We start from the raw sequence: 141,444 nt of genomic DNA, 5'->3' as shown, positions 1-141,444 counted from the left end.
CCATGGCAGCATGCGCTGACAGCCTTGCAGCCCCCCAGGGGTGTGGCCTCTTTCCTCCATTGTCAGCCCAGTGTGTCACTGGCTGGGCTATGGTCTGGTTTGGGGTCTGGTGGCCCGGAGAGGATTCAGGACAGCTCTCAGAGAGGAGGAGCCTGTTGTCTTGTTGGGGAGAGAATTCTACACTACAGGATTCTGGGGAACAGCGGGCTCTGGATGGGGAAGGGGGCATCTGAGGGGTCAAATGCTACAAACTCCTCAGCACGGTCTGCACATTCAGTCTCTGCCCCCAGCAGGGTGTCCCAGGGCTCCCGACCAGGGCTCCTGACAGCCTAAGCTGTGACTCCACTGGCTGCTGAGCCATCTCTGTGTTCAGCCACTGTGCTGTGAAATCTGGACGTGAACTGGAGCTCGTTCTGCACCCCTGCTGCCTGCCTGCCCTGAGGGCTTCTTGGAAGCCAACACGCGTGCCGGCTCTCACACTTAGTCTTCAGTTGTTTGTTAATTGCCCTCAGCTTGTCATTATCCATCTCTAAGTCAATGCGACTTAGTTAACAACCCTCCAATTCCATTATTATCCCCCTCACCACACATTTTAAGAACCCAAATCAGCTTGGGTTGTGGCACAGGACTGGCCACGGTCTCTGCACCCTCTCATTCTCCCAGGTTATTGCAGGGAGAGCATGAACAGCTGGGCCGGCCAGGCTGGCTGTGCCTCTCGAACCAGGGAGAGTCCTGGTCACTGACCAGGTAGAGTGCGGTCCTGTCCACAAACCCATCTTGCTGCCTGCAGAAATAGCTGTCTCTGCCCCACCACCTTGCTCAACAGTGACTCGGATCACTGGAGAAGAACATGACCTGGCTTGAAATGGTCATCTGGAGGCTGCCAGCTTACTCCACCCCGGCAGCAGGGTGTAGTCCTTCCTTGGATGGGGATCCAGGCGGCACCTTTCTGCCTCTGCCATGGGGAGGATGCTGGTATTCATCGTAATCCATGCCCTCAGCAATGTCCTCGTGTGCCATTTCGTGAGGAGTCATGCATACGCTTTGGGAAGCTGCCGTAGTCCTTGCGTTTGAAATCAGCGTCCACCCCATGCCCCGGCTGGACTGGACATGGGGCTCCCGCGGCATGGGTGTGCTGCCTGGCCATATCCTTTGTCACCACTGATTGGAAGAGATGGTCACTTGGCCAGGGGAACCAGTCCCTAGGCTGGGCCAGCTAGTTCTGTCCTGGGAATCTGCATTTGGGGCACGAAGGAGGGTGCTGAGACTGATGATGGCAGGTCTTCTCACGGGAAGGGCACACGGGGCTGGGCTGGAGTCAGGGCCCTGAGCGGCGCCTCTTATGGGGCTGCAGAGGAGCTGGGAGCAGTGAAGAGAGGCAGGCGGTGGGGCCAACACGTCCAGGTGCAGCTCCAGGGGAGGTGGAGGGGGTCCTCCCCCCTCCCCTTTTTTGAGCCTGAGTCTCAGTCTGTTGCCCAGGCTGGAGTGCAGAGTGCAGTGGCGTGATCACAGCTCACTGCAACCTCAACTTCCCAGACTCAAGCAATCTTTCCACCTCAGCCTTCTGAGTAGCTGGGACTATACAAGCACATACCACCACACCCAGCTTTTTTTTTTTTTTTTTTTTTTGAGCGAGAGAGGTGGGGTCTCACTGTTTTCCTGGGCTCCAGTGATCCTCCCACCCTCACCTCCCCAAGTGCTGGGGTTACAGGCATGAGCTGCCTGGTCTCATTTCATTGAAAAAGGTTTTTTTATGCATGCATAGTAGTTGTATATATTCATGGGGTACATAAGGTACTTTGATACAGGCATGTAGCATCTAAATAATCACATCAGGGTAAATGAGGTTTCCGTCATCTCAAGCATTTATCATTTTTCTGTGTTACAAACATTCCAATTATACTATTTTAGTTATTTTTTATTTTTTTTGAGACGGAGTCTCACCCTGTCGCCCAGGCTGGAGTACAGCGACACGATCTCAGCTCACTGCAACCTCCGCCTCCCGGGTTCAAGTGATTCTTCTGCCTCAGCCTCCCGAATAGCCGGAACCACAGGCATGTGCTACCACACCTGGCTAATTTTTGTAGTTTTTAGTAGAGACGGAATTTCACCATGTTGACCAGGCTTATCTTGAACTCCTGACCTTGCGATCCATCTGCCTCAGCCTCCCAAAGTGCCGGGATTATAGACGTGAGCCACTGTGCCTGGCTGGTTATTTTTTAATATATTATAAATTATTGTTGACTGTAGTCACTCTGTTGTGCTATCAAATATTAGATCTGGCCAGGCACGGTGGCTTACTCCTGTAATCCCAGCACTTTGGGAGGCCGAGGCACGCAGATCACTTGAGGCCAGGAGTTCAACACCAGCCTGGCCAACATGGTGAAATCTGTCTCTACTAAAAATACAAAAATTAGCTGGGCGTGGTGGCCAGCGCCTGTAATCCCAGCTACTCAAGAGCCTGAGGTAGGAGAAACATTTGAACCCAAGAGGTGGAGGTTGCAGCGAGCCAAGACTATACCATCACACTCCAGACTGGGCAACAGAGTAAGACTCCATCTCAAAAAAACAAAAAACAAAAAAACAAAAACTAGATCTTACTCATTCTATCTATTTATATTTTTGTATCCTTGAATCATCCCCACTCCCCAACAGCTCCCCCTCCCCCTCCCCCTCCCCCCCACCCCCACCCCAGTATTTCATTTCCAATGTCAGTTTCTGGAGCCCAATATGTGTGCAGCTCTTGGCCTTTGGCAGCCTTCATGGCAAGTGAGGCACTCATGACAGATCTCCCCAATGGAGCTGGCATGAGGGGCTGTCTGTTCTGGGGCCAAATACCCTCCCGACACCTAAGCACCCACAGCAAGAAGGGCCAGCTTTCACTTCCGGTTTGCCATTCTTCCTTGTCCCAGCCCTAGGAATTCTACAGCAGCCCTGCCCCTGTTGTAAACTTCAGTCCCCAAGAGATATGAAAACTGTCTGAAAGGCTGGGGGAAGGGCAAAATTCACCCCTCCCCCATGCCCAGATGGACAAAATCACTGTGATTGGCTCAGATGTGGTCATGTGATCCCAGCCGGGTCAATGGGAGGATGGCCTGGGACTTTTGCTGCCCTGCACGGCTAGAGCTTCCCCCCTCCCCACCTCCACCTCCTTTGGGCTGCCTAGAGGGCAGCTGCAAGCCTGGAGCTGCTGGGGGTAGGTTGCAGGGGATGTTGCCCCAAAGTGGACAGAGACAGACCTCCAGAGGCAATTTGGAGGCTAAATTCACCTGTGCCCTTGTTGCATTCTTCAGACATGAGCCAATAAGGGCCTCTTTTTCTTTGAGATAAGTCTTGCTCTGTCATCCAGGCTGGAGTGTAGTGGTACAATCACAGCTACTGCAACCTCGACCTCCTGGGCTCAAGGGATCCTCCTACCTCAATCTCATGAGTAGCTAGGACCACAGACATGTGCACCATGCCAGCCACCATGCCTGGCTAGATGGGATCTCACTATGTTGCCAACCCCTGGCCTCAAGTGATCCTCCTGTCTCAGTCTTCTGAAGTGCTGGGATTATAGATATGAACAACCACACCCAACTATCTTGTTGTTGTTGTTGTTGTTGTTGTTGTTGAGACAGAGTATTGCTCTGTCACCAGGCTGTAATTCAGTGGCACGATCATAGTTCACTGCAACCTTGATCTCCTGGGCTCAAGCAATCCTCCTGTCTCAGCCTCCTGAGTAGCTGGGACTACAGGTGCATGCCATGGCACCTGGATTTTTTTTTTTTTTTTCGTAGAGATAGGGTCTTGCTGTATTTCCCAGATTAGTCTTGAACTCCTGGGCTCAAGTGATCCTCCATCCTCAGCATTACATGCACAAACCACTGCACTGGACCTAATGTCATCTGTTGAAGAACAAACGTTTTTTAATTTGATGATCTCCAACTTACCTATTTTTTCTTTTGTTGCTTGTGTTTGATGTCATATCTAAAAACCCATTGCCTAATCCAAGGTCTATGCCTATTTTCTTCTAAGAGTTTTACAGTTTTTGCCCTTACATTTAGGTCTTTGATTAATATATTAGACCATTCCTACGTTGCTTTACAGGAATACCTGAGACCGTAATTTATAAGAAAATAAGTTTAATGGGCTCACAGTTCTGTAGGTTTTACAGGAAGCATAGTAGCATCTGCTTCTGGGGACACCTTAGGAAGCTTCCAATCGTGGCGGAAGGAGAAAGGGGAGCAAACACATCACATGGAGAGAATAGGAGCAGAGGGAAGGAGGGAGGGGGTAGGACGTGTCACACACTTTTAAATGACCAGCTCTCACAAGAACTCACTGTCACAAACACAGTACCAAGCCATGAGGGACCAGTTAGGAGGTGTTTGGGACCCATGGCCCGAACACTTGCCACCAGGCCTCCCTCCAACACTGGACATTACAATTCAACATGAGATTTGAGCAGGGACAAATATCCAAATTGTAACATTCGGCCCCGACCGCTCCCAAATCTCATGTCCTTCTCACATTGCGAAACACAAACATGCTTTCCCTTATACTTCCTCAAAGTGTTAATTCACTACATTTTTTTTTTTTTTTTTTTTTTTTTACTGAGATGGAGTCTCATATCGTCACCCAGGCTGGAGTGCAGTGGCGTGATCTCAGCTCACTGTAGGCTCCGCCTCCTGGGTTCACGCCATTCTCCTGCCTCAGCCTCCCAAGCGGCTGGGACTACAGGCGCCCGGCTAATTTTTTGTGTTTTTAGTAGAAACGGGATTTCACCATGTTAGCCAGGATGGTCTAGATCTCCTGACCTCGTGATCCACCTGCCTCGGCTTCCCAAAGTGCTGGGATTACAGGCATAAGCCACCGTGCCTGGCCTCAGCCAGTCACTTCTTGAATGCTTTGCTGCTTAGAAACTTCTTCCAGCAGATACTCTAAATCATCACTATGAAGTTCAAACTACCATGGATCCCTGGGGCATGAACAGAATACAGCCAAGTTTTTTGCTAAGGCGTAACAATGGTGACCTTTGCTCCAGTTCTCAATAAGTTCCTCATTTCCTTCTCTGACCTTGGCAGCCTGGACTTCATTGTGCCTATCATTATCAACATTTTGGTCACAACCATTTAACCTGTTTCTAAGAGGTTTCAAAGCTTCCTTCATCTTCCTGTCTTCTTCTGAGCCCTCCAAACTCTACCAACCTCTGTCTGTTACCCAGTTCCAAAGTTACTTCCACATTTTCGGGTATCTTTATAACAATGTCCCACTCCTTGGCAACAATTTTCTGTATTAGGCTGTTCTTGCATTACTATAAAGAAATATCTGAGACTGACTGGGCACTGTGGCTCATATAATAATCACCCAGCACTTTGGGGGTAAGGCAGGTGGATCAGGAGATGGAGACCATCCCTGGCTAATTTCTGGTGAAACCCTGTCTCTACTAAAAAATACAAAAATTAGCCAGGCGTGGTGGCAGGTGCCTGTAGTCCCAATACTTGGGAGGCCCCAAGGGAACTGGGGAGGGAATGGCGTGAACCCAGGAGGTGGAGCTTTGCAGTGAGAGCTGAGATTGCACCACTACACTCCCAGCTGGGTGATAGGCCCGAGACTCATTATCAAAAAAAAAGGAAATGCCGAGACTGTGTAATTTTTTTTTTTTTTTTTTTGGTTGATCTTGCCTAATCACCCAGGTCTGATGCTTACCTGTTTAGACACCAAGCCATAAGAGATCCACCTCCATGACCCAAACACCTCCCATGAGGCCCCACCTCCAATGCTGGGGTTTACAATACAACATGAGATTTGGACAGGGACAAATATACAAGCTATATCAATTAGTTTTGTGTTAATTTTTGTATATAGCGTGAGGTAGTATCCAACTTCATTCTTATGCATGTTGATACTCAGTTTTCTGGGCACCATTTGTTGAAAAGACTGTTTCAACAAATTCCCATTGGATGCGCCTGGTACCCCTGTCAAAAACCAGTTGCCCATAAATGTGAGAGTTTCTTTCTGGTCTCTCTGTTCTATTCCATTGATGTGTATGTCTATCCTTATTCTAGCACCACACTGTCCTGATTACTGTAGCTTTGTAGTGAGTTCTGATATTGGAAAGTATGAGTTCTCTAATTTTGTTCTTCTTTTTCAAGATTGCTTTGTTTATTCTGGATTACTTGCCTTTCCATATGAATTTAAGGACAGTTTGTCAATTTCTGCAAAGAAGATAATTGGGAATTTGATAGGGATTGTGTTGAATCTACCATACCAGTGGCATCAGGGAAATGCAAATAAAAACCAGTTTGGGCAGTAATGTCATCTTAAAAATATTCAGGCTTCTAATCCATGAACATAGGATGTTTTTCCATTTCTTTAGGTCTTTAAAAAATTTTTTCAACAGTGTATTGTAGTCTTCAGAATATGTGTTTTGCACTTATTTTGTTAAGTTGACTCCTAAGTATTATGGAATTTTTCTCTTCATCTCACTTTTGGTTTGCTGATTGCTGCTGTATAGAAACACAATTGATTTTCATATATTGATCTTATAACCTGTAGCCCTGTTGTGCTCATTTGTTAGCTCTAATAGTTACTATTTATTTATTTTGGGACAGGGTCTGGCTCTGTTACCCAGGCTGGAGTGCAGTAGTGTGATCACAGTTCACTGCAACCTTGAGCTCCTAGGCTCAGGTGATTCTCCTGTCTCAGCCTCCCAAGTAGCTGGGACTATAGGCATGTGCTACCATGCCTGGCTAATTTTTTATTTTTTTTGTAGAGCCAGTGTCTTGCTATGTTGCCCAGGATAGTTTTGAACTCCTAGGCTCAAGCAATCCTCACACCTCAGCCTCCCAAAGTGCTAGTTCTAATATTTTTTCAGTGGCTTCCTTAGGATTTTCTATGTACAAGGTTATGTCATCTGCAAATAGAGATGACTTTACTTCTTCCTTTTCTTTTCTTTCTTTTTGAAATGGAGTTTCACTCTTGGTGTCTTGTTGCCCAGGCTGGAGTGCAATGGCGTGATCTTGGCTCACTGCAACCTCCGCCTACCGGGTTCAAGTGATTCTCCTGCCTCAGCCTCCTGAGTAGCTGGGATTACACGCATGCACCACCATGCCCGGCTAATTTTGTATTTTTAGTAGAGATGAAGTTTCTCCATGTTGGTCAGCCTTATCTCGAACTCCTGACCTCAGGTGATCTGCCGGCCTCGGTCTCCCAAAGTGCTGGGATCACAGGCATGAGCACTGTGCCCAGCCTACTTCTTCCTTTTCAATATAGATGCCTTTATTGTGTCTTCTTGCTTAATTGCCAAGTCCCTCTCTTTTTTTTTTTTTTTGAGATGGAGTCTCGCTCTGTCGCCCAGGCTGGAGTGCAGTGGCCGGATCTCAGCTCACTGCAAGCTCCGCCTCCTGGATTCACGCCATTCTCCTGCCTCAGCCTCCTGAGTAGCTGGGACTACAGGCGCTCGCCACCACGCCCGGCTAGCTTTTTGTATTTTTTTAGTAGACACGGGGTTTCACCGTGTTAGCCAGGATGGTCTCGATCTCCTGACCTCATGATCCGCCCATCTCGGCCTCCCAAAGTGCAGGGATTATAGGCTTGAGCCACCGCGCCCAGCCAAGTCCCTCTCTTTTTATAGATAGGGCTCAGAGAAGAAAAGTGACTTTCTGGGTTGCTCAGTTGGGGACTGGCAGTTGGGACTGATGTGCCATTGAGTAGAGGCAACTGCTGCCTCCCTGGCCATTCCTTCCCCACCTAGGTTATTGCCTCTTGCTCCTGGGCCTCTCACTGGGGTTCTGGAACTCAGCACACCAGCACATGTAAGGCCTTGTGTGGCTATGGGGATGGGGAGGGCCCAGCATGCTCCAGCATTCCCAGAAAAGCCTGTGAGGATCCTGTCTCCCCATAGCAGGACTCCCTGGAGTCTTCCTGACCTTGATGGCCTCCTGTGGTGAGAGGCTGGCTCTTATGAGCACATGCCAGGCTAGGTCTTCATCAACTTTACAGGCACGAGCCACCGCACCTCACCAAGACTGCATCATTTATAAGGAAAGAAGTTTAATTGACTCATGGTTCTGCAGGCTTTACAGGAAGCATAGTGGCATCTGCTTCTTGGGAGGCCTCAGGAAGTTTCCAGTCACAGTGACAAAAGAAGTGGGAGGAGACACATCACATGGTGAGAACGGGAGCAAGGCTGGTATGCCACATACTTTTAAATGACCAGATTTCATCAGGTGGCAAAACCAGATGCCTCCTCAGATGCCACTCCACAAGATGGAGCTCCCTGGAGTGCTGGTTACTTCTGTGCCCGAGTCCGTGGGCTGTCTCTCCTGGAAGCCAAATCAGGGTAAGAAGTTGACTTGACCCAGACTGGCAGGTGCATGGGGCAGCCTGATGCACTCTCCCCTCAGGGCATCAAATGGCAGTAGAGTCCAGCCAGGCACCCTCCTGCCTTCCCAGGAGTCCCTTTTCTGGGGCTCTGTAGATACCCCTCACTCTGGGAGGTACATGATGAGGGAAACCAGGCTGGGGTTGCCCTCATGGAGCATCCAGTTGACAGAGGGAAGGAGAAGTAAACGAGATACTCACCTGGCTGACTAATGATGGGCAGCCAAGCAAGCACATAGAAGACAGGGAGAGGGTGCATGAGGCCTGACCCTACAGGGACCCCAAGGAAGTGACAGCTGAGCCCCAAATTGAAGAATGCATGGAGGTTAATGAGGCAAAGACAGGAAACTGCATGGCAAAGGTCCTGTGGCACAAGGAAAGATGGCACCTCTGGGGAGCTAGAAGGAGACCAGAGTGGCTAGAGGGGCAGGGGTGCAGGTGGCGTAGGGTGAGATAAGGCTGGGAGGGTTAAAGTGGGGGCACGGGTATGCGTGGGCCAAGGAGAGACTGGGCAAGAGGCAATGGGGAGCTTCAAAGGGTTTGAGTGAGGCCCCTTATGTCTGAAGACCAGGCAGGGACATCTCTGCAGAATGCATCCCAGAGCGGGCCCCGTCCCCAAGAAGAGCTCAAGTAGAACACTTGGTCTTTTTTTCTTTTTTTTTTTTCTGAGACAGGATCTCATCTGTAGCCCAGGCTGGAGTGTAGGGGTGTGGTCACGGCTCATTGCAGCATCAACCTCCTGGGCTCAAGCAATCCTCCTGCCTCAGTCGTCTGAGTAGCTGAGACTGCAGACATGTGCAACCATGCCCAACTGATTTATTTATTTATTTGAGATGGAGGTTCACGTTTGTCGCCCAGGCTGGAGTGCAATGGCGCGACCTCCACCTCCCGGGTTCAAGTCATTCTCCTGCCTCAACCTGTCATGTAGCTGGAATTACAGGCGCCCACCACCATGCCCGGCTGATATTTTTATTTTTGTAGAGACGGGGTCTCACTATGTTGCCCAGGCTGGTCTTGAACTCCTCGGCCTCCCAAAGTGCTGAGATTACAGGCGTGAGCCACCACGCCTGGCCTCGTTATCTTAATGATTAGAACATTGCCAAGTCCACAGAGGCTCAAACATGGTTGATTTATCACTCTGGTAGTGAGTCTGTGGTTCAAAGGCAGCATTAGCCTATTGAATTATTTATAAGCTAAATGTGTAAACATGAAGAATTTAAATAACAATGTAAGGTTATTTGTAATTATGTCCAGAAATAAAGGTTACAGGCAAGAACTTCTAGAGAACAAAGAGAAAGAGAAAAGTAATGTGAGAGAGATATTTGGATAAAGGTCTTTTGGGGGTGTAAAATACAACAACCCAGTCCTGAGAAAATAGGGTTGAACTCATGTTCAGCTACACACGCATCTATCCATGCATCCAGTCACGCATCTACTCATTTGTCCATGAATTCGCTTATCCTTCTATTCATGCACGTATCCATCTATCCACCTACCCACCTATCTGTTCATTCACCCATCCATCTGCCCATCTATCCATCCATCCATCCATGCATCCATCCATCCATCCATTTCTATTATTCATTCATATATTTATGCTTTGTGTTGGGTCTGGAAACACAATGAAGAGCTGAACACAGCAGGACTCTCCCTCGCGGAGCCGGCAGAGATCAACTGCGGCCGATGGCAGAGACCAACGTACACCCAAGCGTGCGCTTAAGACGGGGTAAGGCTTCTTGATGGGCAGGTGCAGGCTGCAGGGAGGTGGGAGGAGCAGGATGGGGGCGCTGCTCCCTCTAGGAAGATGAGACCTCCCAAGGAAGGAGCGGATGTGATGGGGCTTCTCTCTGCTCCCAGCAGACGCAGACCCTCCCCACACTGGCCTGTCCACTCCTCCTCCTCCTCCATCTGGGGCCTTTGCTCAGCCCACCTCCCCTCTACCTGGCTGATTTCTGCCTGTACTCCCACCTCTTCCAGGAGGCACTCCCTGATTGGTATCTGCAGTGACCGGAGTTTCTCAGAAATGCTAAGAACATTCACTGTTTGGATGAAGAAAGCAATATTTTTTTTCTCCTTCACATGCACTGGATGACTTCACTGTGTTTACTGTCTTTGGTTTTGTTCTGAAGTGGTTGTAAAAGTCGGGCCTGAGATCATTCCTTGGTTACTGTTTGTGCGCCTGGCTGAGTCCAAGTCCTTACAGGCAGCCCCTCCCGCCTCCCATGAATCCCCTACTCCCGCCTCCCCCAACACCTAACTCTTCCTCCTTTCCCAAGGGTCCCCTCCCACCTCCCTCTCCTTTCCTCTACCCACCCTGCCTCCCTCCTCCCCTTCCCATTCCCCCCATCTCTTGTCTCCTTCCTTCCAGACGGCTCCTCCCCTGGCCCCCCGGCCTCCCTTCCCTTCTGCTGAGTCCTCTCCTGGGAACTTCAGCTTTCCCCTCTCTTCAGAGCCATCCCTAGTAGCCCCCAGGTATCCTGCAATTTTGCTCACTCTAAATCCCCCTCCTGTAACCCCCTATCCCCGGCAAGCTCAGCTCCCCTTTTCTGCAAACTCCACAGAGGAACCGCCCCCGTGATCACTGCCGTTCTGCCACAAGCTGATGCTGTTGTGGTCAAGGTCACCCATGACCTCCTAGAGATTAAGTCCCTAAAGCTGTCCTCTGGGGTGGGGAGGGGCAGCTCGGCCGCAGTCCCCCCTCCTACTGCTGCCGGGCTCCCCAACATCTCCTGGTTTCCTCTCTCTGCTGGCCCCACTTCTGGTCTCCCTCGGGTTCCTTCTGGAGCTCAGCACCCAGTCCTGGCCTGGCCATGTGCATCCTGTGTGGGGGCTTCTCCCTAAGCTGCAGCCCCCACGGCTCCCGGACCGCCAGTTCCCATCCACCTGGGGCTGTGTGCAAAGGACTGCTGTTCTGATGCCAGGAATGCAGATCTGTCTCCACCTGCCCCAGTGGCATTGGTCCCCACCACCAGTGCTCAGGCAAAGGCCCTGGAGCTCTCCACGACCCCCTGTCTTTCTCTCACAGCCGGGGCCAGGAAGTCTCAATGCCCTGACTTTCTACACCTATGCAGAATCCAATAACACCTAACCTGCAGCCACCCGGCCCCTGCCGCGGTCACCTTGCTTGTGTTACAGGAGGAGCCTCCGCCTGGCCTGGCCCCTCACCTGGTGCACACAAGGCCAGGGGGGGATCCCTTCTGGAGCATGGAGAGGCCTGGGGATCTGCCCAACCACCCACCTCCCTGCTCCTCACCCTTGAGGTGCCACTCGGGTCCCCCTGCTGTCCCCTGAGGCCACTCCTGCCTTGGTGCCCTCTCATCTACTGCCCCTGCCTGGAGACTTCCTCCAGATCCCATGTGGCAGGGCCTCAGCCTTCTCTGCTCTGACTTCATCTTGGAGAGGCCACCCAGCACAAACGGCCAGCAGCTCCTCCCTGCCACCCTGAGTCCACCCTGCACTCAACCCATCTTTATCTCATGTTCTTTCTGGCTCCCCGGCTGGCGTGCCCACCCCATGAGGGTGGCATGCGTCCCCAGCCCCCACAGCAGTCACGGAGGGACACCAGCCCAGGCCTGAGGAGTGAAGGGCTCCGAGGCTGCCCCTATACAGTGGAGGGGAGAAGGGGCCTAGAGCTGCCCACAGTCACCCTAGCTCCCTAGGCCCAGGGGTCATAGACATACTAGTAGGGATGGTGTTTATGCTGGGGAGCAGGCAGATTTGAGGGGCACAGGCCCTGTCCTAGGGGGTGGGGCAGTTGTCACCCCAGGCCATTTTTTAAAACTTAAAAGTAAACTTTAATTTTACGGATAAATACATTGACACTCAGGAAAATGAAGTGGCTTGTCAAGAAGCCCTGGCTCTGAACAGACAGACAGTGCTGCTTTGTGGGAACTCGGCTCAGAGCTGTTTTTTCTTTTCTTGAGACGGAGTCTCCTCTGTCGCCCAGGCTGAGTGTAGTGGTGCGATCTCAGCTCACTGCAACCACCGCCTCCTGGGTTCAAGTGATTCTCCTGACTCAGCCTCCTGAGTAGTTGGGATTACAGGCATGCACCACCATGCCCAGCTAATTTTTCGTATTTTTAATGGAGACAGGGTTTTACTGTGTTGGCCAGGCTGATCTCGAACTCCTGACCTCAAGTGATCCACCTGCCTTGGCTTCCCAAAGTGTTGGGATTATAGGTGTGAGCCACTGCTTCTGGCGTTCCTGGTTTTTTTTGTTTTTGTTTTTGTTTTGAGACGGAGTCTCGCTCTGTGGCCCAGGCTGGAGTGCAGTGGCCGGATCTCAGCTCACTGCAAGTTCCGCCTCCCGGGTTCACGCCATTCTCCTGCCTCAGCCTCCGGAGTAACTGGGACTACAGGCGCCCACCACCTCGCCCAGCTAGTTTTTTGTATTTTTCAGTAGAGACGGGGTTTCACCATGTTAGCCAGGATGGTCTCGATCTCTTGACCTCGTGATCCACCCGTCTCAGCCTCCCAAAGTGCTGGGATTCGGCTTTCCTGTTTTTTAAGCTGAAAAAAAAATGTGCCTGGTTTATTGAGGCAGGACATTCATTTTGCAAACTGTTTCTGAACCCCACACCGCATTTTATAAAATACGAACATTACAATGCAGATTCATATGAATTTGCGAAAGGTTTTAATATATGAGATTACATTCATCAGCCTCTTCATGACTTCTAGCCTCGTACAGCACATTACTCACTTTGGCTTCTCATGCAAAGAGCAAATGATGTGTTTCAATTATCCTTCATTTTGGGAAACCTGAGGGAAAAGATTTGGGAGCACAAGCACCTTTTGTTGTAGAGCAGGAGGTCTCAATTTCGGGGGCTGTGAGAATCATCTGAACAATCTTTGCAGAATATGCAGGCAGCTGGGTCCCACTGACACCTGCTGGCAGAGCTCCTGAGAGAGGCTGGACACACCTGTGTGTACACCTGTGCAGGTGCAGGCACATATGCAAGTCTGTGCGTGTGAGCATCTGCTTTACTGTTTAATATTAAATGTTTTTAGGCTGGGTGCTATGGCTCACACCTGTAATCCCAGCACTTTGGGAGGCTGAGGTGGGCAGATCACGAGGTCAGGAGATTGAGACCATCCTGGCTAACATGGTGAGACCCCGTCTCTACTAAAAATACAAAAATTAGCCAAGCGTGGTGGCAGGCGCCTGTAGTCCCAGCTACTCGGGAGGCTGAGGCAGGAAAATGGCGTGAACCCGGGAGGAAGAGGTTGCAGTGAGCCAAGATCATGCCACTGCACTCCAGCCTGGGTGACAGAGCAAGACTCCATCTCAAAATAAATAAATAATAAATAAATGTTTTTAATATTACAAGAGTGCAGGCTGGGCGCAGTGGCTCACACCTGTAATTCCAGAACTTTGGGAGGCTGAGGTGGGTGGATCACTTGAGGTCAGGAGTTCAAGACCAGCCTGGGCAACATGGTGAAACCCCGTCTCTACTAAAAATACAAAAATTAACCGGGCATAGTGGCAGCCACCTGTAATCCCAGTTACTCAGGAGGTTGAAACAGGAGGATCACTTGAACCCGGGAGATGGAGGTTGCAGTGAGCAGAGATCGTGCCATTGTACTCCAGCCCAGGTGACAAGAGCGAAACTCCGTCTCAAAAAAAAAAAAAAAAATTAAAACAGTACATATATCAGGGTGTGTATAAAAGAATGTATATATCACACATGCAACTAAAAAAAAATAAGAAGAAAGTGCACACCCCTGGACCCAACACACCACCCAAGAGGTAGAATAGAAGCAACACTCTGAGCCTCAGGAAGCTTTCTCGATGGCTTCCCCTAGTGAGAGACTTCATTTAACTCACCTGCCGTGGTCTCTCATATGGCAGCTCTATGGGCTGCCATAACAAAGTGCCATAGACTGCGTGGCTTGTAAACAACAGGAATTTACTTCTTACAGTTTTGGAGGCTGGAAGTTTGAGATCTGGATGCCAGCATGCTTGGGTTCTTGTGGGCGCCCTCTTCCAGCTTGTACCCTTCTCAGCGTCTCAGTGCACCCTCACATGGTGGAGAGCTGAGAGGCTTGCTCTCTGGAGACGCTCGAAGGGCGCTAGTCCCTGTTGGCGTCAGCTGATGATGATCACCTCTCAAAGGCCCCACCTCCAGATACCATCACACTGGAGATCAGACTTCAACATAGGAATTGTGGGGACACACAAACATTCCATCCCAACCTCCCCAAATTTATCTGTTCTTCCCATGCAAAATACATTCATTCCATCCCAACAGCTTTGCATGCCTTAGGCTTGCTGCAGGTTCTACTCTAAGGTGTGAGGTCCAAGTCTCATCTAAATATCGTCTAAATCAGATACAGGTGAGACTCAGGGAACAATTCATACAAGGCAAAACTCCCCTCCAGCCACAAGGCCTTTTAACCAAACAAGTTATGTGCTTCCAAAATACAATGATGGGGGCTGGGCCTGGTGGCTCATGCCTGTAATCCCAGCACTTTGGGAAGCCAAGGTGGGCAGATCACTTGAGGTCAGGAGTTTGAGACCAGCCTGGGCAACATGGTGGAACCCCGTCTCTACTAAAAATGCAAAAATTAGCTGGGCATACTGGTGGGTGCCTATAATCCCAGCTACTAGGGAGGCTGAGGCGGGATAGTTGCTTGAACCCGGGAGGTAGAAGTTGCAGTGAGCCAAGATCATGCCACTGCACTTCAGCCTGGGCGACAGAGCAGGACTCTGTCTCAAAAGCAAACAAACAAACAAACAAAAATGGTGGGACAGGCAGAAGATAGACATTCCCATCCCAAAAGGGAGAAATAGGGAAGAAGGAAGCGATGGATCCAAGCAAGTTGAAACCCAGACTTGGAAAACTCCAGAGAAAACTCCAAGGAAAACTCCAAGCCAAAATAGTCCTCTTTGGCTCTGTGCTCCTTCTGCCAGGTGCACTGAGGCGGCAACGCCACCCATGCAGCTCTGCCAGGCAGAGGTTCCATCCCCAGGGCTCTGCTGGTCAGGGGCAGGCCCCCATGGCTTTGGGCAAAGGTCCTCTGGTTTGCTGAAAGTGAGGTGATGGCCCCCTTTTGAAATCAGGGAGGCAGCACTGATGAGCTCAGATTCACCTTTGGGGTCTTTCTTCCACTGTCTTGAAGAATGGAGCACGTTTGCATAGAGCAGCTCTATGGTCCTGACCCATAAAATCCAAGAAGTCCAATTCCTTCATTTCTTCATTCCTTCCCATCTCCTTTCCCTGCAGTTTAAGCTGCAGTGTTCCCACTGGGTGGCTGATAGAGTCCGAGGTTCACACGCACACAAATCTCCTTTTCCACTGGTTGATGACCACACCCTTAGTCTTTTTGTCAAATATTCTTTCTCATTTGTTGCAATACTAATGGATAGGCTGACCATTTTCCACATCTGTCTTTTTTTTTTTGAGACAGAGTCTCGCTCTGCCGCCCAGGCTGAAGTGCAGTGGCGCGATCTCAGCTCGCTGCAAGCTCCGCCTCCCGGGTTCACGCCCTTCTCTGGCCTCAGCCTCCTGAGTAGCTAGGACTACAGGCGCCCGCCACCACGCCCGGCTAATTTTTGGTATTTTTAGTAGAGACGGGGTTTCACCGTCTTAGCCAGGATGGTCTTGATCTCCTGACCTCGTGATCCACCCGCCTCAGCCTCCCAAAGTGCTGGGATTACAGGTGTGAGCCACCACGCCCGGCCCATTTTCCACATCTTTAAGTTCTAGTTCCTTTTTGCTTAGTAATTCCCTCATCAGTCATTTCTCTCTTCATACATTTTGCTGTAACAGTCAGGAGGAACCCAGCCAGTCCTTTCACACTGCTTAGCAATCCTCTCAACTCAAACCGAATTTCATCACTGACAAGTTCTCTACCTTTCCCATACCACTAGAACATGAGCACGATTCAGCTACATTCTCTGCCTCTTTATAATCAGGATCATCTTTTCTCCGTCGTCCAATAACATGTTCCTCATTTCCATCTGAGACCTCATGAGAATGACCCGACTGTCCACATTTCTCCCAACAATCTGGTCATTGATTGCATATTCGCTAAGTAGACAGAGGCTTTCTCTCTGGCCTCCTCTTTCTTTTCTGAGCCCTCACCAGAATCACCATTAAAATCCCTTCATGACAATCTCGGTTTCTTCAAGCACGCACTTCACAACTCTTCCAGCCTTTACCCCGTTACCCAGTTCCAATGCTGCTTCTGCGTTTTTAGGTATTTGTTACAGTGGCACCCCACTTCTTGGTACCACCTTCTGTGTTAATCAGGGTTTTCCAGCGAAATGGGGCCAATAGGAGGTATATACATATACAATCATGTGTCACTTAATGATGGGGCTATGTCCTGAGAAATGTGTCGTTAGGCAACTTTGTCCTGGTGCAAACATCATGGAGTGTGCTTACACAAACCTACACGGTAGAACCTACTACCCGCATAGGCCGTACGGTAGAGCCTATTGCTCCTAGCCTATGCACAGCCAGCATGCTGCCGCACTGAGCACTCCAGGCACGTGCTGCGGCTCAAATGCTTGTCCCCTCCGAACCCACATAGAAGCTCGATCCCCCGGTGGTGATATTGAGTGATGTGGCCTTTAAAAGGGGATTGAGTCATGGGGGCTGTGCCCTCAGAATGAATTAATTCATTCATGAATTAGTTAATGAGTCAGTGGATTACTGAGTGATCACAGGAATGGGACTGGTGGCTTAGCAATAAGAAAAGACCTGAGCCGGGCGCAGTGGCTCACACCTGTAATCCCAGCACTTTGGGAGGCCGAGGTGGGCGGATCACGAGGTCAGGAGATCGAGACCATCCTGGCTGACACAGTGAAACCCCGTCTCTACTAAAAATACAAAAAATTAGCCGGGTGTGGTGGTGGGTGCCTGTAGTCCCAGCTACTTGACAGGCAGAAGCAGGAGAATGGCGTGAACCTGGGAGGCAGAGCTGCAGTGAGCCGAGATCACGCCACTGCACTCCAGCCTGGGCAACAGAGCAAGACTCTGTCTCAAAACAAAGAAAAGAAAAGAAAAGACAAGACCTGAGCTAGCAGGCTCAGCCCCTTCACCATGTAATGCTGGTACCACCTCAGGACTTTGCAGGTTCCCCACCAGCAAGAGGGGCCTCACCAGATGCATCCCCTCCACATAGAACTTCCAACCTCCAGAACTGTAAGAAATAAGTTTCTTTTCTTTATAAACCAGTTTCAGCTGGGCACAGTGGCTCACGCTTGTAATCCCAGCACTTTGGGAGGCCAAGGTGGGCGGATCACAAGGTCAGGAGTTCGAGACCAGCCTGGCCAACACAGTGAAACCCCCCATCTGTACTAAAAATACAAAAATTAGATGGGCATGGTGGCGGGTGCCTGTCATCCCAGCTATTCGGGAGGCTGAAGCAGGAGAATTGCTTGAACCTGGGAGGCAGAGGTTGCAGTGAGCTGAGATTGCGCCACAGCACTCCAGCCTGGGCGATGGAGCTAAACTCTGTCTCAAAAAAGAAAAAGAAAATTACCAAGTTTCAGGTATTCTGTTATAAGCAACAGAAAATGGACTAAGACAGCAATACATATTTCTGTATTTAGACATATCTAACCAGAAAAGTTAAAGCTGGCTGGACATGATGGCTCACGCCTGTAATCTCAGCATTTGGGAGGCCAAGGGGGTGGATTACCTGAGGTCAGGAGTTCAAGACAAGCCTGGCCAACATGGTGAAACCCTGTCTCTACTAAAAATGCAAAAATTAGCCAGGCGTGGTGGTGCACACCTGTAATCCCAAGCTACTCAGGAGGCTAAGGAGGGAGAATCGCTTGAAACAAGGAGGTGGAGGTTGCAGTGAGCCATGATCATGCTATTGCACTCCAGTCTGCGCAACAGAGCAAGGCTCCGTCTCAAAAAAAAAAAAAAAAAAAAAGAAAAGAAAAGTTAAAGTAAATCTGTGGTACAAAGATTAAAAGGACACCTGTGTAGGGCACTGACCATGGATAGAGCTTGGAGGACTGGATATTGCTGTGTGTGAGTCAGGGAGTGAATGTGAAGACCTAGGACACTGCTGTAACTACTGTTGGTTTTATAAACACCAAACACTTAGGCTACACTAAATTTATAAAAATAATTTTTTTTTTGGCCAGGTGCAGTGGTTCACGTCTGTAATCCCAGCACTTTGGGAGGCCAAGGAAGGAGGACCACCTGAGCTCAGGATTTGAGACCAGCCTGGGCAACATAGCGAAACCTCGTCTCTACTAAAAATTAAAAAACAAAAATATCAGCTGGGCATGGTGGTACATGCCTGTATTCCCAGCTGCTGGGGAGGCTGAGGTGGGATAATTACTTGAGCCCAGGAGTTTGAGGCTGCAAGGAGCTATGACAGTGCCGGGGGACTCCAGCCTGGGTGACAGAGTGAGATGCCATCTCCAAAGATATATATAATATGTACACATAGATATGTGTATATATATTCTTTCCTCAATAATAAACCTTAGCTTACTATGACATTTTTTACTTTATGAGCTTTTAAAAACTTTTTGATTTTTTTTTGTATTAACAGCTAAAGACATGAACACATTGTGCAGGAACATGTAAATAAAATATTTTTATTTTTATTTTTATTTTATAAGCTCTTTCCAATTTTTAAAATCTTTTCTTTTGTTTTATTTTCTAATTTTAAAACTTGCTTGTTAAAAACTGAGACACAAGCACACACGTTAGCCTAGATCTACACAGGGTCAGGATCATCCCTGGCACTGTCCTCCACCTCCACACCCTGCCCCACTTGAAGGTCTTCGGGGGAGCCTTCCTCTCCTGTGATAACAGGGCCTTCTTCTGGATACCTCCTGAAGGACCTGCCTCACTGCTTTACAGTTAACTTTTTTTTTTTAATAAGTGAAAGGAGTACACTCTAAAATAACAATAAAGGCTGGGCGCAGTGGCTCAAACCTATAATCCCAGCACTTAAGGAGGACGAGGTGGGAGGATTGCTTGAGCCCAGGAGTTTGAGATCAGCCTGGGCAACATAGTGAAACCCTGTCTCTACAAGACAGAAAAAAAAATTAACCAGGCATGGTGGCACATACCTGTAGTCCCAGCTACCTGGGAGGCTGAGGTGGAAGGATCTCCTGAGCCCAGGAGTATGAGGCTGCAGTGAGCTGTGATCACACCACTGCACTCCACCCTAGGTGACAGAGTAAGACCCTGTCTCAAAAATACAATAAAATAGGCTGGCGCAGTAGCTCATGCCTGTAATCCAGCACTCTGGAAGGCCGAGGCAGGTGGATCACTTGAGGTCAGGAGGTTGAGACTAGCCTGGTCAACGTGGTGAAACCCCGTCTCTACTAAAAATACAAAAATTAGTCAGGCGTGGTGGTGTGGACATGTAATCCCAGCTACTGGGAAGGCTGAGGCAGGAGAATGACTTGAACTCAGGGGACAGAGGTTTCAGTGAGCCAAGATCGTGCCACTCCTCTCCAGCCTGGGCAACAGAGTGAGACCCTGTTTCAAAAAAATAAATAAAATAAAATACAACAAAAAAATAAAAATTATAGCATAGCAAACATATAAACCAGTAACATAGTCGTTTATTATCATTACCAAGAATTACGTACTGTGCATAATTATATGTGCTAGACTTCTACATGAGTGGCAACGCAGGTTTGTTTACAGCCACCTCACCACAAACATGAGTCATGAGGTTTGTTTACAGCCACGTCACTACAAATATGAGTCATGCATTGCCCTGGGATGGCTATGATGTCACTTGGAGAAAGGAATTTCTCAGCTCCACTGTAATCTTATGGGACAGCCATTATATACGCAGTCTGTTGTTGCCCCAAACGTCATTATGTGGTGCATCACTGTATGTGTGTGTGTGCGCGTATGTACACACGTACATATAGCTCATATATACAGTCACAGTCATACACACAGGAGCGTGTGTGTGTGTGCAACTGAGTATAGTGTACAGGAGTGCGTGTGTGTGCATGCAGGTGAGTGTACAGGAGCGTGTGTGTGTGTGCAGGTGAGTGTATAGGAGCGTGTGTGAGTGTGTGTGCAGGTGAGTGTACAGGAGCGTGAGTGTGTGTGCAGGTGAGTGTACAGGAGCGCATGTGTGTGCATGCAGGTGAGTGTATAGGAGTGTGTGTGTGCATGTGTACAGGAGTGTGTGTGTGTGCAGGTGAGTGTACAGGAGCATGTGTGTGTGCATGCAGGTAAGTGTACAGGAGCACGTGTGTGCGCATGCAGGTGAGTGTACAGGAGTGTGTGTGTGTGCAGGTGAGTGTACAGCAGTGCGTGTGATTGTGTGTTCCAGTGAGTGTACAGGAGCATGTGTGTGTGTGCAGGTGAGTGTACAGGAGCCTGTGTGTGTGTGCCGGTGAGTGTCCAAGAATGTGTGTGCATGTGTGCAGGTGAGTGTACAGGAGTGTGTGTGAGGGCATGCAGGTGAATGTACAAGTGTGTGCAGGTGAGTGTACAAGAGCGCATGTGAGTGCATGCAGATGAGTGTACAGGAGTGTGTGTGCAGGTGAGTGTACAGGAGTGCATGTGAGTGCATGTACAGGTGAGTGTACAGGAGTGTGTGTGTACAGGTGAGTGTACAGGACCACATGTGAGTGCATGTGCAGGTGAGTGTACAAGACCACATGTGATTGTGTGTGCCGGTGAGTGTACAGGACCATGTGTGGGTGAGTGTGCAGGTGAGTATACAGGAGCATGTGTGGGTGCGTGTGCAGGTGAGTGTACAAGAGCACATGTGATTGTGTGTGCCAGTGAGTGTACAGGAGCGTGTGTGGGTGAGTCTGCAGTTGAGTCTACAGGAGCGCATGTGATCGTGTGTGGCAGTGAGTATACAGGAGCATGTGTGGGTGAGTGTGCAGGTGAGTGTACAGAAGTGTGTGTAGGTGCGTGGGTAGATGAGTGTGAGAGCGAGTGCTTGAGAGCAGACATGTGTGTGAATGTGTTTTGCGTCTCCCCTCTTCCCCTCGTGGGGCTGGTGCAAACCAGCAGGGCAAGCTGGGCAAGAGCAGCTTGTCCTGGTGCAGTGAGCCAGGCTCCGCCCCTGGCCTCAGCAGGCTTGGATGGTCCTCAGGTGTCTGATGCAGCCTGAGTTGCAATGGACACAGCTGTTGCGTTGTTCGTTCAGGTCTGTTTCCTTTGCAGCCTGTGGGCTCCCCACCCAATGTAGCATCCTCAATTGTTCTTTAAAGACCCCCAAATTCTTGGAAGGGATGTGGCTGCTGCCCTTAGCCCAACCTCGGCTGGGCTGAGGTCCCAAGAACTGTGTCTCTCCTTCCTCCTTGAGGCAAGAACTGGCTGCTGTGCCTACCCAGGTTTTACTGCCTTCAGGAGCTCTGAGCCTCCGCTCCCTAATGGATGAGCCGATGGTCTCAGAGACTCCTAAAGCACTTTTATGCGGGAACCTGAGGGGTTCCCTTCCCAAGGCTCTCTGTGCCTAGCAGGCAGTGATTAACACTGAGCTTCCTTTGTAAATCCCAAGGGCTAGAAGTGGATACAGAGGTGGTGTTGTTAGAGAGTGAGGGGTGCCTGTTATCTACTGACACAAGCCACTCACCCCAAACTTAGCAGGTGAGACAGCAACCATTTTATCCTCTCCCCGTTTCTGTGGATCAGGGATCCGGGTAGGGCACCGTGAGGATGGTTGATTTCTGCTCCCTGGAAGCCTGTCCAGCCTCTGAGAAACCCCAGGCCCTTGCCTCTGTGTGACCCCAGTCTTTCTGTGTGCCCAGCTTCCATGTTCCCTCAAGGGATCCCATGGGTGGACAGAAGGTCACCTCCTCCGTCCTAACAGGCAGAAAGAAGGCAAGGACAGACTAGATGCAGATCCGCTCATCTGGTGGGAGCAGAGGGCCAGGGTGTTTGACAACCTCTCCCTTCTCAGATGAGTGGGCACCAAGGTGGAGGGTCAGGAGAGAGGGTTTCGTGGTGGTGCAGGAAGTTGGAGGAGTGTGAAGTTTGAAACTCAGCAGTCGCTTGATCTTAAGGCGCAGAGCCTTTCTGCCATCAATGTTCAAACTTCACTAATAGCATTTCTTTTTTATTTTTCTTTTTTTTTTTTTGAGACGGAGTCTTGCTCTGTCACCCAGGCTGGACTGCAGCGGCCGGATCTCAGCTCACTGCAAGTTCCACCTCCCGGGTTCCCGCCATTCTCCTGTCTCAGCCTCCCGAGTAGCTGGGACTACAGGCGCCCGCCACCTCGCCCAGCTAGTTTTTTGTATTTTTTAGTAGAGACGGGGTTTCACCATGTTAGCCAGGATGGTCTCGATCTCCTGACCTTGTGATCTGCCCGTCTCGGCCTCCCAAAGTGCTGGGATTACAGGCCTGAGCCACCACGCCCGGACTTTTTTTTTTTTTTTTTGTGAGACAGAGCAAGGCTCTGTCGCCCAGGCTGTAGTGCAATGTTGCGATCTTGGCTCACTGCAACCTCTGCCCACTGCAACCTCTGCCTCTTGGATTCAAGCGATTCTCCTGCCTCAGCCTCCCGAGTAGCTGGGACTACAAGCATGCGCCACCACGCCCAGCTAATTTTTTGTATTTTTAGTGGAGATGGGGTTTCACCATGTTGGCCAGGCTGGTCTCAAGCTCCTGACCTCAGGTGACCCACCTTCCTTGGCCTCTCAAAGTGCTGGAATTACAGGCGTGAGCCACCGCACCTGGCCTGTCTTTTTTTTTTTTTTTTTTTTGAGACGAGTCTGGCTCTGTCTCCCAGGCTGCAGTGCAGTGGTGCGATCTCAGCTCGCTGCAAGCTCCACCTCCTGGGTTCATGCCATTCTCCTACCTCAGCCTCCCGAGTAGCTGGGACTACAGGCGCCTGCCACCTCACCCGGCTAGTTTTTTGTATTTTTTAGTAGAGACGGGGTTTCACTGTGTTAGCCAGGATGGTCTCGATCTCCTGACCTCGTGATCCGCCCGCCTCGGCCTCCCAAAGTGCTGGGATTACAGGCTTGAGCCACCGTGACCAGCCTGGCCTGTCTTTTTATGTTACATCATTTCGATGACATAAATCACACAAGACCATCTTCTCCTGGTAAAACAGCAAAACATCATCCAAAATGGTGACTTCCTGGTAGCCTCCCCTCCTTGTCCAAAGACTCCTTCACAGAGAACCAAGCTGTTTAAACGAGGTTTTAAAAACATCATTGAAAAAGTAACACAGGCCGGGCATGGTGGCTCAAGCCTGTAATCCCAGCACTTTGGGAGGCCCAGATGGGCAGATCACGAGGTCAGGAGATCGAGACCATCCTGGCTAACACAGTGAAACCCCGTCTCTACTAAAAAATACAAAAAACTAGCCGGTGAGGTGGCGGGCACCTGTAGTCCCAGCTACTTGGGAGGCTGAGGCAGGAGAATGGTGTAAACCCGGGAGGCGGAGCTTGCAGTGAGCTGAGATCTGTCCATGCACTCCAGCCTGGGTGACAGAGCGAGACTCCATCTCAAAAAAAAAAAAAAAAAAAGAAAAAGAAAGTAACACAGCCGGGCGCGGTGGCTCACCCCTGTAATCCCAGCACTTTGGGAGGCCGAGGTGGGTGGATCACGATGTCAGGAGATCGAGACCATCCTGGCTAACACAGTGAAATCCCATCTCTACTAAAAACACAAAAATTAGCTGGGCATGGTGGTGGGTGTCTCTACTAAAAACACAAAAAATTAGCTAACTTGGGAGGCTGAGACCGGAGAATGGCGTGAACCTGGGAGGCGGAGCTTGCAGTGAGCCGAGATCGCACCACTGCACTCCAGCCTGGGTGAAAGAGCAAGACTCCATCTCAAAAAAAAAAAAAAAAGAAGTAACACGTGCATAGGGTAGAAGAAAAACGTCCCACCGTCCAGCGTCCAGCAGGGAATGGGGGGGGAGTGTGTCTCCTCTTCAGCCCAGCTCTACCCCTGAGTGTCCCCTGTGCAGTTCCTCAGTCACCCTCAGTCCAGGCTTCCTTCTCCCCTGTGAACCTGCACACATCTCTAGAGACCCTGTGAATTCTGCAGGCTGACTCAAGTCCAACACAGGGGTGCTGGCAGGCCTCCTGGACTCAGCCCCTCAAAGTCACCAGGCTTCATATGGGAACGGTCTCCGTCTGCTGCCCCCGCCTTGAAATCCTCCGTGACATTTGAACGAGGAGCCTTTGGCGTGACCTAGGACTGCTGTGACAAATCACCACAAGCTGGTGACTTAAAACAGCAGACATTCATCTCTCACAGTTCTGGAGGCTGGAAGTCCAATATCAGGGTGTCAGCTCCTTCTGGAGGCTCTGAGGAGAATCTAGCCCAGGCTCTCCCAGCTTCCGGTGCCTTCGGCATTCCTGGGTGCTCCTTGGCTGGGGGGCAGCAGCACCTGCCCCTGCCTCCGTCCGCATGATGCTCTCGCTGTGTATTTTTGTGTCAAATCTCCCCCAGCCTCCTCTTAGAAGAACTCCAGCCACTGGATTTAGGGCCCACTCTAGTCCGGGACGATCTTATCTCAACATCCTTATTACATCTGGAGACCCTATTTCCAAATAAGGCCACATTCGCAGGAACAATGCTGTCAGGACTTGGAGATACCTATATCTAGATCAATACCTATATCTATATCAATATCTGTATCTAGATCAATATCTTTATCTAGATCAATACTTGTATTTATATCGATATCTTTATCGATATCTTTGTCAATATCTTTATCTACAGATAGACAATCTTCAAAAACTGTAACTTTATGTTCATTAAAAAACAGCTCCCCACTTTTCCCTCTCCCCAGTCCCTGATAACCGCATTCTACTTTCTGTTTCTGTAAATTTGACTACTTTAATTTTTAAATTTTTATTATTTTCTTTTTTTTTTTTTTTTTTTTTTTTTGAGACAGAGTCTCGCGCTGTCGCCCAGGCAGTGGCGCGATCTCGGCTCACCGCAAGCTCCGCCTTCCGGGTTCACGCCATTCTCCTGCCTCAGCCTCCTGAGTAGCTGGGACTACAGGCGCCTGCCATCGCACCTGGCTAATTTTTTGTATTTTTAGTAGAGACGGGGTTTCACCGTGGTCTCGATCTCCTGACCTTGTGATCCGCCCACCTCGGCCTTCCAAAGTGCTGGGATTACAGGCGTGAGCCACCGCGCCTGGCCTTATTATTTTCTTTGAGACAGAGTCTCACGCTGTCACCCAGGCTGGAGTGCAGTGGTGCGTTCTCAACTCACTGCAACTCACTGCAACCGCGACCTCCCTGGGCTCAAGTGATTCTCCTGCCTCATCCTCCCAAGTAGCTGGGACCACAAGCAGGTGCTACCATGCCTGGCTAATTTTCTATTTTTTGCAGAGATGGGGTTTCACCCTGTTGCCCATGGCAGGTCTCCAACTCCTGGGCTTAAGGGATCCACCCACTTAGCAATACCCACCTAGATAATCAATGTCTGACTCTAGAGCCTCACAGTTTGCTTGAGGTAGTAAAACCTACAAGTCTAAAATAACAATGTTGGCCAGGCGCGGTGGCTCACGCCTGTAATTCCAGCACTTAGGGAGGCTGAGGCAGGTGGATCACAAGGTCAGGAGATCGAGACCATCCTGGATAACGTGGTGAAACCCCGTCTCTACTAAAAATACAAAAAAAAAAAAAAAAAAAAAATTAGCCGGACGTGGTGGCAGGCGCCTGTAGTCCCAGCTATTCGGGAGGCTGAGGCAGGGGAATGGTGTGAACCCGGGAGGTGGAGCTCGCAGTGAGCCGAGATCATGCCACTGCACTCCAATCTGGGAGAGAGAGCGAGACTCCATCTTAAAAAAAAAAAAGGAATGTTGATGAGGCCACTTTTGGATTATATCCAAAAGAAGTGAAAGCAGGATCTCGAAGAGATATTTTCACACTCATGTTCATAGCAGCTTTATTTTTTTTTTGAGACGGAGTCTCACTCTGTCGCCCAGGCTGGAGTGCAGCAGCATGATCTCGGCTCACTGCAACCTCTGCCCCCAGGTTTAAGTGATTGTCCTGCCTCAGCCTCCTGAGTAGCTGGGATTACAGGCGTGTGCCACCATGCCTGGCTAATTTTTTGTATTTTTAGTAGAGACGGGGTTTCACCATGTTGGTCAGGCTGGTCTCGAACTCCTGACCTCATGATCCACTCGCCTTGGTCTCCCAAAGTGCTGGGAATACGGGCATAAGCCACCCCGCCCAGCCTCATAGCAGCATTATTTATGATAGCCAAGAGATGGAAGCAACCCAAGGGTCCAACTGCAGATGAATGGAGAAGGAAAATGTACGGTTGAATATTATTCAGCCTTGAAAAGGAAGGAAATTTGGACACACCCTACAGCAAGGATCAACCATGAGGCTGCTATGCTGTGAAATAAGCCAGGCACAAAAGGCCAATGCTGTATGAGTCCACTTACATGAGTTATCTAAAGCACTCAAATTGACAGAAACAGACAGTAGAATGATGGTTACCAGGCACTGCAGGGAGGGTGAAATGGAGAGCTTCGAATGGGTGTACAGCTTCAGTGTTTCAGGATGAACAAGTCCTGGAGATCTGTGACACAACAATGTGAATATGCTTAGTGGTATCCAACTGACACTTAAAACTGGCTATGATGGTAAATTTTGTTTTTATTCTTAACTACAATTTTTTAAAATGCTGATGAGAGACTGCTGGCTGGGAATTCAGGAAACGTGGGTTTTGGTCCACATTCTACCATTTCCTGATGGACTTAGGCAGGTCACTTGCCAGCTCTGGACTTTGGTTTCCTTCTCAAACAAAATAAGGATTTTGTTTTAGGTTTTCCAGCTCAGAAAGCTGAGTCTGCCCAGAAGAGGTGGACATTCCTCACTGTCTTTCATTCAAGTGTAACACATTCCAACAAATGACACACATCAACACCTTCTCTCAAACCAAACATACCTGATATGGTTTGACTGTGTCCCCACCCACAATCTCGTCTTGAATTGTAATCCCCATAATTCCCATAATCCCCACGTATCAAGAGTGGGACCAGGTGGAGGTAACTGGATCGTGGGCGGCGGGGGGGGGGGGGTTCCCCCATGCTGTTCTTGTGACAATGAGTGAATCTCAGAAGATCTGATGGCTTCATAAGCATCTGGTATTTCCCCTGCTTGCACTCACTCGGTTGTCCTGCTGCCCTGTGAAGAAGGTGCCTGCTTCTCCTTTGCCTTCTACCATGACTGTAAGTTTCCTGAGGCCTCTCCAGCCATGCTCAACTGTGAGTCAATTCAACCTCTTTCCTTTATGAATTACCCAGTTGGCCTGGTGAGGTGGCTCACACCTGTAATCCCAGCACTTTGGGAGGCTGAGGCAGGCGGATCACCTGAGGTCAGGAGTTTGAGACCAGCTTGGCTAACATGGTGAAACCCTGTCTCTACTAAAATAGAAAAAATTAGCCGGGCGTGGTGGTGCACGCCTGTAATCCCAGATACTCAGGAGGCTGAGGCAGGAGAATTGCTTGAACCTGGGAGGCAAAGTTGCAGTGAGCCAAGATCATGCCACTGCATTCCAGCCTGGGCAACAAGAGTGAGATTCCATCTCAAAAAATAATAAAATAAAATAAAATAAAATAAAATAAAATAAAGTAAAATAAAATACCCAGTCTTGGGTATTTCCTTACAGAAATGTGAGCATGAACTAATTCAACACTCATCTAATGCTGTTATATGAAAAGGTTGCCATTTATTTCTCCATTTTACTGTTGATGGAAATTTTGGTTGCTCCCATTTTGAGTATTAACATGCTGCTGGGACGTCCAGGTACTTCTTTTGGGGCACAGAAGGACTCATTTCTTCTGGGTGCATATGGAGTAGAGTTGCTGAGCCAGATGCTGAGCAGTTATACAACTTTAGTGGAAATGGCCAAGCAATTTCAGGAGTGGCTGGACTGACTCCTGTCTCCTCAGTAAATGTTCCTTACCAACACTAGGTGTTGTCAGTTCTTTTAATTTTGGCTGTGCTGGTGGGTCTGCAGTGGTTTTAATTCGAATTCTCCTGATGACTAATGAGGTTGAGCATCTTTTTACACCCCTGCTGGCCATCTGGCCATCCTCTTTGTGAAGTGCCTGTTCCAGTCTTTCGCTTATTTTTGTATAGTATATATGTCTTCTCCCATTCTGTCAGCTGCCTTTCCATTCTTGTAATGGTTTTGATGACAGGTTCTTCTTTCTTTTCTTTCTTTCTTTCTTTTTTTTTGAGACAAGGTCTCACTTTGTCACCCAGGCTGGAGTGCAGTGGCATGACCACAGCTCACTGCAGCCTTGACCTCCTGGGCTCAAGCAATCCTCCTACGTCAGCCTCCTGAGTAGCAGGGACTACAGGTACATGCACGATGCCCAACTAATTTTGTACTTTTTGTAGAGATGGGGTTTCGCCATGTTGCTCAGGCCGGTCTCAAACTCCTGAGCTCAAGTGATCTACCTGCCTTGGCCTTCCAAAGTGCTGGGATTGCAAGTGTGAACCACTGCATTCAGCCCATGAAAAGTTCTTAACGTCACACAATTTATCACTTTTTTTTCCTTTATGGGGTTTAGCACTTTTTTGAGGGGATGGGACAGGGTCTCACTCTGTTGCCTAGGCTGGAGTGCAGTGGTGCAATCATACATCACTGCAGCCTTGAACTCCTGGGCTCAAGTGATCCTCCCACCTCAGTCTTCTGTGTAGCTGGGACTACGAGTGTCTGCCCCATGCTTGGCTTTTTTTTTTTTTTTTTTGAGATGGAGTCTCACTCTGTCACCCAGGCTGGAGTGCAGTGGCACGATCTCAGCTCAGTGCAAACTCTGCCTCCTGGGTTCATGCCATTCTTCTGCCTCAGTCACTCAGTAGCTGGGACTACAAGTGCCCACCACCACGCCTGGCAATTTTTTTTTTTAATTTTTTAATTTTTTTTATTTTTAGTAGAGATGGGGTTTCACTGTGTTAGCCAGGATGATCTCGATCCGACCTTGTGATCCCCCCACCTTGGCCTCCCAAAGTGCGGGGATTATAGGCATGAGCCACTGTGCATAATTTTAAAAATTTTTAGTAGAGATGAAGTCTCACTATGCTGCTCAGGATGGTCTCAAACTCCTGGCCTCAAGTGATCCTCCCATCTCAGCCTCCCAAAGAGCTAGGATTACTGGCATGAGCCACAGTGCCTGGCCAGGTTTAGTACTTTTTGTGCTTTTGAGAAAAATTTTGCCCTAAGATTATGTACATGTTTTATTCTAAAAGTTTTGCCTGTTTTTTTGACAGTCTACAAATGGGTTGGAAAGCTTTATTTCAATTTTTTTTTTTTTTTTTTTGAGATGGAGTCTCAGTCTGTCGCCCAGGCTGGAGTGCAGTGGCCGGATCTCAGCTCACTGCAAGCTCCACCTCCTGGGTTTACGCCATTCTCCTGCCTCAGCCTCCCGAGTAGCTGGGACTACAGGCGCCTGCCACCTCGCCTGGCTAAGTTTTTGTATTTTTTAGTAGAGACGGGGTTTCACCGTGTCAGCCAGGATGGTCTCGATCTCCTGACCTCGTGATCCACCCATCTCGGCCTCCCAAAGTGCTGGGATTACAGGCTTGAGCCACCGCGCCTGGCCTTATTTAAATATTTTAAAGATGTTGTTCCACCCTCTTCTGGTTTCCATAGTTTCTGATGAAAAGTCATGAGTTTTAATTCTTTGTTCCCCTGCCTGAACAATTATAGTTCACTCTAATCCCACACTCCTGGGCTTAAATGATCCTCCCACCTCAGTCTCCCAAGTAGCTAGGACTACAAGTGTGTGCCACCATGCCCAGCTAATTTTTAAACTTTTTGTAGAGATTGGGGTCTCACTATGTTGCCCAGGATGGTCTCAAACTCCTGGCCTCAAGTGGCTCTCCCACCTTAGCCTCCCAAAGCACTGAGATTACAGGCTTAAGCCACCATGCCTGGCCTTGAAACTGTTTTGAGGCACATATCAATTTATGATTTCTTTCTTCTTATGAGTTAACCATTTTATCATTAAGCAGTGCCTCTTTTTATCTCTGAGAAGGTTCTTTGTGAAGTTTATTTTATTTGATGTTAACATAGCCACCTAGCCTTGCTAGGCTTACTGTTTGCTTACCATATCTTTTCTAAAGCATCTCTCTTGAAAGCTGTAGTCTTGTTTTTCTATACTTTTAACTGATATGCTTAATGCATTTAAATCTAATATGATGATTAAGGCCTGGCGTGGTGTCTCATGCCTGTAATCCCAGTACTTTGGGAAGCCAAGGTGGGCAGACCACCTGGGTAGATCACCTGAGATCGTAAGTTCAAGACCAGCCCAGACAACATGGTGAAACCCCGTCTCTACTAAAAGTATAAAAATCAGCTGAGCATGGTGGTGGGCGCCTGTAGTCCCAGCTACTCAGGAGGCTGAGGTAGAAGAATCACTTGAACCTGGGAGGCGGAGGTTGCAGTAAGCCGAGATCACACCACTGCACTCCAGCCTGGGTGACAGGGTGAGATTCCATCTCAAAAGAAAAAAATCTAATATGATTAATTGGTGGGATTTAGGTCTATCATTTTACTATTTGTCTTATGTTCATTCCTTCTAAAATTTCCTCCTTTTCTGCTTTTTTGGGATTATTTGAAAACTTTTAGCATTCTATTTTAGTTTATCTGTTGGATTTTTATCTATACCTCTTTGGTTATTTTTCTAGTGGTTGCTTTAGGGATTATAATACACATTCTTGGCCAGGCACGGTGGCTCACGCTTGTAATCCCAGCACGTTGGGAGGCCGAGGCAGGCGGATCACAAGGTTAGGAGATCGAGACCAGCCTGGCTAACACGGTGAAACCCTGTCTCTACTAAAAATACAAAAAATTAGCCGGGCATGGTGGCAGGCGCCTGTAGTCCCAGTTACTTGAGAGGTTGAGGCAGGAGAATGGCATGAACCCGGGAGGCGGAACTTGCAGTGAGCTGAGATCGTGCCTCTGCACTCCAGCTTGGGCAACAGAGCGAGACTCCATTTAAAAAAAAAAAAAATACACATTCTTAATTTGTAATAGTCTTCTTTAATATTGTACCAATTCATATAAAATGTAGAAAGCTTCCAGTATCATAGGTTCATTTTTTGGTACAGTTGAGTGTGTTCCATCTACAGAGTCAAAACCTCACAGTTCAATGTTATAATTTTTCCTTTATACTGACATATATATTTTAAATTAAGAGGAAAATTGTTTTTTAAAATTTAATCTACTATTTACCATTTCTGATGCTTTTATTCTTTCCTGATGATCAAATTTCCATCTGGGATCATTTTCCTTCAGCCTGAACATTTTCTTCAGCAATTCTTTTTTTTTTTCTTTCTGTTTTTGAGACACAGTATTGCTCTGTTGCCCAAGCTGGAGTGCAGTCACATGATCTCGGGTCACTGCAAACTCCGGGTTCACGCCATTCTCCTGCCTCAGGCTCCTGAGTAGCTGGGACTACAGGCGCCTGCCACCACGCCTGGCTACTTTTTTGTGTCTTTAGTAGACACGGGGTTTCACCATGTTAGCCAGGATGATCTCAATCTCCTGACCTTGTGATCCGCCTGCCTCGGTCTCCCAAAGTGCTGGGATTACAGGCGTGAGCCACCACACCCAGCCAGCAATTCTTATAATACAGGTCCAGTGGTGATGAATTATGTTAATTTTTTAAATACGAAAATGTCTTTATTTACCCTCATTCTTTTTTTTTTTTTTTTGAGATGGAGTCTTACTCTGTCACCCAGGCTGGAGTACAGTGGTGCGATCTCAGCTCACGGCAACCTCTGCTTCCCAGGTTCACACCATTCTCCTGCCTCAGCCTCCTGAGTAGCTGGGACTACAGGTGCCCACCACCATGCCCGGCTAATTTTTTGTATTTTAAGTACAGATGGGGTTTCACCGGGTTAGCCAGGATGGTCTCAATCTCCTGACCTCGTGATCCACCCGCCTTGGCCTCCCAAAGTGCTGAGATTACAGGTATGAGCCACTGCGCCCAGCCTATTTACCCTCATTCTTGAAAGATAGTTTGACAATCTACAAATGGGTTGAAAAGTTTTACTTCAATACTTTAAAGATGTTCTTCCACTCTCTTCTGGTTTCCATAGCTTTGGATGAGAAGTCATCAGTTTTAATTTCTTTGTTCCCCTGCCTGAAAAAAATTTTTTTTTCTCTTCTCCAGATAGAGTTTCACTCTGTTGCTTAAGCTGGAGTAGTGGCATCATCTTAACTCACTTAAACCTCTGCCTCGGGTTCAAGTGATTCTCCTGCCTCTCAGTCTCCCGACAGCTGGACTACAGGCATGCACCACCACGCTCGGCTAATTTTTGTATTTTTGTAGAGATGGAGTTTTGCCGTGTTGGCCAGGCTGGTCTTGAACTCCTGGTCTCAAGTGATTGGCCCACCTCGGCCTCCCAAAATGCTGGGATTACAGGCATGAGTGCCCACACCTGGCCTTGAAATGTGTTTTTGTACAGTTACTTTTAGGAATTTTCTTTTTAAATTTGCTTTCCAGCAACTTGACTATGATGTACCTACACGTGGTTTTGTTTGAGTTTATCCCAGTTGGGGATAATGAAACTTCTTAAATATGTAAATTTGTGTCTTATTAATACAGAAATTCCAGGCAGTATTTCTTCAAATACTTGTTCCTGCCCCATTTCTTCTCTCCTCCTTTTTTGTAATTTCGACTACACATTTTATAGGCTTTTTGATATTGTTTCACAGGTCCCGAGGCTCTTCTTGTTTTCCCCCCACCCTTTCTTTTTTAGATTGGATAAATTCTATCTTCAAGTTAACTGAGTTAATTGTCATCTCCACTCTTCTGTTAGACTCATTCAGTTAACTTTATATTTAAGATATTCTAATTTTCAGTTCTAAAATTTCCATTTAAAAAATACAGTTTCTGGACAGGTATTGTGGCTCATACCTGTAACCCCAGTATTTTGGAAGGCTGAGGCAGGAGGATTGCTTGAGGCCAGGTGTTCAAGACCAGCCTGGGCAACATGGAGAATCCTCAACTCTACAAAAAATACAAAAGAGTTAGCTGGGCATGCTGATGTGAGCCTGTAGTCCCAGTTACTAGGGAGGCTGAGGTGGGAGAACCACCGTAGCTGGGAGGTCAAGGCTGTAGTCAGCCATGATTCTGCCACTATACTCCAGCCTGGGCAGCAGAGTGAGACCCTGTCTCAAAAAAAAAAGTTTCTAATTATCTGTTGTGATTTAAAAATCTTGTTAAAAGTGTATTTTCAGCTGGGTGCAGTGGCTCACACCTATAATCCCAGCACTTTGGGAGGCAGAGGTGGGTGGATCACTTGAGTCCAGGAGTTCGAGACCAGTCTGGGCAACATAGTGAAACACTGTCTGTACCAAAAAGAAAAAAAAATACAAAAATTAGCCAGGTGCGGTGGTGTGCACCTACAGTCCCAGCTACTTGGGAGGCTGAGGTGGGAGGATCTCTTGAGTCTGGGAGGCAAAGCCTGCAGTGAGCTGAGATGGTCTCACTGTATTCCAGCCTGGGCAACAGAGCGAGACTGTCTCAAAAAAAGAAAAGTGTATTTTCCTTTACAGTAGCAATTATAATAGTTGTTTTAAAATCCTTGTTTGCTACTTCATCAATCTGGGTCCTATCAGGGGTCAACTTCCAGTAGGATGGAGAATGTATAACCATTTTTTTTTCTTTTTATATTCAGTAATTTTGAATTGTATCCTGAACATTGTGACAGTTTGGAGTAGAGCACTGATGTGTGTGTGTGTCTGTGTATGTGTGTGTGTGTGGTGTGTGTGTGTGATGTGTATGTGTGTGTGTGGGAGGGTGTGTGTGTATATGTGTGTGTGTGTCTGTGGTAGCAGACAATTGACTTGATGGAACTGAGACTGCAAACCCAGTCCCTTGGATAGCAGCTCAAATTTCATTTCCATGGTTTTATTCTAGGTCGAGCTGCTTGGAGTCTGTCCCATACATGTGGTTCAGTGCTCAACTAGAGATTCAGATAAAGAGTATCAACAGAATTTGGATCTGCAGCTCTCTCCTTTCTGGGATGCTCCCATACTTTCAAGAGGTTGTGGTTAGTCCAACTAGCAAAAAGTTTGCTAGTGGGTCACTAGGAGTGATGGTGAGTGGTGCCACTTCCACTTCCACCCCTTGATTTCTGGTCCTGTGAATCCTGGCTATGGGAGAAACAGTACGGTATACTGGATGCTGATTCAGAGCATCCATGGCCTTCCGGAGAACTCTGCCCAGTCTTGCAAAGTATTCTCACCTAGTTGCTGTTGTGATTGTGACTTCAAAAGGCCATTCCACCTATCCAGCTGCTTCGGGATGATGGGGAACATGGTAAGATCAGTGAATTCCATGAGCCTGAGTCCACTGCTGCCCTTCTTTAGCTGTAAAGTGAGTGCCTTGGTAAGAGGCAATGCTGTATGGAATACCATGACGCTGGATAAGGCATTCTGTCAGTCTACGGATGGTAGTCTTGGTAGAAGCATTGCATGCAGGATAGGCAAACCCATATCCGGAGTAAGTGTCTATACCAGTGAGGACAAACCATAGCCCTTTCCGTGGTGGAAGAGTTCCAATATAATTAACCTGCCACCAAGTAGCTGGCTGATCACCCCGCTTCTGGTACCAATTTACTGTATGATCAGCGTTCTCTAGAGGGACAGAATAGGATAGATGTATATAGGAAAGGGAGTTTATTAAGGAGAATTGACTCACATCATCACGAGGTAAAGCTCCATGATAGGCTGTCTGCAAGTTGAGGAGCAAGGAAGCCAGCACTGGATCAGTCTGAGTCCCAAAACCCTCAAAAGTAGGGAAGCCGACGGTGCAGCTTTCAGTCTGTGCGTGAAGGCCTGAGAGCCCCTGGCAAATCACAAAGGCCAAGAGTCCAAAAGCCAAAGAACTTGGAGTCTGATGTTTGAGGGCAGGAAGCATCCAGCATAGGAGAAAGATGGCGGCCAGAAGACTCAGCAAACCTGCTCATTCCTCCTTCTTCTGCCTGCTTTATTCTAGTCGCATTGGCAGCTGATTAGATGGTGCCCACTCACATTGAGGGTGGCTTTGCCTCTCCCGGTCCACTGACTCAAACGTTAATCCCCTTTGGCAATATCCTCACAGACACACCCATGAATAATACTTTCCATCCTTCAATCCAATCAAGTTGACACTCAGTATTAACCATCACACTTGTCTTCTAGCTTTTCCAGCCAGAAAAACATACGGCTTCTTATTGGAGTTTTATTTGCCCTGGATGGCATGGCCTGTTACCTGACTTTAGTCTAGAAGCTGTGCAAACAGGGAACTCACCTGGTGCCGTTTTCCTTTTCCAAGTGTTCACGCCTTCAGAATGTGCCTGCTGTGTTCACGCTCTGGTGGCTTCGGGTAAGTGTTGTTTCCTATTTTACCCAGAGTTTACAGCACTGCCTTTGGGAGGGTTAGTTCAATAGGTGTTCACTCCACCATACCGGAAACAGAAGCCCAGCTTGTCCATTTCTGTAAAGAAAACAAAACAAAACAAAAAACAAAACAAAACAACTGGGATTTAAATATTCATTTTGTGTACAATCTGTAGATAATTTTGGGAGAAATGACATTTTTACAATATCGAGCCTCTGACTCTTGAACCCAGTGTATCCCTCTGTGTAGTTTTTTCCCCTAATTTCTCTCAATCATGGTTTACAATCTTCTGACTATAGGTCTTACATTTCTTTTTGTTAGTTTGATATTGAGGTATTTGGTTTTTGATGCTCTTGTAAAGGGTATTACTTTAAGTTTCATTTTTTACACTCAAATTGACACTTGATGGTCAGCATCTAATATCTTAGCTTTATATGTCCCATCCTAACTATGCTTACTGAGTAAACCTTACCAATGACACAACTGTGGTTCGTTAAATCTTCCAAAGCACCTGCAATGGAACTAAATGTTTTCAGGAAGGTGCATTTTGTTTTTGTTTTTGTTTTTGGCAGGGGGGTAGTGTCTTCCTCTATCACCCAGGCTGGATTGCAATGGCACCATCTCAGTGCACTGCAACCTCCACCTCCTGGGCTCAGTAGCTGGAACTACAGACACTTGCCATCATGCCCGGCTACAGTTTGCATTTTTGTAGAGACAGGCTTTTGCCACGTTGGCCAGGCTGGTCTCGAACCTCAGATGATCGGGCCACCTTGGCCTCCCAAAGTGCTAGGATTACAGGTGTGAGCCACCGCGCCCAGCCAGGAGGTGCTTGGATTTTATAAACTGAGTATGTGAACAGACTATGGGGAAAGTTATTTTAGGAATTAACCAAAGCAGCAAGAGCACTCCTAAGAAACTCCTGGGGGGACCTCGTGCTTAGAAAGTGGGAGCCCAGTAGCGTTGCACCTTTCCAGGTTAGGGAGGGGTCTAGAGACCACAGGCTTCTCTCACTGGAAAGGTCATTCCTTGCTTGCACCTTGGGAAGGAGAGGTCCCAGGAAGGCTGACTTGTTGGAGTGCCGTCAGGACAAAGACGTTCACTCCTGAGCTTTGAAATAAATACGCTGCTGTCTGAGTTAAGCTAGTAAAATCCATCCATGATGGCTATGGTTAGCCATTTGTGGGAGTCAGCCAAGAGGCTGTTGTAAATGAGTCACTCAAGAGTTTGCAGACAGGCCCACTTGGGAGATCTGGGTCAATTTCAGGGAGGAAGCAGGCCTTACTCTTGACTATAATTTAGTGAGCAGGAGTCTAATCCGTGGCATCCAAGTGCGTCTGGTGTGTGGATGCACCGGTCGGTCAGCTGGGCAGTGCCAGCTCTGCCAGCTTTTGGGTCCGAGTCCAAGGTTTCTGCCCCTTCCAAGAATGAAACCTGGGCTGCTGACTTAACCTCAAGCTCCAGTCCCTCCCCATCTGTACGACAGGCTCCGCCTGGCCCTTGATCACGTGTCAGGCCTGATTAATGCTGGTGTCTGGCCGAGCCCTGACCCTGGCGAGAGTCCTGGCCGAGCAGATCTGAGCATCCTCATTTCCTTGTGAAAGCAGGGCAGGGGGTGGAGGTGTCCTGGCCAGTGGACTTCTCTACTCCAGAACTCTCAGGTCGCAGGCTACTGTCTCAGACTTCAGCCTCCCCAGGCTTGTGTTCTGGGGTGAACGGGACAGGCTAAGTGCCTCCTAATTTCTCAAAGGTCTCCCCATAAGTGAACAGTAAGTAGCCATCCCATATAATACTGACTTGAATAGTGTCCCCTCAAACCATATCCACTAGAACGTGAGAATGTGACCTTATTTGGAAGCAGGGGCTTTGCAGACATAATTGGTTAAGGATCTTGTGATGAAATCGTTTTGGATTTAGGGAGGTCTTGAATCCAACGACTGGTATCCTTGTGAGAGGACACAGACACACAGGGAGAAGGTCAGGTGAATACAGAGACTGGAGTGATGTGGCCACAAGCCCAGGAATGCTTGGAGCCACCGGAAGCTGGAGGAGGCAGGAAGGATCCTCCTCTGGAGCGTCCGGAGGGAGTGCAGCCCTGCCGACACCCTGGTTCTGGTGTCTAGAGCTGTGAGACTCCACCTCTGTTGCTGAAGTTGTACACAATTTGTTAAGGCAGCCTTGAGAAATGCGTCCGTCTGCATTTACAGAGCAATTAGGTGGCCACAAGTTTCTCCCCGGGATGTGGACTCATTTTTGACCACGGACATCCCCCGAGTCTGCAAGACTGAGGAACGCTGCCAGTGGGGCTGAAGACACCCCAAAAACACTTGGCTGCTATCTAGCTGCACTTTTCATTGCGGAGTAGGGGGAAGAGGTCTCATTCTGTCGCCCTGCCTGGAGCACTGTGGCACACTTGTAGCCTTGAACTCCAGGGCCCAAGTGATCCTCCTGCTCCAATCTCCCAAAGAGCTGAGACCACAGGTGCACACCACCACGCTTGGCTAATTAAAAAAAGATGTTTTTAGTAGAGACAGTGTCTTGCTTTGTTGCCCAGGCTGGTATGAACTCCTTGCCCAGGGCCATCCTCCTGCCTCAGCCTCCTAAAGTGCTGCAATTACAGGCGTGAGCCAGCGGTGACTTTTAAAAAAGTTTGTTTTATGATGAAGGCTGTCAGGCAGTCAATAAAAGCACAGGTCACAAAACAAACACCACAGACCTTTCACACAACCTACAGCTTGGAAACCACTGATTCCTTTTATTCTTAGATTTGTTTTATTCTTTTTTTTTTTTGAGATCGAGTCTCGCTTGTAGCTCCCAGGTTGAGTGCAGTGGCGTGATCTCGGCCACTGCAAGCTCCGCCTCCTGGTTCACGCCATTCTCCGCCTCAGCCTCCCAAGTAGCTGAGATTACTACAGCCTGGCCACACCAGGTCCTGCTAGTTTTTTGTATTTTAGTAGAGACGGGTTTCACCATGTTAGTTTGTGGGGATAGTCTCGGACCTCCTGACCTCGCGGATCCACCCACCCTCGGCCTCCCAAAGCTGGATTACAGGCTTGTTTCAATCACACCGCCGACGAGCCGACTTAATGTGTTTAAAACTTAATTCAAAACTTGTTTTTATTTTTTTTATATTTAAGTGAGCATGTCTGATGCTCTATTTTATTGAAAAAGACAAGACCTTAGTAAACTTGGAAGGCCCACTGAGCTGCCAGCTGCTGAGGCCACCTCTCTGCCCATAGCCTCCCAGCAAACATTTTTCTGGATTTAAACAGTGCTTGTGATTGACATTTGTTACAATTCCCTCTTTCCTCTTTTTATGCTGGGTGGGATTTTTCTTTCAAACTACACAAGTCCTACCTGCTTGTGCCAACAACTAAAACCATACAATAACTAAAATTTGGCCCGAGGTCCCCAGGGTGACCCCCCACCACATGAACACTAGGAGGGGCGTCCTCACACCCCTGCCACACCCCAGCTCCTCCTCACACCCCCGCCACACCCCAGCTCCTCCTCCTTCGGGAGGCAGTGCTCCTGCAAACCCCAGACATAGAGCTGCCTGGCTGTCTGCAGCTCCCACCCTCCCCAGGGTCTTCTGGTGCACAAGACCCTCCTTGCAAGGGAAGCTGGGATAGGTGGGCACAGACCCTAGACTCCTCACAGTTTCTGCAGTTGCCAGGCTGGACGGTTCCTCAGAAGATCCTGCGGATAATGTCAACGAAGGCGTGTGTGCAGGAGGCTGAGCCCAGCCTACAGAGAGCCCCGAATATGTTGGAATGAAGGGCTCCTGGCGGGGCCTTGGAGAAGAGAAGCCACCGATGGCAGGAGACTCATTACAGATCTCAGTGGAGTAGCAGCGGACTTGAAGAGTGGAGGCCTGAGCGTGGGAACCTTCAGTTACCTCAGCCTTTGGGACCCATGGGCCTTGGAACTTGGTCTGTTTCATGCGAGTCCGGCGTTCTGCTTCTGCTCCCACTCCAGTGTGAGGGGTCTGACGGTATGGGCTGTGCTGTGAGCCTGGTGCACCCCACCTTGCAAGTTGTGCATGAGGCCGGTAAGCCTGCCTGTGGTTTGACCTACTTTAAAAATGTTCTAATTAGTTGTCAACACTTAAAAATTAAAAATCTCGAAATTTAATCATCACTTTATATTTCTGCTCTTTCTGGAAAACTCAGACTGTCCCCCTACTGAGCTCAAGGTGCCCCATATGTGCACCCATAGGGGCCCTCCCTGCCATACCCAGCCGGCTTCATTCATTTCCTTTCCTGCCTTCTGGGAGCCAAAGTTCAGGTACAAAATTCCAGCTGTACGTTTGCAGTGATTTTCCCCGAACACTGTTTCCCTAGAGGGGAGGCACCTCTCCTAGGCTCCGTCCTCAATGCTCATTGGCTGCTGCTGCTGTCGAGAAACAAGCCTGGGGTGAAGTCCCGTATTCCAGCAGTCTCAGTAAGTCCATTCCCTTGCGAGGCTGCAATTCGAACAGGCACAAGGGTCCAGTTCGGGTCTGCTTTTGAGACTAGCAGTCTCCTTTGCTACAACAATTAAAAAAATCATTTTCTATGTCAGCAACGTCATTCATCGTCCCGAGGTCTCTGCTTATTGCGGCGCTGTCTTCAGCTGCGAAGACTGATCCTGCGGCCTCTTGTCCCCAGTGAGCTCCGAGGCAAGGAAGCGTCTCTCTGAAACCTATTCTGGGCTCTTAGAAAGAAATGGGAGAAAGGAAAACCACTAGAAATGTCCAATAACACCATCTTTTGGTTGGAAAATAAAACACGCAGAAAGAGGGAACTGGAACTTTTACTGAAGTATTTCTAGAGAGAAGGTGCTTGGGAACATTTTAGGTAACTTACTCCCCTCCCCCAGCAGAAGGTAAAAAGAAAGCTACTTCCAGACTTGCCAGCTTCATGCTCGGGAACTTCGTTTGGCGCCTGGCAGGCACCGTGCTCTTACCTACGGGCTTATAAGACACTCCCGTCTCCAAGGCAGCTGGGTGCGGGTACAGTCACCCCGGGGCGGCTTAGTTTATTGATTAAAAATGGAGGGAAGGGCCAGGGGTGGTCACGATTGGAGGGCGAGAAGAGCCGTGCGCGCAGGACCCCTCCCCACCGCCCGGGACCGGCTACCCAGGGGCGGACCCAGCTTCCTTCCCCGCGGCGGCTCGGAGGGGCCGGGCGCCGGTCCCCGTCCTCAGAGCGCGCTGCGAGAGCCCCGTCCCCGTCCCCGCCTGCTTCTCGGGCCCATCCACTCCGGGGCCTGCGCGCTGCCCGGCCGGCGCCCCGGCATCCCCGCGCGCTGCTCCCCGGGCCTCGGACGGGCCCTGCACCTCCGCTGCCACCGCGCAGGGCGGCCCGCCCGGCGTTCCCGTCAGCGCCGCCGCAGCCATTTTGGAGCGAGCGGAGACAAAGAGCGAGGCCCCGTCGCCGCCCCCGCGCCTGCCTCGGCCTGGCTCCAGTGCACTGTCCCCTGCATCCTGCCCTGCTCCGAGTGGCCACTGCTCCCACCTCTGCCTGCCAACCTCTGGCTCCAGGTCCCGCTCCAGCCCCCAGGCTTCAGTTGTTAAGTACGCTTCCAGCGCCGACCGCTCCGCGCCCCTGGCTCTCGGCGTTGCCGTGGTGCCATTATTGCTTTAAGTGCACCGTGAAAGACCGTTGGCGCCCCTGGTTCTGCGTGCCTGCGTAAGCACTTCTTCCTGCCTCTGGTTGCGCGCTCTCTGCCTCTGCTGGCTGCGGCGTTGCTCTCTTACCGTTTGCCTGCTGAACCTTCCTTTCCGTTTATAGCTCGGCCCGAGCGGCGAGGCGGCGGCGGCTTTCGAGGAAAAGATGGCGGCGGGCTCGATCTGCTGGACGAGGTCTCTTCAACAGCGAGGTGGACGAGAAAGCGGTGATGACCTGCGGGTCGCCTGAGTCGCAGCTGGCGGCCAGCGCGGCTCAATTTCACCACCACCTCTTTCGGCAGCTCGCGCACGCCCGAGGTGTACCGCAGCCGCCGGCGCGCCGGAACCATGCCAGAGCGCGCAGCCCCGCCGTGGGCGCAGGGCCGGGCTGCCCCCGCCGAGGGCGCGCGCTCCGGATGGGCGCCGGAGCCGCCCCGCAGGTAGAGCGCGGCTGGTGGCCGCGGCGCCCGGGCCCCCTCACCGCGCCGCCCCCCTTGTCCCTGCAGGCCCGCGCCGCCCGCCGCTGAGGCCGCCGCCCGGCAGCGCGGGGCCTGCGCCCCGTGCCCGCTGCCGCCGCCGTCGCCGCGGGCCCGCCCGCCCCCGCCGGCCCTGCCAAGCCCGCCGGCCCCACTGGCGCCGCCCGCGCCGCCCTGGCTCACCCTGGCCCGGCCCCGCCCTGCCCCTGGCAAGCCTGCTGGCCCTGGCGCTGCGTGCAACTTTGAATGGGAGCGCCGCAAGCGAACCAGGATTGCTGACTTTATGAAATAATAATATCGGTTCAAGAAAGAAAGCGTTTGCCTGTTTGCCCTGGATTGTTATCCGACGTTCTTTGTTGCCTTGCGTTGCGGCTCTTTTGCCCTTTGTTTCGCTCCCTTGCGGCCTGCTGTCCTGTTGCTGCCCTGTTCTACACTTTGCGGCTTCCGTTATCTTTCGAGTAGTGGCTGTTCGGCACTTTGACTTCTGATCATGAGCAGGTTTGGCGAGGCCGCCCCCTGCCGCAGCCCAGAACGGGGGCAGCGCCGGGGCAGCCCCCGCCCCCGCCCCGGCCGCCGGGGGCCCCGCGGGGGTCAGCGGCCAGCCCGGGCCTGGCGCGGCGGCTGCAGCGCCAGCGCCGGGGGTCAAGGCCGAGTCGCCCAAGACGGTGGTGCAGGCGGCGCCCCCGGCGGCGCAGACCCTGGCGGCCAGCGGCCCGGCCAGCACGGCTGCCAGCATGGTCATCGGGCCAACTATGCAAGGGGCGCTGCCCAGCCCCGCCGCCGTCCCACCGCCCGCCCCCGGGACCCCCACCGGGCTGCCCAAAGGCGCGGCCGGCGCAGTGACCCAGAGCCTGCCCCGGACGCCCACGGCCACCACCAGCGGGATCCGGGCCACCCTGACGCCCACCGTGCTGGCCCCCCGCCTGCCGCAGCCGCCTCAGAACCCGACCAACATCCAGAACTTCCAGCTGCCCCCAGGTGAGTGGCCGCACGGGGCGGGAGGGAAGGGCGGGTCCCAGCAGCGCCAGCTGCCAGTTCCAGGAAGTTCTCCGCTGGTGGAATGCTAAGGTCATCTGTCCCGTAGGCCCGTGGCTGGAGCAGGCCGAGGGGCAGCCTCTACCCAGGTGCGGGGCCAGCCCGGGTGGCTGCCTGCGAGTGAGCCAGAGGGAGTCGGCATAGCCTGCGTCCCTGTCGCTGTTCCAGACGTCCGCGGTGGCTGCCTGTGGCTGGGGTTGGTCTGTTTCGGAGTGGCTCAGCCAGGACTCCTACTGGAGCGGTCCTTACCTGCTCCCGCCCTGTGTGCCCCTGCCCCGGTTGGAAGGCTCAGCGCAGGGGCTCCCTGGGCCAGGCGATGGGGTCTGCAGAGCTGAGGGCAGAACCTGGAGGTGCGAGTGGCAGCAACTGTCCCCTGCTCAGTTCTGCAGTTAGGCGTGTGGCCTGTGTCCCCACTTAGCCTTTCTGCCCCTTTGTGACCCTGGGCTTGAGCCTCCCCAGTCTCCAGGCGAGGACGGGGGCGCGACACCCCCTCCTCGAGGCTCGGGAAGTCGGGATGGAAGGCTTGGGCTTCCCTGTTGGCCACCAGGAAGGCAGAGATGTCGGGCGCACCCTGCGAGAGTCCTCCCGGCGCGCAGCCTTGCTGAGAGCCATGCTCTGGAGTAGGGTTTCAGCGCCGTGTGTGTCACCGTTTCTTCCAGCGCTGCGTTGGTGCCTAAAGGAAAGAGCGCCCAGCTAGTCTGGTTGCTGCCCCCTCGGGAGGGCAGTGGGAGGGCGGCGGCAGCAGATGCTCTCGCTCCGTGCAGGGGTCTCGGGGTAATACTGGCTGTGCTGCGGATGCCTTGGGCTCAGACGCCCCTTCTGCCTGGCAGTTCTCACGCTCTTGGTCTAGTCTGCTGCCTCTGCGACTCCTCAGGGCCCCTCAAGTTTGACGGGAAAGATTGCCTGGCCAGCATTGCACGCTAGGCTGCTTTTGTCTGGGGCTCCCCATCCCTCCCCAGCCGCCTTGGTGGGTGCTGGGCAGGGGAGCTCCTCCCCGGCCTGTGGTGACGCGCGCCATGCAGTTGTAGCAGCTCGGTGGCAGCAGTAGTAGGAACTTCGAGGAGAGCGTGGGTCTCTTCTGTGTCCCCTCTCTGAAGGGAGCTATTGGTCACTTTGAGAGGTTTGCAGCATCTTCAGAAGTGAAAGGTTTTCCTGTCCGAGTATGTGAAGTTCAGGGCTGGTGGTCAAGACTAGACAGGGCGGGGGTAGGGAGAGTCTGTCTGGGAGACCGCTAGGCTGCAGTGCTCCAGGGAGGAAGAGGGCTGAGAAGCCACTTCTCCGGGGTCACTGAGACGCCCGTTATGACAAGCTGTTGGAGTACTGAAGCATTTGTAGGGGTGTTTCGCCAAAGTCTTGGTTTTGCTCCTATGTGTATATTGACCTTTTAGTAGAAAATGTGGCTGATCTTTAGTAATGTTGTAAAAAGGTGTTTGATGGCCGTGATCTGTTATGTAAACTATCGCAATGCTTTATTTATAAAAAAGTTTTTCCAGCGGTCCCCCATGTCTCAGCGCAGGCCAGGTGCCTGTTGCACCACTTTGGATAGGTATTGAACTCTGCCTTGCGGGGCTGGCCAGGTTGTCTTGCTCTGAGCCTCTGCACAGGTAAAGCCTCATCTCTTTCTTCTGGGAGGAGGTGGAGGAACACATAGTTGGAAAAGGGCATTTCTGCTGTATTTATCATGAGTGATTCTGGGACTCACTTCCATCTTCTGTTTTAAGGTCAGTTTTAGGGTCAGGTGTGTTTGATGAGGTGACAACTTGAAAAACAACTGTAGGAGTGTTGACTGTGCGTGATTCCCGTGTGTGAGGACAGAGGAACAGCTCACACAGACGTTTGGGTGGCAGTGCTGAGAATGGTACTTTCAAGGAGCTGAATGCTACTGTCTAAAAAATGAAAGATTTATCGCATCTCTTTATGATCCCCTGCAGTTGATCTACTGATGAGGAATTTTGATTATGTTGTTTATTTCAATAGTAGCCAAAGCAAAAAAAATACATATATATCAATAAAACTAGCAGTGCCCCAAACCAGAGTACCTTCTTTTGTTAAACAGTACAACTTAATTTTGTAAATCAAAATGGCAAATTGCAAATACTCTGGTTACTTCCTGTAATTGATTGATCAGAGAATATTAAATTATTCTAGTTCGCTCCCTCTTCATTGAAATATTTCATAATAAAAATGTTTAGAACAAAGATGGAAGTAACAAAAATAACTCTTGCTTGGCTAATAACTCATTCTAGTAACAACTCAGTCTTGCAAACTGAGGAGGAGCCGGGAGTATTAGGGGTGGGCAGGGTTCTCGAAGCTGCATGTGGGTGTCAAGTGGAGTAGCAGATGAATGGCAATTGGATGGGGTGTGAAAGGGCCTGCCCCTCCCAGGCCTTCCCTCTGTGGAGGTCTTGGATGGGAGAAGGGAGGGGACAGAGAGGTTTCACCCTGAAGTCTTTAAGGCTAAGCCTTAGGCCCTGAGTGTTTCAGCCCCACAGCGCGCCATGTATGTTGAATTTGGCTTTAGCTAGGTGTCTTGATATTCTTTGTCAGGACAGTGTTGTAAAGATAGTTATGTTAATATAATTGTAATTTGCTGGTTTGAGGTGCCAGAGTTTAATTTTTATTCACTGAGGAAAAATGAGAAAATTAAGTCTTTAGTGAGATTGTTGCAGATGACACACTTGTCCCAAGAACACTGAAAAGCGCTGGTTCTGTACAGCTTAGGACAGTCATAACGTCATAGTCAGGTTGTGATTACAGCTGAAGGAAGAAAAAAGTAATCTGACACCCGAATTAGCATGTTTGTAAATTGAGAGATCTTTTCAGATAGGTGTAAGGTAAAGAAGTTCATTTCTAAAGGTTATCTTTTGGCCTGGCAAATTCGCATTTTCTTCAGTGCATCTTGGTCTATTGTGCTTTCATTGCCAGATTTACTCTCCTGTTGCTCTAAGATTTGTCCCAAGTGTAGATTCCCATTCCAGGACAGAAAAGCACTTTCTCACCGTGGTCCTCTATCCCTTGGCCTAGGGAGCGTGTGCTTGCTGCGTGTTTTAGGATGAGTACTCCCAGGTGAATGTGTGTCTACGGGTGGTGTCTGCAGCATTGGTTCCCATCTGTGGGGAAAGGGGGAAAAAGTCCACTAGCCCTTAATCGCGCTGTTGGGACAGGGGTTGGGTTTGGCGAGTCCAGCCCCATGCTGGGTGGCGGCATGCTCTGAGTTCCGGTGCCAGTGGTGGCAACCAGTGCTCTGGCACAAGGGACATTCCTAGAAGTTTCGATTTTGTGACTTGAGGGCCCTGTTGCCCTTTGACCTGGGAGGAATATGTTGTCCCTTAGAGCCTCGGCTTCCCCAGCTGTAAAGTGGGGTTGCCCGTTAGGTGAAGAATGTGAATTCTGTCACGTTGGGCCTGACAGAACACAGCTGTCAGGTGGCATCACTATTCCACAGTCTCCCAGTTCCCCTCATTTTCACTGTTTTTCACACATTATCCAGACTGGATGTCTTCTCGGTGACCGAGGCGTTTGGCGTGGCAGCTGACTCTGGTTCTGTCAGTGGGGAAGTTACCGAGATCTCAGGTGGGTCACCCTGGGGCAGCAGTTGCCTGCCTGCCAACATAGGGGAGGGTTGCAGTGACCTTTGGAGGCCTGGACCTGGGTGGAGGGCTTACTTTAGGCTAGAGGTCTTAATCAGGCGTTTCTTTTGACATACCTAGGAAGGAGTGACATTTGAAAAGAACAAAGAAAAGTAACTTTTGGGGAGCTGTGTAAAGACAGCCCTGGGCAGCTCTGCCTAGCATAGGGCAGAGGTGCCGCTCTGGGCCTTCCTTTCCTCCCTGCTCCCTGCCCTGCTGCTGGGGTCTTCACTGTTGCCTTCGGGATAAACAGAGTCATCTTGGTGACAGGTTGGGATGGACCTCACCTGCCTTTGGTGTCTCGGAGCTGGTGACCCTCATGGGTTAGTGGCAGCCAGGACTCGGGGACCTGTCACATTCTTTGGAGCCTCTCTCCTCACTGCTTGCTGTGCCTGAGCGCTGTGTTCACAGTAGAGGTCTGTGAGTTTGAACAGAGGGTGACGTTTGAAGTTCGTTACAGTCGCCCTGTTTCTTAGGGCCGGTGAGAAGCTTTGTAGGAGAGGGTGTCCCGCTTGCTTCGGTGGCAGATGGACCTGAGGCAGGCCCCGAGCACCTGGGAAGTTGGCCTTCTCCCAGGGCAGAGAGCAGAGCCACCCTGGCTCCCAGGACTGCCCCCGGGCTCCCCGGTGTGCTGTGGAAGTTGCCCCTTAGACATTGGCACAGGGTCGCTGGGAGGTGGCGTTTGGTCAGAGCAGCACAGACCCAGCTCGGCAGAACAGAGTGGTGGACGTGTCTGCATCCTGAAATCAGAGTGGAATCGAGGTGGTTCCTGTTCTGCCTCCAAAGCCTTTTCTATCGTATAATGTGAGTTTTCTTCCACTTAAGTGATGAATTTGAAGAAAGCTTTTATAAATTGTTGGTTATATGTGAGTTGATCAAAGCATAATTAGCAGCTGTTTTTGAGGATCTTGAAGCAGAGGTGTAACAGGGCTCTGGAGAAGCTTGCCTGAGGTTTGGGGTAATTTGCAGGGTTCCCAGAGTGCTTTGCTTTTCTTCTTCGTGGTGCTCAGTAGGAACCTCCAGGCCTTCGATCGTCCAGGAAACAGTTGCTGTTCAGGGCGTTCTGCTGTGGTGCCCGGCTCAGGCAGCGGGACGGTGGCCTTTGCTTAATCAGGCCTTTGATAGCAATAAAGCAGTTAAATAAAGGGGGCTTTTTGCTGCAGGCCCTTCTGTGCTGAGTGCTGTGCACCTGGGCTTCCTGGATGCTTCTGCTTCCAGGTGGGCCTGCGGTTGCTATGGCATTGTGGTGGTGTCAGCTGCAAACGTGTACACAGCTGTTCTTTCCAAATTCTTGCTTGGAATAGTGAAGCAGAACAAGTGCTGTAAAGTTATGTTTGAAAATGGGGTACTTAATTTTTCCATAGTGGGACCGTGAAAGTTTTGAGTGAAAACTTTTGATTTTTACATATCTCAAATGAACGTTTGCATCAAAGCAGTACAACTTCCAAAAAACCAGGACATACGTGTTGTCCACCATGAGGTCCCTCTCCCATTTGAGAAAGTATATGGTGTCCCCTGTCGGTCTTTCTGCGGTGGTCTCAGGCTCTTCTCCAGGCCTGCCTTCTGCCTGGAGTGGGCCGTGCTGCTGTGTGCAGGATGAGGTAGTGAAGCACCCCCAGCTTCTCCTGCCATAGGTGTCACGTTGTGGAGCAGAAGTTGTCTGTTGGGAACCGTGTGTGAGGACGGGAGAAGTTGTCTGTTGTGGACTGCGTTTGGGGACTGGAGAAGTTGGCCCCACGAGCCTGGTTGTATGTGGCTTTGTGTGTAGACCTGTGTCCGTCCTTCCTGAGGTCTTGATGGGCCCTTTCTGTCCCTCACTTGGCATCACTGGAAAGCGCCAGTGTGAGGAAGGCACACGTAGCATCTTGATCTCAAAGTTGTGAGAGGAGTGTGGCCAGCTAGGGTGGTGTTGGGGCACATGGATCTTGGAGGGACCATTTCCGAATAGTCAGGAAACCCCAGAAACAGTTTTTTATGTCTATCAAATTTGACATTAGGTTTTAGAATGAGGACCCTGCAGTAAGAAGGTCTGTGGCTCCCAAGGGAATTGTTTCAGGGTTGGGGTCAGAGGTCCGAGTGGACGGTGCATGGACAAGGCAGGACACTAGGAGCCAGGGAGCTGCACCCTTCTCCGGGCATTGGGTGTGGCCAGAGCACACCCAGGGCAGAGGCTTTGTGGGTCAGCTGGTCCACTGTGGGCGGAGGTGCTACAGGTGGCAAGGTGGGCACCTTGTTCCAAGGGGTCGGGGGACACGGCCTTTTATTTTTTGACTTTGCATTAAAGTGTGTGGGACAGTGACCTGTGAGAGTTTTTAAAGGAAGTTCTATGTCTTCTGCAGAGGAGCGTGGTCTCCGTGGTATTCATAGGAGCCATGCACGCACTCAGAGCAGGGCGCAGGCCTGCCGTGCTTTGGAGCTTTGCAGAAGGTTACAAATGTCAGTGTCACAAGCATCATGACAGGAACGAGGGGTTATATGGGAAGCAGGCTCTATTAGCTTTTTTATGAAACTATAAGTGCAAAAAAATTATTAGTTACTTCACCAACATGATTTTTCTGATTATAAAATGAGTTTTTATTGATTATAGGAAGTTTGGAAAGTAAACTGTGGAGATGAAAATAGAGTCACTTGTAATGTGACCTGGCCCAGACTGCTCACATTTTGGGGTGTCTCCCTTCAGCCTGTGTCCGGTGCAGATCTGCTTCTGTGTTTTTCTGTAATTACATTTCTCCTGTGACCCAAGTCTGTGCCTTGCCTTGTCCTGTGTCTGGTGCATTTTCCCTTGGCCCTTGGTGGTCTCAGGCTCTAGCATTTGGTAACAGGCCCCTGCGCCAGGGTGCTGTGCTGACGATGACAAGTGGCCCCCGTAGGTGAATGCCTTTATGTCTAACTGCGTGTCTGGTAGTTTGAGCATTTTCAAAGCTTTGATACATATCACCTTCCACCAGATAACACGTTTAAAACCATTGCCAGAATACGACTTTTGGAAACGGACACTATTCTAAAGGAAGAAAATCATGTCTAGTTTTAAGTTGCATTTCTTTAAGTGAAGTTAGACTTCGTTCATGTGGATGTTGGCTATTTATTCTCACCAACTGTGACTATTTGTATAAGTGCGTTCTTTTTTTTCAAGACAGTCTCTCACTCCATCACCCAGGCTGGAATGCAGTGGTGCAATCTCAGTTCACTGCAACCTCCGCCTCCCGGGATCGAGTGATTCTCGTGCCTCAGCCTCCTGAGCAGCTGGGAATACAGGTGTGTACCACCACACACGGCTAATTGTTGTATTTTTATTAGAGACGGGGGTTTCACCATGTTGACCAGGTTGGTCTCGAACTTCTGACCTCAAGTGCTCCGCCTGCCTCAGCCTCCCAAAGTGCTCAGATTACAGGTGTGAGCCACTGCACCTGGCCTGCATGAGCACGTTCGGACGGTGTGTACTGGGCCATGGGGGAAGGCTGACGTGGGTACCAGGGTTCAGACATGGGTACCAGGGTTCAGCTGTGGGGGTCCCAGGCTGACAGCCCCTGCTTTCGTGGTGTGTCCATTGTGGCCAGGCAGTTAACAGGGAAACAGATCAGCAGGTATGTCTGATTGTGATTAGCACCCTTGGGTGAGAGGGGACTGCTGGGCAGGGTAGTCAGGGAAGGCTTTCCCAGGAGGCTGAGGGATGAGAAAGGGGTCAGCCACACGCAGCTGGGACATGTGTCCAGGCCGAGGAAAGAGCAGATGCAGCCCCCCCCCACCGGTGCAGATTGTAGGGCTGCCCTCAGATAGTGTGAATTGATATTGTGGGGCTGCCTGTACACAGTGTGAATTGATTGTATCACAGGGCTGCCCCCAGGTTGTGTGAATTGGTTATATTGCAGGACTGCCTCCAGGCAATGTGAATTGATTGTATTGCAGGGCTGCCTGCATGCAGTGTGAATTGATTATATCACAGGAATGCACTGTGTGAATTGATTGTATTGAAGGGCTGCCCGCGACCAAAGTGCAACGACAGAGGGGAATGCACTGTGTGAATCTGGATTGCAGGCCGCCCGCGACGAGTGAATTGGATTATATCACAGGAATGCACTGTGTGAATTGATTGCATTGCAGGGCTGCCCGCACGCAGTGTGAATTGATTCCAAGAGCCTCAGTGACTGGAAGCCATTGAGGGTTTGAAGTTGGATAGGGCATAGTTTAAAGTTGTATATTGAGGTCACTTTTGCATTTGAGCTGTGGAATGTGGGGGTGGTTGTGGCAGGGGCCCAAGGCAGTTGGCGGGGCTTAGGGAGGTGTGGATGGGCTGGAGGGAGGAGTGAGGACAAGGGCTCTTATGGAATGAAATTGAGGTGGGCAGGTGGGGTGAGAGGGAGCGTCAGTGGTGGTTGGTGGGAGGCAGGAGCTCAGGGGAGCAACTGGCATAGGCCAGGGTCCAGGAGTCATGGTGTTGGGGCTCTGATGGCCATGGGGTGTTATGAGCCTATAGGGTAGGCTAGAAGAGCTGTAGAAGGCGCCCTACAGGTGCCGGCACCTGCGAGGCTGGGCCAGCTTGGGAGCCAGGGAGGAGTGCTGGGAGAGGCTGGCGTTCATAGGGCGCATCTGGCCAGCGGAGCTGGGAGTGGGATGGGTGAGGGTAGACACCTGGGTGCAGGAGCCTGGTGGGAGGAGGTTCAGGAGGGGTGGCCCAGAGCACAGAGCTGTCAGCTCTGGGGGCAGAAGGACGTGGTGGGGCCGTTGCTGAGAGCCCTGTGTGGTGGGGTAGTGTTTGTTGCAAAGTCGCCGTCTGCCCTGCCCTCCAGCGCAGCGATGGCAGAGGTAGCGTGGCTGTGATGGAGGCTGCTTTGCTTTTGCCCTTGCAGTCCTCGCCTTCCTGCTATGTGTTGGCGTGCACGGATTCGCGGGTCTGTAGCTCTCTAGAGCCAGAAAGTCCTGGAAGAGAGTCCTCCTCCACAAAGACGCTGAGGCACACAGAGGTGACCAGCTTCTCCAAAACCCCGTGGCCACTTAACGGAGGCCACATGCCACAGGCCACCTGTCACTCCCTCAGGCCTCCTCCTTCATGCTTGTGCTGCCGAGAGAGACTGGAAATGGTTCAGCTTGGAGCGAACTTACGAACTTAAAACCCCTAAAACACAGGGACCTGTCTTTCAAAGAGAAAATCCACAGAAGGGAATGTCTTGAGTGCGTGGTGAGGGGCTGTTGCCCCGGGCTGGGTCTGTGTGGCTCGTGGCCTCACCCGACGATCCTGCTGTGTCCTGTGGGCCCTCCGGTGCTTGGGCTCCCCCAGCTGGTGGCTGTCTGCTAAGTCTGGGCTACCTCATCTGCCTGGGGAGGCCCATCACTGTCAGTCTCCGCGGTCCTGCGGCTGCAAGGGTGTCAAGCGGCTAAGAGGCACTCCTGGTCTTAAGGCCCTTGCTCAGAAGTGACGCAGGCCTCTCCCTAGTTCCAGCTGAGAAGACTCGGTCATTGGCTGTGTCCATCTGCACAGAGTGCTGGGTGGTTCAGCTTGTCCTGGGGGCGGGGTGGGATACGGGTGGACAGCCAGCATGCCTCAGACTGTGCGTGGCCTTGGTGGGCCAGAGGGATGAGTTTGGTTGGTCGGTCAACAAACGTTCACTTGGCAGCGAGCTCAGGTCAGACCTTGTGGATCCGGCAGCTTGCTGACGGAGTTGCTTGGGGAGTGACACAGGTCGGCGTGGATGGGGCGGAGGCGAGGGACACGGATGCAGCTTCTCAGCGTAAATGTCGTTCCTTTCTCCAGAGTTCCTTCTCAAGGTGGGCGTCTTCTCTGTTCAGTTGTGGGTGCCCCAGCGTTTTCCTGCTGCTCCTGTGTGACCAGCCACTTATGGAGCCACTTAGTGATGGATCCAGAGCAGCAGAGAGCCGCGCCGGGAGCTCGTCACTGGGCAGTGCAAGGGCGGTTCTTGTCCTCCGGCTTGGTGGCCTCATGGGCTCCTGGCTTCAGGATGGTGCCTGCACTCAGGGCCACCGTGGCTCTCCCTGCGCCCCACCATCAATTGGATGCAGAGCTCTGAGAGTTTGGAAAGCACGGACTGGGTGTCTTGGAGGCTGTGATTCTGGATGGGTGACGGGGCCGCCCTCTTCCACTTTTGTGGGCCAGACACAGCTCTGCTTGGGCCGCTGAGGCTGGGCTTGGGGATGGTGTCACCTCATTGCCTTGGAGCTTGTGGGCGTGCCACCAGAGTTCCTGTGTGGGAAGGGCTGCCACCTGCCTTGGGCCACACAGTGCCAGCCCTGGAGACCTAGTGTTGTGGGGGGTGGCGCAAAGGACCTGATGTCATGGAGTGTAGTGTGACCTGGGATGTGGAGGATGGCCTGAGGGACCTGGTGGTGTGGGGGGTGGCGTGAGGGACCTGGTAGTGTGGGGGTGGCTTGAGGGACCTGGGGTGTGGGGTCTGGGGGGGTGGCGCGAGGCTCCTGGAGCGTGAGCCTGCAGTTCACAGGGGGGCAGTGTGGGGACAGTGGTGTTCAAGCCATGGGACACTTGCTCATCGGGTGTGGGGGAAGTGACAAGATACCAGCCCAGACACCTGGGTGGGGACATTCTAGTGGTGCAGGGGAGGCAGTGACCCAGGGCACACACGGGCTGGTGCTGGGGTGTGGAGCCGGTGTGGGGCAGGGCACCCTGGGGTTTGTCGATCTCAACCGACTGGAGGCGACTGGTCCCAGATGGCAGTGCTGGGGTCAGGTTCAGGAGGAGATGGAGAGGTAGGTCACTGACTGTGGTGAGGGGGTCAAAGGACAGTTTCTTTGTTTTTTCCTGTTTGTTTTTTAAGTGATCTTGGAGCCACGCTCAGTAGCGGAAACAAAGTGTGCCCCGTGTGGATTCGTGCTTTGGGTCGGCGCGAGTTAGGCTGGATGAGGACGGGTGGGGCGGGAGGGGGAGGTTGAGCCTTTGACGTACTTTATGTCAGCCACTTCATCCAGGCCACTGTCATTTGGCCTGCACGCCGCTCCTGCACCCTACTTGGAGCTGGTTGGCCCGGGCGCGGCTGTGGTGCTCCGTGGCCACACTGTGCTGTGGGGACGCAGGGAGTCCAGGGTGCAGGATGCAGAAGGGGAAGGTGGCTTTCCTGTCATCTCTCTTCCTTGTGGTTGTGAGGTGATGCGACCCTCCAGGGGCTTGGTCGTGTGTCCGCAGGCCCTAGAGCCTGGTGGGAGGTGGCAACCTTGGTTTGTCCAGGAAGGGGTGGCAGATGTCCAGAATGGAGCGTGTCCTGTGGGTGCAGGTTCCTCACGGGTGGATTTGTCTGTCCTCACTGCATCCCCACTGCCCGGGACACCCCTGAGGTGCTGGTGGCCCGGCCAGTGACAGCTGCAGGAGGCTTGGCAGGGGCAGCATTGAGGACCACAGGCCACCCGCCATGAGGTTCTGAAGTGGTGCCATGGCAGGGGCCAGGCCTCTCAGAGGAGAGACTGAGCGCCAAGGGACTGTGCTGATGGCTGTGGGGGTCACCAAATGAGTAGGGAGGGAAGGTGGCCTCTGTGGATCAGGGCTCTGGTAGTGGGAAGACAGGTCTAGGACAGGCCCAACCCTGCATTCTGTGGCGGTGAGAGGGGTGGGAGCGAGCGGCGGGTGGGACTCATGCTGCAGGGCCAAGATGACCAAGTTCCCTCTGCAGGTGCACCCTGGGGAGGGCAGTCACAGGGCACTGTGGGGAGGGAGCCTGGCAGGTGGCTCTGGTGATGCCTAGACGGCCTGTCCTATCAGCAGCAGGGGTGTGCCCTCCCAGGCAGGCCTCTGCTGTTCCCAAGCCCCGTGGCTCTCATGGAGCCTGCACTGGGTTTGTTGAACTCTCTTGTCCTTCTCCTCTCTTTTTTTGGAGACTTTGACCATTTAAATTTCTTTACTCTTGTTTTGGTGAGTCTTGCTTGGGAGGGGTGGGGGAGAGAGGAGACTGTGCTGCCAGCACCCAGGGCTGCTCTCAGGGGATGGGGGCACCTGTCTGGAATCTTCACGTACGAGCACAAGCAGGTATTGTGACGCTTTGGGAAGAGTTGTCAGAAGCTGCCTCCTATGGGGCAGAGGTGCCAGGAGGAGACTCCTGCCGTGCCCAGGTCCAGGCTGGCAGGAGAAGGGAGTGGTGAGGGATGGGACATGGAGTGATCCACGGGAGCAGGGCCAGGCTGGGACCCCAGAGGGGAGGATGAGAGGCCAAGGACAGGTCACGCGGGGGACAAGCCCTTCCTTCTGCTATTGTGCCCTGGTCGCTGCTGTGCAGAACCCTCCGGTCTGCAGTGTCCTGTGGGGGCTCTGGGTGTTACCTCTTTTGACTGTTGCAGCCTCATCTTTATGGAAGGTTGTAGAAAAGCAGTTTGTCAGGTGTCCTCTGTGAGTACTTAAGACTCCAGCGTCTGATAGTAGGCGTTGGGTGAAGATGGGGTGAGCGGGTGAGGCTGACTCCCTGCCTCGGGGACGGGCTGCTCCGTGGGGCTACTGTGTGCTCCCTGACGGGTTGGGTTTCTGCAGCAGGTCTGAAGTGGTCACTTTGCTCCAAGCACCTTGAGTGTCGTCTCTGGCACTGTGTTTAGTCTTTGTGGTGATGGTGTCGTGAAACCTGCCTAGGGACAAGGACACTGAGGCTCGCATTTCCATGACCTGCTCAAGGCCACAGGGCTGGTGGGGTCTGGGGCTAGAGACTTGGGCTCTGGAACCTCTGCCCTGGCCCTGTCTCCCTTGGGAGTGACCCTGGTGGCAACTGTGAACTGCTGGGGAGTTGGGAGTTGGGCTGGGGTGCACGGGGGGCAGGGGCAGGATGCGGAGCCTGGGCAGGTGGGGATCTGGGCCGTGGTGCTTCTCTGCCGGTGTGAGTATGGGTATGACTCAGGCAGATGAGACCCAGGAGGGTGTGGAGAGCAGAGCCTTCCTCTGCGGGCAGTAGGGACCCCTGAAGGCTGTGGAGTGGAAGAGCCAGAAAGTCTGGCCTGGGTTCTAGATGTTGGTCCTGATGACACACTGGAGACAGAATCAGAAACAGGGCGGTGGTCACTGAGCACGGGACGCAGAAGTGGGCCTGTGTGCTGTGACTGCCGCGTGCTGGCTGGTGCCAGGCACTGTGTGCACCTCCCATGCTCACGACCGCCCTACAGGGCAGACGTTTGGGGTCCGCTTCCTGGACAGGTCGCAGACACTCACACGGAAGCTCAGCCCAGGACTCCCGCTCGCAGGATCTCTGCACGTCCTGATGGTGGGGATAGTCGGGGCGGATGTGGAAGGCAAGCATGGGCACTGCTACACCTGGAAAACCAGCAGCCAGATTGGGGCTGGTGAGTGGTGCCTGGTGCCAGTGGGGGCACAGTGCAGATAGTGCAGCTGGGAGTTGGAGGACAGAGCCCGGTGACCAAGGTGGGCATGTGGGGAGAGGGCCGCGGGGGGATGGAGCCCGGTGACCGAGGTGGGCATGCGGGGAGAGGGCTGTGGGGGGACCGAGCCGAGTGACCGAGGTGGGCATGCAGGGAAAAGATGGCAGGAGGATGGAGCCTGGTGACCAAGGTGGGCATGCGGGGAGAGGGCCGCGGGGGGATGGAGCCTGATGACCGAGGTGGGCCTGCGGGGAGAGGGCCGTGGGGGGACGGAGCCTGGTGACTGAGGTGGGCGTGCAGGGAGAGGACTGCAGGAGGATGGAGCCTGGTGACCAAGGTGGGCATGCAGGGAGAGGGCTGGGCGGGGATGGAACCTGGTGACCGAGGTGGGCATGTGGGGAGAGGACTGCAGGAGGATGGAGGGAGCCTGGTGACCAAGGTGGGCATGCGGGGAGAGGGCTGGGGGTACGGTGCCCGGTGATCAAGGTGGGCATGCAGGGAAAGGGCCCAGGGATCGAGGTGGGCATGCCAGGAGAGGGCCCTGGGGGGATGGTGCCAGGTCACAAGGTGGGCATATAGGGAGAGGACCTGTGGGGACGGAGCCTGGTGATGGAGGTGAGCACGTGGGGAGATGATCCTGCTTAACGGAGGTGTGGCCGCACATGGGGACGCTGGAAGTGCGATGGGTTTGTGTTGCATGAGAGTGGGGGCACCTCTGTTAGGGGAAGAGCAGGGCCCACCCCAGGGACAGGAGGGAGGGGCTAGCTAGGACCTGCTGGCCAGCTGGAGTCAGGGAGATTCCAGCCAGGCCCTGCAGGTGGCCCTGTCAGTCGTTCTCACTGCGCTGCACTCTGGATGCCCAGCTTAGCAAATCACTTGACAACCCCCATCCTTTTCTAGGTGTGTCCAGGAGGAGCTAGTATGGGGCTGGGCTGCCTCTTGGTTTTTAGAAAAGCATTTGTGGTACAACAGAACCCCCAGAGGCAGCCCCCTTTCTCATCTGGGACTTGGGCAGGCACGTGCCAGCCTGCCCTGTGTGGGAGGGTGCTAGGTATGTGGCAGCCACAGGGAATTGACTCAGCATTGAGCCCCAGGGCTGCAGGGGATTTTCAGAGGTGACTTTGACTTGATTTCTTCCACACGCCCCTCCCCGTATTGTGACTCTGGGTGTGGGACCAGGCCTCTTGATGAGGGGGTGGTCCAGTGAGGGTGTGAGTGCTGGGGAGCTAGGTCTGGGATGGCCCTGATGTGGGGCGGTCCTGGGGCAGGGTCGCCGGGGAGTCAGGCAGTGCCCGTGTTTGAATATCTCAGCGAGGAATCCCGGGTGCTGTTGTTTATAAAAATAGACCTGCGACTTCCGTGGCTGTGTCCTTTTTGGTATGATTGACATTTGATAGCGTACGTTTGTATTCTGCTGTGTTCCCGTGGTGGAAGCCAGGTGCGACTCTTCTGGCCTGGTTGGTGCTGAAGCGCCTTGCATCACCTGGGCCTGACGGCGCGGCAGAGGCAGAGGCTGCAGTATCTGCCGCCACCGTTTCCATCTCTTTCTATGCCAGATATTTCCTGTGCGGGGGGGGGGGGCGGTGTCAGACTTACTCTTCCCAGCGCCCCTTTCCTGTGCAGGTTGGGGGGGTCTCGCTGTAGAGGAAAGAGGGTAGACCAGGTGCCCTGAGACTTTGCTGTGGGATCTCTTCCTTCTAAAGGAGCTCACGAATATTCATCAGCTTTAAGAGAAGTCCATGCTCTGAGTGCCTACTTAACCAGACCTTGGTGTGACTCTCTCAGAAGAAAAGGGTGTTTCTAGAACGTCGGTGTTTCAGGGGTGTCAGTGCAGGCTAGTGGTGTGGCCTCTCAGGGTAACCAGGGAGCCTGGTCAGCTTTGGGATTGCAGTGGTGGCTCCTACTACCAGAGCCCCATGCTGGTAAGAGTATGTACCGCTCATAGTGACACTGAAGTTGTCCTTCTGAAAAGAGAGTAATTGTGGAAGAATAGAAGAGTGAAACACCGTGATGGTCTTTATGATTGCGGCTGGGGAAAGGTTTCCCAGGATACAAATAGCATGAACTAATGGGGAGAAAGTCGATACATAGGACTTCAAAATTAAAGGAGAACTTTTGCTAGTTGACAGACGTTGTTAAGACAATGAAAAGGCAAGCCGCCGACTGGGAGAAAATATTTATATCTAACAAAGAACTCGTATCCAGAATACGTGAAGAACTCTTACAACTTACTAACAAGACAACAAACAATGGTTAAAAATGGGCAGAGCGTTTGAATAGACCCAAAAGAAGGTACACAAATGGCTAGCAGGTGTATGAAAAGGTGCTCACATCGTTAGACTCCAGGACATAAAACCCCAGTGGGGTGCTGCAGCTGATAACACACCCACCTAAAAACAGCTGGAGTTAAACTGACAGCCATCCCATGTGTCGGTGCCAGTGCGGAGGTCCTGGGACCCTCAACACTGACAGGAGAAGCGTAGAAAGTTAAGTATTGATTGACCGTGTGCGGCAGCCCCACCCATGATGTTTGGAAAGAACCTAAGTGTCCATCCTGCGGTGAGTGGTGACAGGTGATGTGATGGATCTGTATGGTGAGATGCTGCTCAGCTCCACACAGGAGCAGATCACGACACGTGCAGCAATACAGTGAATCTACAAAATTCCCCACCAGGGTCAAGAAGCCAGGTAGGAAGACCGCCTGTTGCCCAATTTCATTTGTGTGAAATTCTAGAAAAAGCTAAGCTAGAATAGTCGTGGTTGCCTGGACTGAGGGTAGTGTGGCGTCAGGGCATGTTTTAAGTGGATAGAAACGTTTTAAATCTTGATTGTGGTAGGGTTACACAACTGTATACATTTGCCCAAACTTTTCAAATTGCACATTTAAAATAGATGAATTTTGTTTTATGTGACCTGTATTTCAGTAAAGCTGTACCAAGTCCCTGGGGCCAGTGTTTCTTCCTGTTGCATGTAGCATGGTGTTTCGGGGAAGGAAAGGCAGTTGTGGCTGCTGTTGTCATTTGTGTCTCATTGTTGGTACAGAATCCCAGTGTCTGCTCTCCGCTACACCGGGGCGCCGCGGGGTGAGGGCTTTCAGCAGCCTGGCGGGAAACAGCCTCGTTAACTGCCTCTTAGATCTGATGCTGACTGTGGAACTTTGCATTTCTTTAGGAGAGAATCAGTATTTGGAAGTGTTTGCATGAGAGAAGGAAAATTTGTTAGTTATAGTTGTGAAAAAGAGGTTACTGCTATTCCTGCAGAGGACACAAATGAGGAGCTGTGTGTTTGGGACTTGTTTGTACCCTGGGCGTCAGTTCTGTCTTCCCTTTGTCCAAGCAGGAGCGTCTGCTCTGGATTAGATGAGAAAGAGTTTTCATGTCCCCTGGCTCTTTCGCCACAGATCTGTTGTGCTCTCCTCAGGGTTCACCTTTTCCAGGAGCAGGTGTGTGGCAATAGCTTATGTAGCCTTATACTCACAAACAAGGCAGTTTTCTGGCTTTTAAATAGTTATTTTTTTTCTGAGTAACATGTACTCATCCTAGAAAATTTGATAAAGGCAAAAAAGTATGGAAAAGAAACCCATGCTAATCTGTATTCCTGTCACCAAGGGAGAATTGTAGAACCGAGACCACGGGTGTGTGGCTCAGGCTGGTTCATCCCACAGCACTCACGGAGTGTTCGCACGTGCGGGGATTCTGCGCCTGTTCTCTGAAGCTTAAACCCAAACAGGCGCGCTGTTGAAAGTTTAACCGCCATCAGCTCTACCAAGCACCTGAAGCAAGTCAAGGGTAGGGAGGAGCAGGGCAGGCACGGCAGGCAGGGCTCTCCCGGGAAGGACAGGGAAGAACATTCCAGACCTTGTGTGTCCGGTGGGGAGAATGCATGGGCCAGGAGGTGTGGGACGGTTGTCCCTGTGACAGTCTTGAGCAGGGAGCGTCCCGATGGGATTCCGTTTGAGTGGCATGGCTTTGCAAGTTCTCTTCCTGCAGTGTGGCTAGACTGCCTCTCCCTACCTGAGGTTATTTACCTACTCACCTGTGTTTTCACGTCGGCGTTGTGAGTTTTCTTTTCCTTGTAGTCACTAATCTGTCTGGGATTAATTTTCATGTGTCACGTAAGGTGGCCTCTTTTCTCGCCCTGGGCTGAGTTTCTCGTCCATTCCTATCTGGGACTGCTCCCTGTGCCCACAGGTCTCCTGGCCGCCTGGCCTTCGCTCTGTCCTGTTTGGTGCCACTGGCGCAAGATGTCAGCCTCATCCTATATTTCCTGTCCCAGGACTGTCTCTTTCCCGAGGAGCCTTGGAATGGCATTTAGAGGAAAATGACCCTTGAGCAGTTTCGGCAGGGCTGGGGTGCTGGTCACGTTGGTACACATTTTTAACACAGCACATTCTCCCCCTCCCGTAAATTCTGTGAAATTATATTTTTATCTCTTCTCTTGCACAGAAAAGCTTAGGTCCTAGTAACATAAACATATTTATTTACTTGGCTTCTCCTGCCATATACTTCAGCATAGATTCAGAATTACAACAATAACATGAGAGTAAAGTTTAAGGTTTCTTCACACTCTTTGTCTTTAGAATTTATCCTTTAAGGATGTTAGGTCAGTACTGTGTTCAAAACTCCACTGAAATGATTCCTTTTTTGTTGGTTATGTTATCAATTTGTCATACAATTTAGTTATGTTTTGGTATGTTTTCAATTTTACTTTTTTTGTTTCATTTTATATTTTGAGGGTGTAAAACATTTATGTGGTTCAAAATACACATACGTGCATACACACATATTCTTTTTCTTCTATTATAACTAATATAGCACATACACTATTATCTTGATATTTTTTCTTCACAGTATATAACCTGGAGATCATCTCTGGTAGCATTTTATTTTAATTGAAAAACTTGAAGTTTTATGTGTAGTACACTCAGGAAATTACTTTGAATAGTGACGCTTTTCTGCGTAATTCAAGCACTAAAAAATCATTTTGGAAGGAAATAGTTTAAAAAATGCATTATATTTTTCTCTGCCAAGGCAAAAAGCATACAATAAGCGCAAGTTAGCTATGCCTGGGAATATTGGACTGGAGATAGGGGAGGGTCAGTCTGAAGGGAAGGCCAGGTACAGGGGTGCGTCTACTTACGTTGGTGGGGATACATGCTAGAAACGCCTAGGAAGTAATGTATACACCAGGCCCTGCCTCTGTGTCTTCCCGTCCAGCCTGCAGTGGGCTTGGAAACACTTCCTGGAATTAACGTGTGAACCAGGTACAGCCCTGCGCTACTTAGTGGTGGGGATACGTTCTAGAAACGCCGGAATTAATGTGTAAACCAGGTACAGCCCTGCGCTACTTAGTGATGGGGATACGTTCTAGAAACGCCTTGTTAGGCACCGTCACCGTTGTGCGAGCATCGTGGAATATACTAACACGAACCTGGATGGCACAGCCTGCTACATTCTTAGGCTGTGTGGTGCAGCCCCTGGCTCCTGGGCTGTAAACCTGCATGGCTTGTGAGGTATACAGTTGTAACACAATAGTGAGTTTGTATATCTAGACATAGAAAAGGTACAGTAAAAATAGGGGATAAAAGATGAAAAATGGTGCACCTGTGTCGGGCACTCACCGTGAATGGAGCTTGCAGGACTGAGTGTTGCTCTGCGGGTGTCTGGGAGCGAGAGGCCCGGGATGCGACTGTGCTGCTGTAGGCTCTGGAGCACTGCATGCTTAGGGGGTGCTTAGGGACTATGGAATTTATACATAGTTTTCTTTCTTCAATAATAACCTTACTATAACTTTATAAACTTTTTAGCTTTTTGAAACTCTTCGACTCTTTTGTAGTAACACTTAGCTTCAAACACAAACACATTATACAGCTGTGCAAAAAAAAAAAAATTTTTTCTTTATATCCTTATTCTGTAAGCTCTGTCGCCCAGGCTGGAGTGCAGTGACACAATCATGGCTCACTGCAGCCTTGACCTCCCTGGGCTCAGGAGATCCTCCCACCTAAGGCTCCCAGATAGCTGGAACTATAGGCAGGCATGGCCACCATGCCGGGCTAATTTTTGTATTTTTTTTGTAGGTTTCACCATGTTGTCCAGGCTGGTCTTGAACTCCTGGGCTCAAGCGATCTGCCTGCCTTAGCCTCTGAAAGTGCTGGGATTACAGACGTGTGCTACCACGCCCAGCCAGCTTTTTTCCATTTTTAAAATTATTTATTACTTTTTAAACTTACTTGTTAGAAACAAGACACAAGCACACACGTTAGCCTAGGCCTACAGAATCTGGATCATCCACATCTCTGTCCTCCACCTCCACGTCCTGTCTCCCTGAAAAGTCTTCAGGGGCGGTAAGACATATGGAGCCGTCATCCCTATGATAACAGTGCCGCCTTCTGGATTCTTCCTGAAGGACCTGCCTGAGGTTGCTTTACAGTTAACTGTAAATTTTAATAAGTAGGTGCAGTATACTCTAAAACAGTGATAGGAATTAGAATATAATAAATACGGAAATCAGTAGCATATTTGCTAATTATCATTGAAACAGAAGAGTTCCCTGACCCCCTCTCGGGACTGCAGCAGGGGGCGTGGCTTGTTTGTGGGAGGGGGAGCACGCTGATGGGCAGGTGCCAGAGCCCGGGCAAGCGCTTTTGGGCTCCAACCCCACAGTGGCGTCTAGGGGTATGTTACAATGAATGCTCTTTTAGCAGTTGCCATTTGCAGATGGCTAAGTGTTAACCAGCTCACAGAGTCATGCGACAGCCTTTTACCAAACCCTGCCCTCTTGGTACCCAAGTCCTTGTGCGGCGTCTAGGAAGAATCAGGTCACATGGACTTGAAGGATGGCGTTTGTGGGGATTTTACTGAGTGATGGAGGTGGCCCTCAGGAAGATGGATGAGCTGGCAAGGGGATGGAGTAAGATGATGATCTTCCTCTGGACTTCAGCCGTCCCACAGCTGATCTCCTCTTGGACGGTGCCCAGCCGAACCCCTCTCGACATTCAGACATTCCTTCTCTTTTCTCCTTCTCTGCTGCGCCACTTTGCTCTTGCCAGTGGAGCTTGGGGTTTATATCGGCACAGGATAGGGGTGTGGCAGGCCAGAGTAATCTTGGAAAAGGCAACATTTGGTGTGCAAACAGGAATGCCTGTTCCCATCTAGAACTGCAGGTGTCCAGGCTTGAGGGTGGGGCCTTTGCTGGGGAATTGCCCTCTTCTACCCAGGATTTCCTTGCATCCTGTCCATATCATTAGCCCGTATTCTGTATGCTACAGAATTGTATGTAGGAGGTTTTTTTTTTAGGAGATAGGGTCTCACTCTGTCACTCAGGCTGGAGTGCAGTGGTGCCTTGAACTCCTGAGCTCACATGATCCTCCCCCTCGGCCTCCCTAAGTAGCTGGGACTACAGTCACTGTGCCTGGCTGATGTTTTAATTTTTTGTAGAGAGAGAGAGGGGGTCTTGCCTTGTTGCCCAGACTGGTCTTGAACTCCTGGCCTTAGGCAGCCTTCACACCTCACCCTCTCAAAGTGGTGAGCTACTGCACCTGGCCAGTGTGCCATGCTTTTTTTTTTTGAGATGGATTCTTGCTCTGTTGCCCAGGCTGGAGTGCGGTGGCGTGATTTCGGCTCACTGCAACCTCTGCCTCCCAGGTTCAAGTGATTCTCCTGCCTCAGACTCCCAAGTAGCTGGGACTGCAGGCGTGTGCTACCACGCCTGGTTGATTTTTTGTGTTTTTAGTAGAGATGGGGTTTCACCCTGTTAGCCAGGATGGTCTTGATGGGACCAGCGTCATATGTGCCGTCTGTTATCGCCAGGAGCATCCTTATGTGAGGCGTGGCTGTACATGGAGGCTGACGGTTTGGGAGTGGGAGCTCTCCTTTAAATAGAGGTTAACGTGCATAAACATTCTTGGAGGGGACGTAATTTATATACAATAAAATGTCCCCATTGTAAGTGCACAGATTGAGGATGTCTACCCCCATTTCGTTCAGCGCCCCCGGAGGGTCTGCTTGTACCCTCTGCTGTTGGCCCACAGTCCCAGATGGGAAGGCGTTCTCTGGGCTGCCTCTTACCGTCGATGTGGATCTGTCCTTCCGAGAGCTCAGGTTGCTGAAACCCCAGTTGTGTGCTCCCTGGTGTCTGGCTTCCTACTCAAAGTACTTGGAGGGTCATCGTGTGCTACGCGTGTCCACAGTTTTTTATTTTTATGTGGAATGGTTTCTGTTTGGATGTACGCTATTTATCCGTTTGCCAGCCGAGGGGATCTGGCATGTTTCCAGTTTTTGGCTATTATGAATAAAGCTTCTTTTTGAACATTCGTGTTCAAGTCTTTGTGTGAACATACGTGTAGACGTCCTTTTCTTTTGGGTAAATGTTAGGAGTGGAATCGCTGAGTTGTGTGGAAGGTGTAAGTTTGATCTCATCAGAAACTGCCAGGCCATGTTCCTGAGTGGCTAAGCGAATTTAGCTTCGTCCGCGGGCCCAGTGCTGCTGCCATGCTATCCTGTTGGCGCTTGGTGTGGCCAGGCTTCCTTGTTTCACCCATTCTGGTGGGCATGCAGTGGTAGCACATGTTACTTTTTACATCTCCGTTGATGGAGGCATAGTTGGCGCATAGCAGAGTGCACCTTTCTCAGCATGCAGGTCTGTGGGTTTTAACGATAGTCATGTCACCACCACCGTCGAGTACAGAATCGGAATCATTCTGTAGCCTTGTGCCCCTGGGAGTGAGCCCCTGCTCCAGCCTTCTCCCTGGCAGCCACTGAGCTGCTTCTGTCACTGATTTTGCCTCTTCTAGAATTTTGTATAAATGAGATTGTGTAGTGGGTGCCACACATCTGGCCCTTGGCGGGATACTTCTGCGTGGTGCCCAGGTGGTGTGTTTTGTGTGTGTCAGTAGCTGGTTCCTTTGCATTGCTGAGCAGCCTCCCGGCACGCGGCTGGATCGCAGTTGGTCTGGTTACCAGGTGATGGGTATTTGGGTTGTTTCTAGCTTTTGGTTATTATGAACAATGCTTCTACGAATGTTTCCTATACATCTTCATATGAACATACGTTTTCCTTTCTCTCGGGTGGATTACTAGGAGTGGGATTGCTGAATATGGCAAATGAATATGAATTTCTGGAGTAACTGCCGAGTTGTTTTCCAAAGTGGCCGTCCTGTTTTGCATTGCGTCTCACCAGCAGCACACAGTGGTTGACATGCTTGTGGAAAGCTGGTATGGTCAGTCTTGAATTTTAGCCTTTTCGATGGGTGCAGTGCCGTTACGTTGTGGGTTTGATTTACATTTCCCTAGTGACTAATAGTGCTGAGCATCTTTTCACCAGCTCATTTGCTCATTTGCCTATCTTCTTTTGGGAGGTGTCTTTTCAAATCTTTTGTCTGTGTTTTTTAAATTGGGTTGATAGTTTTGTCGTTACTGATTTAGTAAGAGTTTAAAATATATTTTCTAGATGTAAGTAATTTATCAGATAGACTTGTTCTGTAACTGTTTTCTTGGTCTGTGTTTGCCCTTTTTTTTTGTTTTGTTTTGTTTGTTTTTTACCTGCATGCATTTTAAAGAGCAAGTTTTTAATTTTAAGGAAGCCCAATGTATCATTTTAAGAATTCATCTTGTGCCTTCCTAAATAAATTTTTGCCTAACCCAAGGCACAGGAGTTTTCTAGAGTGTTTATGGCTTTAGCTCCTACTCAATCCAATTCAAGTTAATTTTGGGAGAGTTGTAAGGTGGGGGGCTGAGACTCGTTTTTTCTGTGGGTACCAACCATGCCAGCCGTATGTGTCGAGGAGACCGACCTTTCTCTATTGAACGATGCTGCTCCTTTATTGAAACTCAGTTGGCCGTGTGTGAGGACGCCACTTCTGGAATGTGTTCTGTCCACTCACGTCCTTGTCTGCCCTTCGGCAGCTCAGCACTTTCCAGCCCATTTAGAGGGAGTGTTGATGGGTGGCAGGAGTCCTCCAGTGTTGCTTTTTCGAAAACGCTGAGGGCTGTTCTGGTCGTTTGCATTCATGTGTTTCAGAATCAGTTCGTCAGTTTCTACAAAGAAGTTTCTTGATACCTTGATATCTTTTTCTGTTTGTTTTGAGACTGAGTTTCACTCTTTCACATCTTTCGCTGGAGTGCATTGGCACTATCTCGGCTCACTGCAAGCTCCGACTCCCAGGTTCAAGTGATTCTCCTGCCTCAGCCTCCCGAGTAGCTGGGATTACAGGCGTGCGCCACCACACTTGGCTAAGTTTTGTATTTTTACTAGAGACAAGGTTTCGCCTCTTGACCAGGCTGGTCTCAAATTCCTGACCTCAGGTGATGCACCCGCCTCAGCCTCTCAAAATGCTGGGATTACAGGTGTGAGCCACTGGGCCTGGCGAATACCTTGATATCTTACCTTGGGATTGTATTGCGTCTGTAGATAAGTCTTATGATCATTGGTATCTTAGCAATATCACGTGTTCTCATTCAAGAACGTGGTGTACCTCTTCATTGATGTAGGTCTTTCAGGATTTTTCTCAGGGTTGTTTCATAGTTCTCAGTGTTTGTGTCCTGAACATGTTTTGTTAAATTTATTCTTAAGTGTTCATATTTTATGCCATGTACGTGGTCCTTTAAAAAATTTTCTTTTCAGTTGTTGCCAGTATTTAGAAAAACAATTGCTTTTAAAAATACTGACTTTATAGCTTTTCCCCAAGCAGCCTGAGGTGATCTGTGAAAATGGTTCATTAGTTACTTGACCCAGAAATCCTCACAAAATCATGCAAATCAAGAGGGTCAAGTCTTCCTGATCACTTTAAGAACACTCGTGAAACTGCCCAGGCCATCAAGGGTGTGCATACATGAGAAGTCGCCAAGTGTCTGAAAGACGTCCCTTTATAGAAACAGTGTATGCCGTTGTGACCTTGCAGGGGTAGAGTTGGCAGGTGTACCTAGGCTAAACAGTGGGGCTGGACACAGGGTTGGTGGCCCAAAAAGAGAACTGAATTTTTGCTGCACACACTTAAAAATGCGGAGAGTCACACTGAACGTGAGGGTGTGGATGTAGGCTCTCTGGTGTTTGAGCACCCAGGATGCGCTGTGGGACTTCCAGGGCGGGTGTTCGGGTTCATCCATACAGGGCGCCCCGTCACATTGAGACGATGCTCAGGGTAAAGAAACTTGTTCCCAAGCCAGGAGAGGAAGTTGCAGGGAAGAAAACTGTCCCAGAAGAAACTGAAGAAACAAAAACTGACGGCATGGGAATAAACTCAGCATAAAATAAATGCAATTAAAATTTACAACAATTGACTATATCCTGTGGCTGTGCTTAACTCATATATTAGTTTTTATAGCTTTCTTCTGTAGATTTCTTAGGATTTTCTTCAAAGTCGTGATTTGCAGTAAAGAGAGGTTCATATCTTTTTTTCTGGTCTGTGCACCTTTTATTTCTTGTTCTTACCTCATTGCACTGGCCACAACCTCCAGTGTAATATTACAAACAGAAGCGATGAGAAGGGACATTTTGCCTTGTTTCTGATCTTGGGGGAGGCATTCGTCTTCTCTCATGACGTGCATGATGTCAGCTGCCCGTTTTTCATCGAGGCCCTGTATTAGGTTGAGGAATCCTCTTCTGTCGTAGGCTGTTCTGGCTGCTGTAACAAAATACCATGGACTGGGGGGCTTCTAGTCACTGGAAATTCATTTCTCACAGTCCTGGGACGTGCACGGTTGCCATGCTGGTGAGGGCCTGCTGCTTGCTTCCATGCGGCGGCTCGTGCGTCTTCCGAGTGTGGAGGGAAGGGGCAAGGCAGCTGTGGGACGGGCTCTTTCATAAGGCGCTAATCCAGTTAATGACGGCTTGGCCCTCAGAGGCCCCCGCTTCGGTCACCATCACCTTGGGGATTGGGTTTCAGCATATGAATTGTGATGGCGTTCAGTCATGCACCTTCTTTTCCTAGTTTGGTGAGAATTTTTGTCGTGAGTGGATGTTTATTTTTGTAAAATATCTTTCTTCCTGTATTGGGATGCTTGTATGGTTTTTCTTTTTTATTCTGTTAACATGGTGAATTACATTGATTTAATTTTGAATGTTAAACCCCAGTGAGTTCCTGTTGGTCACAATGTATTATCCTTTTTATACACAGTTGCATGCAGTTTGCTACAGTTGCGGTGTGTAGGTTCAGAAGGGATACTGGCCTGCCATTTCCTTGCAGTTTGTCTGGCAGTACTGCATGAGTAATGTTAATTGCAACAGTTCACTTGCCTCCCAGCCATTTCTGTTATTTTATATCCTTGATAGCACTGGGTGTTGTCAGACTTTTCAATTCCTCAAATCTGGGGGTATAAAATGCTATGGTAGTGTTGTCTTAATTTTCATTTAAAAATTAATTAATGAGCCAGGCGCAGTGGCTCATGCCTGTAATCCCAGCACTTCGGGAGGCCGAGGCGGGTGGATCACCTGAGGTCAGGAGTTCGAGACCAGCCTGGCCAACACGGTGAAACTCCATCTCTATTAAAAATACAAAAAATTAGCTGGTCTTAGTGGCCGGTACCTGTAATCCCAGCTACTCAGGAGGCTGAGGCAGGAGAATCGCTTGAACCTGTGAGGCGGAGGTTGCAGTGAGCTGAGATTGCGCCACTGTACTCCAGCCTGGGTGACAAGAGCCAAACTCTGTTTAAAAAGAAAAATTAATGAAATTTAATTAATTTCCTTTAATTCATTAATGGAAATTAATTTCATTTAACTTCCTTTCCTTTAATATGGAGGAAATTAATTTTCTGTTTATTGTTGTTTGTGAGTAACCTGGGAAATGTCTGGTTGTGTCTTTTTGCCCAGTTTTCTTTAAATTATTTCTTGTTTATTATAGGAGTTCTGTGCATATTCTAGTTACTGTTCCTTTATAGGTCATATGTATGGCCAGTATCTTCTTCCAGTTTATATTTGATCTTTTCACTTTCTTTACGGTATCTTCTGACAAATAGAACTCCTTGATTTTAATGTAGTTGAATTTATCTATTATTGTCTCCTTTTTGGTAAGCCTTTTCAAGTCATCTTTAAGAAGTCCTTTCTAGGCCGGACGCGGTGGCTCAGGCCTGTAATCCCAGCACTTTGGGAGGCCGAGACGGGCGGATCACGAGGTCAGGAGATCGAGACCGTCCTGGCTGACACGGTGAAACCCCGTCTCTACTAAAAAATACAAAAAAAAAAAAACTAGCCGGGCGAGGTGGTGGGCGCCTGTGGTCCCAGCTACTCGGGAGGCTGAGGCAGGAGAATGGCGGGAACCCGGGAGGCGGAGCTTGCAGTGAGCTGAGATCCGGCCACTGCACTTCAGCCCGGGCGACAGAACGAGACTCCGTCTCAAAAAAAAAAAAAAAAAAAAAGTCCTTTCTAATCCGAAGGTCATAGGAATATTCTTCTGTATTTTCTTCTAAAATGATAGCTTTCGCTTCTGCTTTTAAGTGTGTAATCCTCCTGGCGTGGGTTTCGTGGATGGTGTGAGTTAGAGCTCCATTTTCATTTTCCTCCTGTTTGGATAAACCGTTGTCCTGGTGTTATTTATTTGGATGGTCCTTCCTTCCTCACCTCTGTGGTCTCCATGGCCCATCTGTAACATTTCAGGTTTTATATTATGTGGGATCCTTTTCTAGCCTGTCAGTTGTTTTCTCTTGGTTTGTTTGTCTATCCTTTCATCAGTAGCATCCTGTCCTTAAATAATTTAGCTTCATACTAACTCTTGGTATCTACTAGAGGTAATAACCCATTCTGTTGCTCTTGAGAATTGTCCGTGCAACTCTTGGCACTTTGATTTTCCTTATAAATTTTGGAATCAACCCTTCAGGGCCCAAAAAAGTCCTTGTAGGTTATTTTAATTGAAGTTGTATCAATCTGTGGGTCAATTTTGGGAGAATTGAAATCTATGGTATAGTGACTATATCCATAAATATGGTAGATTACTTTATTTACATATTTTGTAATATATTTCAATCAAGTTTTATGTGTCTTTTTCGTATAGGTCTTACACATATTTTGTTAGATATGTGTAGGACATTCCAGGACATTCTGAGTTCATTGGTGCTATTTTAAGTATTATTTTTCTTAAACACATTTTCTGACTGGGAATGATGGCTCATGCCTGTCATCCCAGCACTTTGGGAGGATGAAGTGGGAGGATTGCTCGAGGTCAGGAGCTTGAGACCAGCCTGAGCAACATAGTGAGACCCCTGTCTCTACAAAAAATAATAAAAAAAAAGTTAGCCAGGCGTGGTGGTACTTGCCTCTAGTCCCAGCTACTCAGGAGGTTGGGGTGGGAGGATCACTTGAGCCCAGGAGTTTGAGGCTACAGTGAGCTATGACTGTGCCACTGCACACTAGCCTAGGTGACAGAATGAGACCCTTTTCTAAAAATAAAAAATAGCGTTTTCTCATTCTTTGTTGATAGTGTGTTGAATTGCAGTTGAATTTTGGATATTAATCTTACTCTAGCACTCTTAAACTCTTTCATTAAAAATTTGCAATTTTTTGAGCGTCATACCTAGGGAATTTATTATCTATGCAGTTCATGACAGTTTTATTTCACTGACGTCCTGTGCTTCACTCCCTTGTTGTCTCCTGGTATTGGGCTTGTTGGGGTCTCAGGTGCAGTGTGGAGGGGAGTGGTGATGACCGGCAGTCTGAAATTGTTTCTGATTATAAAGAAAATGCTTCTAGTGATTTACCGTTGAAGATGATAGTTGCTACAGATGTTTTTTATAGATTGCCTTCATGAAGTTAAGGAAATTCATTCCCACTCCTTTCCTCTCTTTTTTCTTTCTTTTTTTTTTTTTTTTTTTGAGATGGAGTTCTGCTCTTGTCACCCAGACTGGAGTGCAGTGGCGTGAACTCAGCTCACTGTAACGTCCGCCTCCCGGGTTCAAGCTATTCTCCTGCCTCAGCCTCCCAAGGAGTTGGGATTACAGACACCCACCACCACATGGCTGATTTTTGTATTTTTAGTAGAGACGGGGTTACACTATGTTGGCCAGGCTGGTCTCGAACTCCTGACCTCAGGTGATCCACCTGCCTTGGCCTCCCAAAGTGCTAGGATTACAGGCGTGAGCCACCATGCCTGGCCCTTTCTTTTTTTTTTTTTTGAAACGGAGTCTCACTCAAGTCTCCCAGGCTGGAGTGCAGTGGCGCAATCTCGGCTCACTGCAAGCTCCACCTCCCAGGTTCACGGCATTCTCCTGCCTCAGCCTCCCGAGTAGCTGGGACTACAGGTGCCGTTACCATGCCCAGCTAATTTTTTGTGTTTTTAGTAGAGACGGGGGTTTCACCATGTTAGCCAGGATGGTCTCGATCTCCTGACCTTGTGATCCACCCACTTTGGCCTCCCAAAGTGCTGGGATTACAGCCGTGAGCCACCGCGCCCGGCCCTTTTTTTTTTGAGGCAGAGTCTCACTCTTGTTGCCCAGGCTGGAGTGCGATGGAGCCATCTCCGCTCACTGCAACCTCTGCCTCCTGGGTTCAAGCAATTCTTGTGCTTCAGCCTCCCGAGTAACTGGGATTATAGGCACATGCCACTATGCCTGACTAATTTTTGTATTTTTAGTAGAGACGGAGTTTCGCCATGTTAGCCAGGCTGATCTCGAACCCCTTACCTCAAGTGACCTGCCTGACTTGGCCTCCCAAAGTGCTGGGATTACCGGCGTAAGCCACCTCGCCCAGTTCCCACTCCTTATTTTCTATTTTTTTTTTTTTTTTTGAGACGGAGTCTCACTCTGTCGGCCAGGCTGGAGTGCAGTGGCCGGATCTCAGCTCACTGCAAGCTCCGCCTCCTGGGTTCACGCCATTCTCCTGCCTCAGCCTCCTGAGTAGCTGGGACTACAGGCGTCCACCACCTCGCCCGGCTAGTTTTTTGTGTTTTTAGTAGAGACGGGGTTTCACCGTGTCAGCCAGGATGGTCTCGATCTCCTGACCTCGTGATCCGCCCGTCTCAGCCTCCCAAAGTGCTGGGATTACTTTCTAAAGTTGCTTTCTGTTTGCTTTTCTTGGGGCAGGGGATATTTGTTTATTTGTCTCAATGGATGTTAGATAGTATCAAATGCCTTCCTCTTATTTAAAACCCACCAAGGCCCTTGTTAGCTTCTTTGACCTGCCACCTCCCTCTTCTGCCTTGGTCTCTGATTCCTGCCATGCATGCATCTTGGCAGGTGGCTCCCCTTGTTGCTTCATGAAGAGCACCGGAGCCATCCCCTGGGGGCTGAGGCCACCCTGCCTGACCCCACCCCGCTGAGGGCTGAGGGATCTCATCTGTGGCTTCAGTCTTCCCCTGCGGGTGGCCCTCTGCCCTGCTCTTCCTAGGTCACTCCCCCACGGTGTCCTTGCTGCTTTCTTTGCCCTCCTGCCTCTCGCCATGTCCAGACAGCCGCCTACCCTCTTTTTTCACCCCTGCATCCATCATTTCCCAGCTGCTTCCTTCGAGAAGCCAGTCTCGGTGCTCAGATGAGGCCAAGAAGATCTGCTGGTGGCATGTTCTTAGGCTGGGCAGCTCTCCTTCCTAGCATAGACGGATGAATCCATTGATTGGAAGCCCCGGGAGGGTGTGCGGCATCCACATGTGTTTCTGATTTGGGGCCGGTGCCCGGTGTGTGCTGGTCGGCTGTGGGCTGCTCGGAGCCCCTGGTTTGCTGTCTCCCTGCTGGTGTGTTCTGGTATGGGAGGTTGTCTGAAAGCTGGGTTCTGGAGAACTGACATTGTGCTGTCAGTCATTTAAGGTCCATGTCATCTGCCAGCTGACCTCAGTTTTCTTGAAATTGTGCATGGGATTGGCACTGTTTAAAACATTTTGAAAGTAAGCAGAACGTTTGGAGTTGAGTGCTAGATATGTGGTTTCAGGTGCTGAGAGCCGAGGTCCTGGTGGGCCACCAGGCCCTCTGGAAGCCCATCCTCTGCAGATAGCAGGCAGTGCCTGTGGCCCCGAGCTCCTCTTCTTGCCACTGGCACTCTCAGATTGGTCCCCATTCCCCAGCCTCTCTGGATAAAGCTGCCTTAAAACACAGTGATCATGTGGAAGAGAAGCGATGTTTGTTGCCATCTGGACAAACCCACAGACCTTAGGTTAGAGAAGTCCTGTGGCCTGGCCCATCTAAGGACACAGAAACTGCTGAGATGGTAGCTCAGGGAGCAGCAGTTCGGGGGTGGAGGGAATCTCAGCATGGTCCTTGTCCTCTCAGAAAAGCAGAGCCGACTGCTTGCAGAGTTGACTGCCCCCACCACTGACTTGGAAGCACCATCCAAATGGTGACTTCTCTAACTGTTTTTGTTTAAGTTGGCAGATAAAATATATCCAAACATGTGAAGTCTTAACCTGGAGACTCCAGAGGTGCTGAGACACGGCTGGCTTCAGGAAGAGCGCAAGGTGGGAGGTGCAGGCTCGCAGCTGCGGGGGAGCTCTGAGGAAAGGAGGGTTGTTTTCTTCTTGCTTGCTGATCGTGAGAAGAATCCAGAACTTTTGTCTGGAAGTGTCCTGTGCGTTCCATGTCTCAGTGTTGCTGCGCCAGCTGCCTTCTTCCCAGGCTGTTTCACGGGGCCTTCCCTGTGAGCCCCTCCTCTGGGTGCCAGAGGCTGCATGCCCTGCACCCCGGCCTCTCCCTGGGGTTTTGATGGGAACCTTTGCTTGTTTTATTTGATTGTTTTATTTGTTGACACATGTACTTACTCTAGTAAGAAGTTATGGTGACTAAGAAAAATACTCATAATCCAAGAAGATATGATTAATGAGAAAGTCAAGAGAGAGGGAGAATAGAGGGAAAAACACCCCCCTTGGACTCTGTTCAGCTGCTAGTGGAGTAGGGTAGGGGGAAGCCGGGAGGTGGGCACAGAGTTGGAACTAAGCTCTCAGTCAAGGCAAAGGGAATGCCCAGAGTGTCATTTGAATGAATTCAGAATCTGCAGATGAAAGAGCACGTGTTAAAATTGTGCAGAGGTGAAGGCTCTCTGTTAGTGCAGGATTTTTAGAGTCTTGGGAGTTAAGTATGTGCAGATGAGTATGCTTTACCCTGAGGTTTAGCAAAGTGTCGAGGCACCCTGGGCCCAGCCAGCATGCTCACTGCTGTTGGCGGAAGTGAGCACAGCCTGATTCTGCACACGCTGGGCCTCAAGCTGTGGTGCCTGGAGGACGAGGGCTTGGACACCCAGCCTGGAGCAGCCTGGCCATGTTCCGACCTTGGACCCAGGCTCACTGAAAGAGGGAGTTGGTGAAGTCACATGAGGCCTGTGGGTTTCGGAGATTTTAGAGACCTGAGAAAATTAGAAACCAGGAATGGCTGAGAATATAAGGGAAGGCTTCACGAAGGCAGAAGTGATACCAGGTACTCGATGTTTTCAACAGAAGCCTTTCACCTAAAGACGTGAAGAAAAACCTGCCCGAGACCAACTGCAAATCATTTCCTGTTTGTTGCATGTTGTGTCTGTCAACATGCAACATGTTGGGCATTTCAGGAAGCTCAGGTGGGCAATTGAATTGAGTACTGAGAAGAGGCGAAGGAGGCCATCATATCATGGAGGTGGTGGGGTACGGAGAGCCTCCTGTGTCAGGCCCTGCCACATGTTTATCCATTAGGTTCTACATCTCTGCTGCGTGGCCCTTGGTGTTGCTTTCATGGTCACCTGATACATTTTGTGGGACCAGTTTAAAAAGTAGATAAGACAATTAAGCATTATTGGCAACTTAGTGAAGTTTTTGGACGAAATTTGTTTTCAAAAAATTTTTGCTCTAAACATGTTAATTGGAAAATTGCAGGCTCTATCTAGGTATGTGGAGTAGGGCAAGCAAGACCCCTCCCAGCACTCTCCAGCCCATCCTGCGAGTACATGCTCTGGTTTCAGGGCTAATCGAAAATGTGCCTCGAGGCATGACAGGCCGCAGTTGGGGGTGGCAGTTAAGAAAAAGCAGAAATGGGCACTGCCGGGCAGGGTAAACTTTATTAACTGCTGAATGACTGGAAAATGATTTTAATGTTTTAGAGCTGTTTTAAATTATGTGTCTGTCTACACATGAAAGCGAATCTAAATTAGTATTAAGCTTTTGCATGAAAAGGCTGTGGTGTCTGACTCTGGGTGGTGATGTCTCTGACGCTTGTGATGCTGCTGCGTCGTCCTATCCAGGACACCAGAAACTCAGATTCGTTACCTGCACTGACCGGGCACTGTGGAGGTGCAGGTGTCCAGTGTCCTGGTGGGCTCGTCGGCGTCCCTGCCTGTGACTCCGCTCTCTGGCGTGCTGCAGAGGCCGCCGCTGCCTCCTCTCCTTGTGCACGTGGCCCCACATCCCTCTCAGGGCTCTGGCTGGCTGCACTGCTCACCTGGCCTCGCAGCGCTGGCATTGTGCGTCTTTCCTCCACCTGGCCAGCTCCTGACACCCACATGGGCAGCTTCACTGTGACCATGCCCCTGCGGTACACTGTTCTTCCCTCTAGCCCAGCCCTGAGGCTTCCCCTGACCACCATGGGTTACCTGTGCCTGCTGTTCTTTTTTTTTCTTTGTTTTTGAGACGGAGTCTTGCTGTGTCTCCAGGCTGGAGTGCAGTGGTGTGATCTTGGCTTATTGCAAGCTCCAACTCCTGGGTTCAAGCAATTCTCCTGCCTCAGCCTCCTGAGTAGCTGGGATTATAGGCGCGTGCCACCATGCCCAGCTAATTTTTGTATTTTTAGTGGAGGCGGGGTTTTACCATGTTGACCAGGCTGGTCTTGATCTCCTCACCTCATGATCCACCCGCCTCGGCCCCCTAGAGTGTTGGGATTACAGGCATGAGTCACCACACCCAGCCTGCATTCCCATTCTTTACCAGGCTGTCAGCTCCTAGAGACCAAGAGCCAGGCTTTCCTCATCCCACCCCCCCACAGCAGCCCCAAGTGTAGGGGATTGGATGGAGTGTGCGTGTATGAGAGTGTATGTGTGTGTGTGCGCGCGCGTGCGTGCGCACATGCACTGGGCCCTGGGGCTGCAGAGCTAGCAGGGCTCCCTGTGAAGGGCTTCTGTGTCAGAGTTCACCAGGAGTCCCCCTGTTTACCTTGTCACTCCCCTTGCCCACCACCCCCAAGTGGAGGTCATCACCCAGAGTTGCGTGTCTAGATAGCAAAGCAGTCCTTGCTGCCAAGTTTTAACTTGCAAAATTTCAAACTTAAAAGAATGAGTACAACAAACACCTATTTACACCTTCCCTAGATCCATGAATTCCTAATTTTTTTTTTTTTTTGAGATGGAGTCTCACTCTGTCGCCCAGGCTACAGTACAGTGGCGCAATCTCGGCTCAGTGCAACCTCTGCCTCCTGGGTTCACACCATTCTCCTGCCTGAGCCTCCCGAGTAGCTGGGACTACAGGCGCCCGCCACCACGCCCGGCCAATTTTTTGTATTTTTAGTGCAGACAGGGTTTCACTGTGTTAGCCAGGATGGTCTTGATCTCCTGACCTTGTGATCTCCCTGCCTCGGCCTCCCAAAGTGCTGGGATTACAGGCGTGAGCCACCACGCCCAGCCCATGAATTCCTAAGTTTTGAGCAAAGCAGTTTTAACCTGTAGCTGATACAGGGGTTGGTATATATGGGATGCAAGACTGTGCCTTTGTCGAGTGTTGTTGGAGGCTTAGGCAGAGTGCTTTATGGCACTCTTGAATGTGAGCTCACTGTCGTGAAGGAGATCTGTGTTGGATGTTAGGTGGATGCCAGCCTCTCTGAAGGCCGCTCACGAGCTTTCCAGAAGCTGCTTTGGGTTGAAGTTTGCAGCAGGACTCTGCTCGCAGGGTGTGGCTTGACAGACACGCATGTGCACTGTACCTGTTCACAGAGATGTGTCCATGTGTTAAGAACTTCCTAAAGTGATCGTGCCAGATACAGTCACCCCGCAGTGTTCTCGGGATGGTTCCAGGGCCCCGTGTGCACATGCAAGTTCCCTGTGGAACCCAAGCGAGCAAAATGTCAGCCCTCTGTGTCCGTGAGTTTCATATCCTGTCAATGCTGTATCTTCAGTCCTTGCTTGGTTGAAAAAAATCTGCGTGTAAGTGGACCCTGGAAGTTGGACCCATGTGTTTCAGAGGTCAACTGTAATTTTCTGAAGTATTCTTACCAAAATATCTTAGCCATTTAAAGTTAACTTAAAGATAATATAAGGAGCTAGCATTTTTTGGGGGGGTATGTTTGGGTTTGCATAAGCCCTGGCAGGAAAAAAGGCCAGAACCCCTGTGTGGGGTGGGTCTGTCCCTGTTGGTCACTCTGACTGGCACCCCTCAGCACCTCCAGCATCCCAGAGCAGGTGCGACTCCCGGGTGTCCAGGCCTCTGCTCGGTGCTTTAGGGAGACTCAGCTGCAGGAGCAGAGCACGTGTGGGACCCTGCACCATGGAGAGGTGGCTGTGAGCAATCAGATGGCTTAGAAGCCCACTCGACTGCTTTTACAACTTGGAAAATGCAATTCAGAATGATACAGCTCCTGCCCTGGCTGACCGGTTGCACGCCCAGGCAGGGGCTCTGTCTAGGAGTGGCTATATCACGACGTTTGCCGTCTGTACAGATGTACCATCATTACAGATGTGCTTTGCAGTGCCTCTGCATTTTGAGGTGAAAGACGGTCTTTAAACTTCAGGGTGAACTTTTACACTTGGAGTTTGGTGTATTGTTGCCATTTCTTTTGTGTTGATTTGCACATAGCTCTTTTGTACACAGGCACGATCTGCATTCCTGTTGAGTCTCAGAGAAATTAACAAGTGAAGCAAATCATGAGTAGAAGTCTCCACAGGTTGGTGTTTTAACTTTGCTCTAAGGTGAGCAACTGCGTATTCGTGAAATTTGGCCAAATGATGGGGGGATGCTGAGTTGGCTGACTGCTGTGCAGACCACCTAAGGAATAAGGATAAACCCTGGAATCAGAGCCCAGGGGAGAGTGTTGGGCCCAGCTCTCCACTCACAGGGCGGCAACAAGCTGTGGGTGGGTTGGTGGAGGCCCCATTCGGGCCCTTCCGCCTGCAGAGCAGAGCTGCTGATCCTTCAGGAGAGGCTGCTTTTTCCTGTGCCGAGTGGGGCCTGCTGGGTTCGTGTTTCTGCAGAGCCTGGCTTTCCAGAGGGTGTGGAGGGTGCATGCAACCTGTCCACCTGCGGTTTTGTGGAGACGGGGGCTGGAGCCAGCTCCCACAGAGCTGATGCTTTGTGGCCTGCTCCTCAGGCCTGACCACAGTTCCTTCTGCGGCATTTTGGGGGATCCGTTTTCCATCAAAGGAGCTAGCTTGGTGTTATTTCTCGGAGACTTGAACGTGCACTTTCATTCGGAGGCTGGGAGCTGAGGACCCCTGCAGCTGTTTCATGCTCCGAGCTACTCAGTGAGATACTCTGTTAAAAAGGCAGCGTGGTAGAGGGTGTGATCGCTTGGTGATGTCATCGACAGCACGCTCACGTCCCTGTGTTGCTCACGGGGTCAGGTGGAGTAAAACTCATTGAACATGGCCTGGTTTTTGTGTGTGGTGGTGAATGGAGTTGTTAATATGACTCTTGGGCAGCTCCTAGTGTTCTTAAGAGGCAGGGCTGGCGGGGGAAGGTCGTGTGCTAACTGTGAATCTGGCAGTTATTTTTGCTCAGGAAGGATGGTGGGAAGAAGAGAATTAAAACTATGCTTTCCATTATTTTTTTGGGGGAGGGTTGTACCTTTTCTTGCTCTCTGAGGGCTACATGCGTGTGTTTTAAGAACTGTATTGGGTGTGATCGACAGCAATAGGCCAAGCACATTTAAAGTGACTGGTGAGTTTTGACAGACGTGCATGCATGTGAAGCCATCACCCCAGGGTCAGAATGGTGAACCCTACCCCCAGCACAGCCTCTGCCTCTCTCTAGCCCTCCTTTCTGTCGCTCCCATACCCCTTATCCTATCTGCTTTCTGTTACCGCAGGGGAGTCTGCGTGTTTTAGAATTTTATATAAATGCAATCAGACAGTGTATTAGTCTGTTCTCACATTGCTATAAAGAAATACCCGAGGGTGGGTAACTTATAAAGGAAAGAGGTTGAATTGACTCACAGTTCCACATGGCTGGGGACAATCATGGCAGAAGGTGAAGGGGAAGCAAGCACCTTGTTCACATGATGGCAGGAGGGCAGAGGAAACTGCCATTTATGAAGCCACCAGATGTCGTGAGAACTCACCCGCTATCATGAGAACTGCCTGGGGGAAGCCGCCCCCATGATCTAGTCACTTCCCTCCCTCTACACATGGGGATTACAGTCGGAAATGAGGTTTGGTGGGGACACAGCCAAGCCATATCACATGGTGTGTGCTCTCTCTTTTCTGGCTTCAACTCGGTGTGATTATTCGAGAGTCATTCGTGTTGTGTGTATCAGTAGTTCATCCCTTTTTATTTGAGTGCTTTTCCATGATAGATACACCAGAAATTGTTTATGCTTTCATCCTTTGGTGTACTTTGGAGTTGCTTCCAATTTATGGCTATCAAAAATAAAATTGCTTGGAGTGACCCATGTGTGAGCCTTTTTAAGGCCACACAGTTGCTTTTTGTTTGCTTAAACACCTCAGGTGGAATGGCGGGTCCTACATGAGGAGTGTGTTTAACTTTCTAAAAAACTGTAGGCTGTTCTCAGAGAGGCTCCCACCAGCGGTGTACAGGAGCTCCGGTTGCTCCACGTCCTGGAGAGCACCTGCTCTTTTTAGTTTTAGCTATTTTAGTGAGTGTGTAGTGGGGTCACTTTAGAGATTTAATTTGTGTCTCCCTGATGACTAATGATGTTGAGCTCTCTCCGTGTGCTCATTTGCATCCGTCTGCCACCTTTGGTGAAGGGTCTATTCAGTTGCCCACTTTCCTTTTTTTGAGATGGAGTCTCGTGGTGTTGCCTGGGCTGGAGTGCAGTGGCGCCATCTTGGCTAACTGCGATCTCTGCCTCCCGGGGTCACGTGATTCTTGTGCCTCAGCCTCCCAAGTAGCTGGGACTACAGGTGTGCACCACCATGCTTTGCTAATTTTTTGTATTTTTAGTAGAGATGGGGGTTTCGCCATGTTGGCCAGGCGGGTCTTGAACTCCTGACCTCAAGTGATCTGCCCGCCTCAGCCTCCCAAAGTGCTGGGATTACAGGCATGAGCCACTGCGCCCAGTCTGGGTTATTTTCTTACTGAGTTTTGAGGATTCTGCATATATTCTGGATCCAAGCCCTTTATTAGATAGATGCTTTCTAAAGATTCTGTCCGTTCTGTGGCTTGTCTTCTCATTCTCTAGCAGTGTCTGCTGAAAAGCCGCAGTTTAACATTTTGATGAAGTCTAGTTTATCCCTTTGTTCTTTTATGCGTTGCGTTTCTGATGTTATATCTAAAATTTCTTTGCCTAACTCCGGGTTACAGAAATGTTCTCCTGTTTTCTTCTGGAAGTTTTAGGTTTTACGTTTAGGTCTGGATCCATTTTGAGTTGATGTTGGTACACACTATGGGGTGTGGGTCCAGGGTTTTGCCTGTGCCTGTCCAGTTGTTCCAGCATGTGAGAAGCCCGTCCTCACCACCGAATTGCCTTTGTCCATCTGCGTGTGGGCCTGTTTGTGGACTCTGCATGGCTGTGTTGGTCTGTTTAACTTTGCACCAACACTGTGCTGTCCTGGTTATTGGAGCTTTTTTTAGGCAGGGATCTCACTGTGTCACCCAGGTTGGAGTGCAGTGGGGTGATCTCGGCTCACTACAGTCTATGCGTCCCGGGCTCAAGCAGTCCTCCCACCTCAGCCTCCTGAGTAGCTGGGACCACAGGCATGCCCACACTGTCTAATTTTTGTATTTTTAGTAGAGATGGGACTTCACCATGTTTTCCAGGCTGGTCTCGAACTCCTGTCCTCAGGCAGTCCGCCTACCTTGGCCTCCCAGAGTGCTGGGATTACAGGCGTGAGCCCGGCCCTGAGATTACTGGAGCTTTCTTTTCTTTTCTTTTTTTGAGATGGAGTCTTGCTCTGTCGCTCAGGCTGGAGTGCAGTGGTGTGGTCTCGGCTCACTGCAACCTACGCCTCCCGGCTTCAAGTGATTCTCCTGCCTCAGCCTCACAAGTAGCTGGGATTACAGGTATGAGCCACCACGCCCAGCTAATTTTTGTATTTTTAGTAGGGACAGGGTTTCAGCACGTTGGCCAGGCTGGTCTCGAACTCCTGAGCCCAAGCAGTCTCCCTGCCTCGGCCTCCTGAAGTGCTGAGCTTTCTAATGCATCTTGAGATCAGCTCGTGTCAGCCTTCTGACTTTTTCTTGTTTGTTTGGTTTGAGAGGGAGTCTCATTCTGTCACCCAGGCTGGAGTGCAGTGGTGTGCTCTCGGCTCACTGCAACCTTCGCCTCCCTGGTTCAAGCGATTCTCGTGCCTCAGCCTCCATTACAGGGGTGCACCACCACGCCCAACTAATTTTTTATATTTTTAGTAGAGACAAGGTTTCACCATGTTGGCCAGGCTGGTCTCGAACTCCTGGGTTCAAATGATCCGCCCGCCTCGGCCTCCTAAAGTGCTGGGATTACAGGCATGAGCCCCTGCAGCCAACCTGACTGTACTTTTTTTTACAGTTGTGTTGGTTACTCTAAGACCTTTGCATTTCTGTATGAATTTTGGAATCACCCTGTCAGTTTCTACACAGGAGGCTGCTGGGACTTTGGGATTCATTGCTTCTGCAGATCAGTTTGGGAAGAGTTGACATCTTAACCATCTTGAGTTTCCTGACCCATGAACACAGTGCACGTCCCTTCACTTGCTCACATTTTTGTTTTAATCAGCGTTTTGTAGTTTTAGGGGAGGATGAATCAAAGTTCATGATTTTACAGTGGTATCTACGATGTGCGGGGGGTAGGGGGGTGCTGCAAGTGCTGGACCAGGAGCTGTGTCAGAAGCTTCATCTTTAGCAAAATATTCGGGGTGCGGTGGTGTTAGCGCCTGCACTGGGCTGCATATGTTCCCCTTTGCTGCTTTGCTCCGGCCCTTACGCCTGCCAAGCCCCGTGAGGTGGGAGAGAACACTTGGCTTTAGCCAGAACAGGATAGAAGGAAGATGCGGCTGTGCACCTGTCCCAGCACAGCACCCGCTTAGAGAGAAAACAGCCTCTGTAGGAAGAGCACGCTGGATTCTGGAGGGGCCCTTTCCACATCTGGGCCGTCACCACGTGTGTCCTGTCCACCACTGGTCCACATCTGGGCCGTCACCACATGTGTCCTGTCCACCGCTGGTCCACATCTGGGCCGTCACCACGTGTGTCCTGTCCACCGCTGGTCCACATCTGGGCCGTCACCACGTGTGTCCTGTCCACTGCTGGTCCACATCTGGGCCGTCACCACGTGTGTCCTGTCCACCGCTGGTCCCAGCTGGCAGCATGGAGAGGGTTCGAATGTCCTAGTTACGGAGGGAAGTGGGGCTGCAAACCCTCAGGTGTCAGACCACCCCTTTCCACTGTGGGGAAACACCACTTTTGCTCATCTCTTTGGCCCTTTTGGTAGCTTATTCCTTAAGGACCATGCTCCTCTCTGCTGGGGACGAGACTGCCTGCTGGTGGCTCTGTTTGTGTTTTCTGGGCCTTCCAGAGGGACTGCCTTTATTCTGCAGCCAGCCGCAACCCTTCCCACTTCTCCATGCTTGGGTGTGGAGTGAGGGCCAGGGCAGCCAACTGACAGCACAGCTGTCCTCTGCGTTTTCTCGGACAGAAGTCATCGCAGGCCCGCCCACCTCCTGACTGCACAAGTCTCCACTGCGCAGACACTTTCGTGATACCGTTCCAAATACAGCTGGGAAGGGGAGGGAGGGATTTTCTTAGATTTGTGTCCCCAGGGGTCCATCCTGGGGTGTTCTTGCCCCTCCAAGACCTTGGCGCGCTGGGAGGGCCTGCTCCGCCTCTGACGCTGGCAGCCGCTGGCCGCTGTGTACCTGAGTTTCCGAGCGTCCTCCCGGGGTATGGACCTGCCCTGCCCCCCAAGAATTCACTCACTCACAGAGCAGCCACTGCATACAGTGCCTCCCTGTCGCCATCTGAGGTACTGGCTGGCTTTTTTTTTTTTTTTTTTTTTTTAATTTAAAAATGTAAAACTTTAAGCGAGACTCCGTTTCAAAAAAAAAAAAAAAAAAGCATAAAACTTTAATCATATGCTTGTTTTGAAGAGCAGAGCTTTCAGTGACAAACAGACTCTGTTGGCCTACCCACCCCCTTTTAACTGCCTCTCAGAGGGGACTGCTTTGAATACGTGTATCCACATGGCTCTGCCTGTACAGCCACCTCCTGAGGTTGCTGAGTGTCAGCTAGCGACTATCCGGCCACCCAGCCGCGGTCCGCAGAGCCCCGGCCCAGCCCACGCAGCCCTGGCCAGCTCTGCGTTCGGCGCGCACAGCCCTTGGCTGTGAACACGCTGTTTGAGTCGAGCCAAGTGCTGTGCTGCTTCTGCTTCCTGTGCAGGCAGCTGTGTCTCAGGAGCTAGAAGTGCTGCGGGCTCCCAGGTGCTTTTACTGCCCTACAGCCAGCCCCAGTGCCTTGGCCCTCTGGACCCTGCGCCTGGCCATGCCTGGTCCTCCCTTCCGCTTCATCCTTGAGAGTCCCCTTGTTTCCTTTGGGTTCAGTCCCATGTTTCCTGGATCCTGTCTTTTGCTTTCTTCACTTACTCCCTTGTTTAAGTGGCTTCTCCCTTCTTACAGAGTATACCTTTTTTGAGACTTAGTTTGTCTGAAATGCCTTTTTTTGCTTCTGAGCCTTGATGGGTGGTTTGGCCTGGCATTGAGTTCCAGGTGGAAGGTAATTTCCCGTGGGGTTTCTAAGGTGCTGGCCATCTCTTCCCGTTTCTGTGGAGCTCTCAGGGCTGCCAGGCTCTGCTTCCCTGTACTGTGGCTGGGATCTGTGTTTTTCCCCTGGAAACACGGGGAAAGTCTTTCCTTCCCAGTGGTCTGGCTTCTGCGGTGAGGCTGGTGTGCGCCTCCTTCCTCATGTTCACGCTGGCTCCAGCAACTGCTCTCCTTTCTATCCTCCTCCTAGAATTTCTGTTGATGACCTGTTGGGTTTTCTGGAATGCTTCTTCACATTTTCTCATCTGTTCTTCCAAGTTTCCACTCTCTTTTTCTGTACTGTATTCAGGGGGAATGCCTCGGTGCTGTCGTCTGGTCATCCCAGGAATTTTTAATTTGACTGTTGTATTGGATAATCTTTGTGATTTTGTAGAGGGTTTCTTGCCTATTTTGATCAGTTCACTGTTTTGGTGTCTGGGTTGATTCTGGGCCTTCCTCGGGCAGCTGGTGGTCTCTGGCTGTTTGCCCATCTGGTGGAGGGGCTGGTATTGAGCTGTGACAGTGACGGTGAGATGGGACAGACATCCTAACAAACCAGACACCCAGAAAGGCTGGGGAAGTTGGATAAGTGTTCTTTTAAATGAAGAATTTAGCGTTCTAGAAAATAAGGAAAACCAGCAGGGCTCAGACGTGGAGTTGGACGGCACCTCAGGGTGGGACCTTGTGTCCCCGTGGGCTGGCAGGGGCACCTGCCTCGGTGCCCCAATACTTGTGCCAGAGAACCCCATAGCCTCAGGAGGAGAGCTGGCGCTGAGAGCCCCTCAGGCCCAGGAAGAGCCCCCCACTGGCAGAGGGGACAGCGGTCCCTGCAGCCTGTCCTGTGCGTCAGGAGGGAGGAAATGCCTCTCTGAGAATCCACGGGGGCCTGTCCTCCCGGGCTGGGGTTGGGGCCATGCTCCCAAGTGACTTGGGTACCAGGACGGTCACAGCCCTGGGTTTGGCAGAGGTGAACGTGGACCCCTGTGGAGTGATGTGTCCTGACCTGGGCTACACAGGAGAGCCACAGACAGAGCCATGCCAGTGTGGGCAGTGCAGGGCCAAGAGGTAGCCCGGGCTGGGCCTCAGGAGGCCAGGGCAGAGTCCTCCACAGCCCTAGGCCCAGGGCTGGGGTTTGTGCTGAGAGTGCCGGGCAGCCTGTGGCACCCGGCGAGGGCATTTCCCCCCCAGGTGAGGGTTCCCAGGATGCAGGTGCCTGTGTGGTTTTCACACAGCTTCACGTGCTCTACATTTTGGCTTCAAATACAGTAAAAGTGTTACCTACGAAAGGAATCAGGAAAACTGTCGTGTGGGGTAAGAACCCTGGTGTTTCGCCTTAGGGAGGGTGGGATTCACTCACACTGGGAATAGGTGGGTGGGAATCGGTGATGGCATGCTGAGCTGGGGACGTGGGTCCCTGGAAGACTCCGGGGGAGGCACTGGTCACCGCAGGCCGCTGGCCGGGCTCTGGAGGGGCGCACACTGCTCCTTCCCCAGGGAGGTGTCCGGCGGCCGCTGCTGGCTCTGCATTGCCCTGAAGCAGTGTGGCCTTGAACTGCTGGGAGAGTGGAGAGAGTTTCACACTGTTTCAGTTTCAGAACCTACATTTTCACCATAATGAAAAATAGAAAATAGCTTAAATCTTCAGCAAAAGAAAATTGTAAACACATTTTGGGTGAAATTGTATGTAGCCATGGACAGTTATGTTTCTGAAGAATGTTTACTGCCATGGGAAGTGCACCCGGGGAGTGGGCAGGGAACAGGGAAACGGGCAGAGAACTGGGGCGGGTGGCCCCCGTGGTCCTTACGGCTTCCAAGTGCACAGGCTCACAGGTGTGCACGCTGGGTGGCACCTGAGCTGTGCCAGGCAGGGGAGGGGCTTCAGGAAGTTTCCATTGTTCTTGTACTTATCTGCACTTCTTAAATTTTCTGTGAAGAACACCTCTTTCTGTGGTAAGGAAGATACTAGGACAATTAGAAAAGGAAGTCCCAGTGTGGTTCTGTTAGCTGGACCCAGACACATTATGGTGGTTGTATGTGCACATTGGCTGGCGTGGGGTTTTGGTTATGCCATGAAGGAGTCTCCAGGAAGGTGGGATGGGGCAGAGAGAGGGGCTGCGAGCTGAAGAGGTTGCCGGGGATGTGGCAGTGGCCACGGTGGCCCAGTCAGGAGGCAGGGTCCCAGGCCCCGGCTTCCTGACCTTAACTGTTAATGACCTTCAGGGCTGTGCCCCATCCCGTCACCACCTGGAGTTGCCCGTCTTGGTTGAACGAGGACGCTGAGGGTCTTTGGGACGGATATCGTGTTTCTTGTTACAGGTTTGACCTCTTCCTCCCTGACTCGAGGGGCTGGGTATGTGGAGCCGGTTGTGCCTCTGTATCCGAGAGCCCTGCTGCCTGTCATCCTTGGCTCCTCGCTGCACTCCTCACAAAGACCTGGGTGGGGACGCGGCCAGTGTCCCACGCGGCTCTCTCTGGGGCGCTGTCAGACAGAACCGTCTGCCCTGGCCTCGGGGTCCCATCTGTGGGGTGGGGCGGGGGCCACACCTGCCACATTTACCCTGCTGCAGGTGCAGAGAAAGGACCGGAGGCACAGGGGCGGCTGCCTTTCGTAGGCCAGGTGCCGCCCATAACCACGGTGGATGACTCTTAAATTAGTTACGTCTTGAGACGGAGTGGCACTTCTTTGCTTTGGTGTGAATAGATGCTGCTGGATTATTTGTCCGTACACAGAAGCTCATAGGACCCAGAACTGTGAGAACATCTCGGAAACATGGCTTGGATGCAGCTGTTGGTGTTCTGACTGTGCACAGACCATCACGCAGTGTCTGACTTTGCTTTTTGGCATAGTCAGGCTGTGATACAATAACCAGGGAGGCGGACAAGAAAGTCCCCAGTGACAGCGCCTCCTATGTGCTATTTGTTGGAAGCAAACCTCAGTTCGGCTTAGGAGATGTGGCCACTCATGCTTGGTTCACAGATATTTTCAGTGCTTCGAGAGGCTACATTATACCTGCCTGAAGTCACATGGTCACTTCTTGTGGGATGTTTGATTCCTTCTCCAACTTTTTTCCTAACCACAAGGGACACTGGCCCCGACCATAGGGCACATTTCACAGTGACCCATGTCTGTTTCCGTACACTTTTGTGATGTCCAGAATGCCACTTTTATTTTGTTAGAATTTTAACAACATTGCTAATTTTGTTAATACTTTTTTTAAAAAATGTATTCCTATAAATATCTCTGGATCCTTTTTTTTTTTTTTTTTTTGAGGTGGACTCTGGCTCTGTCGTCCAGACTGGAGTGCAGTGGCGCGATCTCGGCTCACTGCAAGCTCCGCCTCCCGGGTTCACACCATTCTCCTGCCTCAGCCTCCCAAGTCGAGTAGCTGGGACTACAGGTGCCTGCCACCACGCCCGACTAATTTTTTGTGTTTTTAATAGAGACGGGGTTTCACCATGTTAGCCAAGATGGTCTTGATCTCCTGATCTCGTGATCCACCTGCCTTGGCCTCCCAAAGTGCTGGAATTACAGGCGTGAGCCATCGCACCTGGCCTTGGATGCAATTTTTTAAAGCACAAAGCTCCTGATAATTAAAAGTCTCTTCACTCGCTATGAGATTGGCAGGTTTGATGCTGGGTGTGGAGGCACTGGGACACTGAAGCCTCCTTTATCCTGTTACCATCCCTGTGTGTGCACTTAAGTCTGCATCCATTATCGGCTTCTCAGAATTCCTTAAAAACATTTTTTTGTTTTTAGGAAATGGAGTCTCACTCTGTGGTCCAGGCTGGAGTGCAATGATGCGATCATAGCCCACTGCAGCCTCCAACTCCGGAACTCAGATGATCCTCCCACCCTAGCGTCCCAAGTAGCTGGAACTAAGGTGTGCCACCACGCCTGGCTAATTTAAAAAAGATATATTTTTTTTAGAGATGGGGTCCCACTATATTGTCCAGTCTGGTCTCAAACTGGCCTCAAGCGATCCCTCCACCTTGGCCTCCTAAAGTGCTGGATTTCAGGCGTGAGCCACTACACTCATCCTGGCTTCTCAGAACTCTTGAGGAGGAGGAGCAAGTGTCTCCAAATGCAGTGAATGAAGTGTGGGGTTTGAGGATATTGTATTAGGGTTCTCTAACGGGACGGAACTAATAGGAGAGGTGAATATATGAAGGGGAGTTTATTAGGAGAATTGACTCTCAGGATCACAAGGTGAAGTCCTACAATAGGCTGTGAGCACGCTGAGGAGCCGGGAAGCCAGTCCGAGTCCCCAAATGTCAAAAGTAGGGAAGCCGACAGCGCAGCCTTCAGTCTGTGGCCAAAGGCCCGAGAACCCCTGGCAAACCACTGGTGTAAGGCCAAGAGTCTAAAAGCCGAAGAACTTGGAGTCTGATGTTCCAGGGCAGGAGGCATCCGCTCGGGAGAAAGATGGAGACTGGAAGACTCAGCCAGTCCAGTCCTTCCACGTTCCTCTGCCTGCTTTTGCCCCAGCCATGCTGGCAGCTGATTCGATGGTACCCACCACATTGACGGTGGGTCTGTCTCCCCCAGTCCGCTGACTCAAATGTCAACCTTCTTTGGCAGCACCCTCACAGACGCACCCAGGAGCAGTACTTTGCATCCTTCAATCAAGTTGACACTCCATAATAACCATCACAGACATGGGGTGTTTACCAGGTGTCTTGTTTTGGGGTCCCCAGGCCCCATGTGTGCTTGGGTGAGAGTGGAACTCTCCCTCGTGACTTGCAGCAGCTCTGGCGGCCACATGGCTGATGAGTGTCCGCCTGGCTTGAAGGCTGTTCTGGGCACTGTGGGCACAGACTCGAGATGGAGCCTTGGAGGCCTTTCCTGTTACTTCGTTCGTGAGCTCCAGGCTTGGAGAGTCCAGCAGGTTATTTGCTGCAGCTGGGTGTTTCGTTTTTGTTTGATTTCTCCATGGTTTATTTTGAAAGGGATGTTTTGGGGGGAAGTTTTCTGAATGGGCATAAATGTGGCTTTTTGGATCAAGAATTTTAGATGTTAGCCCAGGAGAGGCATTACCGTTATTCTTGATACCACGCTGAGTTTCGAAAGAGCTGGAGCCCAGCAGCTTCCCAGACTCTCCCGAAACCTCTGAGAGTGCCCCAGCGTCGTAGCACAGGAGGAGGAAGCCCCACGCTTATTTGTCAGGACCAACAGGAGGTTTTCAGGCCTTACTTTATCTTTTTTGAGGTTACTGTTTTCCATTCTCCATAAAGGGGAGGAAGGAGAGGCTGGGAAACACAGTGGCCGCCCCCTGTGCCCTGCGGCTTGGCCAGCGTGTGATGGGTGGTGGGGACGGCCGGTGGCGGTGCCTCATTGCACGTGTGTTTAGTTTCTCAGCTCTGTGGTGCTGGGCCGTCTGCCGAGTCTTCACGCGGGAACGAGTGCAGTGTTTATAGCCCTGTTCCCGCGGCTGCATCCCCACCTCTGTCATGGGAAGTTAACACTTAAAAGTTGGACCGTTGTGTTACTGTTTCTAATGGAATTTGTGATCTAACTGGTTGCTGTTTTTTGAAGCTAAAATTAATGCCAAACCTAAATGTAGGATTTGCTTTCCCACGATTTAGCTCAAGAACCACGAAGGGCAAATAGTTCTCCTTTCCTAAGGGTTGTGTCGCATCTCTGCGCCTGTGTTGTGGGTGTCAGGGCAGCGCGGGGGCAGCACTGTCCCGTCCCCCGAGAGGAGGGTTCTGGTGAGGAGCCTCGTGGCCCACCCTCCTTCTGCTGGGTCTGGGCGTCACAGGACAGCAGGTTGGGAGAACCTGGAGTGTGGGCCGTAGACATGGTTGTGACCTCTAGGCCCAGCCCAGCCGACATGGCCGTGGCACAAGCAGGAGGTGGGAGCAAGGAGACTGGCATGTCTGTGGGGTGTGTGGGCCGGTTGGGGGCATGGGGGCACGTGATGTGGCCAGTGGAAGCCATTGCTACATTGCCTTGCTGTCCGGCTCATTCATGAAAGGAAGGCTCAGGTGCCATTTTTTTTTTTTTCACGGCCTTTTAGCAACCTTTACAGTTTTCTCGTCTTGTATACCATCGTGATTCACAAGTGTGTTTCGAGTTCGGGGGATTCGTGTGTTTAAGACTTGATTTCCTTTGTTTCCTTCTCACAGCTGTCAGCTTTCCCTGGGTCGGGCCAGGGTCTCCTCAGGGCTCTGGGGCGGGTGCATTCCTGACGCCAGGTCTGCTTTGTCTGCAGGAATGGTCCTCGTCCGAAGTGAGAATGGGCAGTTGTTAATGATTCCTCAGCAGGCCTTGGCCCAGATGCAGGCGCAGGCCCATGCCCAGCCTCAGACCACCATGGCGCCCCGCCCTGCCACCCCCACAAGTGCCCCTCCCGTCCAGATCTCCACCGTACAGGTGAGTGCACGTGTGCCCTGGAGTGTGAACCCCTTCCCTGCCCAGCCCCTCTACCCACGCATGCTGGGGAAGCCTGCAAGGGCCAGGCATAGCCGTGGGAGTGAGGACTGGGAAGTGTGTGCGGTGTCCGGTCCCATCCAGGATGGGCCAGGACGGCACTGCTCTCCTGTCCTCCTCTTGGTGGCAGGGCCTTGCCCAGCTCAGAGGCACCAGCTCCTGCAGCCCACCGAAGGGCTGGCCGAGTGGGGTCAAAGTGAGCAGTCCAGGATTGGCCGTCCTGGCCCCTTCCCTTCTCTCCCTATGGCTTCACCTTCCTGTGCCTGTCCCCTCATCTGCAAAGTAGAGATCGTGCTAGGACTCCACTGGCAGGACGCCACCAGCACTGCATGGAGACTCTTAAGGCACCGAGAGTCCTGGAGCCTCTGTGTGCGAGTGGGGTTGGCTGCTGTTGTTAGGGGGCGCATGAGGGCCACACACACACAAAACCTCGTCAGCCTTCAGGGCCGAAGCTCCCGACTCCCGAGTTGTGGTAGGGAGCATGGATTCTGACTTGGAGGGCAGAGTGCCCGGGACTCGCCTTTCCCGGCGTGTGTCTGTGTCTGGCCCCATGACTGTCACCTGCACGTGCCCGCACGCTGCGTGTTCCTGCTCCGTCTCCTGCCGTGTTTCCCTGGCACTGTGACCCTGCTGCTCTGAACGACCTGGCAGGTTTGTGAAGACTGGAATGACTTGATCAGCGTTCTCTGCCTGCCACGTGACCTGCGTACCCTCTGGAGTCGTACCTCTGTCCCATAGACGGGGACGTGGACAGACGTGCCGGAGGCTGCCAGAGACCACCTAGATCTGAAGTAGCACAGAACGGTGTCCTCAAGTCTGCAGCATCTGTCTGCTGAGTGGGATGCTGTGGAAGACACTCGTGGCTTCACTTGCACTGTGGGCATCGCGTTGCAGTCTGCCATCTGCTCTTTCCATGTCAGTCTCTCTCTGACAAACTTCATGGGCTCAGGACTTGTGGTGTCCCTCTGTCTCAAGCAGCCACCTTCCTTCCTCTCTCTGGCACTGACTGGCCATCTAGCCTAGGGGCGGCCACATCCCTTCCCCTCTGCGGCACCGACTGGCCGTCTGCCTTTGCACCCTTGTTGGTGATTGTTAATGAGGTCACGAGCCAGCAGCACGAGGACTCATTTCCAGACACTGCGTTCTCCAGAGACGAGTTTTTGTAGAGATGCTAAGAAGCCTAGTGATATGTTTATTGTGCTATAGGAAAATGTTTGTCATACACTTGTTCTTTGGTAAGAAAACTTTAGAATTACTGTGGCTTCATTGCAGATCATGGAGAAGCCTGGGGCCCACTCGGATATACTAGTTACGTTTGGAAGGAATAATTTCTGTGTACCCGGGGATGGGAATTCCTTTTACTTGCGCTTGTTTTAGGTGACTCTGCTTATTTTTCAGGCACCTGGAACACCTATCATTGCACGGCAGGTGACCCCAACTACCATAATTAAGCAAGTGTCTCAGGCCCAGACAACGGTGCAGCCCAGTGCAACCCTGCAGCGCTCGCCCGGCGTCCAGGTGAGAGGGCGGGCGGCGGATCTGCTGAGGCTGCAGGGGCCATGAAGCCTGAATTCTTTGATGCAGAGATCAGGCCTTAGGAGTTTTTTTTTTTAAACTGGATACTAAGTCAAATTTGGGGAGGAAGGTTCTCCTTGAAGAAAGTGCTTTTTCTTTGACTACCAACATGGGATAAGTCAGGATCTCTTTTTTCTTTTAGCCACACAGAATTTAACACCAGCAGCACTGTTCAAGCTTTCCACCATGTTGGAAGCTTTAAAACTATGTGCTTACTAATACTTGATCATAAGGCATGTCTGAAGCAGAAGCAGCCTGCGGTGAGGACAGTGTGTGTGTGCACATGTGGCCTTGTGTGTAACCATGGGGATGGCAGCTGTCGCTGAGATGAATGTGGCCGAGGCGTCATTCTCACTGTTGCAGGCACATGGACTGTAATTTTCACCGCACCCTGGGAAGCAGATGAGCTCGCTTCTTTCATCTCGTGATGCGGCGCTTACACTGAGGCGAGGGAGGTTCTGGGACTCACTCCTGGCCATGCCGCCTGCAGGGTGCCTGCCACGCCATGCTGCCACCTGCCACTCACGTCCCGTTCCGTAGTGAGAGCATAGTTCCAGAAGGGTTCTGCACCCACCCAGGTGGCCGCTGGTTTCTAGAACAGCGTTTTCATCTGCGGAGGGGGGCGTGTCCCAGAGCAGGTGCTGGCCCCTCTCCTAGTGGTGCTGATGCTCCTGACAGCTCAGCCTTTGGCCTGCAGAGCCCAGAAGGGTTTGTGTGCAGGCCAGGCTGTTCTGGAGGGGCAGCGGAGGTGCGTGGAGGGGAAATGTGTGCAGGCCAGGCTGTTCTGGAGGGGGCGGCGGAGGTGCATGGAGGGGAAGGGGCTAGCTGGTCAGACGCACCTGGTGAGGGAAGCAGCCTTCTCTGGGCAGTCAGCAGGAAGCAGCTGGGAGAAAAGTGGTTCGGGGGTTTTTCTTGGTCTGGTATCTGTGAGCGTCCGTGGATGCGTAAGTCTCTGTGGTGTTGGTCACTGCCGGTGAAGCACCTGCCGTGAACCACGCCTGGACGTGCTGCTGACGGATCCAGAGTCCTTGCCTCATTGCTACAGACCCTGCTCCCATTGCTCAGTGGTGAAATGGAGGCTGAGCCCGGGGGGTGTGGACTTCAGGGGCAGCTTCCCCCCCCACCCGGCTCTTCCACCCTCACGGGATCTTGTCCCGGCTGGCTGCAGCTGCAGTGGGTGAAAGCGGGTGGAAGGGCGGTTCGGTACCAGGGAGACGTGTGCTGGCCTTTGGTGCAGGCCCTGCCCTCGGTGTTTTCCCTGAAGGAGCTTGCTCTGTCCTGTGGTCTGATTGGTGCGTCTGGATTTTTGGGTACAGTGACTTTTCTGAGAAGGTAGTGAAGCTTATGGTTAAGTTTTTGCATTATACTTAGTGGCAGACACGATCTGGATATCATCTGAGTGAAATATGTGTTCACAGGAGCAGAAGTAAGTGTGAGGAGTCAGTTCTGATGGGAAAGAAAACTCCCAAAAGATGAGATGGGTCCTGGGCACTCCTGGGGTCCGGAAGCAGCAGCTTGGTGTGTCGTTTTACGTTTTATTACCTGGAGGTTTTTATTTGATGTTTTTCAGTTAAAAAAAAATCCATGCTTATTGTTACAAGTGAAAAGATACACAGACTTAGAAACAGCCCGTCTGCCCTGCTGTCTCCTCACAGCCCTTCCGCACCCCTCTGGAAGCGGGGTTGTGGGGTTGTTCAGAGCTGCTTCCTGCGTGCTGGCAGGGCTGCACCCACCTTGCCGCGGGGAGGGAGCTGCGCTCGCTGCTCTGGAGCCATTCTTAGGCTTACACTGCCCCCTGCTTTCAGAAGCTGCAAAGGAGTGTTTAAAAAGTTGGAGAGAAGAGAATGTTGACGACTAGATTTATACATTGGAAAAGTACTGGTTTAAAATATCAGTAAACATTTGCATTCTGATTATTCGTGTAGAATGGAAATGTGAGGAATTGAGTGCGGGCCACCGAGTTGTCTGAGCTACCTTTTGGTGTCTGGCTGTTCATTTGCTTAGCAAAGCAGCCGCTCCTTTCTGACAGTTTGACACTGGTGACCCATCCTTCATTGCTCGAATCTGCTCTGAAAACTCCCCTTTGTGGGAGGCTTCTTGTTGACACTCACTTTTGGGGAGTAAAGAAAGGTGGGTTTGGGTGATTGCAGGGAGCTGGGGACCCTCCCCTGCGAGAGGCTGTGGCTGTGGAGGCCTGACTGCCCTGTAGCCAGCCTCTGCATCTGGGAGGATGGAGCTTTCAGGAGCCGTTCTTCAGTTGTTTTGATTTCTGAGAGATGGGGATCTGGGTTGTCCATTAGGATTATTTACTCTGGTCACTGTGTGCCTTTTTCCATGGACTTCTGAGGACTGGAGTCTCTGCAGTGCCTGGCTTTGTGAACGTCTGTTTTTGATGCAGGTGCAAATCATGCCTTCCTCAGGTGCTCAGGACTGCGGTTGTCAGGGCACAGGGCAGGCGTCCCAGCAGCACTCCCATGTCCAGCTGACTGGCAGTTGTCCCGGGCCCTTGGCTTCCTGGGCGTCCTGGCCACCACAGGGAGGCTTGTTTTCTTTTTCTGGGCGTGAGGCTGGTCTTCCCCTCATTAGCTGGTAGCACGAGATGCGCTTACCTTGTGTTTTGGATTCTTGTAGCCTCAGCTCGTTCTGGGTGGCGCTGCCCAGACGGCTTCACTTGGGACGGCAACGGCTGTTCAGACGGGGACTCCTCAGCGCACGGTTCCAGGGGCAACCACCACTTCCTCAGCTGCCACGGTAAGAGCCGCTCCTTTCCGTGCCTTCAAAGACGGTTAGGCTCATGGCGCAGGTCAGAAAAGGCAGCCTTGAGACCTCGGGCCGGCTTCTGTCCCAGACCGCTCGCTGCCTGCTTCACAAAGCGGTGAACAGTCTGGGGCCCACGTGAGCGTGTGGGGCTCTGCTGCTTGAGGTGGGCCCTGAGGGCCTCAGACTGCAGAAGTCTGCAAACAGCAAAAGCCCAAACACCTGCCTTTGAAAAAGTCACTGGTGGACTGTCGCGTTCAGTCTGTAAAATGGCGGCACCACCCGTTTGTACACGTGCAGTGTTGGCCTGTGGTGATGGACGTCTGTGAACAGTGAGCCCCACTTGGCAACTTCTTGGGTTTCTTTGCTGCGCACTTTTCGTTGCTTTCATGTCTGCCTCCTATTTGTTTCCTTCTGTGTCCATTTGGATTGGCATAGGTTGTCCTTATGGTCAGCGACATTGCAGCAGGCGTCTTCGCAGAGTCTCTTTTCACTTTTTTCATTATTTGCATAGCTACATTCCTAGACGTGGCCTTGCGGGACCGTGGGAGATGCTGACTTCGGTGGCCATGTGACTGATGTGGCTGGGCCGCCCCTCAGAGCACGGCCCGGGGTTCCACTCCCATCCACAGGCCAAGAGGTGGTGCGTTTTCTTGAAGTTTAGAGGAGAAATATATGTATCTCTTATACATATGCATATTTTATTAACCAAAGGCTGTGACAAAAATCTGCCTTTTAAGATTTTTCACTTATGTCTTTTTACTTTAATCCAGGAAACTATGGAAAACGTGAAGAAATGTAAAAATTTCCTATCTACGTTAATAAAACTGGCTTCATCTGGCAAGCAGTCTACAGAGACAGCAGCTAATGTGAAAGAGCTCGTGCAGAATTTACTGGTGAGAAACCTTGACTTGACATTCCCTTTTCCCTAAGGCCTGTTGCATAGGACAGACACCTATTGCTGCTGTGACTTGTGCCTGGGAGGCCTGTGCCAGCAAAGGGAGAGCTCCTCTGGAAGGCTGTAGGCAGAGGAGAGGGGTGCACACCTGTCAGAGGTGTGTGTGGCCTAGCTGAGGAGACTCCTTCCTGGGGCTGGGTGTTCTGGGGCTGGTGCCTGGTGGTCTCCTGGGCTTTGCCATTTTCTGGTGCCTGTGTCCCTTGTCTGTGGCTCTCTTCTCCTCTGGCTGCCCCCACCATGCTGCACTCTGGCCAGGGTCCCTGGCAGCTCCCTTCTGGTCCTCTCCCCACTCCTGTGTGACCTCTTGTAAAATTCCCAGGTGTCCGCAGTCCCTGCTGGAACAGGCATTCCGCACCCTGAGCCAGCAGAAGCCCCCTCCCCGTGGAGCAGACCAGCTGAGGCACATTCGTGCTCCAGTGGCAGAGCCGTCCCCCCACCCCTGCCCCCACCCCTTCCGAAACCTCTGTCGCAGTGAACAGCACTCTGTCTCCTGGCCAGAACGTGGGAGGATTCCTGGCGGCCTCCCCTCTCCTTAACCCACAGTCCCAAGCTCTACATCTCTACTCATGGCCGAACTCTTGGCTCTCCACCTTGGCTCTCCCCACGGCTGTCTCATGGCTCAGGGGTATGCTGGCCTCAGTGGGATGGCCTGGGGATCTGGAGTGGCCAGTCTTTCCGTGCCTTCTCCTTGCCCGCCTGACCATGTCTTCCTGAGTCTCTCAGGGTTCAGTCCAGGCACCGCCTTCCCACCCTTGTCGCCTGTCTTCCCGACCTTTATGCCACGCTGGCCTCTGTTTCTGAAACAGGATCTGGCCCTCTTGCTCTGGGCTCCCTTTTATCTGACTGGACTCTGGGCACCCTGACTGCTTGCAGGGGTGAGCACAGCTGTTGTCTGCTCCTGAAGGTGCTGATGCCCTGACTGTCTGGATCCTGTCTGTGTGGCCCCTGGCACGCTGTGACCTCCTGTAGCACTGTGCTTGCAGGGCTGGCTTTGATAATGGAGTTACTTTTAGGCTGATCTGCCTCCTAGCAAAATGCCTGACACCGAATAGGTGCCTGGTAAACACTGAGTAAAGACTGGCATTGAGTAAGAGGCTTAGAAAAAGACAAGAAGTAGACAGGTGACCCTCCCAGGAGGAGACGTGGTCCGCAGCTGGCTGCACTGCGGTGTCCAGGGTGAGCGCCTGTCACACGTGTATCTGTGGAAGGTGTAGCACGCAGACTTTCCCATCTCCTCTGTCCAGTGAAACTCGGGGCGGAATCAGCCGTAAAATACAAGACCAGAGTGATGCGGGATTCAGAAGTGTGTGTGGAATCTCATTCACCAGAATTTCAACATGGATTTTATTTTTAAGGATGGAAAAATCGAAGCAGAAGATTTCACAAGCAGGTTATACCGAGAACTTAATTCTTCACCTCAACCTTACCTTGTGCCTTTCCTGAAGGTAATTTCGAAGGCCCGGGTGCTTGACGAGCAGCAGGGCCAGGGAGGGGTGGGGTGCAGATGCTCCAAGTGCACAGGGGTGAGGATGCTCCAGGCACGGAGGGTGCACAGCGCCTGTGCTCCCTGCGGGGGTGGGGCCGGGGACTCAGTGCCTGGGGACAGAATGTTAGGTGTTTTTCTGTAAAGCAGGAGCTCCCCTGACACTGTGGCCTTGTGGTTCTGTTGTGCGCAAGGTGGTGAGAAGGGCGCGTGCTTCCTGAAACTGAGGGGAACAGGGAATTGGGGTAGTGTTTGCAAAACTGGATAGGACCAAGGCTTTCAACAGTGTCAGGCTGTCTGTTGGATAATCATTGGTATGAGCACATTTTAAAATTTAATACATACATTTGTACATATTTATGAGGTGCATGTAATGTTTTGTTACATTCATAGAATCAGGGTATGTGGGGTCTGTCACTTTGAATACTTATTTCCATGTGTTGGGAACATTCAGAATCTTCTCTTCCCGTGATGTTAAAATATTTTAAAAAGGATTTTAAAAATATGGCTCTTTTTGTTTGTTTTCTTAAACACATTTTGGACATTTGCTATCAGGAATAATCCCGCCTAGTGGGAGGGCGGGGTGGGGTCCTGGCCCCTGACATCCAGACGTGCTGCTGCGAGGGCCAACATCTGTCTTATTTAACTCAAAAATTTTCTGTAGAAGTTGATATTTCTGAATTTTTAAGCAAGGAAAACTGACGCATGAGCAACCCCCTGACCCCTCGTGTCTGTCTTTCCACCCAGAGGAGCTTACCCGCCTTGAGACAGCTGACTCCCGACTCCGCGGCCTTCATCCAGCAGAGCCAGCAGCAGCCGCCACCGCCCGCCTCGCAGGCCACCACTGCGCTCACGGCTGTGGTGCTGAGTAGCTCAGTCCAGCGCACGGCCGGGAAGACGGCGGCCACCGTGACCAGTGCCCTCCAGCCCCCTGTGCTCAGCCTCACGCAGCCCACGCAGGTTGGCGTCGGCAAGCAGGGGCAACCCACACCGCTGGTATGGAAGGGGCACCTTACTGGTCCACACAGCCCACCGTGCCTCTGCTCCCTCCAGCTTCTTAGATAAATTGGCCATGGTTCAGAAACCTTTTCCAAGCATGCAGGAAGGCTCCTGCTAGAGGAAGCTTAGGCATTACCTTAGTTAAAATAGAAATCAGGGTTGAGGCCCAGGGATTTTGTATTTTGTCTCAGTAAAATGAAATAGTTGAATTGGCTTTGAACCACTGGCACGTCCCCGCCTTGTCTTGTCTAGGGATGTTACTGGTGTAAACGAATGCAGTGTGTTTTTAGGGGATCTTGTAGATAGATGTTCTCTTGGGTTAGGAGCAGCGGTCCAAGCGTAAGACACGGGCACCCGCGTGGGACAGGTGGGCAGGAGACTGGAGACGGTAGCAGCTCACAGCGCAGGGTGGATTTAGGTGGGTCCCGGGAGGCAAAGCTGCGGCTGCTCGTAGCGGTTCACGTATGTGCAATGTGGATCTGGCTTTCTTGGTTTTGTAGTCACGACGTTTGCTCTGGAGCTAGAGAAAGGACGTCTTTGCCAGAAGAGTTACATTTCGAGCACATTCCCTTTCACGGGCAGAGGGATTCACCAAACATAGAAGGGCAGTTTTAAAAAAATGTCAGCGGGGTTTTCTTCCTCTAAAGACAGTTTAAAAAACACAATGGTGCGGGCTCCTTCATCTTGAGCCGGTATGTGTTCTGATGGTGCACACGTCAGAACCAGCTGGGTGAGGAGTATCCACTGGGGAGCTGGCTCTTGTGCTCTGTTCAAGTTGCACTTGTTTTGTCTTGATTAGTAGCGAGAACAGGGCAAAATGGCATGGAAGGAAGGTGTCCCTTACAAAGGCCAGGGAAGCGTGGCCCCTGGGAAGGGCTGAGCTCCTGTGTAAAGAGAGGGCTTCCTTGCCTTCCTTTTGACTCTAGAGGGGAAGAGATGTGCTGTGCCCCTTGCTTCAGTGTAGTGTAAGGATAGAACTTCCCTATTCCCCAGTCAGTGGAGCTAGTTCACCCAAAAGGTGGGTTCTATTTAAGCAGGGACAGTCTGTGGGCAGTCATTTTCTTGCGAGGTGTTGACCTCTGGTGCTTAGTCACAGATGAGCAGCGTGGGTGTTTTAGAATTAGATGCTGTGTTCGGCAGCAGGATCACCTCTGCATATTGCTTCCATGGGCTCCCCCTGACCGTGTGTGGAGTCTGCAGAGCGCAGTCGGTGGGATCCAGGGCATCCGATCCATTGCCTGCACCCTGAAGCCTGTGGAGGCAGAACCCAGGCTTCTCCCTGATTTGATGGCAGGCTCCCCGCACCGCGGGGCCTGGCCCGGGCATTTGATGGCAGGTTCCCTACACTGCAGGCCCTGGCCCGAGCATTTGACAGCAGGTGGCCTGAGCTGCCTGAGGCTCTTCCTGTCCAGTGTGGGTGTTCCTGTTTTATTGAAGAAGTGTTTGCATTATAGGCCGCTTCCCCAGGCCCCCACACATGTTCTGCAGCATGGAGTTTACCTGCCAGGGCACCTTTGCAAATGGTAGCAACTAAATTCTGAAACACCTGGACCCAGAGGTTTGGGGCCAGGCCTTATGGACTTGAGCATTGGCTTTTGACAGGGATGCCAGTGTCTCTGGGCCCCAGTGTCCTGGGGACAGGGCCAGAGCACAGGCCGTGGTCAGTGCTGCCAGGTTTTGGATCTCTGCCTTATGCTGGAGGTGAGAATGAGAGTCAGGATGACAGCAGAGCTGGGCAGACCCTACCATGAGGGGCCCAGCAGGGTCTGGGTGGACAGAGCTGGCCCTGCTGGGGGCAGTGGGTGGAGGCCCTTGAGGGCCAAGTTCACGCAAGGCTTAGGAGCTCTAACCCCACTCTAGTAGAAAAGCCCTCAGCCTTATAGAAAATTCAGAAAGGGAGCTGGGTTTGGTGGCTCATGCCTATAATTCATCACTTTGGGAGGTCAAGGTGGGAGGATCGCTTGAGCCTAGGAGTTCAAGACCAGCCTGGCCAACATGGTGAAACCCCATCTCTACGAAAAAATACAAAAATTAGCCGGACATGGTGGTGGGTGCCTATGGTCACAGCTGCTCAGGAAGCTGAGGTGGAGGATCGCTTGAGCCTGGAAGGCAGAGGTTGCAGTGAACCGAGACCACGTCACTGCACTCCAGCCTGGGAGACAGAGCGAGACTTGTCTAAAAAAAAAAAAAAAAGAAAAAAGAAAATTCAGACGAGGTAAAACCACTTGACCTGTAGCCACCAGGCAACAGTGTCACCTCTGCTAATATTTGGGGGGTAGTGGTCCGCCCCATCCTGGGTTGCTGAGGTCAGCAGGCATCACTTTGCCACCCGCCCCCTCCAGGCCCTGACCGGTGCCCAGGGGCAGCTTCTAGGCAGCAGATCTGCTCCCGCTTGCCCCTTCTGTGCCCACATGGGCACCCCTTGCCCACGTCCTGCCCTGGTCTGGCCGAGTCAATGCCCAGAGCATGGTCCTGTAGCCTGCTGGGGTTGAGCCGCACACGGGGTCTTCCCAGGACTTCTCACTGAGGGCGTAGGGTACAACGGAAGGAAAGGGAGGAACCTCCTGCTAGGGACAGAGTGGCCCCTGGCCCTCAGGGAGCATGCTCACCATTCTCTGCTGGCTCTGCCTCAGGTGATCCAGCAGCCTCCGAAGCCAGGAGCCCTGATCCGGCCTCCGCAGGTGACGTTGACGCAGACACCCATGGTCGCCCTGCGGCAGCCTCACAACCGGATCATGCTCACCACGCCTCAGCAGATCCAGCTGAACCCGCTGCAGCCAGGTGAGGGCCTCGTGGGTCCCTGGCCACTCAAGACCAAGGACTGCTCCCAGAGCCAGCTGCCACTGGGCTTTTGTTTAATTGTGGTAAAATGTACATTACATAAAATTGGCCATTATAAGTATCTAGTTCAGTGGCATTAATTTCATTTACTGTGTTGTGTAACCATCACCACTGTCAGTATGATTTTAAGTGTTACTTACATATTTACCGTGGTTAGCTTCTTTATCTGTAATTATTCTTGCACTTTAAAAACCTTGATGAAATACAGGAAAATAAATGCTTGAGAAGTACAGCTTACACGTTGTACTGTAATTTAGAGTTACTAATCTGAAGTTTTTGGAAACTTTCTTGTAGCTAATTAGGAGAGTGGTAGCTGTGCCCCTGGGCCTGTAAAGCACCAGAGCACATAGTTGATCTAATAAAAGCCTTGTGTGGTTTCCACTGTGTGTTTGTTTTGTAGTCCCTGTGGTGAAACCTGCTGTGTTACCTGGAACCAAAGCCCTTTCCGCTGTCTCGGCACAAGCAGCTGCTGCACAGAAAAATAAACTCAAGGAGCCTGGGGGAGGTTCGTTTCGGTAAGGAATGGGCCTGTGTACATTGCAGGAGTGTGGCCAGAGCGGAGAAGAGTCCAGAGTCCGTGCTGCTGCATTCCCGCCCATGGGTCTTTCCCACATGGCCCTGGTGGCCAGGGGCTCTGAGGCTGCTGCTTCACACTCACTTTGACCTCACGTCGCTCACTTTGACCTCACGTCGCTCACTTTGACCTCATGTTCACACAAGTGTGTTTTCCCATAGAGTTGACTCAAAGAGGTTTTGCTTCATACACATAGCCAGAAAGCGAATCAACTGTGTTTTTATATGAACTAATAGGAAATTCATTTTTTAATATAGCATAGTATTTTGAGTTCATTGCATTCATAGTATAAAATGCTTCACTTTCCATGTATTCAACTTCAGAACCCTCAGAAAAGCTGTACTGGGCCAGGCGCAGTGGCTCATGTTTATAGTCCCAGCACTATAGGAGGCTGAAGTGGGAGGATCACTTGAGCCGGGGAGTTTGAGACCAGCCTGCGCAACATAGTGAAACCTTACTGAACAACAACAACAAAATAAAAAATTAGCCAGGCTTGGTGGTGTGCGCCTGTGGGCCTGGCTACTTGGGAGGCTGAGGCCGGAGGATCACTTCTGGCCAAGAGTTAAGTGTTGACAGTGAGCTATGGTTTTACCACTATATGCCAGCCTCGGTGACAGAGTGAGACCCTGTTTCTAGAAAAAGAAATGCTGCTTTGCCTGGGCCTCCTGGAAAGCAGCTGGTCTTAGCATCGCCGTCAGGGAGGTGCTTATGGGACCTGAGCAATGGGAGAGGCTTGGAGTGATCTCTGTTGTGATCAAGGGGTGGTGGAGTTGTGTGTATTTCAGGAAGTCTTACTATGCGTTTTCCCTTTCCCAGACACTTCATCGAACCTAAAGGCATCAGGCAGGGCATAGCAGGCCTGGGGAGTAGCTGTGGCCTGAGCCAAAGTCCAAGCCCGAGCAGGGAGAGATGGCCAGCCTGCCTGGGCCCAGCGGGAGGCTGATACCTCCGTGAGGAGGGAGGACACTTAGGGACATACACGGGTGAAAGAATCAAGGCTGCGGGAAGCCTTGGTGTTTTGCTGTCAAGGAGTCAGCGACCTGGCAGAAGGGATAAAGGAGAACGATCCCTGTGGGCTGGCTCAGGATTGGAATGCTGATGCAAGCCACTGGGTTCCAGCGTGTGTCGGCAGGCATGGATAGCCATAGGTTTTGCCATAAGTTTCTAGCTTTGTCCACTGCTGGGTCCTGGGAACAGTAACGCCCCAGTAGCACTGAGCACACCTAGTGCTCAGATGATGTCTTCTAAAAACCATTTTCCACTAAAATGACAAGGGCTCCTGAGAGAAAAGACTGATTGCAGGGCTGGGATAAGGAAATACAAGATGAGCAGAGACCGTCCTGTGTCAGAGAGCAGTGGACATGGGCATGACCTGGACGTGGATGTCAGCAGAGTGGCCTCCGTCCCACAGCTGGGTCCCACAGCTGGAGCCCTAAGCTGTGCAGCCCAGTCACAGTCCGTGACTGCCCGGGATGCCAGGCCGTGGCCAGACCCTGAGTGAGCACGTGGAGCCTGTAGGAGGACTGGGCATGAGAACTGCTGTGGAGCAGCTCCCCGGGACACAGCGACCCCGGGAGATGGCAAGCAGGCCCCCGGCCTCGTGTTCAGAGCCCACTGCTGGAGGCGGCAAGTGGAGGCTGCATGCATGTGGAATTCCCAGCAGGACTCTTAGCCCATGTCTCCTCAGGAGGGGCTTGAAGTCAGCCTGGAAGAGGACGTTCTGCACACAGCTGGCCTGTGCCTTCCAGGTGTCAGGGGCAACCCAGGAGTCAGAGAGGCTGAGGAACCTTCCAGCTCAAGGAGCCGGACAAGACGTGGCAGCTGCAGGCCGCTGAGATTGGGATGTGGACTGTCCTGCAGGGAGAGGCGCTGCTGGGACCAGGGCCCATGGGAGCGGGCCTGGGGAGGGGTCATTCATCGTGGCCTGGTCTCAATGGCACCCTGCTTCTGGAGGGGACGCCCTTGTCTGTAGGAAACGTACGCAGAATGTTCTGGGTGGAGGAGAGTCAGGTTAGCAACTTCCAGGTGATTCCAGAAGAAATTGTGCGTACTCTTCTTCCAACTTTTCTGAGCCTTTAAGAAGAATTTAATGCTGCCTCTGGCTTTGAAAAGCTTTGCATGGATCAGACCCCCGGAAGTCCCTGTGCTGCTCCCGGCTCTGCTTTCTCTGGACTTGAGTCCCCTGCGCATCTGTGTGTAGATTAACCCGGCGCCAGTTCACAGCTCTCCTTCCGCAGAATGGTCAGGCTTTCCAGGAAAGCAGCGAGGCACCCTCTTTGCTGTGGCAGATGCAGCAGGTGCAGGCACTTGGGAGGACAGAGGCCTGGCCTCGGCGCGGCCCTGCCTTCCACGTGGGGTTTCCTGCCCTTACCACCCCAGCCCTCCTCCCGATGAATTCCTTGTACAGTTAAAACGATCTTTCCTTCTTTCCTCAAGGGATGATGATGACATTAATGATGTTGCATCAATGGCTGGAGTAAACCTGTCAGAAGAAAGTGCAAGAATATTAGCCACCAACTCTGAATTGGTGGGTACGCTAACGCGGTCCTGTAAAGACGAAACCTTCCTCCTCCAAGCGCCTTTGCAGAGAAGAATATTAGAAATAGGTACGTTGGTGTTTAATCCCTGACTCCTTATTAAACAGCAGCGCTGTTGGAGCATGGAGCTTCAGGTGAGCACACCTGATACCTGGTCATGTGTTTTGTCTGAGTTTGTCATTTCCACATGGTTGCTGGTGGTGGTTCTTGGGTGAAGTGTGGGTACCACTGCCTTCCACCCCACCAGCCTGTCTGGGCTGCCCTTGGGTTGTATAAAAGCAGTAACTGCCGGATGAGAGATTAGCCGTAAAGAAAGAACTGTGCTTAATGATTTTAAAATCTGTTTTTATTGCCTGACCTTTAGGTAAAAAACATGGTATAACGGAATTACATCCAGATGTAGTAAGTTATGTATCACATGCCACGCAACAAAGGCTACAGAATCTTGTAGAGAAAATATCAGAAACGGCTCAGCAGAAGAACTTTTCTTACAAGGTAACAGGCTGTTTGCCTAGGAGAGTGTCTTTCTGTTGTTGGCGCCCACTCTGCTGGCTGGAAGCCTCCTCCCCACACCCATGCAGAGGGCAGTGGGTCCCAAGTGCCCCCATGTTCCTTTTGAATGTGTTTTGGATTTCTTACAGGACTAGATTTTGGGACGACTTCTTTTTGAGACAGGGTCTCACTCTGTCGCTCAGGCTGGAGTGCGGTGGCACAATCTCGGCTCACTGCAGCCTCCACCTCCTGGGTTCAAGTGATTCTTGTGCCTTAGCTTCTCAAGTAGCTGGGATTACAGGCACACACCGCCGCACCCAACTAATTTTTGTGTTTTTAATAAAAGAGACAGGGACTCGCGATGTAGCCCAGGCTGGTCCTGAACTTGCCTCAAGTGATCCTCCTGACTTAACCTCCTTAAGTGCTGGGATTACAGTCATGAGCCACTACGCCTGGTGGGTTTTACCTTTTGGAAGGTGATCCTATTCACTCTGTGGGCACCTACCTCTCTCCCTGGGCTGTGGGCTGAACTGGCAGACCCTGAGGTGCCGCAGCCCTATTCTCATGAAGCAGCTCTTCTAAGTAAAATGTGCCCTCCTCACCAGCAGTCACATGAACACTCTTCCAAGGGCACACGGGGTGAGATGGTGCCTGTTCCCGTAGCCAGGAGGCAGCGCCTTCAGGGCAGCACTGAAAATACACACACTCAGCCCTTGCTGTAAAAGTAGTTCTGTGTTGCTGCAAAAACGGTAAATGTTACTTAAAAAATCAGACAGTCTCGGCCGGGCGTGGTGGCTCACGTCTGTAATCCCAGCAGTTTGGGAGGCCGAGGCGAGCGGATCACGAGGTCAGGAGATCGAGACCATCCTGGCTAACATGGTGAAACCCTGTCTCTACTAAAAAATACAAAAAAAATTAGCTGGGTGTCGTGGCGGGTGCCTGTAGTCTGAGCTATTCGGGAGGCTGAGGCAGCACAATGGCGTGAACCCAGGAGGCGGAGTTTGCAGTGAGCCGAGATCGCACCACTGCACTCCAGCCTGGGCGACAAAGCGAGACTCCATCTCCAAAAAAAAGAAAAAGAAAAAAATCAGACAATATCAAAGTGCATAAAAGGGACACTCTCCCACAAGTGTGCCCCTGAGACAGCCAACACGAGACTTCGTTCTGTGGACGGGGGCATTGATAGAGCTCCCGGGTGCAGCATCAGTGAGGTGGGAGGGTTGGGTCCTTGCCAGATTGGGACTGGACGGAGGGAGGGCGTTGTGCACGGATGGTCCAGTGGTGCTAGACAACCCCTTTGCTTGCTGGGCTCTCAGATTTATGACAAGCAGGATTTTAACTTTCTTCATAGGATGACGACAGATACGAGCAGGCGAGTGATGTCCGGGCACAGCTCAAGTTTTTTGAACAGCTCGATCAAATCGAAAAACAGAGGAAGGACGAACAGGAGCGGGAGATCCTGATGAGGGCAGCAAAGGCAAGTGCTGGGTATCTGCTGCTGTTGTCTGGGCTCCTCCGTCTTGGGCACAACCTAATGAGCTCACTGAGTCGCTGGGGTTTCGGGTCGTCAGAGCATGTTTTGGGCTGTCCTTGAAGCAGAGGCGATGGGTGCTGTCCCTGGAGCTGCAAAGAGAAGCCTCATTCATCCAGCACGAGCATAGATGCTTGAAAAGCGGGGCTGCTTAAGATTCCCAGCACCTCACGATGCACACAGTCACACCCAGGTGTGAAGCACATGTTTCTAGAGCCCCCTGTGTGCACTGGACTGGACTCTTCACACTCATATTGCCCTTGTTCTAGAACATTCACAGCCAGGCGAGGCGCCTCCTCATTCATAGAGTCAGACAGGAGACCGCAGTTCCCCGGGGATGGGGGTGGGTACTGTGGAGTGGGAGGGGCACTTGCTTCGATCACAGCCACAGGCTGTCCCATCCCTGGTGTGTGGGGCAGGACGGCAAGGAGCCTATGAGACCCATTCTGCTCACTGTCATCTGGTCATATCAGGTCAAGTCAGAGCCTGTGATTGGTAGATGTGTTTCAAAGACTGTATCTTCTTAAATCCAAATGTTACTGACTTCTCAAGAGTACTAGCTTTTTTCATGGTGTGTGATGTAAATTCTCATCTTTGGCTATAAGCATTTAACAAATTTGTTATGCATTCTTTCACATTACCTAGGTGTTATTGTATAGTGAATAAGATAACACATTTGTTAAATGATAAACATTTAGTTCATAACTTACTTTTCTTTTCTACTTCTTTCAAAAATAGTCTCGGTCAAGACAAGAAGATCCAGAACAGTTAAGGCTGAAACAGAAGGCAAAGGAGGTGAGCCCTGTTAGTCGCGGGCGCTTTGCTGTGCACTCTGATGCCCCACGGGAGGGGGCTAAGGAAACTGGCACGTCTGTTCGATAGGCATTTGTGTGTCTATTTGAAATGTTTGCCAAGTTTAAATAAATATCATGTCAAAGGTATTTTCCTATGCAAACGGTGTCCTACTTTTAAATTCAATGGTGACTTCCCTTTGAGGGGACATTAGTCTCTGTGCTTTTGACTTGCATATATTTTCTGAGAGTTTTAAGATGAACATCTGTTGCATTAAAAAAAAATCTTATTTTTCGGATTATAGAATATGCTTACTATTGAAAAAGTCAAAACATTAAAGAAGTTACGATTTAGGAAACTACAGAAAACCCTTTAGTATTTCTGTATTACTTTTGTAGTAGGTAAAAAACATGCAAGAAATGATGCTCCTTGTTTCCTTTTCAAAATAAAAGATGCAGCAACAGGAACTGGCACAAATGAGACAGCGGGACGCCAACCTCACAGCACTAGCAGCTATCGGGCCCAGGAAAAAGAGGAAAGTGGACTGTCCGGGACCGGGCTCGGGAGCAGAGGTACAGCAGCGTTGTGGGATCAAGGTCCTGGGGAGCCATGGGGAACATCTTCGAGCCACCTCTTCTAGGGGACGGACGCACACAGGGGAATTTGCTTTCTCACCATTTACGTGTTTTCTCACCTGTTCTGGAATATTTGTTTTACACTTGACATTTTAAATCCAAATCAGCTTATCTGTGGATATCACATGAGCTGAGTCTTTTTCATGAGGAAGTTTGATTACCGTGATGAGGTTTAGGCTGGATTTGAAAAGGATGTGGGGAAGTTATAACTGTCAGAAGAATGATCTGAATAGGGGTCTTGCTGACTGTTCTTGCTGCAGTGTCTGTGTTTCAGATAAACCCCTGTAGGAGAATGAAGGGGAAGAAGTGCCACCTGCTGCTGTTTGCCCAAATTCCATTAGTTTCTCGTCTTGTTTGTGGTTGTATCTTTTACTCTAATAATTATAAACCCAGTCTTAACATGTTATTTTTGCTTTCAGCTGTCAGTTGTTTTTTTTAAGTAAAGCACAGGAAGAAAGAAAATGATCTTTTATGTTTCCCTCCTTATTTGCCATCTGCGGTACTGTCCATTCCTTCCCATGGGTCCATTTCCAGCTGCCACCATTTCCTTTTGGCTTGAAGGAGAGCTGTTGGGATTTCCTGTGGTGCAGGTCTACTGGTGATGGATTCTCTGGTTTTGTTTACTTGAAAATTGTATTTCACCCTCATTCTTTCTTATTTTTTTTTTTCCTTGAGACAGAGTCTCACTCTTTTGCCAGGCGGGAGTGCAGTGGTGTGATCTTGACTCACTGCAACCTCTGCCTTCCAGGTTCAAGCAATTCTCCTGCCTCAGCCTCCCGAGTAGCTGGGACTATAGATGTGCGCCACCACGCCCAGCTAATTTTTGTGTTTGTAGTAGAGATGGAGTTTCACCATGTTGGCCAGGATGGTCTTGATCTCTTGATCTCATAATCTGCCCGCCTCAGCCTCCCAAAGTGCTGGGATTATAGGTGTGAGCCACGGCGCCTGGCCTTCACCCTCATTTTCAAAGGATATTTTTAGTGGTTACAAAGTTCTGGGCTGATTGTTTTTTTTTCTTGCAAAACTTTTAAGACCTTGTTCCACTGTCTTCTGACGTCCTGCTGTAATTTTTAATTTTTTTAGATGCAGGGTCTCACTGTGTCACCTAGGCTGGAGTGCAGTGGTACGATCATGGCTTGCCGTAGCCTCGACATCCTAGGGCTCAGGTGATCCTCCTGCCTCAGCTTCCCGAGTAGCCGGGACTACAGGTGCATGCCACCATGCCTGGCTAATTTTTGTATTTTTGTGTTTTTTTTTTTTTTTTTTTTTTTTTTGTAGAGACAGGGTCTCACCATGTGGCATGGGCTGGTCCTGCTATAATTTTTAACCTTGTTCCCTGTACGTAGTATGCTTTGTGTCTCTGGCATGACTTTCAATCTTTGTTTTGAGACGTTTGTTCTTTATTTTATTTTATTTTATTTTATTTTATTTTTTTTTTTTTTTGAGACGGAGTCTCGCTCTGTCGCCCAGGCTGGAGTGCAGTGGCCGGATCTCAGCTCACTGCAAGCTCCGCCTCCCGGGTTTACGCCATTCTCCTGCCTCAGCCTCCCGAGTAGCTGGGACTACAGGCGCCTGCCACCTCGCCCGGCTAGATTTTTGTATTTTTAGTAGAGACGGGGTTTCACCATGTTAGCCAGGATGGTCTCGATCTCCTGACCTCGTGATCCGCCCGTCTCGGCCTCCCAAAGTGCTGGGATTACAGGCTTGAGCCACCGCGCCCGGCCCTGTTCTTTATTTTTTAGAGGTTTGTCTGTGTTGTGTTTCACTGTGATTCTCTGGATATTCAGCCTGCTTCAGGTTCTCTGAGCTTCATAGATCTGTAGGGCAGTGTCTTTCATCAAATTTGGAACATTCTGGCTAATATTTCTTCAAATGTTTTTTTCCAATTCAATCTTACTTTCTTTTGCTGGGGCTCCAGTTACACGTATGTTAGACCTGTCGATGCCGCCCTACAGGTCTTTGAACCTGTGTTCCTGGACCTCAGTCTGTGTTCTCTCTGTTTTCCAGACTGGAAGATTTCTACTGATGTGTCTGCGAGGTCCTTGGCAGATGGACTTCTGCCATCTTCAGTTGAAGGTTCCATTTGTTAACGTATTTTGGAATTCTAAGATTTCCATCTAGTTCTTTTTTAAAGTTTATGAGTATTTGCTGAAATTCCCTATCTTCTCACTTATTGTGACCATATTTCCCCTAATTCTTTGAGCATATCATTAAAGCTGTTTTATAAGGTTTTTGTCAAGTTCAACACCTGGGCCATCTCACATTCAGTTTCTCTCGACTGCTGTTTTCCTTGGCCTTGCACACTTTCTTGTCTCCTCGCATGTCTCATGGTTACCTGCGGAGAGACTGAACTCTGTGATCTCCCTTGAAGAGCTGATTCTTGCAGGTGGTTGAGTTACTGGCTGACCAGCTTAAGTTTGTGTGGCTTTGTTTTTCATTTTGTCAGTAAGGCTCTGGGGGAAAGCTCAAGGTGTTTCTCAAGCCCCTTTAACTTAGTGGGATTTAAGTTGCAAACTCTCTTGCCTTTCTGGAGTCCTCCCATGGCTTCCTAGGCTTCTGGTCTCCCAAGCGTCAGGTCTTACTCTATGGGTGTGGACTGCTCCCATACTTACAAGGAAAGGTCTTGCTGCTCAGGTGGGCTAGACTCCCATGCTTCCCATATTTCTGGTCTCCCATGCTTCTGGTCTCCCCCCATGCTTCTGGACTCCTCCCATGCTTCTGGTCTCCCATGCTTCTGGACTCCACTCTACTCTGCCCCACCCCTGGCTTCTCTGTTTCACTCTCAGCCCCGTGGCAGCTGCTGTCTGATGCACATTGGACAGTCTTGCACCGCTTCTTGGTATGCAGGTGCACTCTGAGACAGGATCAGGGTAATGACCTGATGAGGGCAAGCTCCCCCTCCCCACCAGGGCTGTTGGAATCATGTAGGTGGGATGTCCCAGTGACCTCTGAGAAATGGCTGCCTGGCGTGGAGAGGAGGGACTCCAGGTTTAACAGACACTAGAGCTTTGGCAGTATGGCATCCTAGAGGTTCAGAGAAATCCCTCCTGGTACAGTACAGGTTAAAATGTTGGGTCCAGTGTAGGAAGAAAATAAAGATCTTGTCTTTATAAATTCATGCATGAAATGTAGATAAAATAGGGGGATTCTTCTCTGGGTCAGAAATAATAAAGTACAGATTCCCAAGGCTAACACGGGCTCTGGCCACTGTGCGGCTGGGAGTCTTGGCCTGGGACGGGCCCCAGCAGGAACCTGTACTCAATTGGGCCTAGGCCTGAGAGCCCACTGGCTGTGAGGCCTGCAGCCCACACTGCAAATGTAGTTGTAAACCAAGAAAGAATTGAAATTCTGAATAACAACAACATATATTGAGAAGAGTACTTACAGTTAAGGACTCCTAGTATTTTGTGGGGAGGTGAAAGATATTGATTAGCCTTTTTTTCCCCTGGATTTCTTTTATGGTTAACTGAATTATCAGAGGCGCAGATCTTGTAGCCCATCATCAGTTCAAGAAGTAGAATGTTGTAATCCCAGCACTTACGGAGGCCAAGGTGGGTGGATCATGAGGTCAGGAGTTCGAGACCAGTCTGCCAAGATGGTGAAACCATCTTGTGTCTCTACTAAAAACACAAAATTTAGCTGGGCGCGGTGGTAAGCGCCTGTAGTCCCAGCTACTCAGGAGACTGAGGCAGGAGAATTGCTTGAACCCGGAAGGCGGAGGTTGCAGTGAGCTGAGATTGTGCCATTGCACTCTAGTCTGGGCGACAGAGTGAGACTCCATCTCAAAAAAAAAAAAACAGCTAGAACGTGCCAGTCACCTGGGAGACCCCCTACCTTTATGTGCCCCACCACATCACAGCTACTTTTACTTCCCCCGCAAAATAACTGCTGCTCTGACTTTATGGCAAAGCCAGAAAGAAACACCAGGACATGACAGTCCCCAGTTGTGCAGCCAAGACAGTGGTTAGCCTTGCCATCCTTTCCCATTAAACTTGACTTAAAAGGAAACCAGAATTTAAAATTTTAAAAAATTTGTGGGTCCTTCCCACCCCTCCATCACTTTCTTTTCCTTACAACTTGTCAGTTGAAGGACCGGGTCGTTTGGCCTGGAGTGTGTCCTGTGTCAGGCTTGCTGGCGGTGCCCTTGTGGTGCAGTTCTGCCTGTTCCTCTGTCCTCTGAACTTCCTGCGTGTTGGTGGCTGGACCCAGAGACTCCTTCAACTCTGGCTGAATCCCTGTGGCAGGACCGTGGGTGCTGTTGTGCCCCCTCATCGGGAGGACACAGGTCTGGGCTGTGCACTCTGGGAGTGGTGGCTGGTCATGCTTCATGCCTAGGGTCACTAGTCCCTTGAGGTCGGAGATGGCGACACTCTTAGTCTGTGAGTTCTTTCTCACTTCCTCGTCGGGATATTCTTTTGGAGACTCTTCCTCCACTACTGTTTGGCCGCATGGTGGGTCCAGCTCATAGAGGAGACGCAGGGTAAATGCTCGCATGTTTCCTTCCATATACCCAGGTGAAGATAATGAATCAACTGGTTGTCATCCTCAGAGGGTGACCAGTAGTTTTATGTTTTAGTGTATTGTTTTTATTTTTTATCATTGTAATCTCAAGGACTTGCACATAATCCATCTATTGCAGTACTCATTTTGGTTGCAGTTCAGACTACGCCATCCTTGGCCAGTGGAAGCATCTACAGATTGGTTCCTGAGTCACGCTGGGACGTGGGGCTGATGTCTTTGCCATCTGGACGTTAACGTGTGTTAGGCTTACCTTACACCTTTCCTGTTTCAGACTGAAAATAGTCATTTCTCCAAGAACTGGTTTCTTCTAGTGGGAAACGGTGTTTGAAGACCACTCACTGGGACTAGGGATGTCATTGCCGCTGGGGTGGGTGGCCTTTTCAGTGAACAGAGCTCGGAAACGTGGTAAAAACAGGGTCTCGGCCAGGCGTGGTGGCTCATACTTGTAATCCCAGCACTTTGGGAGACCAAGTCGGGCAGATCACAAAGTCAGGAGATCGAGACCATCCTGGCTAACGCATGCAGTGAAATCCCGTCTCTACTAAAAAATACAAAGGAATTAGCTGGGCATGGTGGCTGAGCCTGTAGTCCCAGCTACTGAGAGCTGAGGCAGGAGAATGGCGGGAACCGGGAGGCAAACTTACAGTGAGCGAGATCGCGCCACTGCGCCAGCCTGATGACAAGCGGGCACCATCTCAAAAAAAAAAAAAAAAAACAATAGGGTCTCATGGGTTTATATGGATATTTCCAATTCCAGGTAGTTCAAATTCAGAGAGGTATAGGAGTTACGCTGTTCAAAATGACGTCTTTATCTTCTACAGTAAGAATTCTGGCTCTTGGCTGCCCCAAGGCTTGGGGACTGGGGAGTTGGAGGGGAGGGCAGGAGAAGGGGAGAGAAAAAAAAGGTCCTGGTTATCATGGACATAGGAGACAATAGGATTAAAATATCTCCTAACTTTGGATATAGCCTGAGAATAAGAATATGGACACTCCTGCCGATGGTAGAAACAGCCGGAAGTCATTCATGTGCTTTCTCCCTTGGCCCTGTTTTTTATTTTGTGCTGTATTTATGTTGTCAAAACATTTAGCTGTTACACACCACAAGCTCTCCGTTTAGCCCTCTGAGTTTTAGTGCCATAAATAATGACATGTTTAATGCTGTGATTTGTCTCTGTGTCTCCGTAGTCATTTTGTTTTTTTCAAATCTCATTCTCTGCTAGATTCTTTTGGAATGCTTCATGGGAGCAGCCACTCCCAAGTTCCCACCTGCTGATGAGTTTGTGCCCTTTGTTCCTGCAGGTCTGTTTTTTGGCTCACGTTGTATTTCCTGAAGTGTTTAAAGACGTTACTCTGGATTATTTCCTCCCTAAAGTGTTGCTGTCCAAATCTAATGAGAGTCTCATTTTACTTCCCTCGTAGGCCACGTGTTTTTCTTCCCCGGGCGTCCTTTTCCTCGGAAACCGGGTCATCCCAGTGGAGTGTGTCCTGGGGTTGATTCTGCTGGGGTGGTGTTCTCAGTACTGGCTGTGTTCTTTCAGTGCGGTCTCAAGTCTCCTTAGGAACATCTGCAATAACGATCCTTTGTGTTTGTTCTGTTCTCTTGTTTCCTTCTTCAGAGATTCCCGTTTTCCACATGTTGTATCTTCTTTGCCTGCTGGAGCACTTTTTACAGTCTCTTAATTTTTAAAATCTCTCTTTTTCTTTTTTTTTTTTTTTAGAGACAAGGTCTTTTTCACCCATGCTGGAGTGCAGTGGTGTGATCACAGCTCACTGCAGCCTCGACCTCCAGGGTTCAAGCAGTCCTCCCAGCTCGGCCTCCCTAAATGCTGCTGAACCACTGTGTCCAGCCTAATTTCTCTCTTCTTTTTTTTTTAATTTTTATTTTTTGAGACAGAGTCTCCCGCTGTTGCCCAGGTTGGAGTGCAGTGGCTCTATCTCGGTGTGCTCTCAGCTCATGGCAACCTCTGCCTCCTGGGTTCAAGTAATTCTGCCTCAGCCTCCTGAGTAGCTGGGATTACAGGTGCGCCCCACCACACTGGGCTAATTTTTTTTGTACTTTTAGTAGAGACGGGGTTTCACCATGTTGGTCAGGCTGGTCTCAAACTCCAGACCTCAAGTAATTTGCCTGTCTCAGCCTCCCAAGGTGCTGGGGTTACAGGTGTGAGCCACCGTGCCTGGCCTAGTTTTTCTCTTTTTAAAAAAATTATATTTTTTGTGCTTTTTGCCTTCCATTTCTCTTAAGGCGTGATTTGCTGTTTACCTGCTGTTTCCAGTATGTGTTTCTGAGGTCTTCTGTGGTCCGTAGGGACGTGCTTCTGCTGCTTATCCTCTTTTTCTTCCATAGTGACCTGTCTGGGATCTGACCTTGATGTTTTTCTGTTGCTAATTTTGATGTGAGTTGAGGTTTCTCAAACTTGTAACAGGACACGTGGTTCGCGGCGTTTGCTGACTGTGGCGCTCCTCTGCAGTGACTTTTGTGCGGTGTTAGCGTTTGCTGACTGGCGCTCCTCTGCAGTGACTTTTGTGTGGTGTTAAGAACGGGAGTCCTCAGCTTCGGGGGCCTTGGAGCTCTGTGCACGTCCCGAGCATCTGGACCTTTCTTTGCCTTCCTTGTCCCTGTCCTACTAAGTACTGATTCACTGCCAGCAGGTTCTCTCCTGCGTGAGGCCCTGTGCTGCAGGAGCTCTGGCAGGTCAGTGTGGGCATTTGCAGTGGCCAGGCTGCCCTCCCTGGTGGTCCCCTGCCCCAGGTTTGGCTGTGGCTCTCGGAGGGACCTGCCGCTCTTCCCAGGAAGTCTGCTGGCTCCTGGGTCCAGGCCCATCGGGGTCTGGTTCTGCAGCGTCCTGCAGGTGATGGCTGCTTGTGGTTCCTCTTCATCGGTTTTGTTCTAAATATTGTCTGCTGGTTTTTGGTTTTGCTGTGTAGTTGCTCTTTTATGTGGAACTTTGGGAAGATCCAGAAACTATGCTACCCCTGTCATCGTCTTCCAGAATAGATTAACTTTGAAAATGTTGTTATTTTAGTTTGAAGTAGTTTTCAAATCTACAGCAAAGTTGCAAGAGCAGAGCAGTGAGCTCTGTGTGGACTCCGGTGTGTGAGCATCACGCGGCCTGCTTCGTCCCCGCTATGCCACGTGTGTTTGTGTGCACTCCTGTAGTTTTTAAATATGTACACTTTAATCCTTGTTCTGACGCGACACTCAGCACCCTAAGTGCTCGTGTGGCCGATACCTTGGGTGGCTACCAAGCGGCCCTCCCGGTCGGGTGCTTAGCACTGATGCTACCACCCCCAGCATAGCACTTGCTGTGGGCTGTGTTTCTCCACGGCATTGTGGCTGATTCCCATGGCTGTGTTAGCATTTCACTTATTCCCACCTCACACAGATGCCCCACCCTTATCGCACCTCCACCCACAGCCTCAGTGTCATTAACTGCCTGCCTGTGTCGCCACCCCTGGGGTGCCCAGTTGTGGGGATGCTTCAGGCACTCCTTCTGTTACCTGCTGGTTGCCTTCTGCTGGGAAGCAGAGCTTCGCCCCTCCTCGTTGGTTTATTCGTTCGCTCATGGATTCACTCACTCACTGTAGTGGTGGGTGCCAGGATCCCTCCCTCACTCACTGCACTGCCCTGTTGTGTTTGGTGGGCTCTGATCAGCACTCATTATTTCTAGGCTTGCTTGGTGGGAGCTTCTTGTGGCTGGAGTCTGTATCCTCTGACGCGTCCCTTGTCTGTAGCATTCCTTATTGCCACGTGCACTCTCCCTGCCCACTCTGCAGCTCCCCTGGAGCTCTGGTTCCTCTAGTGGAGTGTGGTGGTGAGAGGCCAGGATCTGGGCACTTGGTGTGCTGACTGCTGGGGCCCCCGCTTCCAGGCCGTGCCAGCAGCCGGAGCTCAGGACCCAAATGCATGTAGGGGAGGGTGTGGCCATGTCCAAGGGGTCCCGTGTGTGTGCTGATACTGCGGTCCTAGCCTAGCACGCCAGGGCTTCTGTTCAGCAGTCTCCCCATCCTTGTCTATTAGTTCTTTCTCAGACAGTGAGGAACCTAGTACCCGTCATGCAGTGTATTTGTTTTTTCTGCAGTGTAACCAACTTACCTACCATTTTGCCTGCTGGGGTCCCTGCGCCAGGAGGGAGGACTGGATGGGAAAGGCACGTTGATGAATTTTGGATGTGAGTGTTAACATGTGCGGAGTAGCCTCTAAGAAGAATAAGGGAGCTCGTGAGTCCTCACTCACGAGAAGGGCCAGGGTGTGGGGGTGGGAGGTACATGGAGTATCGAGAAAGCGGGACCTGGATGACCCAGGCGAGGCGCTGCTGAGTGGATGAAGACTGGCGCCGGTGTCTGTTTGGGGAGCGGTTGTTTCGCAATGGTTCAGATTTTGCGTTTTGTGAACTTTGGGGATCTTTGTGTGTTATCTGTGTAACAGTTAACACGACACCTTTCTTCATCAAAGATAATGCTCAATAGTTCTTTTCTTTTTCCTTTTGGATATCTCTTAAGGGTAGGTCTTCTGTTTTTAACTTTTAATTTGGAATTAATTCTACACATAGAGGAAAGTTACAGCAATAGTACAGAGAGTTTCTATCTGCCCCTCACCCACTTTCACCTCATGTTAAGCATGGGTATGGTACTGTTCACTAAAGACCTTATTTGATTTTTTTTCCCTGAATTTAACTTTAAATAAATTAATAAACTATTTTTTGGAGCAGTTTTAGGTTCATGGAAAAAGGAAGGGAAAAGAGTACAGAGACTCCCCATACACTCTTCCCTGCAGGTGCACAGCCTCCCCCACTGGCCGGGTGGTGCCTTTGTTAGAATCCACGAACCCACGTCAGCATGTCCTCACTAGCTTCCAGAGTTCCCATCAGGGTGCGCTCTTGGTGTGTACGTTCTGTGGGTTTTGACAATTGTAGAATGACGTGTTTCCACCAGCACCATATCATGTGGAGTCGTTCCGCAGCCCCGAATTCCTCTGTGCTCTGCCGGTTCATCCCTCCCCTCCTCTCAGTCCCTGGTCCACGGATCTTATTGTCTCCATAGTTTTGCCTTTTCCAGAATGTCATGTGGTTGAAATGATGCAGCCTTCTCAAGCTGGCTTCTCTCATTTAGGAATATGCACCTGAGGCTCTTCTGTGTTTTTTCATGGCTTGATGGCCCATTTCTTTTCAGCACTGAGCACTATTCCAGTGTGTGGATGTACCACAGTTTATTTTATCCACTCACCTGCTAAAGCACATTGTGGCTGCTTCCAGGTTTTGGCAATTATGAAGAAAGCTGGTATAAACATCTGTGCGCAGGATTTTGTGTGGCCATGAATTTTCAGCTCCTTTGGGTAGATACCAAGGAGCACGGTTGCTGGATCGTGTGGTAAGAGCACATTTAGTTTTGTAAGAAACCGCCGGACCGTCTTCCAGCGGCTGCGCCATGTCGCATTCGCAGCAGCCGTGGCTGAGGGTCCTGTTTCTCCACGTCCTCGCCAGCGTTCGGTGCTGCCCGTGTTCTGGGTTTTGGCCGTTCTAGTAGGTGTGTGGTAGCATCTTGTTTTAATTTGCATTTCTCTGGTGATGGAGGATGTGGAGCATCTTATGGTTGAGTTTCAAGAGTTCTTGGTATATTTTGGGTAACAGTCCATTATCAGATGTGTCTTTTGCAAATATTTTCTCCTTAGTGAATTTTTACCAGTGTCCCCGACGTCCTTTCCTGCCCCGGGACCCTTGCGGCTCCTCGGCTCCTCGGCTTGGGGGCAGCTGCTTAGTGTTTCCTGGTCTTTGCTGGCCTTGACATGCTGGAGAGCGCTGGTCCTTGTCTGGTGGACGTTTCCTTAGTTTGCGTTTGTCTGGTGTCTCCTCGTGATGCCGTCCAGGCTGTAGAAACTCAGCTAGAACGCCGCGGGCGGGCCGGCGTGTCCTCAGTGCACTGTATTGGGAGGCAGGTGGTGTCGCCTGGCTGCTGGTGCTGCGGACTCTGAAGCTTGGTTAAGGTGGGGTTGGCCGGTTTCTCCACCGTCAAGTTACTCTTTTTCTCTTTGTAGTTAGTAATTATCTCAAGGAGACACTTGGAGGCTGCTGATACCATTTCTTATCAGGCCTCCGGCCCCCGCACGGGCGTTTGCAAGGGCACTGCCAGTGGAGACTGCTGTGGCGTCTGCCTGATGCTCACTTTCTATTTCTGTCTTTCTGTTTACATTTATTAATTGGAATTCTGTAGAGAGAGCTGCCCCTTCTCCCTTATTTCCCCCACTTGTTAATTCAGTTACTTGCTTATATTAGCATGGATATTTATTTTCTTCTGTAGGTAACAAGCCACTGCTACCGTTTATTTATTTTGTTGCTTGAGCAGCCCTGCTCTGGCCATCATGAGCTGCTTTAGGTTGGTTCCATGTCCTTGTGACATGACAAGAGGATTTGGTGACTTTATGACACCACAGAATGTTCCAGCACATCTTCTATTTTCTGCGATTGCTTGGAGGGGCATTGGTTCTTTTGGTTGGGTATGGTGCTTCCTTTGGTTGGGGATGGTGTTTAGAAACCAGCCTCTGGGCACCAGGTGTGCTCATGGCTCCTGGGGTATCCCTGCATCCAGGCCTCTGGGTGGACCGGGGCATGTGCACGCACACAAACCCTCGTCTGCACCTGCACCTGTGCTGCACACAGCGGCCTTCTCACTTTTCCTCAGGCCTCAGGATCTAGTCTGACGTCATAGGCTTTTTCTAGCTTCCCTCATGCCTTACATGAGAACCTGGTTCTCATCCCCACAGTAGATGTGTTTAGGTATTCAGAGGTGTTCAGTTCCAACGTACAGTTATAGGGCCTTTGGGATTGCCAAGCCATGTGAGAAACAAACGTGCTGATGACCTGGAGCGTTGCATTTCTGTGCAGCCCGTCCACTTAACCTCACAGGTCAAAATCGTGCATTTCAAAGTTACATAGACGAGTTTTGTTACAACTCATCCTTTCATTTTTACTTTTTATGTTTAAATTTTTATTATTTGTTTTTAGAGATGGGGTCTTGCTCTGAGTCCTGGGCTGGCCCGAGGCTCCCAGACTCAAGCAATCCTCCTGCCTCAGCCCCCACCAGTAGTTGGGACTGCAGGCAGACACCACCAGGCCCCGCTTCGGCCCACCCTTCGGTGTGGCCGTCACTCAGCTGCAGGACAGCTCGGGTTCAGTCCCCTCAGTGTGGCCGTCACTCACCTGCAGCACAGCTCGGGTTCAGTGGTTACTGTTTGTGTTCCTGTTGGTTTCCTCCAAATCTTGTTTGATTTTTTTGTTCATGAGGGGTGGAGTATTGCCATGGTCCCGAGAGTCAGAACTATACAAAAAAGTATAGAAAGAAGTGCCCCCTGCAGTGGCGTCCTGCCACGCCCTCCCTCCCCCCTGCTGCCCCTTCCCTCCCCACCGTGCCCTCTCCCTCCGCACCCTCCCTCCCCCGCCACATCCGTCCTCCCCCTGCCGCCCCCTCCTTCCCCCACCATGCCTGTCCTCCCCCTGCCGCCCCCTCCTTCCCCCACCATTCCTGTCCTCCTCCCGCCGCCCCCGCCCTCCTCCCACCTTGCTCGCCCTCCCCCAGCTGCCCTTCCCTCCTCCCGCCACGCTCATCCTCCCCCCGCTGCCGCCTCCCTCCTCCCACCTTGCTCACTGTCCTCCTGCTGCACCCTCCCTCCTCCCGCTGCACACTGCCTCCTCCCTCTGCTGCCCCCGCGTCCTCCCACCTTGCCCTCCTCCCGCTGCACCCTCGCTCCTCCTGCTGCACCCTCCCTCTTCCTGCCCTGCCCCCATTCCTCCATTTTTGCACCCTGTTTCCACTTACCGTGCAAACAGATGAGCTCCTGCATCTTTTTCCTTCCCTGGCAGTGCAGCACAGGTCAGTAACACTCTCGCTCTCTGCAGCTAATGGAAGTTCCCGGGCACTGCCCTCGTTACTGCATCAAGAGCTTTCTCTTTCCCAGCTGGGTGGCACTTCATGGTGCTGATGTCCTGTAGCTTCTCACCCTCTAGGTTACTGACATGGTGACAGGTGATGCTGTCAGGAGTAACCTTGTACGTGTGTGTCTTCGTACTGTTGGAGGCCTGCCGTTGGGGCTGAGTTCTGAGAGATGGGATTGCTGAGTTGAAGGGTTGATGTGTGTGCACTTTCGTTAGGTTTTGTCAAGTCCCCCCGTCGCGTTTGAGAGAGGCAACTTTTTCCCAGCCTCACGTGTGGAACACGTGTGTTGTCATAGTTCTTGTGTTTGCTGGTCTGGGTGGTGCAGTCAGCATCTGTGGATGTGCTGTGGGTGCGTAGGGCCGAGGCACGTGATGAGCAGGTGGGCATCCCGAGCCGCCCCTCGATGATGAGGTTGCTCAGTCTCCCAGCTGCTGGCTTAGTTTTGTCCACTTGATCTGTCCTGCGGCGGGCGTGCTGTTCCATGACTGCCACCAGCATGTTTCTGTCTTCTCACATCTCCTGCGTTTTTATTGGTAGGGGCTGCTGTGTTGTTTGGTGCATTAATATCCACGTGTCATATCTTCATTGGCAGCCGTAACTTTTTGCATTAGAAAAGTATCTGTCTTTGTGACACCCGTTACCCTGGGTGTCTTTCTTGTCCCCCAGCCTATAATCCCTGGGATTCTCCCTTTATTTTCACGTTCTGAATCACTTTGTTTTCTGTGTCTCTCTGTAGTATATGGTTTGGTCTCAGTTTATGAGCCGAATTGAAAATCTTTTTCTTTTAATAGATGAGTTAAGCTTATTTGCCTTTATTGATATAATTGACATGTTTTGTCTTCACTCTATCATTATATTTTGTAATTATGTAAATTTTTATTTATCTTTTGAGACATGGTTTCACTGTCACCCAGGCTGGAGTGTGGTGGCGTGATCATAGGTCACTGCAACTTTGACTTCCTGGACTTAAGAGGGATCCTCCTGCCTCAGCCACCCCAGTAGCCTGGGACCACAGGTACACAGCACTGTACCTGACTAATTTTTAGAATATTTTGTAGGAATGGGGTCTTGTTATGTTCCCCAGGCTGGTCTTAAACTACCAGCCTCAGGGAATTCTCCTGCCTCGGCCTCCCTTTTCCAAGCGCTGAGATTTACAGGTGTGAGTCGCCTTGCCTGGCCTGAATTTTAAATATTTGCTGTGTTTCTTTTTCTCTGAGATGTTTATTCTTTGCTCTTTTAATTGATTTATTTATTTTTTTTTTGTATTTAGGAAGATTCGTATCTGTGTCTTCCTGGTTACTTTTGTACTTAAACTATTGACGACGCCCTGGTCTCCTGTGTCTCACAGGACTGTTCACGCTGCAGTTGAGCGGTTTGCACGGGCCCGGCAGCTCCACTGTTGGCCATCGGCGTCTGTGAGCTCTCGTGGCTTCTTCCTCCGCCTTTTAGTGACAGGACCTCCACGGGAGGCACACTCTGGTCCTCAGCCTCCCTCTCCTGCCTCTGCCTCACTCGGAGCCTGAGAATGTCTCTTCCCTGCAGTTTCCCGCCCAGTAGATGAGGCTCTTCCTCCCATTCCTGAGGCTGTTTCTGGGCCCTGAGCGCAGGCGGCTTGGCTGGCTCAGAAGTCTTTTCTGTTCTTGCCTTGGGAAGGGGCTGGGAGGAACTGTGGAGGCTGATTCCTTCCCCTTAATGGGTTCTCTTCTCTTCCTCCCTGGCAGCCCTGCTGTCGGCTCTGAGAGCCCCTAGTGTATGTGGTTGCATCTCAGAGTCCCGCCACCCACTGGGCCCTCTCAGTGTGTCGGTTTTGGTGTCTCCTCTCGGGTGGGTGTGGGTTTGGTGTCTCCTCAGGGTGTGGGTTTGCTGTCTTTTGCGAATGTCACGGTGTGAATGTCCCACTCTGTCTGAGAGGGAGATTTTCCAGCTCTCGTTTGCCCTGTTTTCTCCTGACCTTTGTCCTCCTTTCTGCGTCTTGGCTCCATCCTCTTGGCTTCCTGCCTCTAGTGGGTTCCTTACTGCATTTTCACTGCCTCCCCTCCTCTAACAGTTGGCAGTTTATTCATTTCAGAGATAATTTTGTCTCTTCCTTCCATTTCTTTCATGAGTCCCGTCAACTGTTACTTCCTTTTGATGTTGTATTTGTAATTGTATTGTTTTTATAAAAATGTGCCTCCTAGTTTTTGAGATTCTGATTTGAGGTGATTTTTATATCCTTAAGTGCACACTTCAGATTTTCCTGTATTGAGAGTGTTGTTAGTTTCCTTGTTGTTCCAGGGTGGGTTTCTGATGTGTGTGGAGCCCCCATTTTCTGACTCTCTGACTTTCCCGTGGCTCTGGGTGGCTTTGCCGCCTCTGTCCCTTCCTCCTGGTGGCCTTGGGGTGTTTGCCAGGTCTGTGGTTTCCTGGCGCCCTCTGCTGGCCGCATGGGGAAGTCCGGGTCTCGAACGTCCTCCGGTCCTCCCTGCCCTTTCCTGCAGGACCCGAACTTCCCCTTTTCCTTCTTTTCTGCCTCAACACCCAGCGGCCAGACGGCTCCTCTCACGACACGCCGTGTTGCCTTGACAACCCCTTCCCGTCTTGTGCTCCGTGGTCCCTGCCCTATGGTCCGTGCTGACCTTCCTGGACACCTCTCAGGCGCTCGGACTTGGGGTGCCTTAGCCTTTCAGCGGTGACTTCCCACGGACCCCGTCCCGCCCCGCCCCGCCCCGCCCCGCCCCACCGCGGCCTTGCAGGGGAGGCACTAGCGGGATCAGGCTCCGGCGTGTATTGACTGTGCGCCGACGTGCAGTGACTGTGAAGTCTAGGCGCCCTCGTCCTGTGCAGACGGTGATGCTGGTGTAGACCTGTGTTCCTTGCTTGTGCTGAACTGTGTGTGGAAGAGAGGCTGGGAGACGTCAGCTCGGCAGCCATGCTGTCTTCAGCCTCTCGGAAGTGATGCTAACTTTCTAAGTTGTGTGTCCGAGTGTTTTTGTTACTACTGCTGTTCTTCGAAATGTGCTGCCAGCGACCTTGCCTGGTGTGTGTGACACCGCGTAAGTGGTTAGGCACGGAGAGGGCTTGCACGCGTTCGGGGCGGAGCTGGCTGGAGCATGTGTGGCACGGGCCATTGTTACCCGCTGCCCGGGCGGCTGTGGGCACAGCGTTCTCCACCCATTGCTCTGCTGGGGCTCCGTGGCGGAGTAAAGGACGGGCCAAGGGGCTCTCACCTCAGGAGCAGACGCTCTGCTCCCGGTGCTGATGGCACGGGGCCTGACGTTTGGGTGGCACAGACCCTGCACCAGGCGGTTCCACGGATGGCGACTCTTTGCATTTGGCTTCGACATTGAGTCCCTGTGGTGCGTGTGCAGTGGAGAGATCGCCTACTTTCATTTGATGCCTTTAAGAGCTCTGTGACGGGGCAGGGGGTGTCTGCCATGTTTCAGAGGCGGAGACCTGCAAAGGGGGGAGGGTTCGTGTAGTATGTCCAGGGTCATGGGGATTTTAGTTTGCTTGCTCATTTTCTAATCCCAGTGCCTGCACCTAAAAAACCCCAAGCCCCTGTGTTTGGAGTTGTTTACGCCGAGGCCCCCAGGGCTCCACGTCGGCGCTGGCCTTGGTGGACCTTGTCGTCCCAGGCCCTGCTTTGTGCCATCACACCTGCATGGGCCACAGGCCCTCTAGAGTGGCCGTCGCACCTGCATGTGCCACAGTCCCTCTAGAGTGGCCATGGGTGTCTTGGCCCTGGTCCCCGCAGGCACTTCGTCCTCAGGTGTCCCAAGGGAGCTGGGAGCCCCCACTAAGCACTTTCCTCCCAGCAGGCTCCGTGACCAGTCCCTGACTGCCACCCCACACCGGGCTGCTGCGCCCACCACGGGCACAGCCCATGAGGGGTTTGGATGAACCTAGGAAGGAAAGCCGCTGCCACTGCCGTGTGGGCTGGGCACAGAAGGCCTTGGTCCAGTGGCAGCCCCAGTCCTGAGAAGAGAGGGGGAGGTTCCCACGAGATGGCCACTCCATCTTCAGAGCAGTTTAGCAGCAGACCCTCTGCGGTAGCCAGAATCCACATGGAATTCTGCGAGCAAAGACTCTATGGGAAAGACAGAGAGTGTGGACCCCCCCTCCCTGGGGCGAGGTGGACTGGGGAGAAGGCGGCAGTGTGCAGTGTAGAGAGAGGCAACTGGAGTATCAGGTTAATTTGCGTTTTTCTTTTCTTTTCTTTTTTTAGATTTAAGAAAAATTTAGTTGTATTTATAAAACTCAGAATCTGGAGAAGTTATGTTTTTCATTCATAGTGCACCTTCAGAGCTTGGCGCAGAAGCAGGGCCTGCCATCAGTTTCTCAGTGTGCTGGGACCTGGGAGTGGCCTCAGCCCCAAGGAGGCACCGTCTCGCCCCCACCCTTGGTTGGTCTCGCCCCTTCCCTTGATTGGTGCTGACACTTGGCATTAGAATATCTTGATTTCCGACCCTCAGCAGCCCTTAAATTGCTCACCTGGGATGAGCGTCTCCCCTTCACCCCAGTCCTCTTTTTTGGCAGCTGAACTATTTTGAAGGTAGAAGCATCAAACACAGTCTGGAATTTATAGAAGGTGTCACTGGGTCGCACAGCCTGTTAGGGTGGTGCGTGTGAGAGCCCTGCCCTCACCCTGCAGACTGTCACTCGCCCCGCCTGAGTTCTCTTTTGGGAGGCCCGGCCTCAGGTGAGGATCAGTTTGTAATGAGCTAGTGTGGAGCGCGCGGAGGCTTCAGTAGCAGAGGCACCCGGGGCAGGTCTGAAGAAGGGCCCTCACAGTGCAGGGCGTCTGAAGGGAGACAGGTGCCCTCTTCTGTTTGAATCTCACAGGAAGAAAGAAAATGTAGTGGGTCGGAGTCACACTTGCATGCCATCACACAAGGCAGCCATGCTCCCAGCCTGAACTGAAAGTGGCAGAGCGGGGACGGGAGGAAGGACGGGATGAGGGGTGCCACATCAGGGCAGCCCGGGCGTTGCCTGTGGCTGTTCACGGCAGGGCTCCCAGTGGCGTGCAGAGCAGAATCAGCTACTTCCAGCGTCTTAACTTTGGTTGTGAATGTGCTGTAAAGATGCCATTGTAATCTTTGTACTTAAATATACGTGAGCAGCTTTCCCCATCAGAGCAGACCTTAGTTTTCATGCCAGATGGGGAAACCACAGCCGTTGGGAGTTGTGTGGCTCGTGCCCCTCTGGGCGGTGCCGTGTGTGTGTGTGTGTGTGGTGTGTGCCCCCCTGGGCGGTGCCGTGTGTGTGTGTGTGTGTGTGTGTGTGTGTGGCTCGTGCCCCCCTGGGCGGTGCCGTGTGTGTGTGTGTGTGTGTGTGTGTGTGGCTCGTGCCCCCCTGGGCGGTGCCGTGTGTGTGTGTGTGTGTGTGTGTGTGTGTGTGTGTGTGTGTGGCGTGCCCGGCTGGAAGTGTGGAGTGTATGTGTGGCGTGCCCGCTGGGCCAATTGTCGTGTGTGTGGCGTGTGCCCCGCTAGGCAGTGTCGTGCAGGTGTCATCAGCTGAAACCACCAGAGCTCTCCACAAGAGCTGGCACCCAGCAGCTATGCTTCTCCAAGCAGGAACACATCTGAGGCAGCTCGGGAGGCACCTGGTCACCTAGAGGGGCTGATGGAGGCAGGGTCTGTGCAGCAGGGCCCAGCCAGAGGCCCAGGGATCATTGTGGGAGCCACTGAGCAACCCAGCCTTCGCAGCTGACCTAGCATGCCCAGTCCCAGCCGACCCCAGCCCTCCCAGTGCGGGAATTCAGCAGCCAAGCAGGATGACACACAGGGACCCAGTGTGGCTTTTGTACCCCAGCTGAGTCCACACACAGTCCAGCTGTGGTTGCATGGAGGGTGGCCCTGGGGCCGCTCAGACATTTGCCTTGGGTGGGTGCCACCCCCTGGTCCATCCTCAGCCCCAGGAGCAGGTCTGAGCACTGTGGGGCATTGGGCAGTGTCTGAGTGTGCCCTGTCCTGAAGGCGCAGCATGGGGCCTCCTGCCCTTGCCCCTGCCCTGGCAGGGCCCTGGGACAGCACCTCAGCTCCAGCTATGGGCCTACCGGAGGGAGCCCATGCCAGGCCTGGCCTCCTCTGGAATCGGGGTACTTGGTTCAGACACACAGGCCCCCATTTCAAGCCCCACTCTGGGCCCCACTAACACCCTGTCTTCTCCGTTTTTGTCACCAGGGGTCGGGCCCCGGCTCGGTGGTCCCAGGCAGCTCGGGGGTCGGAGCCCCCAGACAGTTCACGCGACAAAGAATCACGCGGGTCAACCTCAGGGACCTCATATTTTGTTTAGAAAATGAACGTGAGACAAGCCATTCACTGCTGCTCTACAAAGCATTCCTTAAGTGACACAGGAGGACGCCTGGGGACTTTTTATATATTTGCAGATTACGCCTTTTTGTAACAAGCAAATGGGATATTGTTTAAAAAACAGCCACCTCTTTACGATGGAACAGTTTTATATTTTCCTGTTTCTAAATCAACTCTTCAGTGTGAAAGAAAATACGTGTCTGTAACAGAGAGAACACAAAGGCCTGTGGATACTCTTAAAGGACAATTAAATCTTAACTCATCTTGATTGAGTGGCCTTCTTGCCAAACAAGCCATATATAAAGACTGATGGAATCGTTAGCAAATAATTAGCTGCCCTCTGTCAACTCATAGCAGTTTCTGCATTATTTGTGCATTTTGGTTTAGTTCTACCTAACTTACTGTGTAGGTGTATGTCTACAGCCGATGACCTCATTTTATTTTATTTTTGTAATAGTCAGTTAGCAAAGCAAACTGATTTTTTAGACTATTTATCTTCCTTCCCCTCCCCTCTCCCCCTCACCCTCCTCTCTCCCTCACCCTCCTCTCTCCCTCATCCTCCTCTCTCCCCACCCTCTTCTCTGCCCACCCTCCTCTCTTCCCCGCTCCCCTCCCCTCTCCCCCCTCCCCTCTTCTCCCCCTCCCCTCTTCTCCCCCTTCCCTCTTCTCCCCCTTCCCTCTTCTCCCCTCCCCTCTTCTCCCCTTCCCTCTTCTCCCCCTTCCTTCTTCTCCCCTCCCCTCTCCCCGTCTCCCTCCCCCCCCCTCCCCGCCTCCCCTCTCCCCCAGCCCTCCCCTCTCCCCCCAGTCCTCCCCTCTCCCCCCAGCCCTCCCCTCGTCTCCCTTCCCCTCCGCTCCGCTGAGAATCCTGGAGGAATACACAATTCATCGTAGCACCCCCACCTCAGAGTGTAATCGCATTTCTGCTTGGTAGAGGCGGGGCCCAGCAAAGGTGGGCTCCTTCTGAATGTGTGGTCAGCATCTGTACAAATGCATTTTATTTGCTATAGTTTGTAAAGCTGTAAAGTTAAAAGAGATGAAAACCTTTTCAGCATAAATATATTTTACTTGCACTGTGTTTTTTAGCTAAAAGTGAAAACCTAGATTAAATAAAATCAAAGTTGAGAAGAATCATCAAAAGACTGTTTCTCGGTGTGAATCAAGTGTTGAAAAATGGTTGGTGTATTTTGTCAGTAATTGTACATAACTTTTGGCACATGACATAGAAATGGCTATGTAAACTATAATTATTTTGCTAAGAGACTGTATGCAAGCCTTGGGCCGACTTTACAGACGTCCAGAGCAAAGCCCCTTCTTTGTACCTATTTTTTTATTACAAATATACTAATTGGTTCTTTCTATTTTCAGAGGTTATTGTATGAAATTGTCTATTGATAGTACTTTTATGACTGTAAATACTCCGGCTTTCTCCGTGTGAATTCTCACATTAGACTTTAATTCAAGCGCGTGTGAACTGAACGCTGATCAGTATTTTTTATCAACACCTGAGAACTGTTACACCTTTTATTTTGTCTTTTAGGAAATCCCTGTCTTTCCATTTTTTCATGTAAATTTTGCACAGTTACTTGTTCATATGTAAATATTTTACTTTCAAAAATGAAGTTTTTAATTGCTATTGTTTTATATAGGATTGAAAGAAAATTAACTCCTTTATTAAAAACAAATTTATCTGTATTTGTTTTGCCTATTTTTCCCCAGTTTTCCAGTTTTAGATTCTGCTGCCAGATTGCACTCTGGCTCTGCTGAGGCACTGGTTTCTGAGCCACCTGTTGGAATCTGTAGCTGAGTCCCAGCAGAGCTGGGAGAAAGAACTTTCTCTGTGAGGACAGGGGCTGAGCCGCCCTGTGCGTGGAGTCCGGGGGCTGGAGACTGCGCTTACACCTTCTGCTCTCACAGGTGGAGATGAGCTGGGCACAGCTAGGAGGGGCGGGGGGAGGCCCAGCGCAGGGGGAGATGCACACAGAAACGCAGCTGAGGTGCCCAGAGGGCCCCAGCCCTGACGCAGACCTCCTGTGGCGAGAGAAAGCGTCTCCAGGGCAGTTTGTGGTACAGGTTGGCCCTGACAGGTTGCAGCTCCTGCTGGGCCCTCAGAGACTCAGCGCTAATGTGTACCGCACCGCTCCCTGCCTTTGAGCACCTTGGAGAGCCTTTGGGAGCAGTCTCTGATGCGACTGGAGTCAGTCCCCCGTCGTGACATTCACTCCACCTGGTGTGACGGAGCCACAGCGATAATACAGGTTTACTTACAAGTGCTGCTGGAGACACTGCCGCTGTTCCCACACCTGTTGCACTGCCCCACTGGGGCTGCCGTGACAAAGGACCACAGATCGTCCCACAGCTCTGGGGGCCACAGGTGCCAGCAGGGTGGGTTTCTCCCCAGGCTCTGGGGAAGGGTCTGCTCTCCCAGCTTCTGGCAACTGCTGGCACCTTTGGGTTCCTTGGCTTAGACACAGCTCCCAATCTCTGCCTCCGCCTTTCCGCAGCTTCTCCCTTGTGCGTGTCAGTCTCTGGGTCCAGCTTCCCCTCTCTGTAAGGACCCCCAGCCCTGTTGGATCAGGGCCCACCCAAACAACCTCATTCTGACTGGATTACCTGTGTAAAGACCCTAACTCCAGATAGAGTCCCATTCTGAGGACCGGGGGTAAGGAGTCCTCCATATCTTTTTTAAGGAGGAAACAGTTCACCCTGGACACTTGCGGCCACACCGAGTCTCAGCAGGAAGCACTGGTGGGCGCTCTCCAGCTTCCTACTGCAGGCTGTGCCAGGGTCGTTCCCTGATGGGGTCATGCCTGTGCTTTCCATCCATGACCCATACCTGCCTTTCACGAAGTTCTTGGCCTGAAATAAATGAGTTTAATCAGGTACAAAGGGCAGTTGCACTTGAATTTCTGCGAGGATGATTGATTTCATTCCAGCTCTTCTGCTCTTCATGTTGGTTCGGTCAGTCTGCGTGGGGCGGTCACGGGGACTCCCCTCAGCCAGGCACTGCCACAAGACCGGGTCCACAGGCGCGTTTGTTGTACTCTGTTCTTGAGACTCGTAGCTGCTGTTTCGCATCTCATCACAGGCTTGCTGGCTGCCGTCAGTCTGATCTGGGTGTTTGCACAGACCTGGGGCACGAGCAGCCTGATGTGAACATGACCGGGACGGCCGCTCTTGCTGCCTCCGCTCCCCACATACAGGCAGCTCCAATTGGGCAAAAAGGCAAGAAAAACAGGCACCAAGTATGGAGAGGAAGAAGGTGAACAAAAAATTTAGACGTGACACGACTATATGTCTCGGAAGTCCAGACGAACCTACAAACACAACACTGAGCATGGTGCGTGAACTCCAAAAGAGGGCCGGAGGCAAGGCCGGTAGCTGGAGGCGTCTGAAGTTCCGTGTACTCGCAACCAACAACCAGGTTAAAAACGTGCCGTCAACAATAGCACAGAGAACACATGCCTAGGTATACACTGAATGAAAGATGTATGAGATCCTTACACTGGAACTGAGAAATCGAAGCCCTCAGCGGAGGCCAACACCACAGTGCTGGTGGGGAAGACTCACTGTTGCTGAAGACAGCAAGTCTGTCCAAACTGAGAAACAGAAGCAATGCCGGCTCAACCAAATCCCGGCAGGATTTTCCTAGAAACTGACAATCTGATTCCACAAATGTATATAGAAATGCAGAGGACTTAAATAGCCAAGACAGCCTAGGACAGAATGGAACACTTGACCCTCCCACATTTCAAGACTTCCTCTGAAGTGACAGCAATCAGGACGGCGTGGTGCAAAGACAGGCGTGGCGCAAAGACAGGCGTGGCTGAAGGCCCTGGTGCAGTTCTGTGCCCTATGGGGGAACGTGAGCCTGGAGTCCATCTTCACACTGTACGTAAACATGAACTTGAGGTGGACAGAGACCTGGAAAGCATCAGAGGTCTTCATGACTGGGAGTGGGAAAGGATTTCTAAGGACGTAGAAGGCACAAATCCTGAAGAAGAATGGATAAATTGGGCCTCAAAGCTACAGCCTTTTGCTCATCAAGATGCCCTTGGAGGTTGGTCAGCGTTTAGTTCAAGGTCAGAGTGGAACCTTTGCTTTTTGGCAATCACCTGTTATGGTCCGTGGTACAGGATGTGGTACGGGATGTGGACGGGACATGATATGGGACATGGTATGGGACGTCGTACGGGAGGCACAGGAGATTTTCTTTAGACTGGCTTATTCGCCACACTTATGAATTCCACAATCTATCATTTAGATTTCATGAACACAGTGGGAAAAAAGTGTATTCAATTTTTACTCTATGAAATACATTGTTTCTGAAAAAGTTTAGATACTCATCTATATTTTTTTCTTTATTGTTTTGCTCTATTACTGAGAAAAAATAAAATGGAAAGTAAATTTCTCTTTAGAATGTTAAAAAAGATATATAAAATAAAAAGGCAAGCCACAGACTTGGAGAAATATTTGCAATATTTATACATGACAAAGGAATAAAGAATTCCACAACTCAGTGATAAAAAGACAATACAATAACAAATGTGCAAGACACTTGAACAGGTGCTTTAGAAAAGATATACAAGTGGTGAATAAGCAACTGAAAAGGTGCTCACCATTACTGGTCATCAGAGAAATGCAAATAGAGACCACAGTGAGGCTCCACTGTGTGCCCACCCTCAGGGCTTGAATCTGAACGACTGCCATCCAGTGGTGGCGTGGTGCGTGACACAGGAAGCCAAATGCGTGTGTATCCAGTGTGTGACACAGGAAGCCAAATGCATGTATATCCAGTGCGTGACACAGGAAGCTGAATGCACGTCTACCCGGTGTGTGACACAGTGACGAAGCTGAGTGTGCATCTGTCCTGTGACCAGCAGTTCCACTCCTAAGCATCTACTTGAGCATGAGTTCCTTTGTCCACCAAAAAGTCATACAAGAATGTTCACAGTGGCTGTATTCATTGATGCTTAAGATGGAAGCAGCCCAAATGCCCATCAGCAGGTGAATGGAGAGTCAAATGGAGGCATATTTAGTCAGTGAAACGTCTCCCAGGAATAACAAGGAACGACCTCCTGATGTGCTCAGTGATGTAGCTGAATCTCAGAAGAACTACGCTGACTGGAGGAGGCCAGACACAGAAGCCTGTGCATTCTGATTCCACCTGATGGAAGCTCACGTGTGGGTAGAAGCAGGGCGTGGGCCTCCGGTGAGGAGACTGTCAGGAAGAGGCGCCAGGGCCCTCTGGGGTGATGAAAATGTTCTGATTCGATCATCATAGGGGTCGCACAGGTGCATGCCAATGTGAAATGCTAAGCTGACAGGTAAGATCTGTGTATTTCAGCCAATGTAAGGGCACTTCAGTTAAGCACCGGGAAAGGCTTGGGCCCCACCCAGGTGGGTCACCTGGCCCCGCACTAGGGATCTGGCACTAAAGGACTCAGGCATGTAAATGGCCCCGATGGTGGGCTAAGTGCCCAAGAAGTTGTCATCGTTTTTCGAATGCTGCTCTGACTACAAATCTGGTGGTTCTCCACAGTCAGTTGCTGGCATTTTCCCTTCTATCAGACGGTGGCTTCCAAATGTAATTTTAAAAGATCTTTTTAATACTAGGTCTACAAATAAATTTCAAGTGTAATTTTATCTATAAAAAAAAAAGTCCAGGCGGATGTGGTGGCTCACACCTGTAATCCCAGCACTTTGGGAGGCTGAGGTGGGCGGATCACCTGAGGTCAGGAGATTGAGACCATCCTGGCCAACATGGTGAAACCCCGTCTCTCCTAAAATATAAAGAATTAGCCAAGCGTGGTGGTGCGCTCCTGTAGTCCCAGCTCCTCGGGAGGCGGAGGCAGGAGAATCACTTGAGCACAGGAGGCGGAGGTTGCAGTGAGCTGAGATCGTGCCACTGCACTCCAGCCTGGGCGACAGAGCGAGACTCTGTCTCAAAAAAAAAAAAAAAAAGTCCACTGAGCCTTCACCTGGGCCTGCCCTCAGGACACTGCCTGCCCGGGGCCACAGAGGCAGTGGCGTCTGTGCTGCTCTCGGCTTTCATTGGTCGGAGTAGCTTCGGGGACCCATCAGGGCCTCCTGTGTCCTCAGTGCCATGCATACAGCAAGTGCTCAACCAGTGCCTGATCTCAGAATGGTGGTTATGCAATTCGAAAGACCCCAGTCCCTATGCAGCCTTCTGAAGCCCCCTGCCTGGCGGGGCTGGCTATGCGCAGCAGAGCGTTGACACAAAGCCGGACTGGGCACAGTCCCTGTGACGCTGAGCTCACCAGGAAGGTCGAACGGGAGCTTCCCAGGGCACGTTCGAGACTTGCTTGGGAGATAGATCACACTCCTTGTTAGAAACGCAGCTAGCTGCTTGTCAGGCTGTTAAGTCCTAATTTCTGCTAGAATTTCTGTTTTTGAGAAGGATGGGCACGTGTGTATCTGTCTTTTCTCAATGTTCTTACTCACCAAGTGCTGTGAGCGCCTCTCAGGCACGGGAGCCTTTCCAGGGGCTGCAGGGGCCGGACCCTGGGGAGCCTCCTGACTGGCGAAGGGGCTGGGTAAAGGCTTGAGATGGAAAAGGCTGCTGGGGAAGGGCACAGGTGGACAGGAGAGCCCTCTGGTGTGAGCAGAAGAGAGGCAGCTTCTCTCTGGGTGCGTCTGAGGAGGATGTTGAGAATCATGTTTCCTGAGCTTATTTAGAAATTAAAAACAACAAAATACCAGGAACACACTCGTGAGGATGGGACCAGGACAAGCGTCGGGAGGGGCGGAACTCCTGGAGGTGCTGGGGTGTGGACGGTGGTACATACCCTTCTGGCAGTTTCTTAAGGGGTTAAACGTGTCTCTGACCGCTGCTCGTGGAGAAATGAACACAGGTGTCCAGCAAAGCCTGTACAAGATTCACAGCAGCTTTATTTTACCCCGCAGCTGAACGCTCCGCGACAACAGGAACCAGCTGCTTCCACCCGTGCGAGATGCTGGGCAGCGCAGTGATGGGAGTGAGAAAAGTCTCCTGGGCGCCTTCGCAGATGGGGTGGGAGAGGCCTGCCAAGGGCATGGGGAAACTTGGGTGATGGAGAGTTATCTTGACTGTGATGGTTTCACAGGTGTGTAAAGTGTCGAAACTTTTCACACTGCACACTACAAATATATGCAGGTTACCATACATCAGCTCTCTCTCAATAACGCTGCAAAAATAAATGAATGAAAAACAAAAAGACTGCGTTCCCGTGTGGAGACAGGAACATGGGAAGTGCCAAATGGGAGAAGCAGAGGTGAGGGTGGGGCAGTGGGGAGGGGGAAGGAAGGTGCAGGAAAGGGGAAGGAGGGTGCAGGGAGGAGGGGGGGTTACAGGGAGGAGGGATGGGTGAAAGCAGGGGGAGGGGAGCAGGGGGTGCAGGAAGAAGAGGGTGCAGGGAGGAGGGGAAAAGGCATAGCAAGGGGAGGCGGGAAGGGAGGGGATGGAGGAAGGGAGGAGGGAGAAAGGGAGGGGAGGTGGGAAGAGAGGGGAGGTGGGGAAAGGGAGGAGAGGGGGTAAAGAAAGGGGAGGAAGGAAGGGAGGGGAGGGGGGAAGGGGTGCAGGGAGGTGACAGGTTTGATGGTGCTGGGGGAGCCACTGCTCCTGACCGTAGTCCAGGTCCAGCACTCTCTGCCAATGCTGGAAGTGGGGTGGGAGGAGGGAGGAGGTCTGGTCCTGGTGGAGGGACCTTTCCCTCTCTAGGCCGCAGGAGCGTGGTAGGGAGGGGGTGGGAAGGGGATGGGGAGCAGGGGGAGGGAGGGAGAGATGTACAATATTGTTTCCCCAACAAGCATCCTAGGATCCTAGGAGGATCCTAGGAACTGGAGCTTGCTGGGCTGCCAGAGTCCCCCGAATTCTCCTGCAGGGCCTTCCACTCTGTGCTGCTCTTCCCCTGTGTCCTCTCAAATGCCACCAGCTCCAGGAAGCCCACCACCTCCGTCTTGAGTACTCCCCTCACCAGCAGCCCTCTGGGTAACTCCGGACTTCACTTCTTGGCCACACTGGAACCCTGGTGGTCCCTGGGCCGCCTCAGAAGCTTATGAGAAACGCCATGTATGACTGAGGGGGCCCTGTGTCTCCTGGCACAGCGCCGTGCACGGGCACATGGGGCCAGCAGAACCCATTCTGCCCGCTTGGGGTGGACCCAGGGGGGTGGGTCATGTGGCCTGGCCTGTCATGGGCACTGACACAGGCTGAGGGATGGCCGTGACCCCAGCCTGGCCAGTCCCGTCTCACCCAGACGTGTTGCAGGAATTCCACAGAAGGACACTTCATGTTTGGGGGCTGGCAGGACGTCAGCTCAGTTGCCCAAGGACCGTCACCTTGGCCACTGCAGGGCAGTGTGGCTGAGACCAACACAGGACAAGTGAAGAGCCAGCCTTGATGGCATTCCCGGAGGGCCTAGATCCAGCTGTCCCTGAAGACTGGCACTGGGATCCAGCTGTCCCTGAAGACGGGCACTGGGATCCAGCTGTGCCTGAAGACTGGCACTGGATCTGTTTTCATGGTTGGGGGCAGGTGGCCATAAGAATGCCACACACTCATTCCAGGCTGAGGTGGACCCAGCCAGCCATGAGAATGAGCTCCCAGGAGCTGAGGATGGAGGGGGAGCCCGACATTGCAAGCCAGGCGCTGGAAAGCCGACCCACCCAGTCCTTGCTGCCGCCCTCTTCCTTGGTGCCCGGGACCCTCTCCAGAGAGACTGGGGAGCGCTCCCGCTAGAGGGGATGTCGGAGCCTTTTGGACACTCGGGTGCGTGGGGAGGCGCTGAGACTCCTGGGAGGCTTGAGGGTGGCTGGATTGGGGCCACATCCCAGGACTGAGGCCCGCCCCTCCTGAGGGCCCCAGAGGGAAGGGGTCCCCGCAGCCCCTCCTCAGAGCACCACTTGCTGCGTTCGGGAAGAGGCTGGTCCAGGCCTCCCTGTTCCTCCACGAAGAGCTGGGCTCCGGCCCTCCTGCGGACGCAGACGGCCCTTTGCCCTGTGAGCCTCAGTTTCCTCATCTCTGAAATGGGGACAGTGGCAGCACCGCTCAGCTCCCAGGTGGCCGAGGGTTGACCTCAGAGCACTCGCCCCCACCTGGCCGCAGAGACGGGAACAGAAAACACGCGGCCGCCCCGCGGGCCAGGGGAGGGGCGGGGCCAGAGGGGCGGGGCGGGGCCAGAGGGCTGGGGGCGGGGCCGGGGGCGGGCCTGGGGGCAGGGCCGAGGCGGCAGGTTGCAGCGCGAGTTCGCGGCGGGCTGGGGCGGACACAGGCTGTGCCTCGTGGGAGCCAAGGAGGAGCCAGGCGCAGGGGTCCGGGGAGGCGAGCAGGCTCCACTCCGTGAGTAAGGCCCGGGGCGGGGCACCTGCGCCTGGGATGCCGGGTGCACGGTGGGGGGCAGTTGGGAAGCACGGTGGGGGGCAGTAGGAAAGGACGCGGGGGCGGCTGGGGGCCCAGGAGGCTGGGGAGGCGGGGCACGACACGTGTGGGGACGTGGGCTCGGGGTGGAGGGTGCCGGGGACTGGAGGCCCCGCGCGCCCCGCGTCCTTCGTGGGGGACACATCCGCCTCCCCCCACCCTGCCTGCGTCTGTCCACACCTCCCCAGGCAGACGCCTGGCCCATACCCCCGGGTTTAGAGCCCAGGGCAGTCACAGTCACCCAAGCTGACTCGCGGGAGGGCTGCCGATGTGCCAGGCCGTGCGGGGAGGGCAGGGGTCACAAACCTGTTACAGTCACCGCACGTCGGGTGGCTGCCGGTGGAACTCCTGAGACGGCACCAGACGTTGGAACCCAAGAGGCATTCGGCACCACAACCCCCAGGTAGAAGTAAAAAGGAAAAAGGGGCCCAGGAGGAAGCAGGCCTGAGAACCCCACGAAGGCTCATCTCCGGGGAGTAAAAGACTCAGGGACCTCCCGCCTTCTCGGACCTCAGGGCATCCAGGGTCCTGCAGTCGCCTGGGGTGGTGACACCCGGAACGGTGTGCAGGCAGGGCAGGGCAGGCAGGCGGAGCCAGCATCGACCACATCTCTAGGGGGTCTTGCTTCTCAGAGAGGAGACTCTTCCCAGAAAGCAAAACAGGTGGGGACACCCTAGATTGGTCAGCAGCTCCCAGGAGGAGGGACTGCAGGGACAGACTCGAGGCTTCCTGGTAGCCAGGTGGGTGGGAGACTGGCTCAGCCTCCACCACAGTAGCTTAAAGCACAGCCACCAGTGCCTGAGAAAGGACCCCTGCCCTTCCTAAAGCCAAGGAGGCTCTGTGGGGGTGAGGTGGGGCCGGACCCATCTTGACTCTTCTCCAGCCGTGACTTGAAGTTTCTCAGCTCAGTTTAAAACAAAACAAAACAAAAAACAACAACAAAAACTTGGCCTATTGCGGTAGCTCATGCCTGTAATCCCAGCACTTGGGGAGGCTGAGGTGGGAGGATCGCTCGAGCCTGGCCGTTTGAGACCAGTCTGGGCAACAAGGCAAGATCCTGTCTATATAAAAAATACAAAAATTTTTGTGTGTGCCTGTAGTCCCAGCTACTCAGGAGGCTGAAGTGGGATCACCCCAGCCCAGGAATTCAAGGTTGCAGTGAGCTGTGATCATGCCACTGTACTCCAGCCTAGGTGGACCCTGTCCAGGACGTAGGGTCTTGAGAGCAAGACCCTGTCTCCAAACAAACAAACAAAACCACCCTAAACAAACTCAACTTGGAATTTTACTGGGATTGCATTGAATCTAGAAATTGATTTGGGGAGAACTGACATTTTACAGTATTGAATTTTCTAATCCAGGAATATGGCATAACCATTTACTTACGGGTTTAATTTCACTGTGTAGTTTGCAGGTGGAGGTCTTTCACATCTCCAGTTAGATTTGTTTCTAAATATTTGGATGCTGATATGGTTTGGTTGTGTCCCCACCCAAATCTCATCTTGAATTGTAGCTCCCATAATCAACTTGTGGTGTGGGAGGGTCCTGGTGGGAGGTACCTTAATCATGGGGGTGGATTTTTCCCGTGCTGTTCTTGTGATAGTGAATAAGTCTCACGAGATCTGATGGTTTCATAAAGGGCAGTTTCCCTGCACACACTCTCTTGCCTGCCGCCATGTAGGACATGACTTTGTTTCTCCTCCACCTTCCAGCATGATTGTGAGGTGTCTTCAGCCAAGTGGAACTGTGAGTCCATTAAACCTCTTTTTCTTCATAAATTACCCATCTTGGATATTTCTTCATAGCAGTATGAAAATGACTAATACAGATACTGTTGTAAATGGTATATAATTTTAAAATTTGTGTTCTGTTTGTGCTAGTCTACAAGCACTTGATGGATTTTTTTTGGGTATATTGACCTTGTCCCCAGTGACCTTATAACTCCACTGATTAATTCTAACAGGTTGTTTATCTATTCTTGAGGCATTCCTCTGTATGCAGCTGTGTCATCCATGAACAACCACAGCTTTATTTTTTTCCCTTCCAACCCTTACATCTTTTATTTCTTCTTTCTTTCTGTACAGGCTGAGGCTTCCAGGCCATCGCTGAGGAGAGTGTGGTCCAGGGCGCTTGTCTCCTTTCCATCTCCGGAAGAAGTCTTCCCGTGCCTCAGTAAACTTTCTGATCTTCTTCATGCAAGTCGTGCACCTGGCTGGGTGGGCTTTCCTAAGGCAAGTCCCTGTGTACTGTCCTGACACTTGTTGTACCCTGGGCACGGAGGGGCTCAGCCAAAGCCTCCTTTAGCCCAGCCCCCAGTTGCTCCCCTCTCACTCTGTCGTCCAGGCTGGAGTGCAATGGTGCGCGATTTTGGCTCACTGTAACCTCCGCCTCCTGGGTTCAAACAATTCTCATGCCTCAGCCTCCTGAGTAGCTGGGATCACAGGCATGTGCCACCACGCTCAGTTAATTTTTAGTAAAGACAGGATTTTGCCATGTTAGCCAGGCTGGTCTTGAACTCCTGACATCAGGTGATCCACCTGCCTTGGCCTCTCAAAGTGCTGGGATTATAGGTGTGAGCCACCGCGCCCAGCCAATTTAAAATTCTTTACCCAATGAAAACATTTTTTTCTTTAGAAAAGAATGAAATTAGTTTTTCAGAAACACAAAAATTGGAAGAGTTCATCGCCGTCAGACACGTCCCCCGGAAATTGTTAAAGTGATGTCCCATGGTTACCAGGTAGAATGTCTTGACTGTGGGTTGTCCAGGTTCTTGGTGTGTTGAACAAAGAATTGAACAAAATGCACAAACAAAGCAACAAAAGAACGAAGCAATGAAAGACAAGCAATGAAAGAACGGGGTAACGAAAGCACAGATTTTTATTTATTTATTTTTAAAATTTTTACTGGAAGGCCATGCATTGCCTTCATCTATTGTATTTCAAATCACTGTACATTTACTTTTGTGAAAACATTGCCTGCATTTTCTACTATTAAAAAAAAAAAGGCACAGAATTGTTTCAAGCGTGGAGAACTAGCCAAGTTAAATAGCGAAACAGTGCACCATAATTACTGCTGCACTGCAGTCATTTCTGCAATTCCCATTTCTTAAATAACTATCTTGTCTGATAACACAATATATGGAGCAATTATAAAAAGCAGACACATATATTTCCAAAGTCTTACTGGGAATGGCCTTTTGGCCCCGGATAACCAATCATACGTGCAGCTGCAGTGGCAGGTCATGCGTGTTCCTGTTTGTTCTTAGCATTGTGCGTATTTGGAACATGATTTCTGTTTTGCTGAGTCGAAAGCACAGCTACATTGAGGCGGAAGTACGTTCCGCAGAGCGGGAGTGGGCTCGAGCAAGTGGCTCAAGACACCATCCCCACCTTGCAATGCTCCCCAGGGTTTTTGTAAAGCAAAAATATTTGGTAACACCCCCAGGCGCCCTTTAGAGGCCTCCCATTGGTTACACCCTATGAAGGATTGATCTGTGGCCAATCAGAGGCTGACGTGGAGGCTTCTGTCTTGTCATCGCAGGGGTGGGATGCGGCCTGTGTGCTGCCCAGTCTTGCCTGGAACTGGCGGAGCCTGCTGCTCTTTTGCTTCTGCCTTAACCCTTGGTTACCCTAATTCCCTATTCTCTTGCCTCAACATCCTCAACATGTTAAGTAAGGTTAAAGTAAACTCTGTAAGCAGAAGGAAAGTTGTATCAAATGGACACAACAGTAAAGAAATAGCACCAGAATGGCAACTGTGTAGCCAAATATAGAGAAGAACAGTCCTGTGAGACAAGGGATTGGAACAGACTTCCCCAAAGAGTACCACAGGCTGACCAGGTAAGGCACACACTGGATGCTCAGCACCATTCATCATCAAGGAAACACAACTTCAAACCACAGTGGACAGTGCTGTGCACCTCCTGGAAGGACTGAGCATCCCCCAGGAAGGACTGAGCACCCCCAGGAAGGACTGAGCACCTCCTGGAAGGACTGAGCACCCCCTGGAAGGACTGAGGCACCCCTGGAAGGACTGAGCAACCCCAGGAAGGACTGAGCATCCCAGGAAGGACTAGACACTCCCTGGAGGACCACAGGCACCTCCTGGAAGGACTGAGCACCCCCAGGAAGGACTGAGCACCCCCTGGAAGGACTGAGCACCTCCTGGAAGGACTGAGTACCCACTGGAAGGACTGAGCACCCCCACGAAGGACTGAGCACTTCCCTGGAAAGAATAAGGCACCCCCTGGAGGTTGCAGGCACCCCTGGAAGGACTGAGGCACTTCCTGGAAGGACTGAGAGCACCCCCACGAAGGACTGAGCATGGAAAGAATAGGCACCCCTGGAGGCACCCCTGGAGGACTGAGGCACTTCCTGGAGGACTGAGCACTTCCTGGAAAGAATGAGCACCTTCTGGAAGGACTGAGCACCCCCTGGAAGGACTGAGCACCCCCTGGAAGGACTGAGCACTCCCTAGAAGGACTGAGCATCCCCTGGAATGACTGAGCACCCCCTGGAAGGACTCAGTACCTCCTGGAAGGATTGAGCACCACCTGGAAGGACTGAGCGCCACCTGGAAAGACTGGAATGTACAGGACGGACCATGCCAGTGCAGGGAAGGATGTGTATTCACTGGAACCCCCACACCCTGCATGGGGGAATGTAACATGCTACAGACATTTTGGAAATCAGCCTGGCAGTTTCTTGAAAAGTTACACCTGGCTAGGCACGGTGGCTCACGCCTGTAATCCCAGCACTTTGGAAGGCCAAGGTGGGTGGATCATGAGGTGAGGAGATTGAGACCATTCTGGCTAGCTGCAATTGAAACCCTGTCTCTACTAAAAATACAAAAAAAATTACCTGGTGGTGGCTGAGCCTGTAGTCCCAGCTACTTGGGATGCTGAGGCAGGAGAATGGTGTGAACCCGGGAGGCGGAGCTTGCAGTGAGCAGATATTGCACCACTGCACTCCAGCCTGGGCGACAGAGCGAGACTCAGTCTCAAAAAAAAAAAAGAAAAGAAAAGAAAAGAAGTTATACCTATAGTCACCACGTGATCCAGCAGTTCCACCCCAGCTGGGCATCCAGGAGAAGGCCTCTGTCCATGTAAAGAACCTGACTTCGACATTCATAGTGGCTTTATTCGTAATAGCTGTGAATGAGAATGACGCCAAATACCCCTCAACAGGTGAATAGATAAAATAAATCGTAGTACACCCACATAAGGAAAGTTTTTCAGCCAGAAAAACAGAATGAGCTACCCCAGGGTGCAACAACGATAAATCTCAAAAGCATTATGTTTGGTGATAGAGGCCAGACTCAAAATGCTGCATCCTGGGTGGTTTCATTTATATGAAAGTCAAAACTACAGGGATAGCAAATAGAATACAGGGGTCCAGGGCCAGGGTGGAGGAGGGGACTGACTGTCAAGAGGCCCGGGGAGGGAAAGTTTTGGTGTCTTGGGAATGTTCCTCATAATCATCGTGCTGGTGGTTGCACAACTGTATACATTGGTCAGAACTCATCAAGTTATATTTAAAATTGGTGAGTTTTGTTGTATGTAAATTATACCTCAAATAGTTTTGTTGTTGTTATTGTTTTCTGAGACGGAGTCTTGCTCTGTCACCCAGGCTGGAGTGCAGATGTGTGATCACAGCTCATAGCAGCCTCGGCCTCCTGGGCTCAAGTGATCTGCATGCCTCAACCTCCCAAGTAGCTGGGACCACAGACACTCATCACTACACTAGGATATTTTAAACAATTTTTTTGTTTTAGTAGAGATGGGGTCTTGCTATGTTTCCCAGGCTGGTCTTGAACTCCTAGGCTCAAGCAATCCCCCTGCCTTGGGCCTCCCAAAATGCTGAGGTTACAAGTGTGAGCCACTGTGCCCAGCTCTAGTTTTTATTTTATTTCAATAGCTTTGCACAAGTGGTTTTTGGTTACGTGGATGACTTGTATAGTGGCGAAGTCTGAGATTTTAGTGTACCCATCACCCGAGTAGTGTACATTGTACCCAATAAGTAGTTTTTTGTTTTTTTTGTTTTTTTTTTCAGACAGAGTTTCGCTCTTGTTGCCCAGGCTGGAGTGCAATGGCACGATCTTGGCTCACTGCAACCTCTGTCTCCTGGGTTCAAGCGATTCTCTCGCCTCAGCCTACTGAGCAGCTGGGATTACAGACATCCGCCAC

The 141,444-nt window shown here is 51.1% G+C and overlaps 1 protein-coding gene across 1 annotated transcript; it reads left to right on the top strand.

Annotated features, from left to right (window-relative positions):
- Positions 1 to 41,659: 41,659 nt before the first annotated feature.
- Positions 41,660 to 126,113, top strand: TAF4 (TATA-box binding protein associated factor 4). The gene is made up of 17 exons (XM_031656033.1): positions 41,660 to 41,751; positions 41,818 to 41,927; positions 42,286 to 42,765; positions 89,717 to 89,877; positions 91,333 to 91,452; positions 94,141 to 94,260; positions 95,040 to 95,162; positions 96,580 to 96,669; positions 97,455 to 97,703; positions 100,340 to 100,487; positions 100,948 to 101,062; positions 103,558 to 103,727; positions 104,023 to 104,153; positions 105,502 to 105,627; positions 106,420 to 106,476; positions 106,926 to 107,045; positions 125,717 to 126,113. The coding sequence occupies exons 1-17, from the start codon at positions 41,660 to 41,662 to the stop codon at positions 125,882 to 125,884; spliced, it is 2,580 nt and encodes an 859-aa protein (XP_031511893.1). The 3' UTR covers positions 125,885 to 126,113.
- The last annotated feature ends 15,331 nt before the right edge of the window (positions 126,114 to 141,444 follow it).

Source organism: Papio anubis, chromosome 16 (assembly GCF_008728515.1).
Source record: "Papio anubis isolate 15944 chromosome 16, Panubis1.0, whole genome shotgun sequence".
NCBI lineage: Eukaryota > Metazoa > Chordata > Mammalia > Primates > Cercopithecidae > Papio > Papio anubis.
Note: the sequence above shows the minus strand (reverse complement) of the source record. Positions and strands in the feature narration are given on the sequence as shown.

Coding starts and splice junctions, on each gene's coding strand:
- TAF4 (XM_031656033.1), top strand. CDS start 41,660: ATGCCAGAGCGCGCAGCCCCGCCGTGGGCGCAGGGCCGGGCTGCCCCC. Junction 41,928..42,285: donor GCCCCCGCCGGCCCTGCCAA/GCCCGCCGGCCC, acceptor GATCATGAGCAG/GTTTGGCGAGGCCGCCCCCT. Junction 103,728..104,022: donor GAGAAGAATATTAGAAATAG/GTACGTTGGTGT, acceptor CCTGACCTTTAG/GTAAAAAACATGGTATAACG.